Here is a 144,179-nt window from a genome sequence, read left to right as displayed (position 1 = left end):
AATCCCTGCCAAAAGAGAAGATGCAAAGACGGTAATTAAGTTCCTAATCAACCAGTACATTCCTATACACGGGTTTCCTAGGAAGATCAGGTCAGATAATGGAAGTCATTTTAAGAATGAAGATTTACAGGAGGTAGAAGAGATGTTGGGGTTAAAACATGCCTTTGGAACGGTGTATCATGCACAATCCCAAGGAAAAGTGTAGAGAATGAACCAAACAATAAAAGGTAAGATCGGGAAAGTACAGGCATGGACCAAACTAAATTGGGTGGATGCGCTGCCCCTGGCATTGATGTCAATAAGGAGTTTGGTAAGTTATGTGACAGGATTTACTCCGTATGAACTACAAACGGGGCACCAGTTTCTGGGACCTGGAGCAGGAATTCAGACCACGAAGAATGAGGTAAGTTCAATGAGATGCAAGCTTTATTATGATAAACTAATGGATCTGGTGTCAGATTTTTCACAACAGGTCACCAGTACCGACAGAAAACGGGAAACACCGATACCATCAGTCATGGAGTGGGTTCTGCTAAAGATGATCAAGAGAAAGTGGTCGATGCCCAGGTGGACAGGACCCTACAGAGTGGTGGAGAGAACGTCCCACGCGGTTCGACTACTGGGAAAAGGCGAGACGTGGTATCATTGGAGTCAGTGAACAGCAACGGACTCACCTACACGGACACTGGAACAGATTCGAACGGAGGTGACTGAGAACCTGTGAAGCAACTACGGACTAAGAACTTTTTGTACGGGTCCCTTTAAAGAGACTATTGGATTACGGTGACTGTATTTCAGTATTTGAAGTGATATTTCTATATTGAAGTCAACAGAATTTAGGGGGCTGTGATGGACACTATGTGGGGACTATGGGTGATGTTGTTCCTAGCCCTTGAAGCATCTGGAGAAGGAAACAACTGTACAAAGTGTTTGTGGTCAGCCTGGGAGGCCCATAACGAACCGAAACAGTACTTTGCGGATTGGACTGACGTTCCTGAACACTGTGTTGGGGCCCCCACTGGACTGAAGTGTGTTCATAATGGCCAAATTTGTGAGGTTAAGTTTAATAAGGGGTCGTGGATGCCAATCTTTGCCAAAACTCCTGAGGTCCCATAAGTTAACAGGTGGTTTGGTTGGTCTCATTTTCATGAGATCAAAAGGGGGACTGTTGGAATATAGGGGTTAATTAATCATAGAAAATATGTAGAATATATGCTTATGTACTATTCATTTTGTATACATGAATCCAGTACTATGTCACAATTTAATATTTATCTCATCGTGAAGGGAAAGAGTAATGTAAGTAAGGGGCAGCCACAGTATGTAGCAAAGTTGGCTGATTACAGTAGGTTTAGAATTGCCTGCTCCCCAAATACAAAAGAGAGAATATGTATGAAACAATTTAGTAGGAAGGTTAAGGCAAAAGGAGGTGTTGATTAGCACAGGAGACGATGGCCAGACAAGAACAAAGAGAATCCTGACAGAGACTGTCAGAAACAAAGAGAATGGAATAACTCAGTAAGAAGGCAGAAGGAGCTGTTGAGTAGAACAGAAGAACATGGCCAAATGAGAACAAAGAAATAATTAGAAATATCTGGGGTATGAATTGATTTCTTGATCAAAATAACAGGATATTCTTGCCTTGAGGATTAAGATGGGAGCTCTATACCCCAGATATCTGCAGAGCAGGAAATTACTTGTGATAAATCTTATGCAAGAAATCTAGCAAAGAAAGCCAACTTTTGATCTGTATGATAATGAGATCTAGCAAAGGAAGCCAACTTTTGTTCTGTATGATAAGGTTGAGCTATATAAACTGTAGAGACTGGACAGTAGAGGTCAGTCTTGGGGAATAGCTCATTGTGCAGGTGACCTATGAACTAATGACTGAACCAGAGCTCTGTTAAGCTTTATTCTTGTGCTGTGTAATAAACTGATTGTTGAACCGAATACCTTCTCCTATTACTTCATTCAACGAGCATGCTGGACTCAGACGACACATAGACTAAATTGAGGGTAGGGTAAAGCCAGAGTCCGACAGGACTCATCTACCTTGGTTAACTGTTTTTCTTCCCACCTGCTCTCCCCACCCCTACTGACAGTCAGAAGATAAATGTGTTTGAAGATACAAACCTCCAGATTCAAGGAACTTTTATTTGCTGCAGTTACTAGATAGATGAAGAATGATGGTAGTGGGGTGGCAGGGGGAGGTGGGGTGAGGGTGAGTGGGGTAAGGGTTGCTTTAACAGTTTGTAGTGTCAGTCAGCAAGCACAGAATCAGTGGGTAAATACAACATGGTAAAGGAACATAGGAACATAGGAAGTAGGAACAGGTGTAGGCCAAAATGGCCCATCGAGCCTAATCCGCCATTCAATATGATCATGCTGATCTAATTTATGAAAATTGGTGCAAATGAGGTCAAGAAACTTTGCATGACTTTAAGATAACAGAAGGTCAGGGCAACTTTGTAAAGGTGGAATTAAGGGGCCATTTTGATGGTGGGGATATATAACCTGCAGCTCATAAGTGGTCAAATATGATAGCAATGTATGAGGAGGATAGTTTAATATCAGAGAAGTGCCAGGGAAATGACTAAGCCAATGCTAAAGAATATCAATCATGAAAGGAGCTGAAGGCACTGGTATCAGTCTTCCTAATAATTAGTTGTAGGAAGCTTCTGCTTAATCCAAATTAGATGTCAGATCAACAGATTAACAATTTAGAGACTGGAGAAATGTTGAAGTAGAGGTGAGTGTCTTCAGAAAAGGATAAGAAATGGATTCATTTTTAGATGTTGTTGCCAAGGGATAGTGTTGAGATGTGAAATATGTCTCCTCAGGTGGCAGCAGAGGTTACAGTGTTTGACAGGAAGGAGAAACATTTACAGACATTTCTTAACTCGGTGGCTGAGGGGAGAAGTAGTTGAGAGTGCATCAGGTCCTATCTCCTCTGAAATGCATTGAAAATCTGTGCAAAGTTCCAGGAACCAGACATAGCACACATGCAGACAAGCAATACATATTCAGGACAAGTATTTCATGTATACAAATAAATAAAAAAATGGTCATTATTTCATGAATATGAGAGTCTCGGATGGTTTGTGTAAGCAGTTCCTTTGGACGTTCAGCAGTCCCCTGCCTATGGGTTGAAGCTGTTTTCTAGCTCTGATACTCCTGTATCCCTTCCCCAATGCAAGCAGCTGAAAGATGCTGTGTACGGGGTGGAAGGGGTCCTCAATGATTTTGCACGCCCTTTTCAGACAACTTGTCAGATAATCCTGGTAGAATACGTCAATAGGGGAAAGGGAGAGTCCTGTGATCCTCCCTGCCACTCTTATGACCCTGTGGATTGTCCTCCAATCCATTTCTCTGGGGCAACCATACCAGACTGTGATGCAGTTGGCCAGAACTCTCTCAATAGAGCTCCTATTGAATATTGACATAATGGAGGCTGATAGCCTTGCCCGCTTCAGTCTTCTCAGGAAGTGAAGTCGCTGTTGCATTTGCCTGACAAGTGAGGAGATGTTCAGTGTCCATGATAGATCACTAGTTAAGTGAACTCCAACTTGATGCTCTCCACTCTCTCTCCTACAGAGTTGTCGATGTGTAGTGGAGGGTTATCATTTCCCTCCTGAAGTCCACGATCATCTCCTTCATCTTGTCCACATTGAGACTCAGGTTGTTATTCTCACATCATTTCACGAGATTTTCCACCTCTTCTTTGAGGTGTGACTCATCATTGTTGGTGACGAGACCAACTGCTGTTGTGTCATCTGCAAAGTTGATGAAACTGTTGGAGCTGGTTCTGGCAATGCAGTTGTGGGTCAGTAACATGAACAGGAGTGAGCTGAGCACACAGCCCTGAGATGCGAGAGGAGGTGCAAAAAAAGAGATTTGCTTGAAAGATACTAACACTGAGATGCATCATTTATTGGTAAAGATTGAATGCCTACGATAGGTCCTTATTAGACAGAAACCCTAAGGCAATATGTGACAGAGATCACCGTCTACTAATCTCTTCAGACTTGTGACCGTTAATAGATGTAGAGCTCGTACATAGGAAACTGATACACAGATCCTTGTGACTTTGAATGTGGATTCACTAACATAAGGAATCATTGAGGTAAATGATATAGAAACATATGATGGAATTAGACAAATATGAAGAAAAAAGGAAGAGAACAATGTGTCAATGCAGTTAGACAAAATAGGTAGGAGGAGTCTTATGCTGATCTTGACACTATCAGATTGAATATCCTTATCCCATACTATAAATATTAAGTGTAATGATGAATATTGAAAGCAATAAAATCAAACATTCTGAATCTTCATGCAGGTTTCATGAGTGAGATCTATACCATCAATTCCAATGTTCTAATGCCAAAGTTACATGACATCTTTTAATCAGTGATCCATAAAAATAAGAATGAATTCAGAAGAGAGTGAGTATATTGAAATAAAAGTAGGAACACCATAAAATTTCTAATTTGATGCAAAACATTTCCTACATTATTGTAACAATGCCAAAGGCATTTTAGCAGGCCAACTGCAAGATAAATTGGGTTGCATAAAAAGGATGCACACCCTGCCAAACCCAAACCCAACACGTCCAAATCACAAACAAAAACTGACCTTGCTCTTTCTTGCATTTACACATCTCTGAACCATTAACATCTGTGCACTCTTTTCAGAATTTCTTTTCTTCCAATCCATGTGGCTTAGCTCTTTGGTTTTGTTACATTGTTTTACTTAGTAACTTGGGAAGAGAAGATAAACAATAATTCCGCCTCCACTCTGAAAAGCTTTTAGTGGGGGTTTTGTGAAAATGCCAGTGAAGAAATCTGTGCTGTTAAACTGACGTGTGAGTGTGAAGTGCACAGTACAAGACCTTTAATCCTTTCACTGAAGAAAATCAAAACACCACTTGTAAGTGCAACCTAAGAGATTGAAACCATCCCTATTTTCTTGTTGGCAAATCCTATCTGGGCCATGATATTGAACATAGAAGCAATAGAACTTTGATTGGTGCGGAGAGTTTGTGACACAGGAGTTAATCCTGTATCATTTCACCTTTGGAACTAGGATCTAAACTAAGCCAGGATAAAAGCTTCCATGGCCCACTGGTAGTTAAGGATCTTGCAAAAAAAGGCACTTTGAATTTGCAGTAATAACACAAAAGTGCTAGTGCAACTCAGCAAGCCCCGCAGCATCCACAAGAGGCAAAGAGGTCATGAAGTTTTCGGGCTTGAGCCTCCTATAGGCGTTATGAGACCCCCTGAGTTTCTCAAGCACGTTTATATATTAACTGCAAACAAAACATCTGCAGACTTTCCTGCTTCACTCCTTTGGATTTTCAACAGTTTCTCCTACACAACAGGTCCAACAGGTCTAAGTTCAGTCAAAAACACTACTACAAACTGCATGACATAGGAAATGGCACTGATGATAATGGGCACCGTTGATGCTCTTCTGAAGTAAAATGCATTGTATTATTGGTTTAGAGCTGTGTTAAGGTGACAAATTTAAAAACACAATGCTGGAGAAACTCAACTGGTCAAACAGTGTACTTTATGTAGCAAAGACAAAGATATATAACCAATGTTTAAGGCTTCAGCCATTCATCAAGGTATAAGCAAAATGTGGGTAGGTGCCTAAACAAAATGGTAAGGGGAAAAGGGCAGGGGGAGGAGCATGGTTTCAAATGCAGGAGATAATAGGTGCATAAGGGAGGGAGGGCACAACAGTGCTTGTTTCTCTTGGAAGGACTGTTTAGGGCTCTGAATCATGATGAGAGAGGATATGTGGGGATCAGTGGAGCACCTCCTGTCGTCGGAGAGATAGGTGCCAAGGGAGTTATCAGTGGAATGGGTGGAGTTAACAAGGGTGGTGAAAGAGGATGTTTGGGTACAAGTAGAGCATGTCCGGTGGTCACAGTGGTAGAGGCCAAGGGGGTGAATGGTGGGAAGGGAGGGATAGACGATGGGCTATTTGGAGCCCTATTCATTTCAATTGTGAATCTGCCGGGGTCATCAATTGCAACCAGTGCTCCCATTGGGGACTCCTCTACATTGGAGAGTCTGGAGGCAGATTGGAAGATCACTTTGCCGAGCACCTCGGTTCCGTTTGGCGCAAAAGCAGAGATCTCCCAGTAGCCACCCATTTCAATTCCCCACTCCATTCTCTTGACAACATGTCTTATGCACTGCTAGACTGAAACCATCTGAAAATTGGAGGAACAACAGTCTGGGCACCCTCACAACAGATGGCATTAATATGAACTTCTCTGGCTTTAGTTAAAATTTCCTCCTGACCCACCCTCTTGCTCCCCCCACCCAATCATTGTCTCTCCATTCTTTGTCTCATTTTGCACAGACAAGATAAATTCTACCTAGACCCTTATCACATCCAATTAACACCTTTTGTTGGTCTGGATTCTCCTCTCCCATTGTTTGAATTCTGAGACATTCTGTCACATCCTGCTTCTACCTTTTCTGATACTTTTTTCCTTGAAGAAAGGCTCAGGCCCGAAATGTTGGCAATATATTTTTTGTCAAAAAAAATCCTAGATGCTGAATAGACCAGCTGAGTTCCTCCAGCATTTCAGTGTTTTTCCTACAATCACAGTGTCTGCAGCCTATCATGTTTCACCTTGTTTTTTCTGCTCCATCCCAAAAACTGCCGGCTAATCTGTTCCTCAGTGTCCTGGGGGCTATTTAAGGGCCCATAGACCACTCTCAGTACAGTGATTGCCCCCTTTCCTATTTCTGACTTCCCCACATTGATTCAATAAATACTCCCGCTACAGCAGGGGTGTCAAACACAAATTCACGGAGGGCCAAAATTAAAAACTTGGACTAAGTCGAGGGCCGAACTAAATAATTATTGAAAATTTTCAACAACATCTCCATGTTTTCTCTTCTTTCAACATATGTAATGTTAAACTTTAGGATATAACTTTAGGAGGATAATGTTACAGGTCAGGAGTGGTAGCTCAAGTTCACCCTTTGCTTGACCTGAGGGAAACCTATTTGGTCCCTGTGGAGATGTAGTCAGCATTCACAGGCTGTGTCCATTTTGGCCTGCATCAGGATTCAGCATTTTCTGCTCACTCCTCAGGCTCTAGGCCTCTATTCACCCTCGACCCACCATCCCTCTACCTGACCAGTCCTTTACCCAACCTCTACTCACCCCTCACTCCACTCGCTCTGCCTCTACCCACCCCATCCTATACACACCCCTCTACTGCCTCTCCCCTCAACCTGTTCCTCCCTCTACCCGTCTCTCACCCTCTAATCACCCCTCCCCCACTCGCCCTGCCCCTCCCCTTTTACCTCTTCCCTATCCACCCCTCCTTCTACTCATCCCTCCCTCTAACGGCCCCTCGCACCACCATAACTTCCCCTGCCCATTACTCCTCACCTACACCCTCTGCCCACCCCTGCTTACCCACCCACTCAGGCCCAGCGCGCTGCCGATCAGCCTTTGCGGACAGCCACCATCTCTCTCTTCACGTGCAGGGCCGAACCAACCATCCCTGGGGTCCGCGCGCGTGCAAGCGCTGAAGGCCGTGGCGACCGGGAGAAGTGCGCTCGCGCTGTGGAAGAGCCGTCCGGTGCCAGTCGCGCTGGGCTCGCGCTTCCCGGGGGCCGTGCGCAGCCTGCCATGCCCGTCGTGCCGACAGGAAATCACAGGCGCTCGCCCATCCGCCGCACCGCTCAACAGGTGGGAGAAGTGACTGGTTGTGCGGGGAGCCTTCCAACCGGCTTGCCGGCTGATGACATCGACAGACTTCTCGTGTTACAATTTCTCGTGTTGCAATGTGCAATGAAGGGGGAGGATGGTGGGGGAGACATTACCAAAAAACAGCATCGGCTCTCGCTGCAGGGCGGGCCACCTCTAATATATTTTTGAAATGATCTTGCGGGCCAAATATAATTATATCGCGGGCCAAATGTGGCCCGCGGGCCAGAGTTTGACATGTGTGCGCTACAGCATCCTCCCTTTCTCCAGCCGTGATACTATTCCCCACCCCTTGTACTACTCAATTTATCCCTTTTAAAACATCTAAACCCAGGTACCTGCATCAGCCAATCCTGTCCTTGCCTCAGCCATCTCTCTGTAATGGCCACAATACCGTAATTCCAAATTCATCTACTTTATACTATTCCTTGCATTGAAATAGACATATTTCAAACCCTTTAATTGACTACATTTTTGCTTCATCTCCTGCCTTTCCATCCTCATAAACCCACAACACATAGCATCATCCTTTCCACCACCTTCTTCCCTATTCTCTGCACTCACATACTGGTTCACATACCCCTGCCAAACTAGTTTAAACAATCTCCAACAGTTCTAGCAAATCTGCCTGCCAGGATACTGGTCCCTTTCCAGTTCAGTAGATGTCATGCCTTCCGCAGAAGAGGTCCCAATGATCCACAAATCTGAACCCCTTCCACCTGCAACAACTCTTCAGCCATGCTTTCATCTGCCAGAACTTCCTATTATTACCCTTGCTCGCACCTGACATAGACAGCAATCCTGAGATTACCACCTGCTTCTCAGCTTCCTCCCTAAATCTCTATATTCCCTCTTCAGGACTTCATCCCTATTAGTATCTATTTCATTAGTACCAATGTGGACCACAACATCTGGCTGCTCTCCCTCTCACTTGAAATTTGTGGACTCGATTGTAGATGTCATAAGTATTGACTCCCCAATCATTATAGCTCTCCTCTTCTCCCCCTTTCACTTCTTAGCTGAAGGGCCAGACTCTCTTACAGAGACTTCACCACTATGAGTTGTCCCTTGTAGATCATCCCCCACTAAACCACATCCAAAACGGTATACTTATTGTTGAGGGGATTGGCCACAGGGGTGCTCTGCACTGACTGCCTATTCCCTTTCTCTCTCCAACAATCACTCAATTACCTGCCTCCTGCCTTTTGTGTGCGACTAGGCTTCTTCAGGTGCGTTCTCCGCCAAGAATGCACCTGCAGAAGCAGATTCAGACCTGTGGAATGGTTGTTCAGGTGGCAGCGCTGAAAGCACAGCCCTGGCCATCTGAAAGGGACAGCTTCACGGGAGGCGCCTTGGAGTGCACTCCGGTTCTTGTCCCTAAGGGCTGTCGGTTGGATGGCTGGCTGTCAGACCTGGCACAGCCGGTGTGGGCTGTCAGTGCAGGGACAGCCCACGCAGGACATCCCTGCACTGACAGCCCGCGCCGGCTGCCCCAGTGCTGAAAGCCCGTGCCGGCAGCCCCTGCCCTGACGTTACGCACCATGGGGCAGGGGCAGCTGGGAGGGAGGCTGTCAGCGACTTGCCAGCTGATTGTCATCCCCTTAGCAGCCGCTTTCAGGCAGCTGCATTCAGTGCCGGTGGGGGGGGGGGGGGTAACCTCAGAGCTCCGGCGATTATCCCTCCCAGAGGAGGGTTACAAAGTTCGCTTCAGATACACCTCCTGCACTTTCGAGTGGCCTCCTGACAGCCGCATCTGGGCATAATATGTGGCTTTACAATCTGGGATTTTGGCCTCCTGCAAGTGCCTACTGTCTCCTTATAGCTTCTCTCTATTACCCTCTCTGCCTCCTAAATGATTTTGGGTTTATCCTGCTTCTGCTCCAGTTCACTAGATTTCCCCCTTTTGGTCTGTAAGGAGCTTCAGCTGGATGCACCTCTTGCAGGTGAATTTATGAGGGACAATTGTGTTCTCCCAGATTTCCCACATCCTGCTCTCGGAGCATTCCATTGCCTTAGTTGCCATTCCACTACCTACTCTATTACTATGGCAAGATCTTACCTGTTGAACCTTCTCAGCCTCTGCTTGCTAGTCTCTCAAGCCAAAGCCTGAAGCCATCACTGGCCACTCTGTTTGAGCTCCCCGTCTTTGTATTGGCTACACCTAATTGGCCAATGCAGGGATTGAAAAAGCAATTACCTCTCCTGCTGCCTTTTAAAGGCTCCTCTTCTCTTGTACAGCCCACTCTCACAGTCCCCGACAGGGCTTGAAAAGAGCACTTCTCCCACTCCTTTTTAAAGACTAGTTTGAGATTTTTCTGCTTGCATAAGAGTCTTGGAGAATGTGGGTGGGGGAGGGGTGTCATTTTACAGAATTTAATAATCATGAGGGTCATTAATAAACTGATGTGGTATTTTTCACATCTTAAACTTTAAGATGAGAGAGGAACAATTTATAAAGAATCTGAAAGGCACCTTTTTCACAAAGTGAGTGGCAGGGATGTGGAATTAACTGTAAGAGGACATGGCAGAGGTGGGTACAACTGCAATGTTTCAAAGACTTTTAGACAGGGATGTGGATAGGCACAGTTTAAATGAGTATAGCATAGGTAGACCACTTGGTCGGTATGGATTCTGTGCTGAACAACTTCTTGGAGTAATCAGCTTCAACAATTTCTTAACCTGTACCAAACCTGTGTGGAGGGAAACTCTGCCACCCAATCTGATTGAATAATGCTTGATCCAAATGTAAACACAAACACAGTAGATCACATTAGACCTGATTTGGCAGTGTGAAGTTGTCAAAATCTGAATGTGCTTAGATTTTTTAGTGCAAGTGCAATGTCCCATTCTAACGTTCACTAGGTGGGGAGGTGTAGTAGTGATCTCTGTGTTTTCACCTGATATGCTTTCTCAATAAATGTTGCTTATGTATTCCCTCAATTTTCAATCTTGCTATAATTGGATTAGCATCTTTGCGGAAGTAGGTGGAAACATTTGGCTTTCCAGAAGTTTCACCCAGGGCATCTTAAAGATGTAGAACATCTCTATTTTCTTCAAAAGCAAACAACAAAATTACAGCAAAGATTGTGAAAACTGCTGGAGCTCCTGTGACAGTAGGAGGCGCTGCTGGTGTGGAACTGGGAGATCAGGCTCCTACTGCCCTGTCAGTTTGCAAATGGTCGGTGCCCAAGATGGTGGAGCTCATGGTCTGGCCACAAGCTATGAAGTGTTGTGGGCTCTGGAGGATCAGCATCCAAGCACAAGGCACTGGAAGTGGGAGAACACACTGCCTTACCCCAATGAGAAGGAGATGCCTGGAAGAGACGAATGGCAGTAGACCAACGAGGAGCTCAGTTGTTGCAGAACTTGCACAAGCTGTGGGATGCTGGAGACTGGGAAAAGGATTTATGAGGATGCTGATAGCAAGATAGGTTCTGAAAAAAGGCCTTGAGCACTGAAAGATTCCTGATCATCCTAAATGTTGGAATCGGTGAGCTTGAGGTTGTCAGTGAATCGGACAAGAGGCTGTTTGGCTGCAGAGTTTTGTGGGAGTGCAGGAGGTGAATCCATGGATACTCAGCATTTCTGAAGGGACCCTCTTTTGCTTCTCTTTCTCTTATTAATGCTAGTGATGCCTCTTTGTGTGCCTTTAATAGGAAGAAAAAAACTGATTATTTTATTATTTCATTTTGTGTATTATTACCCAACAATAAAGGAAGCTTGAATCTTGAACTCCCTGGCATTTGTGATCAAATAATCTGTTTCATATCAGATCTGACATTACAAATGTTACTCGATTAATTTCAATGGAGGAAAATGGCTGAAAAGGATCATTCAATGTTGGTATTTTACTGTTTATAAAAAAAAATCTTTGGCTATATTTAAATATTTTAAAAGCTTGTTTTATTATGAAAGATTTTACATTTTAAAAATATTTTTAACTAGCTTTAATTATTTGGTAACTTAATGTTTTAGAATACCAGAAACATCATTATTTGCCTCGTATTAACCACTGGTGAATCAGGAGGTGTTAGGCTGACTTTTCAACACAGGGCTTGTTCTAACTTAAGGATTTGGATGAGTAGGTGGTCCTGCCACAAAGTCTTGCTGCTAAAGTTGGAGCTGGCACATATTAGGAAAACGTGGTGCACTGTTGTTGCACCATAAACCCAAAAGTTAGGGTCATTTGTGCCTCCCAATAATACAGTGCAATTGATTTCATTCTTTACGATCTGGGAATGAAATATGGACTGAAGAGAAAATTCAGGAAAATCATCCAGGGATGATTAAACGGAACACAATTCATTTCTGTCAGGTTATTGGAAGGAAAATTATATGGAATGTAATCACCCACAACTGGATTTTCCTTCTGCACCATGTTTAACATCCAGTAATTCAAAATGGAAATCTACTGAAACACCATTGTGCAGTTCCTGGAAAACTCACAGAATTATGTACCATTCAATCAATGTATGCTGGATGAATGGAAATCATCAAACTCGAATATGTCTTCTTACAAAAAGAGGAGTGCTTCCATACATTGGTTGTCTATTGTTTTATGGATGGCCTGCTTTCTCAGTAACAATTGTATATGTACAATCAGAACTTCTGACTTTGCCATCATTGACACAAAGAAAATATAAGCATTTCGGTGAAATTGTTGAAAGAGTCCAGGTTTACCTGGGGCTCCTTCTGAATGCAGGCCTTTTAAGAACATATTAATTTTCAGCAAATTATCAGACAGATTCTACTAGTTTCCCTGGTTGATTTCTTGTTTAATTTTTTAAACTTTTTTTTGTATGTTGAGTCATCAACAAAAGCACCTACAAATATAGTATAAATACTTGAAAAAACAAATCCACGGCAAACATTTTTTACCTAACATGAGCAGATATAAATCTTTAATGTACACTGATCTCAAAATCATCTCATAAGTGAAGACATTCATAAAAAACACAACAGCATTGCATATAATATTCATGAGTAATCTGTTAACTGAAGTAAAATCCAGTCTGATCATTTTGTTTCCGATCCTGTTGTGGAGAATGTCACCAAAGAATTGTCTTGGCTTGCCTCTAATATTCCACTTGTTTTTTAGTGTGTAAGTAAGAGCCAGATTTTAATGACTAATTGTATCAGTTGTCTTAAGACACTGTTAATTGGGAACTCTTCATTATTCAAGATCTATCAAATGTATTAAACATTTTTCACTCCCAGCAACTCACAGTGGTCTATTCACAAATGGCAAGTTTTCACAAACAGCTCTTTGAGTTTTCACAACTCAACCCCTTTGAGTTGTGAGGTGAAAGTTCTGCCTTTCTCAGCCACAGGCCTACAAATCTAAATTATGGGTTTCTGTAGCTTTGCATCTAAAAATAGGGAATATTGAAAATGGTATGGAAACAGTGTCTGTCATTTCAGTCCTAATACAGTTCACTAAAGCTTCATTCACATCTACTTTACTGAGAGGACAAAGGCTAGTTGACTGAATTTTATTTGTTTCCCTACTAATAAAAAAGTATCACAAGGTTAATTGGTAGAAGGAGTTTATTTTATAGTTTATGTTGCAGATTATAAAGAACCCTTCCACATTATTGCATCGGCTCATAAATTCTTAAACTAGACAAAGCCTAATAATTTTTAAATTGAGTTTACTTTATCATATAGAAGTTTAATTGCATTTTTAGCTTTAATAAAAGTACATATACAGAATAAAGCCACTGGATCACCAATAATACAGTATGTCAAAATGTGACGTTGAAGAACTCAACCCATCAATTCCTGTAACTTGAAAGGCATTTGAGGTTTAGTCAATTAAAGGGTGCAAACTCGATGTAACAATGATGAAGGGGTCCCTTAGAGTTGTGGCAACAGAATGCATGAATATAAGCTTAAAATTAGGCTGAATTACTGGTGTGAGATGGTTGATTTGACAGGATTATATTGTTAGCATTGGTCATTAGATTAAGGTGGAAAAGAAAAAAGCAAACCAGTTATACTTCTACCTCGTAATCACAACTTAGTGCTCTTTCACTGAAAGATGTAGGTGTACAGATATTGGTTAAAGACAGGGTAGACTTAGTTTTTCTTCCTCATGGTCTAGTAGTATTTGGAGGTACTTTTTCACAGTCTTTTATTTGTGTGAACTGAACTGTTGATATGGAAACACAGGGATGGAGAACCTTGATGTTACTTAGACTTCCAAGGTCTGTCTGATGTGGTTTTCAGACAAACATGCAACTGGACAAATGTCATAAAGGACTGAATTAGATAGGTCACTTTTAGTTGGGTGAGTAGGTTGGCATGGACACGGTGGGCTGAAGAGCCTGATTCTTTGCTTAATAACATGAGTTTTATGCAAATAATTAATTCTGATTGCAATTTTGAAGTATAAGTGGGTCTATAGTGCATTATACGAAGTACCCAGTGGGGGACCTGAAGTGTATGGAGTTAATAAAGTCTGCAGATGCTGGGATCGAGGGCAAAACACAAATGTTCTGGAGAAATTCAGTAGGTCACGTCGCATTCGTATGAAGTAAAGTGTAGCCAACTTTTTGGGCCTGGGCCCTTTGTCAAGTAATAGCAAAAACAGGCAGGTGCCTGAATAAAAAAGTATGGGGAGGGGAGTGAGGACAGGAGAGGAGGAGGGGGAAAAGGGTAGGGGGGAGAAGTACAGGCTAACAGGAGCAGGTAATAGGTGGATATAGGTGAAGAGAAAAAAAAGCAGAGAAGTGATGGGGGAGAGGGCTAAAGGTAACTCTCTGATAGTGGAAATGAAAGGACTAGGGAGCTGGTGGAAAGGGGTAGGCAGAGAGTGACCGTGGGAGAGGTTTATTGAAAGTTGGAGAAGTTGATGTTAATGCTATCTGGTTGGAGATTGCGAAGATGGAATATAAAGTGTTGTCCTTCAATTTGCAGGTGGCCTCAGTTTGACAGTTCATGAGGCCATGGACAGACATGCTCGTGTGGCAGGGATGTGCAGAATTAAAATGGTTGGCTACTGGAACATCTGCTGCATGACCTGCTGATCTTCTCTAGCACATTTCTGTCCTGATCTGAAATGTATCGCTATTTAACAAACCTCTGCTCACCAACCACCTTGTATCAGAACCACTGAACCCAGATCTGTCCATGCAGCATGACTGATCGATTCACTTCCTGTCCAGTCTAGGCAAAGGTTGAAACTCTAGCATCCTTCTCACAGGCTGACCCACTGTGTGAGGAAAAACCTCTAAACTTATAGTTGATTGATCTGGGACAGTAAACATCTTTGCAAACTAATCTGAGACTGGTAAAAAAAAGCTTTGTTGGTTACACTTTTTGTTTTATTTTAGTTTAATACAATTAAAGTCTAATTAAAAAGTTCTATTAGTGAAAAAGGGCAAAACTCCAAAGTAAAATGAACACCATGGAAAACGAGCTGCTTGTCTTCTGACTTCACTCATGGAGGTGATTAATTAATTGCCTCTGGTATGGAAACTCTGGTGTAAGCCTGAACCGATTAGTCATGGTCAGTTTTTCCTTGCAACTTTTTTTGCATATTTTTTCTTCATTTAATTGAAGTGATTAATTATTGGGTATAATTTCATAGGTGCCAGCTGTGAAATTCAGTTTCAAGGTGAATAGAAAGAAAAGTATAGATTGACATCAGATGAAAGGAATTGTATGGAAGGCATATGGTAAATAAAGCAGCTATTTGCTTGTGTCAAGCGTAAATGCTGATACATATTTGGGTCACATGGAGTGTTCCTAAAGTGAAACTTCCATGTATGTCCTTTACCTTGTCTCTGTTGCTATTTCTCATGTGAGAAAAGATTGTGGGCAGGGGGTATCTTGAGATGTAGAGGCACAGCTAAAGAGATGAGTGTCTTATTTTTAGCATGGCCATTGTTAATGGTTACATTGGAGGATCAGCAGATCAGCGCAGGGCACCAGAACAGGAGAACACCACTCCCACATGCCGAGATGAAGAAGCCTGGGAGAGGACTGGGATTCATGAAGGAGCTGATGCCTACCAGGCTCCCAAAGGGCCTCGGCTGTTGACACTCGACGTCTCTAAGAAACTCTCTTGCTTCTCTTCCTCTTATCAGTGGAGGTGCCAGGCTAGTGGAAAAATTGACAAACTTTATGTGCTTATGCACATAACAATAAAGCAATTTTGATCATTGAATATTTAGCAGGTCAAGCAAAGTCTGGAGAGAGAAACAGTTAATCATTTAGATTCATGATCTTTTGTTAGAATGGAGCTAAACAAAATGTGAATGTGCAAAGAGAGGACCTGGAGGAGGGAAAAGGAGAAGTGGGAAGGATTTCTTCTTTCCCCTCCCCCACTTCCTCAATATTTTAAATCTCATTTATCTCTGTTCTTTCTTGGTTTGGATGAAATATCATTTATCTGACATATTCTTTGATTTCTTTGATCTGGTGAGTATTTCTAGCATGTCTTTAAGTACACAAAATTACCAAATTATTTTGTAAATTCCATTACAGCCTTTAAATATGATTAGCATTCACAAGTGGTCTAAAATAGAACAACACTAATTTGGTTATGAAGAGTAAATGAAAACGATCCACGTCTACCTGGATAATTGGGTTTATGTATCTTGGGTAAGAGGTAGAACCGGGCAGTAAGGTTTGGGAAGCAATTCTATTGGAAGCTGTGGGAGTAGGGTGACCAGATGTGATGAGGCTGGAGATCATGTTGAAGATAGTGGCTTGATGAGCTGTAATGGGGTCCTGTGGAAGGGGTAAGTAGGAGGAGGTGTTTGAGTGTAGCAGCACCACCCTTGTCTGTGGGTTTGAATGTGATGTTGTAGTTGAGAGAGTGGAGGGAAGAGCATTCGGAGGAGGTGAAACTCGGTCTGGAGACAGAGGCAACAGAAGAAGAGTTTGGCCTCATTGTGTGCGCGGTACTCAATAAGGTGTGGGCAGAGGGGTAAGAAAGTAAGGTCTCTATTGAGGACCGAGAACCATCTCAGAGAGGAAGTCAGAGTAGATGGTAAAGACCAAGCAGGGGTCAGAGTGGGAGGCAGTGTAGTGGTGTTGGGGGAGGTTCAGGGGGGTGGTTAGGGAGGTCAGAGGGTGGAGATGGAAGTTAGGTGAAGTCAGAGGGTGGAGGTAGAGGGTTGGGGAGGGCAGGGGGAAGGTGGAGGATTGGGGTGGTTAGAAAGGGAGGTGGTGGATAGGAGAAGTCAATAGAGAGTAGGTGAGAAATTAGAGGGTCTGAAATTTGGGGGGTTGGGGAGAAGTGGGGAACTTGGTGCGGGAGATGGGGATAGAGTAAGGAGAGGTGTAGAGTATAGGGGAAGGTAGAGAGTGGTAGTGGGGGGATAATTCTGTGAGATCCAGCAGTGAGGTTGGGACTACAATAAGTCTGCATCATCGGGAGTCATATGGGGAGAGTTGGTGTTGGAAGTTGTGGATGTATTCTGAATTGTTTCTCATCTATCCAACCAGTTTTTGTTCCATGGTCATTTTGTATCTACAAAGAAAAAGCCAGAGAATTACACTTGCACTTTCATATCATCCCAAAGTTCCATGACTATTGTATGTTGTCTTTTACCATAAATATGCAGGTAAATTTTATGGGCTGGATAGAATTGCCTGGGGCCTTTATTGTCAGCAGGTGAAGTGTACATTCAGGCACAATCACATCATATCTTTATGGGTAATGCTATGAAAATTGGCTTAATACTTAAACTCAACTGTTTCTTGGAAAGACAGTCCATTTTTAAAAATTTCTTTCAATAGCCTTAGACTAGTGGCTCTCAACCTTTTTCTTTCCACTCACATACCGCTTTAAGTATTCCCTGTGTCATAAGTGCTCTGTGATTAGTAAGGGATTGCTTTGGATGGTATGTGGATGGAAAGAAAAAGTTTGAAAACCACTGTTTTAATTGTCCCTAATTGTGCACGGTTTCATAACTCCAAAGGAAATGGGCCAATTATAATTTTTCTCAGCAAAATATTTCAGTAACAATTGGGTCTAGAGCAGCGATTCTCAAACTTCCCTTCCCACTCACCTACCACCTTTCTTTCTTTGGCTTGGCTTCGCGGACGAAGATTTATGGAGGGGGTAAAAGTCCACGTCAGCTGCAGGCTCGATCCCTTACTAATCACAGAGCACCAATGGCATAGGGATTACTTAAAATGGTAGGTGAGTGGAAAAAGGTTGAGTACCACTGCACTAGACTGAATGGATCTTGCCCTGAGATTATCACACTGATCAAACTGAATATTGTGTGGGCAAAAGGAGAGTGCAGATGAGTGATGAGGGGCTGTTCTTGATTTGCAATGACATTGTTGTTATTGAAGCCAAGTGCAATCTTAGCTCATTTATCCTAGAGCTTCAGTTAAAACAAATTGTTGCAACTGGAATGGAAATTGCCTTCCCCTGAATATTCAGGAACCCATTTATGAGCATATACGATTTAAGGTTCTTAGGGATTATTTTACTTATATAGGTGTTAAAATTCCTAAAAAAATATATATTTATATATGGTAATTTTTTTTCCCTTTGATTGATCACGTGAAACAGTCCCTTTTTATATGGTCCCTATATTTGGAAGGTTTGTGGCTGTCACGTGACAGCACTGCCCCCTACCTAGGTGGAGGACACACCAACTTCCAATCAAGGTTTGGTTGCACCCGACCCATTAGTGCACACCTTGCTGTTTATTCATGTAAATTACCTGGACTAGACTCTCCAGCCAGCCTGTACTTGGCCTTGGGCCATTGGCTGTTATAATTGGATTAACCCTCCTGGCACTGAGCCATTATGCCCTGCTAATGACCTGGGCTGGACCCTCCTGCATTATAAAGGTACCATGTGTTCTTTGTTCTCTCTCTTTTTGCCAGCATGGACCACCCTGCTTCACTCTAGGCCTAGAAAGATGGAAGGGCACTGGAGAAACTGTTAGTAAGATGTGGACTGTTTAAAGGGTTGGGAGCATTAAATTAGTGTCCCTTGTAGCATAGAGTTGTGCTGCACTGAGTCAAGGGGTGGTGGGGCATCATAGTGATTTTCCTTGATCATTGTATGTACCATTTCATTATATGACTGTGTATATTTTGTTCCCATGCTATTTTCACCTTGTTTGTTATTAATTGTCCCCTATTACTTTCCTATGGCTGCTGTAAAGTGTGCGTTTGTTCATGTGTTTGTGCGTGTGTGTTGCAACAGTTACCATTTCCCACACTTGCCTTCTGTAAATAAAATCCTTCCCTACCAACACTGTGTTCAGAGTCCTTGCTTTTGAGACCAACCAAACCTGTGTCCATACTCACAATAGACCCCATTATCATTAGTAGACCATATTAATACAATGAAGATGATGATTTTACCTAAATTTTGTAGTTATTTCAAGCCTTTACAATTTTTCCAAAAATCATATTTTGATATTATTGATTCCATGATATCTTCCTATATTTGGCTGAATAAAAATGCTAGTCTCAATAAAAATTACAGAAGTTGAAAAAGGATGGGGGCTTGGTATTACATATCTTAGAACTTACTATTGGGCAATTAATATTTCATACATCATATTCTGGATTTATTATTCTGATAAAATTGAATGTCTGTCATGGATAAATCTGGAATTGAAATCAGTCAAGAAATGTTTGATAGTTTCTCTATTGAGAGCTGCCCTTCCTTTTACACTTACCAAGGTTAGTAAACTGATAATCATTTCTATACCTATGCACACATTATGGGTATGGTTTCAGTTCCGGAGGGTTTTTGATTTAACTTTTTTTACTTTATCTGGTTTTATTTTATCTAACTTTTATTTCAATCATCTGTGAATGGCCAAACTTTTTCTTTTTGGAAGGTTAAGGATATCATATGTTTTTGGGATTAATTCATGGAAGATTATCTTATGTCCTTTGAACAACTTTCAATCAAGTATGGTCTGCCTAATTTGCATTTGTTTAGATATTTTCAAATTAGACATTTTTTGAATGCGATATTACTTAATTTTTATCCTGCTGTATCAGTCAGATATGGTTGATGCTATTTTTTGTTCAAACCCCCTCTCATAAGGGTTTAATAGCATTTATGTATGATATATAATTAAAATTGTGACCAATCTCAAATGATAAATTTAAAAGGGCATCGGAGCAGGAGTTCCAAAAGTCTTTTCCTGCTGAGATGTATGAAAAAAAATTCTCAAACTAGTTAATACCTCATTAATGTGGGCTTGAGACTCCCTTATTCAATTTAAGGTAGTACATAGGGTGCATCTCTCTAAGGACAAGCTTGCCTGTTTTTTTTTTCTAATTTTAATCCAATCTGTGAAAAGTGTAATTCACAAGTGGCTTCATTGACCCATATGTTTTGGTCCTGTCCGGTTCTGGAAAGATATTGGAAAGATGCCTTTGGTTCTCTTTCAGAAATTCTCACAATTGATTTACAACTAAATCCCTTAACTGCTGCTTTTCGAGTTTTAGGAGCAGGATGTAGGTTTCTGTCCAGCTTCTGCTCATCTGATGTGTGCTAGGAGAGCAATTCTTTTTAGATGGAAGGACCCCACTCCTCTATGGGCTGTTTGAATTTAGAGAAAAATTAGAAGTGCTACATTTGATTTCTCTGTTAAATTTGAAGAAACTTGGTGCCCATTCAAACAATATTTTTGTTTGATATAATTTCTAACATTTTTTTTTCTGATTTATTGTCCCTTCCTGAAACAATTAAATTTCTCTTTTGGGTGAGGACCAGGCTTCTTATGTTTTTTTAAAAATATTTCATTTTTGGCTTTCAAACACTGATCACTTTATAGATTCTTTACATATATATACCAGAATAATCTATACCACTTACAAATAAATATGTAGATCTTCTTCTCTTTCCTTTTTCTTAGTATAATTTACATGTTTAAATATATATATATATATATAATTAAAACAAACCAATATAAAAATTCCAAAACAAAACAAAAACATTTCTACCCACCTCCCCACCCCCCCCCCCCCCACCGTTACCCCTCCCCCTTAACTTAAACAAGATAAACAGATTCAGAGTCTTTATGTCTACTGCTGAGGCTCACAGTCTATTTTACTGGTGAAAATAATAGTACAAGGTTGAGGGCAGATCACGTATTTACAGCAGCAATATTACACTTGTGCCCCAATAAAGTTCAAATATGGTTGCCAGATCTTCAGGAATGTATCATGTTTGTTTCTTAAATTATAAGTAATCTTTTCCATAGGATTGCAACTGTCCATTTCTGATATCCATCCCTTCAGAGAAATCGGTGTATATGATTTCCACGTGATGGCAACACATTTCTTAGCTATCACCTATGAAATCAAAGTAAATAAGATTTGGAAACTCAGTTAAATGATTACTGATGTATATAAAATTCTCCAACAAATATAGTTCTGGATTGCCAGGTAGGTTGACTCCTGTGATCTTGGATAACACTTCTGACACTTCCTGCCAGAAAACATTTACTTTCACACAGGACCAAACAGAATGGAAGAATGGTCCTTTTTCTATTCCACATTGAAAACATGTCGGATATTTCAGGCTTTGATTTTTGGAATCTTTAATTGATGAAGAAAATTATATTGCACCAAACCATATCTTGCATTAATAACCGATGTTACCCCTTCTTTACACCATTCAGCCCAGGAATATTCTAATATGTTCACTGCTACATCTGCTTCCCATCTTTTTTCCATCTGTCTGGAGGGCAAAATAAATTTAAGTAATAAACTTAGGTGTCTTACCCACCCATAAAATGCATTCCATTGATTTGACCCTGGAGGTGTGGTATTGTTTCCCCAAATTTCTGTGAAAAATACCTCTAAATAGCAGATAGGAAAGAAATGTGCCCATTCAGGACATCATATATTTGCTTCATTTGTTTGAATGACATTAAAATCCCATCCTTATAACAATGTGCAATTTACCTAATCCCCTTCTGGGACCAAATATTTAAAATCCTATTCCCCATTATTATAGGCAACAATGTTACATAATGGAGCCCTTATAGAAATTCCACTTTATGTCGTTGGTGTCTTGTCATATTTTAATCAAATTAATCAATGTAGGATTAGAAGACTTTTTCTTAATTAGTTTCAAGTTTCATCCATAAATAAAATCTTTGGGTGATTCTTCCTCCAACCCGTGTAGCACCATATGTACCCAATTCGGTGATTCCGATTCAAAAAAGAATGCCAACAACTTCAGCTGTGAAGCCAGATAGTATTTCTTCACATCTGGAAGCCTTGAATCCCCTTATTTGTAGTCCCACATCAATTTGTCCAATGCTATCCTCAGCACTTTATTGTTCCATAAAAATTGCCTAACCGTACCATTTATTGTTTAAAAAAAACTTATTTGATAAATCTATTGGTATTGATTGGAACTAATATTGGATCTTTGGCATGATCTTCATTTTAATACAATTAACCCTTCCTGTTAAGGTCAGGGGCAGTTCCTTCCACTTCTGCAAATCTTTTTCTTTTTTTGCCAATAAGGGAGAGTAATTCAATTTATATAGATTTTTATCGAGCATAATTCCTAAATATTTAATCCCATTATTTTCCATTTAAGCATACTGTTTACTTTAAAGCGTTCATAATTTTGGTTTGTAATTGGTAAAATTTCACTTTTTCCCATGTTATTTTATATCCTGATACTCTCCCATATTTATTAAAATTTCCTGTAATTTCTCCATGGAGCCTTCTGGTTCAGACACATATACATCAGTACATCATCAGCAAATAAACTAATCTTGTGTTGAACTTGTCCGGCTTTGAAGCCTTTCATTTTAGAATCACCCCTGATCATTTCTGCCAGAGATGCTATCACCATAACAAATAGAACTGGAGAAAGGGGGCAGCCCTGCCTGCTCGATCGGCTTAATGGGAACATTCCTGATATCTGGTTATTAGTTATTATTTTTGCCTGTGGATTTTGGTACCGAGACTTAACCCAATTTATAAATCCTCATTCAATACATAACTTTTCCAATGTTTTAAACAAAAAAGGCCACACAAGTCTGTCGAATGCCTTTTCTGCATCTACAGATAATACTATATTGGAGTCCTTCCATGACTGAGCTAAGTGTATTATGTTTAAAAAGTCGTGCCAAGTTATTTGAAGCTTGCCTCCCTTTAACAAATCCTACATGGTCTATGTGAATTAATTTAGATAAAGATTGTCCCAATCTGTTTGCTAATGCTTTTGCTATTACTATGTAATCTACATTCAAAAGTGATATTGGTTGATAAGATGAAGTTTTCGTAGGATCTCTGTTCGTTTTGGGCAACACAGTAATTATTGCTGTTGAGAAGGAATCCGGTAATTTCTGGGTTTTCACTGCTTGTTCTAATACATCTATAAACAGGGGCATTAACAGCTCTTTAAATACTTAATAAAACTCGATTGGAAATCCATTCTCATCCAGGGCTTTGTTAGCTTGAAGCGTCCCCAGTGTTTTTTTCAATTTCTTCCCTGGTAAATTGTAAATCTAATTCCTGTCTGTCCTCATCATTCAACTTTGAGAGTTTCACTTCATCTAAGAACCTCATCCCCCGGCGAGTCAGATTTATATAATTTTTTTGTAATATTGTTGAAATGTTTCATTTATCTTTTTTTGATTGCATGTAATCATGTCATTTTCCTTTTGTATAGCATTTATAACTCTCGCTGATTCTTCAGCCTTCAGTTGCCATGATAATACTTTATGTGCTCTTTCTCCCAATTCATAGAATTTCTGTTTTGTATTTAATATTGTTTTTTCTATTCTATATGTTTGAAGGTGTTGTATTGGATTTTATTATTTTCCAGTGATATATATTTGTCCTTATTTCTCATCCTTTGATATTCCTTTTCTAATACCCTTATTTCCATCTCCAATTTATTCATTTATTAAATAATCTTTTAATCTTTTTTGTATATGAAATAATTTGTCCTTTCAAATATGCCTTTAATGTCTCCCATATTAGAAAGCTATTGTCCGTTGATCCCAAATTAGTTTAATGAAAAAGTTCAATCAGTTGTTGTATAAATTGTTTTAAATCTTTCCTTTTTAGTTACATCATCTTTAATCGCCACTTGTATTTATTTTCCTGCTTCTCTGATAATTGTATTACCAAGGTGAGTGGTGAGTGATCTGACTGCAGCCTAGGTAACTATTCAGCTTTTACTACTCGATATTTCAGACTCGATGATAGCACAAATAGATTTATTCTGGTAGGAGAGTCATTTTTTTTGAATAAAATGAATAATCTCTCGCCTTACATCCATCAAGTTTAAATCTTTCATATATGAGCGAGTTAATTTAATTGGCTTGGCTCTTGTTACCATTTTTGCTGATGTATCTAGAATCAGATTCAAACAAAAATTAAAGTCCACTCCAATCAATATATTTTTCCTTCCCTCTGCGGCTTTTAAAAATACGTTCTTCATAATGACCTCGTCATCATAATTTGGGGCATAAATATTAATTAATGTGCATGATTCTGAGTAAAGTTTTCCATTTATATCTTCCTGCTTGGTCCAGGAAGACATTTTCTACAGCGATCGGGATATTCTTATTAATAAAAATTGCCACGCCTGGTGCTTTTGAATTGAATGAGGAAGAGAAGACCTGCCCCCCACCCCCACAATCGCCTCAATTTGTCACGTTCCACTTTAGTAAGATGTTTTTCTTGGATAAATACTTTGTCAGTTATTATCTTTTTTAAATATGACCATCCTGTTCAAACTATTGACATTAAAATTTATAAACTTCAATGATTTATCCATAATAATATATAAAACATTTTGTGCAAGTATACAAGTACGTAAAATGTTTCATGACCTGTGACTTTGCAACCTCCGTCCCAGCAGTGACGTAGACAGGAAGTCCACAAGGCCCGCAAAGAAAAACATGTGAAAGCCTTCAGGGAGAAAGAAGAACAACCCCACCATCTTGAAAACTGTCTCCCGCCCATTGATGCCATTACCCCCTTAAGCCAGAGTTGTACCTTCAGAACCTTCTTTCCATTCTCTGAGCTCCCAGAGACGTAGATAGGATGAAACTTTGACATTTTGCCATAAAATTTAAGATGACCTCCACACAAAAAAAACTTTACTATGTCCTTAAATATCTGACTTACACCAGTATTTCACCGCTGGCTTAGCTTCTTTCAATTTAAAATATCTTCTATTGCCTTCAGAAATGTCCACTCTCAACATTGCTGTGTACATTTAAAGTTCTTTTCTCAGAATTGCATCTTGACCATGTCAAATCATCTTCTCTAAATCTCCACATTACTAAAGTCCTAGAAGAACATAATCTCTGCATTGTCCCATTTCAAGGGAGAACCAGAGTTTTGAGTAATTTTATAAGCAGCTCTTAGGATTGTCTCTCTCTATCCTTGAAGCTCAGCAATCTCACCAGAATGGGTTGAGGGCAGGCTTCACCCATTCTCCTTGGTCCCAGTGTTCAAAGAGCGGGTTCAATGTGCACTTGGTTGCTGAGTTCATCGGTGCGAAGGACTTGAGGGATCCAGGTCTCGAAGAATTTCATGGCATCTCTTCAGGCCAACTATTCCTTATTGTTCCTCTGAATGAAGTTCTCCATTTGATCCAATTTGTCCAAAAGAAGCTCCTTATCTGTTGCCCATTGTTCAGCTTGTTTCTTTAGTTCTTCGATTTGTTTATTGTGTTTGCCAAGACCTTTCTCGGCTCTTTCCATTCTTTCATTTAAATTATTAATAGCTTCACCCACATCTCTTACTGTAGTGGTAAGCTCTTTAATGGCATTCTCCACACTAGTAAAAGGTTGACCCAGATTCCAATCTCTTGCAGCAGAGTTTCAAAGTCTGGTGTTCATTGAGAGGAGGAGGTATCTCCACCTGCACTTTCTGCCAAGGTGACTGGTGAGGCCGGAGCTTTTTCTATCACAGATTTTGGCTTCTTCCCATGGGATCTTCCACTCATTCTTCAATATTAATCTTTAAAGATGTATCCACACTTTTGTAGATGAATCTTTTTTGTTTAAACCACTTTTCGGTCATCTTTTAGAGCAGGGATAGCCAACCTTTTAATTTTAGACATACAGCACAGTAACAGGTCATTTCAGCCTATGTGTCCATGGCGCCCAATTAACCTACACTCCTGGTATGTACACGTGGCCTGAAATGGCCTGTTACCGTGTTGTATGTCTAACTTAAAAATGTAAAATTAAAAGGTTGGCTATCCCTGTTTTAGAGGATTTTCTTGGAGAGCTCAAAGAAACACATCTACTCAGCCACCTAGCATGGCCACACCCCCTTCCAGGCTTCTTCTGCTTGGTGAATGCTGATCCAAGGCATTCCAGTTTTTGATTTTTTTTTAGATTAGTATCGGGGGTTTTACAATAAAGTGATTTTTTTTTGATTGAGTATGGGGAGATGAAGACACTATTATTATTTACTGATTGTTGTATATTGTCATCTTTTTAATCACGTGTCTTTATTATCTCAGAGTATTGTCTATTGTATGCTATATATTAAAATATATAAAAAAGTTTGAAAAAAATAAAATTGAAGGACAATCAGTAAAAATGAAAACTGGGTTTTTAAGATATATGTCAAGGAATTTAATCACATTATGGTATTTGCTTGAGAATTATGTAACTGAATATTGACTTAAAGTGAAATGAGATTATGAGCATCCTTCTGGAAATTTGATCAGCTGTATTTCTTTTGCATTGCCTATGGATTTATAAGGGGATTTTGACTGAGTTCTTTGTTGAATTAATATTGTTAGTCATATGCAAAACAACTGTATTGGGACAGCTGTAAGATTAAGTCCTTTACTTACGTTGCTGCTTCAGGCCATCCCTGCTTTCAGCATATGCCTAGTATTCAATTCAAGAAGATGAAGTGACCATTCAAATATAGCAGACAAAATTGAAGATTGGACTTGAAATCCAGACTTAGAGAGACATAAGCCCACCTGATATCATCAGTCCAGAAAACCCATCTGTGTGTACTTGAATTTTTAGGCAATAAGGGCTTGAGGTAAAGCCAGTGCTTTTATTCAAAACATAGCCAACTAAATGGGGCGTGATTTTGTCTGAATTTTACAAAATAATTTGCAACATCTGGTTAAATAGTTTTGAAAGTGCTAGGGAGTCCTAATCAGAGTGACCCACAGTCACCAGGAATGGGTGTTGCCATGGAAGCCATCCATTAACTAAAGGACTCACGAGATTGCCTCGTGACTTGAAGTCACAAGCTTGTGTAAATACTAGAAATAGTTTATGCCATTTTGTGTAAATAGTCTATGTCTTGAGAATCGAAGTAAAGAGCACAATGTTTTGGGAAACCTCTGTGTATGTCGTTTCCTTACTCTAGGTAATCAAGAGTGTGAGTTTGGTTCCTCAATTAACATTTCTGGCCACGGTTACAACAGAAGGTTAGAATGTGGCAGATCTTAATGATTTTTTAAAATAATACAACACAAAATTACTCTTATCAAGTTATTTAATCAAGGGATCAAGGGATTCACTATTATAAAATAGAATACAAAGAACCACCCATTATTCTATGGGAGACTTTGAATAAAGGGTTCATAATATGTTTCATGAGTGGATCTGGAAACCAGAAGATTTAAATAATTAATCTCATCCTCCCATTGAGGAATTAGATATATCCCAATTATTTGCTTAAAAATAACAATTTCTGTTTGAGAACTAAGTAAAGCAAATTCTGCCATTTTGCTCAGATGGAAAGATGCTGTCCCTCCTACTCATACTCAATAGTTATCGAATGTGATGGCCTGTATTTTGTTAGTGTGACAGAGTATATAGATATATATATGATATGTTTTTGGGAGATAAATTGGGAAAGGTTTGTTAGAGTAGGTAATGTACAAACACTTGAAAACAGATCTTATTTAAAATACTGGAGCTCTGCCCCATGGTCGACATGTCAGCTCCAGGGCTTTTGCAAGAGCTTTTGAAGAGCGCTCAAGAGACTTCACTAATGGATTGTTGTTTGCAAAAGGCAACAGATGGAAGAGCATGTCATAGCTGCTGCTGTCTGGAAGAGAGCTTGCTGTTCTGAGAGGGTCATGTGGCTTGACAGGCAGAGATCACTTGTACAGTATTACAGCCAGCAGACAGCAGCTGGTACTGGAACAGGATAAACTGGCAAGCTTATAGAAAGCCTAGTTTTAAGATGGCCTGGTCAAAGCCATTGTAGTTCATGCAAGAGGAGAGGACTGGCTGTCTAATGTTTCACTTGGAGTAAGAGAAACAAAAAGGAACTACGTGGTGACCTGAAAGAAAGATGTTATCATCTGGAGAACCTTGAAGGGGCAAGTTTTGTCAGCAAGACACTGAAGTGGCTGATTAAAAAGGAACAAAATATCTCTCTCTGAAAACTGACAAGAATCTTCCTGAGTAGTAACCATTTACCTTTCAAGTACCAAAGCCTGGTGAACTTTATAAATGTTAAATTCTGTGTATAGTATATAAATTGCCTGCAACCAGTGAACTTGGAGGAATGAGAAGTGAGTTTGGACTGTGAACCAAATAACTTTTCTGAACTTACACACAAATTGCATACACGTACGCTTAGAATTAGAAGGGGGTTGTTAGGTTAAGTAAGTCAATAGAGATAAGTTAAAGTTTGATTCTGTTTTCATGAATAAAGATAATTAAAAGCCACTTTTGTTTAAGTAACCATTTGTCGTGGTGAATATCTATTGGTGCTGGGTTTTGGGGTCCTCTGGGCTCATAACATTAGAAAGAAAAATAGATGTTCTACTACTGCAATGGATCTGAACTTTCTTTTCTCTTTGGGGTATTTTTCTCACTTGCTTTCAAAATGTGTAGATTATTCATCTCTGCTTTTTTTTTAATGACCCGATAGTTATTGTTATTATTAGTAGTAGTGCACTTCTTAACTTGGTCAGCAACCTTCATATGGTGGGGTTTGATTATTTTAAGAATATGTTATTTTTTCCTTTTACTTTTTTCCTTATAACTTGACTTCATATGTACCTTGTTTATTGTTACTTGATACTTGTAACTTGATATTAACTTACTTCAATACTATTACTTTTTGTACCTATGTATGTTGCATATATTAAAACCAATAAAAAGATTGAAAAAGAAAAAATTCTACCCTTGACCTTGTAACTTGTGGACATGTAACACAGGGAACAAGTCACTTACTGAAATTGGCCCCCTCTGCTGCTCTATTTGAGTAAGCACTGAGAAAACACATCATGGACTGGGTGAGTGATTTGCTCTTATTGAGAACAATTTGCATCTTTAAATTATATAATGTATGTTGGCAAAGAATGCAACACCAGTAAGTCACAAACAAATTTCAAATGCAACACTGTTTCAGTAAACAGTAAGGTGCCTAATTAAAGTGACATCCTCTGTATTTGTGCAGAAAAAGGTACAGTTTGTCTATTAAAGTAAAATAATCCATCCTCCATTTTGTCCTAAGCTTTTAACCAGTCTGTTAAAGAGTTATATTTGGGCTGTGAGTTTGAAGTTAGTGGCAATTGCCAGTGCCTTTTCTAGGGTTGCCTTAGGACAGATGATGATCCAAACCAATCTGGCAATGCCCAAACATAGGTCATAAACCACTTTCAAATTGTTTATACTGTTTGGACTAGGTTAGCACTGATAAATTTATGACCAGTCATAATGGTTTTCAATTTACAACAACAGGTGGATCATTTTTAAAAATATGCATGTGCTAATAGGTTCTTTTTATTTATGGTGTGCTTAAAGTCAAAATATATGAAGTCCTTGTAAAAATGGGCTTTGAATACAAACTTAACAGTCACACAAAAATATGGTCAAATATCAAAGGTGCCCCTTTCGATTCCTGAACCAAAGGTCAATGGTTTTTGACAGGTATGTGTGACTTGGACACAATTACAAATGACTGTGTGAAGCAAAGCCCTTCACCTGTCACAGTGCCACCATCTGGCACATACTACAGCAGCAGAACATTGGCTCCCCGGTCTCTGGATTCCTGTAACAGAAACTAGAGATTTTAAAAACACATAAATATCATCCTTGCAAGGGGAAATCAGGATTGACATGTCATAATACGAAGCTATTTTTCTTTTCTTAAATGTTCCCAGTAATTGCTTTAATTATTTGAAACAAATCCCTCCTTCTTAATTCCCACACGTGTCCTTGACAACAGGACTTGAGGGTGTTTGGCATTATTTTGCTTTTTACATTCATGACACCTCCCCCACAGCCCCTTCGCTTAGACCTTGGTGAGGCCCCACCAAGGTCAAATGGATCAAAATAGCTATTCTGTAACCAAGAGAAGCAGCTGTACCTGCTGCTTATTTTCAGAAACAAAATCCTAGATGTAATACCCACAGGCAGTAATTACCCTGACTAGGTTCCTTTGCTCTTCAAAATGTGCTAAGTCGCCCTAATGGAATAATCACGGAGTACCTGACTAGCAACATTGCCAGTGATGGTGAATGCTTTAAACAGGTTCAACACTTAGAACCTACAAAGAAAGAAAAACATTTACATAATGAAGTTAGTTATATTTTTTCGCAAATCAAAATCTATTCATCATGGCTTTTAGCTAAAAAAATGATACGGAGCCATCCAGGTTCTATACTGGAGGCATGCACCACCTGTTATTCTATAGCTTAACCCTGCTTTTCAGGCTCTGCAGAAACAGACAAAACAAGCAATTATATACAAATGATTAAAAAGCCTATTGATTATTTGACAGATTGGTTAATTTCTCAGATAACATCAAAGCAAAAGTGGTACCACATTCTGAAATAAAAATTGGAATACTTCTGAGTGTGAAGTTAGTACTAATCTAAAACAGTCATGATTATTGCCATTGTAAGTACTTCTAGTTTTTTAGTTGTGACAGCTTCCATTTCACTTTACTGGTAAATTGAGCAAAGGCTGCAAGTGAAATTTTTACACTTCGTAAATTTGTGAGTTTTTGAAGTGGTTACTTAGACTAGTTATGAGAAAAACAATTTGGGGGAATTGTGCAGAAAAATCACAGCAACGTTTAAAAAGCACACGCAAGTTAGGAGGGCAGAGGCAGTGTGCAGTTATCCTGTTGCTCCACCTGTGTGGATGCCTGTCCATTTAATTCCACAATCAGTTCTTTCCAAATTGACTCATTTCCTCAACTAATAAATGATTTGGGTTGATTGTCTCCTTTATACTTGGCAGTCTCATTGTATCCTCTCCAGTGTTATTACACATTTGCCAATGATTGCTCCAACTCTGCCCCTCCTTAATACATCTCTGTGCGTCATTTGTGAATGCTCGCATTCTAGCTTGGAGCTAAAAGGTTCTGGTTTCTGGTTCTGTTCCACGGGTACAAGCTCAAACTCTAGGTGTCGATTTAGTGCAGCACAGTAAAGCTGTAATAATTATTACTTTCATATGACATTTTTAAGACAAATCCCTCACAAGTGGATATATATACATTAACATGGAGCTGGGGAATTTTTCCATTGATTCATTGATAATATAAAGGCAAATCTTTATTTTACAATACTTTTCTTTTAAGGTAGAAAAAGCAAGGTAAAGGGACCATTTTTAAAATACTTTCTAACTGGCATTTACATTTTTTGATAAAACAGAATTTTTTATTCAGTCATAAGATCTATGGACTTTGTGCACTCATGCTAAGATGCTTGGCTAAATGCCACTCAGAAATTGTAACATACTAAAAAATGTTGACGCATTTTTGTCATAGACATTCATTCATAAATTTATGGGGAAAATGTTTGTGTTTTGCTTTTATAAAATCAGCTTAACATGCGAGTAGACCAATCTTTGCATATTTCTGGATGTTCTAACCTATTAGGCAAATTGTCTCCTCAGTTTCAGTGGTTTTTAAAAATCTCCTAAGGTTTTTTTTCAAGATCAATTCTTCCATATGAAGGCAACTCCAGTAAAAAGAGCAAAATTTATCTGTTGAGACTTTCAGCTTAAATGCCTGGAACACAACCAAGTTTTCCAAACTTTTTTTGCACTATGAAAAGGGCCAATAGTCAAACTTTGTTTTCACTGAGATCTGTAACCTCCTGTGATCACCAGCACAGCATTACATATATGTCTTAATACCTTCGTCCAGGTAGGTTTCAGGCTCTCTCAGTAACTAACCATTAGGATCATGAGATGTGCAATGGCATAGAGTTTGATCCTACCTTCCAGAGCTGTCTGTGTGGAGTTTGCACATTCTTCCTCTGGCTGGGTAGGCTTCCTCTTGAACCCCTCAAATGTGTAGGATAAAATGTGTGCAAGTGAGTGGTAGAATCTGGGGAAGGGGAGCTAAAGGGAAATCTGGGAAAAATAAAATGGGGAAGAGTACAGAGGTAGCTGATGACTGGAGTGGGTCCATTGTGGGCCGAGGGTCTGTTTATAAGATCATAAGACCATATAACATAGGAGCAGAATCAGGTCATTCAAACCATTGAGCCGTCTCACCATTCCATCATGGCTGATTTACTATTAATTTCAACCCCATTCTCCTGCCTTCTCCCTATAACCCTTGATTCCGTTCCTGATCATGATTGTACCAACCTCTGCCTTAAATATCCCCAGTGACTTTGCCTGTATGCCTTCTGTGGCAATGGATTCCACAAATTCCTCCTCATCTCTGTTCCAAAGGGATGTTTTTGTATTCTGAAGCTGTGCTTTCAGTTTCCAGACTCCCCTACCATAGGAAACATTCTTGCTCCATCCACTCTAACTGTATTTGACAGATTTCAATGAAATTCGCCAGATTCTTTTAAACAGTGAGTAAAATCCCAAAGCCTTGAATCGCTCCTCATATGTAAACACTTACCCTCTGGGGGTCATCCTTGAAAGCCTCCTCTGGACTGTCTCTAATGCCAACACATCCTTCCTTAGATCTGGGCCACAAAACTGCTTACAATATTCCAAGTGTGGCCTGACCAATGCCTCAAAAAGCCTCAGTATCACATCCTTGCTTTTATATTTGACCCCCCCCCCCTCCTTGAAATGAATGCTAACATTTCATTTACCTTCCTCACCACTGATTTAATATGCAAGTTGACCTTTAGGGAGCCTTGCATAACGACTTTCAAGTCCCTCTACGCCTTTGATTTTCAAATTTGTTGGATAATGGATCGTCATCCTTATTTCTTCTCCTGTGGGCATTTAAATACAAGACATTCAGTTCTGTATTCATCACCCTTTTCAATTTTGTTTCCAAACTACCACAAGTTAAATCCTTAACCGTGTTTGCAATTTTGTCGTATTGATTGCCTATCCTTCCCTCACAATCTCACTACACAACCCATCTACTTGTTTATCATCTGTCCTAGTCACTGGCCTCTTCCCAGCTCCCTGTCAAATTAGTTTAAGCCCTCCCCAACAGCTCTAGCAAACTTGCCCACCAACGTACTGGTCCCCCTCCAGTTCAGATGTACAGGCATACATTCTCCGGAAGAGATCCCAATGATACACAAATCTGAATCCTTGCCCCGCGCACCAACTCTTCAGTCATGCATTCACCTGCCACAACTTCCTATTCTTGGCTTCAATGGTGCATGGCATTGACATCGATCAAGGTATAACCACCCTTAAGGTCCTGCTTTTTAGTCTCCTTCTTAACTCCCTATATTAATTCTTCAGCATCTCATCCCTATTCCTTTCTATGTCATTGGTAGCAACATAGACCACAATATCAGGCTGCTCACTCTCTATCTTAAAAATGCTGTGGACTCGATTTGAGACATCCCAAACCCTGGCACTGGGAGGCAACACTGTCCGGGAGTTTTTAATCATAACTACAGAACCTCTTATCTGTTTCCCTAACTATCGAATCTCTCCTCCTCTCACCCCTCCCTTCTGAGCCAAAGTGAAAGACTCTGTGCCAGAGACTTGACCACTAAAATTTGTCCATGGTAGACCATCCCCTTCACTAGTATCCAAAAAAGCATGCTTATTATTGAGGAGGACAGCCACAGGGGTGCCCTGAGCTGACTGCCTATTTCCCTTCCCTTTCAAAACAGTCACCCCAGTTACCTGTCTCCTGCCTCTTGGGTGTGACTGTCTCCCTATAGCTCTCTATAACCTCCTCTTCCTGTTGAGTTAATCCAGCTCCATCTCTAGTTATCTAACATGGTCTCCAATATGCTGCAGCAGGAGGCACTTCTTGTAGATGTAGAGTCATCAGGGGCTCCTGTGCTGACCTAGATTTCACATGTCCTGCAGTTAGAGCATACCACTGCCTACTCTGGGTTATTATGAAATGATCTTACCTGACCTTACATGTAGCACATCCTTAGTCTCTGCACTCCAAAGCCTTTAAATCTCTATCCCTCTACCAGGCCAATCTCACACTGGGCAGCTCCACTTGAACTTACCTTCATTTTATTTGCAGTTCTATCTCTATCCACAGATCACAGACTCCAACTAATCACCAGGGCTTGTACTCTGCTTCAATTAACTATCCTGAAGCAAAGCACAGATCCTGGCGCTCACCTGTATCAACAGATACAAACTTTCTGTGCGGTATGACTCTATATCACTCCAGGCTCCTACCGCTAAAATTGGCCAAACCTTGCTGCTCTATGCTTCATTACAGACATCACCCAGGCTCCATACTTTCCCTTCAGTTAAACTTCCAGAAATTAGTTTCTGAACTTATGAGTCATTGATAGGGGAGACTGTCAGAATCTTTTTCCCATGGAAAAATGTCAAAATGGTTGAAGAAGGTTTAAGGTAAGATTTTAAAGATGAGTGGGATGTGACTGAACAGGACTGCCAGGGGTAGTGGCAAAATCAGATACAATAATGGCCTTGAAGAGGCTTCCAGATAGACACACAAATATGCAGGGAATGGAGGGATATAGATCATGTGCAAGCAGCAGAGTTTTAGTTAAATTTGGGCATTATGTTTGGTACAGATATATGGGCTAAAGGTCCTGTTAGTGAGCTGGATACTTTTGTATTCTTTGTTCTAACAGGAGCAGGCAGTATGGATATTTACTGAATTGTAGGCCACCCCTTCATGAAGGCATTCCAAGATTCTTCTCATCTCCTCATAGCAGATACTGGCTATGGAGTTGGATGGCCTTCTTGGCTCAATTGTACAAAAAACATATTTCCTTCACCACTTTGTCTAAATTCCATTGGTGCATACATTTATTTAGTGGCAACATTCCCCTCTAATCTGAAGAGTGTTGTTTATATTTTCCAATGTCCGTTTAAGAACTGAATCCAAACATTGCACTCGCAGGGCTACATGCTGAGAGCTGCAAGAGCTTCATCATATCATTGATGAAGACACTGACCGTCTCAATACAAAATTACAGAGGGAAACCTGACAAATCTGTTTCCGGAACTTCACTGCAGACTTTCACAGCAGCTTTAGGGTGACTCACAAAATTATTTAACCACAAATAATGGTGAGAGCTAATTCCTCGGCTTGATTCCATAATGGATAAGAGGAGTGTTTTGAGTGACATATTAGGATTTTGTATGAATGGTGCCTATTTATTATGAATCATCTGGAAAATTCTGATATACAAAAGTAAATAGAAATCAGAAAGTTCCCCTAAAGGCTGTGTTAATGAAGAAACTTATGAAAGAACTTGCATTGAAATATTTGTAATGACATGACATTACAGTGTCAATCCACCATTCCCTATTAAACTCTCAAAAATAGGGAAATGGAGGTCTGTTATATCTTCAACAAAACATTAAACAATTATTTTGGCCATGAAATTTCCCACAGCTTAATGACATTGAGAAAGTAAAGTAATCAATTTTATTTAACTTCTGGCATAGTCTTTCACATTAGATTTCTCCATGAATCCCATTTATCTTTCCCAATCTTTATTCTGCCTCTGTTTAGGATATACTGTAAATCAAATTTATTCATTCTGATTTATAATTTCCTTGTTTGAAAAGTGTGTCTTAGTGACGAGTCTTCAATTTGATAGGTTAAGGAGCCTCTTATCTTCTGTATGCAAACATGCCTCAGATGTTTTGTTAAAGATGCCCAGCTGGATCAGATGCCTGATTAAGAGAAGTCTCCATGCAAATTCCCATGGAGTCGCTGGTGTTCACAATCGAATATTGCATGCCATTGTAGTATGCAGGATACTTAACTCCATGTTACATTGAGAAAAATTTATTCAATATATTCTCCCTTCCATGAATTATTATTCTGCTGTAACATAAGCATATTATTTAATCTATATATGCCTAATTTAATATCTTCAGAAAATGCTTATTCACTCAAAAAGTCTGAAACAGAAATTGTTGAATTGATCTTCATCATTGGACTACTTTCAAGTGCTAGAGAGAAGCAACATTCATCAAAAGGATCAGAATAATACTTAGAACTCTAAACCAATGCAAAATTTAAATTTAGACATACAGCACAGGTTAACAGGCCCTTTCTGCCCACTAGTAGTGATGGCCAAATTTATCCAATTTTCCTACAACTCAGGTACAGTTTTTTTTAATGGTAGAAGGAAATTGGAGAAACTGGAGGAAACCCACGCAGACACAGGGAGAATGTACAAACTCTTTACAGACAGTGCCGGATTCGAACCCCATTCTTGGTCGCTGGTGCTATAACAGCGTTGTGTTAACAGCAAATATACCACTAACTTGAGAAAGGAGATATATTATTTAAGAATGATATATCAATTACATTTGCTTCTCTTTCTTGAACATTATCCAAAAATATGTTTTTAAATACTTCACTATATTTTATAGTTTAAAGTATGTATTTTTTCTCCTTCAATGTTATTATTGAGTTTTATAGAAAAAGAACACAAGGTTACGAAATATGAAGAATATAAGTACATTTCCAAAAATAAAACCATAGTGAATTAACCCTTTCCTTTACAATGTTGTCAGAATGACAAAAAAAATAAAAGAAATAACTCTTAACCACCCCCCCACCACTGAAAAAACCTGGGATGTTTTGACATAAAATTAAAAGTCGTACTGTTCTGCTAAATCTATAAAACATTACTAACAGAAGAAAAGCCATATATATAAATAAATACATTTAAAGGTCAAGACAAGCAGATTTAATAATCTTGAAAATAGTCCAGAAAAAGATTCCAAATTTTATGAATATTGCTGTTAGTGTACAGCGTGGAACACCTGATCTTTTCTAAATGAAGGCAAGAATGGCATGGCATATCCACTGAGTACTAGTGGGTGGAACAGGATCTTTCTATCTAAGTAGGATAGGTGTTTGTGCAATAAGAGTTGTAAATAGTATGACTTAAAGTATGTATTGAGAAGATTAGCTTGTTTAATGCATTTTTTACTCCAAAGTATAAACTATAAAATGTTGTGTCAAATTATAAAGATATGTTTGGATGCTTAAGAATAAGAATATTGTGGGCAGAATTATACATTGGAGTTTCTGTAATAAGCTCCCACACAAAATCATGAATGTCAGGATAATTGGAGCCAACTGAGGAGTTTATAATTAAAACAAGTCTAAAGCATAAATGTATAAAACAGAAGAGTTATTCATATTTCTCCCTACAGGCAAAATCAACTTCTATCTTAAGTCTGGGGTTTGCAAGTCAGGAATTTGAAAGGAAGCTTATTACATCATCCGAATAGAAACGTAACAGACTACTTTCACTGATGTGTTATCCAAAGGGGGATTAATGAACATTGTAGCAGAACCTAATAGTTTAAAAAAAATGTCTGTGATCTGTGTTTCCATGAAGTAAATTCTATTAAAATGGAAATTCTTAGATGCTTCATCGAAAATTAAACTGACCAAATGTAAACACATGTCTAGAAAAGTTAAAGCAGACCTTATTTTCCAAATGGATTGGTTTCTGGGTTATTTACAAAATTAGATCTCCCTCACATAAACTTTTATTGCAGTATGTTCAATAACTAGGATCACATTTCACTTTAAAAACCAAATGTATCATTTTTTAATAGTGATTTCTCAATGTTGGTCATATTTCAGTAGACATGAAAAATGTACTTGCACCTTTTGCCAGCTTAATACTGACTAATGTATAAAACCGCATCTTAAATTGAAACACAATGTATCATTGACAAAGTTCCAATTTCCCTAAATTCTGAGATCCTTTGGAATTTCTGAAAAGGCCAATTGCCAATTACAGGATAATTCACAAGGATCTACAATTCTGCTGTAATTGTGCTCCCTGGTAGTTTGCAATGATACAGGCTGACTGCAACATTGTGAATTTGATGCTGCTTTCACCATCAGATGTTTGATTTCTCACTTTATTTCACGTAGCAGACACAAAATAAAATGAGTAAATCCCCTTGCTTTGTTTTTCCAGCTTTATGATAACTAGAGGCACAGGACTAGCTTTTTGCCATTTTTGTGAATGCACATAAGATTCAGAGGACAAATTCACTAATTCCTGAGGGAAAATAAATCAGTGGGGACACATGGTACCAGATAGTGTCAATTTATAAACATATGTAAGCATGCACTATTTGAAATAAAAAATTACCTCTGATACTTTTTTCTTCTAGTGACAACTTCTGAGTGACAACACTTTTTGTACCCTTACAAAAGAGGAAAACAAAACAATAATGGATAAGAACATAGGTGAAAGCAGCCAAATTTCACACTTTGGTCCGCTCTTTCTCTCTCTGTCACTTCCTCATCCAATTCTCCATTAGCACAACTCACCTCCTTGGCACCTACCTCTGTGATTGCAGGAAGTGCTGCACTTGGGCCACACCTCCTCCCTCAAAAAGCCCATTCAAGTGAAGCAACACCACTTGTGAATCTGCAGGGGTTGTTAGGCTGCAACCAGCGCTCTCGTTGTAGTATCCTCTACATCAGAGAGACTATCTGCAGACTGGAAGATTGCTTCATTGAGTACCTCGGCACTCTCCTCCACAATCGCCAAGATCTTTCAGTGGTAATCCATTTCAATTCCCTACCCCATTCCCATGCGGACCTGTCTGACCATGGTCTCATGGACTGCCAGACTGTGACCTCCCGCAAATTGGAGGAACAAAACCTCATGTTCCATCTAGGCACACTCCAACCAATTGGCAATAACATCAACTTCCCTTTTCCATTAGACCCCCCTTGTCTATGCCTAATTCTCCTTTCCTCTAGCTCTCTCTTTCTCTTTCCTTTTCCCTTTGTTTTCTGTCCTCCAGCTCTGCATTCACAGAGCTACCCCCTCCCCCAATCAATTTTCACCATTCCTCCCCTGTCCTCCTCTCTATGTCCAATTATCACCATTTATCTGACTCCTTCTCCTGACCTTTCCTTCCTTCTGCCCAAGTTTTTAAATAAACCACCTGCCTGGTTTCTACTCATACCTTGAAGAAGGGCTCAGATCCGAAACATCAGTTATATATCTTTACCTCCTACAGTTGCTATGAGACCTGCTGTGTTTTTCTAGCATTTCTGTGTTGTTCCTAGCTGTATATCAAAGGCTATTGAAACTCAAGCTTTATCAAGCAGACATTGGACAGATATCAAGGCCAGACAATGAAAACATTGACATTGTAGTTTTGCACATTTTCTGAAGAACTACTCCATTAATATTGGAACAAAGGAATTTATGATGGAATAATGCACTTTTCTCCACTGTGCTTAAAAAAACACACTAGATATGAAAAAATGCCAATAATTTGTTGTTTCACTTTGACAGAATGTTGGAATTGTTGGATGGTGGCAGAAAAAGAGGTAAAAGAGCAGCTCTGACACTTCCTGCAATTGCATGTGGAAATGTTTCAAGAAGAGAATTGGTTTTGATAGAAGAATGGACCAGGAAGTTGCAAAAGGGGCAATTTCTGAAATGCTGAAAAGAGCGAGGAGGGGGTGATGTATCGAATGGTGGAATCTTGTTGACACTGGTGCAACTTGTGAAGGGTGAACAATTGAAAGCAGAGGTGCTGGAGCTGAATGTGACTGTCTTGGAGGAGATGGGGTGAAAGTATAGGTGTAATCAAGGGTTATGTCAACTAGTATTAGGAGAATATCATAGATCAGGAAGTAAGAAGACACCTGTGAAACATATGGATGGTAAGTATTGCCGTTGCAGCGCATACAATGGAGATGAAGGAGAATGGAGGAGTAGGTAAAGTATAATTACGGCAGTAATGGGAATCTATTGAGTTGCAATTGAGGTTTGTTGTTAGCCTTTGCACTAAGTTGGAGACAGAGAGACCGAGAAAGAAAAGGGGAGAGTTAAAAATGGTGAGAACAGGGTGGAAAATGGCAGCAAATGTAATGAAATATTCAAGTTCTGTGTGAGTAAGTAAAGGCACACCAATGCAGTAGTTATGGACCAGCAGAAGGACAGGACCCAAACAGGTCTGAAACAAATACTGTACCATGTCTTCACTGAAAGACATGTATAAAGTGGTCTCTTGTGAGTGTCCACAGCTGTGTATTTGATCTGCAGAATGTGAAGAAGTTGTTCAATTTTGGTCTAGCTAGGCCAGCAGTTCTCAACCTTTTTCTTTCCACTCACAAACCACTTTAAGTATTCCCTATTCCATCGGTGCTCAGTGATTAGTAAGGGATTGCTTAAGGTGATATGTGGGTGGAAAGACAAAAGTTTGAAATCTACTGTTATAATTGTACCTAATTGACTCGTTATGTGCACAATTTCATAACTCCAAAGGAAATGGACCAGTGACAATTTTTCTCAAGCAAAATATTTCAGTAATAATTGGGTCTCAAGCAGTGATTCTCAACCTTCCCTTCCCACTCACAAGCCACCTTAAGCAATCCCTTACTAATCACAGAGCACTGACGGGATAGGGATTACCAAGTGGTATGTGAGTGGAAAGAAAAAAGTTGAGAACCACTAAGCTAGGCAAAGAAAAGGAACTGGTTATCACTTTTCTCAGTGAACAATGGATGGTCCTCTAATCACCTTGGTGTGATTTGGAGCTGTAGTGGAAATGCATGTCCATTTTAACAATGCACTGGTTGGGGCTGTGGAATCTAAAAAATATCAAAATAGTAAGGACTTCAGTGGTGTCGTGGAAATAAATATGAGGGAACTGGGCATAGAGAAAAGATAATGAAAGAAATCAATATCTTGGTTCAACCAGGTAAATTTGTATCACAATGACATTTATATCATCTCCTTTACAATTTATTTCTAATGTCTTTCCATTTCTATTTTCATATCAAATGTGATTTTGCTAATCAAGTTTCTTACTATTCAAAATAAGTCATTCCATGGCCTTTCAACATATAGAATCAAACAAAACCTCGATGTTTCATTTTGCAAGGAAGAACCAGCATGTCAATGACCTCAAGATTTTATCCAAATTGCCTCAGAAGAGAGCATTGGCGTAGATTGTCCAATAGGCAGCTAAGATTCAGGGTATGCAGCTCAATACTGTATATATTTACCTTATCAACTTTAATGGGAAATATTTTATTACTCAATTATTGCACATCACATGCAAGACATAATGGCAAAGTTATTCAACATTAAATAATATGAATGTTGATGAATAAGTAATACGTCCTTCTCTTCATCCACTGCTCCTTTGATAATTTCCAGTACCTAGCTGCTTTTCCAGAAGTGACAGCTTGTATCAACAAGAATGATTGATTTTGACATTCCAGACATATTAGTCCTTTTTCTCAAAGAAGCAGTCTGGTTAGAATGCAAAAAAATCAAGAACCAGAGATCCCAATAAATCACCCAAATGATGTTCCATTCCTTAAAAAAAAATTAGAAATCTTGTTTTGAACATAAATCCACCAATGTCTAAGTACAATATGAATAAAACGGTGGTGCTGTAATGGGAGTGCTGCAGCAGGTGCACACCTGCAGAGAGCGGGGAGCAAAGTCTCAACACTCCCCTGCAGGATCCAATCAAATAGTCCAACTGCCATCAACTTTAGACAGGCTTAAAATAGCCTGTTAAAGGTTTATTTTAAAATTCCACAATTGTGGAATCTGGCCCAAGATGGCGGCACCTGTGACGGACTCAGAGGAAGCAGAGGACTGATTCAAGTAGCGGAGATCACACCTCATTTGAGAAGGAGAAGCAAAGGAGATGACCCACAGGATGGTGACCTTGGTGGCAGAACAGTGAAGGGCTCTGAGGCTGAAGAACACACAGGTGGCTGGCTGATGGTGACCGAAGTCAGGCTGCGGAATACTGGAGACTGGCTGAAGGGGTACCAAGTATTGGAACCGGAATTCAAGAGGATGCTGAGGACTTCCAAATTGTGTCAGAGGTGAGCATTTGGAGCTCGTGTTGCTGATGGTTTTGACTGGAGGCTGTGGGAGCACTGGAGACTACTCCATAGACATTCAGTGAATCTGGAGGGAACCATCTTTTACTTCTCTTTTACTGGGTGTAAGGGGCGCTGGGCAATTTTTGCTCTTAGTGAATCCTTGATTGCCTTATGGTAGATTAAAGGAAATTTAATGTTTTAATACTTGACAATATAATAATCTTGAAACTTTAAACTTGAAAATAAATGAGAAAAAAGATTAGGATTTGTGATTATTTTTAGGGTCTCTAAGTTATTCTGTAATACAAAAAAATATAATGCGGTGTTATCATTGACTTATCTGATTTACTTCTCATTCAATTCTCTTGTGCTGCCTAACATTCCTACCTGTAAAGCTTCCAATTTCTCTGACACTTGGCTTTCGTCCAATGCTAGCACCTTCACCTTATTATTGGCGCTGGGCTTTAACTCTCACTCTCTGGACTTCGCATAAGCCCCTTTCACACTTGCCTTTAAAGTGGCATGTGTGAAAGCAAAATCAGCTCAACGCTGGTGTCAGATGATGTCATCTCACACAGGGGATTGATGGCCTCGATCCCTAGTCCAATCCCCGGCGTCTGCAGGTGCCGGCATAGCAATCAGGCAAGTGTGAAATGGGCAACTGCATTGAGGGATTGAAATGACCCAAGTTTTTGTGTGAGTGCAGGAAGAAAAGATTAAAAGGTATAAATGTTGCCATGGGAAAATTGCAGTGGGGGAGAGAGAGAGAGAGAGGAAATAAATAGCAATAATAGACAATTTTTAAACAGTGTGGGAAAATTAGTAGCACTATAGCGCACAATTTATAAAGACTGTGGGGGATAAAAAAAAAAGCAATGGTGGACCTGACTTCCCAGAATGCCATGCGGCAGAGAAACCCCTCTATGAATGCTCCACATATGCAGCCAGGCCTTCAGCCCTTTCTCTGCTATGAGCAGAAAAGTGGATAGAAAACCACAACGGATAAATTCTGAAGGATATTGCTCAGAATGGGAATGCTGAAACCCAAGAGTCACTGACGTATCCCTTTTATACTCAAAATTAATGCTTTTCATTTGGATAATGGACAGTGGGAATTAATTACTGCAAAACAATAATTACTACAAAATATTTTGGAAAAATCTAAATACATTAAAAATGGACAGAAAAGAAGCATTTGCTATTTAATAAGGAAAAACCTGTGAAGGAAATATGTATTTTTTTTGTTGGTTACTTATTTTAATGCCTTACGAACATCATTGCAAGACAACTTCCATCGCTACATCTGTAACACGTGACAATAAATCTGAACTTGAACAGGAATGCGAGAATTAATTTTCCATCTCCAATTGCCCTTGAAAGACATTTTCTTGAATAGTGGTAGTCCTTCTGGTGAAGGTAAGTTGGGGAGAGGAAGTTTCAGGATTCTGAACTAGCAAACATGAAGTTGTGGCAATAACTCTCCAAGGGAGAGCAACCTGGTCCCAATGCCTCTAAAATGTATGTTCCTCTTGGCAGTGGAGGTGATGTCAGAGTGGTATAAGGACATATATTTTGGACATAGTACCTTCTGCAGACATGACACTATTATAGCAGGGTGATGATTAATTAGAATCAGATTTTATTGTCATAAACGTGTCACAAAATGTGTTATTTTGCAACAGAAATATTGTTCATTAGAGATGCAAAAATTGCTACAAATTACATTTCCTTAAATACACTATTTAAAAGTAATTGATGCAAATAAAGTCAAAAAAGTGAGGTAGTGTCTATGGTTCATTGTCCATTCAGAAATATAATGGCAGAAGGAAAGAAGGTGTTTTTGTAATGTTGGGTGTTTGTATGTCCTTCCTGATGGTAGCAGCATGAAGAGGACGTGACTTCGGTAGTGAGGGTCCTTGATGACAGAGGCTGTTATCTGGAGACATGACAAATCTCAAACTCCTTCTGAAATATAGCGACTGATGAATCTTCTTTGTGATCGCATTGATATGATGGCCCCAGGATAGATCTTCAGAGATCTCGACACCCAGGAATTCAAAGTTTGTTACCCTTTCCACTGCTGATCCTTAGATGAGGATTAGTTTGTGTTCTCTTGGTTTCCCCTTCCAGAGTTCCACATTCCTTGGTTTTGCTAATGTTGAGTGCAAGGTGATTGTTGTAACACCACTCAGCTAGCTGATCTACTTTACTTCTATACATTTCATCATTGCCATCTGTGATTCTGCTGAAAACCATGGTGTCATCGGCAAATTTTTAGATGGCATTAGAATTGTGCATAGCCACATAGTTATGGGTGCACTAAGAGTAGAGCAGTGGGATGAGCCTGCATTCTTGAGGTGTGTCTGTGTTGGCTGTCAGGGAGTAGGAGAGATGACTGATCAGCACTGACTGTGGTCTTCTGATGAGGAAGTCAAGGATCCAATTGCAGAGGGAGGTGCTGATGCTCTGGTTTTAAAGCTTGCTGACCAGTATTTAGGGGGATGATGGTGTTCAAAGCTGAGCTATAATTGGTGGAAAGCAGCCTGCTGTAAGTGTTGGTGATGTCCCGGTGATTCAGAGCTGAGTAGAAAGCCAGTGAGATTTCATCTGCTGTGGTACAATTGTAGCAGTAGGCATGTTCAATAGGTCCAGGTCTTTATTTAGGAATGAGTTAATTCTGGCTATGACCAAGCTCTCAAAGCATTTCATTACAGTTGAAGTGAGTGCTACTGGACGATAAACGTTGAAGCAACTCACTCTACTCTTCTTGGGGACTGGTGTGATTGATTTCATGTTGAAGCAGATGGGAACCTCCAAATGCAAAGCTCAAAATGTCTGTGAACACTCCAGCTAGTTGGTTGGGACATATTTTAAGTACCCCACCAGGTATGTCATCAGTGCCTGATGCCTTGTGAGGTTCCACCTTTTTAAAAGGAACTGACATTGGTCTCTGAGACAGATATCACAGAGTCACCAGCTTCTGCAGGGATTCTCCTTGGTACAGTTGAATTCTCCTTTTCAAAGTGAGAATAAAATGTGTTCAGTTTATCTGGAAAGGAAATATCACAGCCATTTCGATATTAGACAACCTTGGTGGAAGTAATAACCTGCCAGCCCCGCCATAGCTGGCGAGCATCTGATTCTGTTTCTAATTTCACTCAGAATTGGCTCTTTGCTGTCTTTTGGCTATGGTACTTATGATATGACCATGTGGGCACATATTCATCCACACTGGTCCTGTTGAAGTTAGTGACAACTGTGGCATATTCATTCAAGTTCAGTAATGAATAGGGTCAACCGATTCAAAGCTGTCCTGCAGACACTCCTCTGCTTCCCTGCATCATACTTTCACTGTCTTTACCACTATTGCTGTAGTCCTCAGTCTCTCCTTGTTTGCATGGAGTAGAATATAGCCAGGTGATCAGACTTGCTTAAGTGTTGTCGTGGGATGGCTCGGTAGGCATTCATCATGGTGGTCAAGTCACCTTTATTTATCGTTCATACCATGCTCACACAGTAAAGACAAGATAGCGTTTCTCCAGGACAATGGAGCATAGTTACATAAATATAAGTTAGAATAGAAGTTAAACACATTAAAATATTAAGATGTGTTTTTATGAGCCTAGAGGTTTCTAAAACCCAGCAGCAATAGAAACCAAGACAATGTTTACTTAAGCAAAAGTTGCTTTTTAATTTCTTTAAAAATAATAACAGGATCAATCTTTAACTTATTAACTTAACCTAACTTAATTCCTTTCTAATTCTGTGCACATGTACGTAATGTGTTCATGAAAGTTCTCTGTTTCACTTCTCCAAATTCACCGGTATCAGGCAATTCTCATACTCTGCACAGAATTCAACATTTATAATTTCCACCAGGCTCTGGTGCATAAAGTTAAATGGTTACCACTCAAGAAGGTTCTTGTTGGTTTCAGAGAGAAATTCATTGCTCATTGGAGACACACACAAACTGATTTCCTCCAAACAGTCACTTCAGTGTCTTGCCAAAGAAATTTGCCCCATCATGTGTTTTCCAAATGATTAACCTCTTATTCTAGGTCACCACAGAGTTCCTCTTGTTTCCCTTATTTCAGAAGAAACACTCTAGCCAGCCATTTCCTCTTGTAAGGACTACAAAGGTTTTGAACAGGCTGAACTCAGAACTCACAACCCATCTTCAAAATGGCTTTTCAACAAGCCTGCCAGCTTGCCATTTTTCAGCCTCAACTGCTGCTGCAGAACTGACTTCTCTCTCTCTCTCTCTCTCTCTCTCTCTCTCTCTCTCTCTCTCCAAAAGAGAAATCACCTGTTTGTATTTTCTCTCTCTGCTTGTAGCAACCAAAAAACCTCTCCCAAGGCTCCAAATCCAATTTTTGAAGGATCTTATCAGTATTTGAGACTGGACATGATCAACATTATGTTCCATTTGCACTTACTTTTGAAGTCCTTTCCAAAGCAGTTCCATTGTCCCTGCAAAGTCACTGGTGACACAATGTCTCACTTCAGCAAAGCTCTTGTATTTTAAATGAGATGTATTTTGTGAAGTGTTACTCTGTTTGTGAAGTGTATCTAAACTAAAACCCCACAATCTATATTTCTTTTAAAGACATTTTTTACCCATAACTATTCTAACATATCCCGTAAAAGTCCACAGTACCCTATCTCCCAATATTCTGGAGTTCAGGAGTCTGATAGTTTTGGGGGAAAAAAACTGTTGCCCAATCTGGACATAAGGGCTTGAGTGCTGGAGTACCTCCTACCAGAAGGAAGAAGGGAGAACAGTTTATTTGAGGTGTGTGTGAAGTCCTTCACAATGTTTATTGCCTTTCCCCTGCATCGAGTGTTGTAAATATCCTTATGGTAGGAAGAGATCCCCCAATGACCTTTTCCACTAATTTCTGCAGGGTCTTGTGGTCAAAGGAGGTACAGCTTCCAAACCAGGCGGTAATGCAGTTACACAGGATGTTCTTGACACATCCTCTGTAGCATGTAGTGAGGATGGTGGGTGGGAGATGAATTTTCCTCAGCCTTCGCAGGAAGTAGAGGCACTGCTTGGCTTTCTTGGCTATGGAACTGGTGTTCTTTCTTTTCTTTTCTTTCTTTTTCAATCTTTTTATTATTATTATAATTTATAAACACATACAGTTCAAAGAGATATAAAAAATACATAGTAAGTAATGAATTAATACAGAGATATTAAAGACCAGGTGAAATTCTCCAGCAAGTGCACTCCAAGGAACTTGATACTCTTGACCACCTCAATTGTTTTAGCATGGTCAAATACATTGGCTTCTCTGGTTGCACAGGTAATATGATGGTGATAGTTTGTCAGACATTTCCTCAGGCTGGCCTAGTTGAAGTCCCTTACAATGATCGGGAGCTAATCAGGGTGGGCTGCCTTTTGGCTGCTGATCACTTTGCTGAGCCCCTCCAGTGCCATCCTGTTGTTAATTTCGGGTGGAATGTACACAGTAACCAGGGTTATGGCAGAGAAAACTCGCCCGGTATTATAATGGAGGTGCTGCTGAATATAAATGGATTACTTTTTTCTGAAAGGTGTTGAGGTTACTCACTGTTGTTGGAGCAGCATTAACTCAGGTAATCAGCGATTATTCCATCATGTTCCTAATGTATGGATTGTGGAAAGGCTTTGGGCTTTCAGGAAGCATCAATCCAAAAACACGTATGGGGTTTGTAGGTTAATTAGTGTACTTGGGCGGCATAGACTTGGGGGCTGAAAGGGCCTGTTGCCATGCTATATCTCCAAAAAATAATTACCCAATGTTTGATCTATTCTGGCAGCCGCAGTTCTCACGAGACTGTTCCCATCGAGTTTCTGATCAGTCTTCATCCCCAGGTTGACAGTAATGTGGGGTCTTGCCAATGGCAATATTGACTGTTAAGGATAGGGATTCATAATTCTTTCAAGTTGCCGATTGTCATTCCTGGTGATGAACTTTACTGGTACCTAGCAGACCATGTTATCTAACCCAGCCATTCTCAACGTTTTTGGTGTCTGCTCAAGTTGATGGGGCTCCTTCCCTGTGAAGCAGATTTCAATATTTTCCATATTTCTCTCTGACTGATACATAAAAATCATTAAAAATATTTATGTTATGTTAAAGTGAAACAAAAACAAGGCTTTTATGTAAATGCGCTGTGGCCCCCAGGGGAATGTGGTCTTGCTTAGAACAGTTTCATTTTGTGAGAAGTTGTAAATTAAACTCGCTAATTAAATTCATTGAAGTTACCAAGTTACCAAGAAAAACCTTGTGTGGGTTAAACAACTTTATTTTTTTGAGCTGCTTGTATCAACAACACACTCAACTTCTGATGTGGTCTACTTTTTGTTCCCACTCACACTGTGCACATTGACTACTGGGAAATGTAGTTCTTTATTATACACACATAATAGCATATTTCTCTCTTTTTTTTAAAAAAAAGATAAACTACCAACACAATATTATGTCTACATAACAAGGGTATCTACATTCTGTGGCCAGTCTCCACTCAGCAGCTTTCAATCTGTCTGAGGTGGTTTAACAGTCCGTTTGGTCTGGTATGTGTTTCCACTGGTGTATTGCTTACATTTGTTGCCTTAGTATTTGTGTCTTTCTGTGAACTCTGAACAACATGTTTCTTTTTTACATGTGCTGGCCCATTTTGTGTACTGAAAGGTGACGGGTCACGACTATGGGTTGGAGCTTGTGGTCGTAGATCCACACGCTTCCTTCTCAGAGGTTTTCCTCCCTATGTTTGGATTAGGTAGGATTGTGGATCTATTTCCTCTTGCACATATCCTTGCATGGACCATATGCCTGAACTCCAGGCTTCAGGACTGGTCGGCTTTTCACAGTCTTATCCTGTTTCTGTTTTACTTTCTCGTCCACTTTAGCCTGTTTAATCTTGGGTGCTCCTTTAGGTGTCAACGTGCATTGGAAGGTTGGTCCGTATGCTTCGACCCATCACCATTTGGGCAGGAGAGTGGCCATTCTGTCGTGACGCATTTCAATGAATTATTAGACTTCTGTGGAAATTCTCTCGTCCATCATGCGTTTTCTTCATGAGGCTCTTCACCACCTCGACAGAACTTGTCTAGATCATTAGACTTTGGGTCATGTGGGCTTCAAGTTAAATGTTGAAACCCCCCAATTATTGGCAAAGGATTCAAATTCACTGCTTGAAAATTGTGGACCATTGTTTGATACTACTTCAGAAGGAACTCCATGGTTTTCAAACACATTTTTTAATGAAAGTGATAAACTGCCTTGCTGGATGTTGACTGCAGTGTTGCTACCTCTGGGTAATTGTAAAAATAGTCTGTAATGACTATATGAATCTTCCCATTACAGTCAAACAAATCTACTCCAATTTTAAAGTACAGCCTGTCTGGAGTGTGGTGTAAGTGGTTCTGCTTGTTGCTTTGATCTGTAGGTAAGGTATATAATCACATAAAGCAGTGGTCTGGCTTGCGTCTTGGTTCATGCTTGGCCAGTACATCACCTCTCGAGCACTACATTTGTATTTTTCCTCACCAAGATGTCCTTTGTGTATCTTCTCAAGCATTTCCTTGTGTAGCAACATAGGAATCACAAACCTGCTCCATTTGAAGACCATATCTTTCACAAATGACAGTTCATCTCTGCATCCCCAATAATCCCGAATACCCATTCTTAGCTGCTGGCCATCCTTTCTGTATTGTTTCTTTGAGCTCTTTTATTGTTTCATCTGCCTCTGTTGCTTTCCTGATCTGCCCTGTTCTATCCTGATACTTGGAAATGAGGTGATGATCATATCAACATAGGCCTGTATCCCACGTCAACCTCTTGGTTGCTCTTTTCTTTCTTGTCAACTGCTTAAGAAAGTGCATTAGCTGCAAACGTATTTTCTTGGCATGTAGATAATTTTCACATCGTATTTCTGCAGCTTTTTTGACATGTGCTGTACTCTCACAGGTCAGTCATTCAGTGGTTGGACATAACTGAGGCCAATGGTTTATGGTCTGACTCCACTTCAAGAGCTTGTCCTTAAATGTATTGATGGAATTTTTCGCATGCATAAATACTGTCTGTGCATAGTTGGCTTCTGCACTTGTTAAAGCCCTTGATGCGTAGGCCAAAGCTTGCCATGAGTCTTTATGTTGCTGCAGTAGTACTGCTCCAAGGCCATGTCGGGATGCATCAGCTGAGATCCTGGTGTGCTGAAGTGCCAGTTGATGAAGTAGACGAAGATGATGTGGTCAAACAATAGTCATGGCTTTTATTAGCAGAAACTCATGCTACAATAATGAAAGACAATAAATGCATATACAGTTATATCCAAAGGGTGTGTCCTTAACAGTAAAGATAATGCACAGCCAACGTTAGTACAGCAAGGCTCGTCAGAAGGGAGACAGACAGCTTGGCAGACATTCACCACAGTCTCCCCCCGGCAGAAGAAGTGTTAAAATCAAAAGGACAGCTGCTAGGAAAGACTGAAGCAAGCAATACATGGATACCATGTTTGGCCTTGAGATACTCTAACAGCCAAAATATGCCAGTATCTAGCAAGCAATCAAAATATAATGAGATGTTTTATGAATATGTCAGCCTATCAGGTTGTTTACGAATTCTGGTGCTTTTTCTCAAAACAGGTGGCTCCTTTGCAATCTTGGGAACTGGTACAGGTCCTGGGTCTGTAGTGTGGGAAGGACTGGCTTCTGGACCCGCTCCAGAATCGCCAGCGTGAGGCAGTGGAGCCTCAGCATGGCCATCTGAAAGCTGACTAGGGGTCACAGGCTGGAGGGGTAAGTCCAACCTCTCAGGCTCACTCTGAGTAGGGGTGTGAGGAAGGGGCGAACTAGATGAAGCCAGATCCCTTAGGGGTACAGTGTCAGTACTACCGTCTGGGAAATTAACATGAGCATAGTTGGGGTTAGTATGCAGTAGCTGAATTGGTTGGACTAGGGGGTCTGTTTTACACGCCGAAGCGTGGCTCTTCAGCAGCACGGTTCCAGGCTCAGATAAACAGGCTGGCCAGTCCATCACAGTTCCTGATTTCCTAGGAAAGGCAAACATACGTTCATGAGGTGTTTGATTTGTTGCAGTACACAATAAAGACCAAATTGAATGTAGTGCCTCAGGAAGCACCTCCTGTCACTGGGTAACAGGGTAACCATGTGTTTTTAAAGCAAGCTTAACATTCTTCCAAACTTTAGCATTAGCCCTTTCAACCTGCCCATTGCCCTGTGGGTTGTAGCTCATGGTACTGCTGGTGGCAATCCCCTTTCATAGCATGGCTCACCACAGTTCAGCGCTCATGAATGCTGAGCTTCTATCGGTATGAATGTAATTGGGAAAATCAAAAATGCTGAAAATTCTGTCAAGTGACTTAATGACAGATGCTGACGAGATGTCAGGGCAGGGTATCGCAAAGGGAAACCTGGAAAATTCATCAATTACAGTAAGGAAATATACATTTTTGTTGTTGGAAGGTAACGGCCCTTTAAAATCTAAGCTAATCCTCTCAAAAGGTCAGGTTGCCTTGATGAGAGTGGCCTCTGGAGCTTTGAAGTATTGCGGTTTGCATTCTGCTCAAACAGGACAGCTTTTGATAAACTCACGATCCTCTTTGCTGTAAGAATGGCTCTTAGTGGCAATCGGCCGACATTCGGGGGATAAATCACTGAAAAGGGAGGGATCTTTGATCTTTAATGTGGACAGACCGCAGTAACTAGCACAGGGGATGGCAAGTGTGGGTAGTGGCCCATCAAAATTTAACACTACACTGTTCATCTGAGATTGAAACCCCAGTACCACAGGGGTGCAGAGCTCCGGCATAATAAAGAGCCACACTTCAGCCAGGCAATGTCCCTGCAAATTTAAAGTAACTTTACACTTGTCCCGTACAGTTTTTGTAAATTCACTACAAGCCATCGATACCTTTCGGTTCGCTAGATATCTCCGCAATTTTAAGGCTCTGGCAACTTTCTTGTGGATGTAGCTGTCACCACTCCCTGAGTCTATTAGACAATCAAGAGTCTCACCATTCACCTCCCCCTTCATAGTCGAACGTTCCAGTCCGTAACATCCCCCAAGCTTTGGAGTCAATTGAGCTATCACAGGGGATCTCACCTTCCTGTCACTTGAAGTCGATTCAGCCTGCTCGTCTGAAGATTCCCCCTTTTCACAGTTGTCTTCCATTCCGGCAGCTTCAGAACGCATTTTCTTGATGCTTCTCTTCTTCTTCTTATCAGTGGGAGAACTTTTCACCTTACATGCTTTAGCAAAGTGGCCAAGTTTCCCACAATAGCTGCAGGTAGCAAATCGAGCCAGACACTTCTATCTGGGGTGCCTGCTCTTATCACAGAAGTAGCATTTTTCAGTTGTTCGCCTTTTTCTTTCCTTCGGGTTTCCAGCACTCCTGGATGTTTCCTTTTCGGTTTCTAGCATTTCACTGGACCGCATAGCACTTCTCAGTGTTTTGGCTAGAGTGACTGCCTGGTCATAGGTTAAGGGCTCCGTCTCCAGCAGCCTCTGTCGGATGTTCACATTTTTGTACAGGCTCTTCTGTTTGAACTTTTCTGAGTGCCCAGGAGCACTCTCCTTGCTCATGCAAACAGATCCACTCATTTTTCTGCTCAAGGAGGGATGTAAGTGGTGCTGATGCAGACAACAGAGAAAGGTTGAACATAGCCAGGTAAGTCACCATCCTCAAGAAATGTCTCACCTCCTTTTTGTTTTGGGGCCTCACAAAATTCTCAATGGCTGATGTCTTTCTTGGTTCAGGCTTCACTCCCTTTTCAGATATAACATTCCTGATGAAAATCAGTGTCTTTAGACCAAACTCACATTTCTCTATTTAATTTCAAATTGACATTGTGTGTCATGTCAACCTTTTGTCTTATTCGCATACCATGTTCATTCTTGGTGGACCTCCATACAATGATGTCATCCATCATGGTCTCAACTCCAGGTACACTTTCAAGTATCAAGTGGATGGTTTTATGGGTGACTGCTGGTACGGACAAGATCCCATATGTTAGCCAAAGAAAGTGCTATCTTTGTTGTGGAGTATTAAAAGTACATAGTCTCAAACTTACCTCATCGAGCTTCATCTGCCAAAATCCTGATGACACGTCGAGCTTGCTGGCACCTGAAAAGTGGGACATGATTTCCTCTCCTGTAGGCAATTTAAAATGTTCTCTCTCTTAATGGCTTTATTGAGATCTCTTGGGTCCAGACATATACGTAATGCTTCATTTTTCATTTGCACGATGAGCAGTGAACTGAATCAATCTGTTTGTTCTTCAATTTTCAGTACGACTTTCATTTGTTCCATGCATGCTAGTTCTTGTTTAGTTTGTCTCTAAATGGACAACAGGAACTACTGTCTCATCTACGTGGATCCAAGCCCCTCAAAGATATCTGCGTACTCTTCCTTGATTATCTGGTGCTTATCTTCGGTCTGTGAAGCCACTATGAAAACTCTTTCCACCAGGTTGATCTCTTCACATGCACTCAGACCTAATATTGGCTGCACTCTCCTTTCTACAATCAGTAGCTGTGACTTCAGATGCTGCTCTTTGAATTTGAAGATCATAATACACCCCCCTTTTATTGGAACCTTCTCTTCATAGTGTAGTCTGGCACTTTTAATTTCACTGGATTAATCTTGCTCTTTATGGTGAGGGTCTTGTAATCATCCATAGATAACAGATTCACCTTGGTTCCAGTGTCAATCTTAAATGGAATTGCTGGCTTATTCACAGTCTCTGGAATAATCCATTCCAATTTACCAGCAGCAACAATGTGTAGTGAATCCATGAAGAATTCCTCCATTTCTTCAGCCACTGTGTGCACCTTTATCATGGTAGTCCCTGCTTTGCAGAACTTTGCAAAATGATTCTTTATTCCCCATTTATTGCAGGACTTTATATAGGCAGGACACATCTCCGCACCTGTGGCATTTGCTGTTTGAGCTTACCTCTTTGCTTTGCTGTAGCTTTGGGAAACTCCTGGTTCTCTGCTTCTCTGTTTTGATCACATGCACTGTTGAGTCTATCCTATGCAGCTCCTTAACTTGTTCTCTTGTGGACTCTGCTGCCCTACACATATTCACAGCCTTTTCTAATGTCAAATCTTTTTCATGCAACAGTCTTTCTCTAAGCCCATTATCTGGGATTCCACAAGCTATTCTGTCTCTAATGAGTTAATCTTTTCAAATCTCCAAATTCACAGGACTTACTCAGTGTGTGAAGCTTGGCTAAGCATTGGTCAAAGCTCATACCTTGTTTCTGGTCACAGGAGAAAAAACTTGAATCTCACAAACATAACATTTTTACTTGGAACAAAATGCTCCTCAAATTTTGTCATCAGAGTGTCCAACGTGAAAGCTGTCTCATCAATTTGAAACTGTTATAGATGTCCAAGGCATCTTCAGCCATCACTTGTAAAAATATAGGCACTTTCTGTTATTCATCATCTCTCCCACTTCAGCAGCCCCTAAATAAATGTTGAATCAGTGTTTGAAGTGTTTCCAATTATCAGTTAGATTTCTGATAAACTGCATTGGTGTGGGAGGACTTAACTTAATCATGACAGGAACTATTGTCTTTTATTACTTACTCACACATTGCTGACATCATGTTATGTTCGTTCCTTGAAAAGAACGACCTTGTGTGGGTTTAACTTTTAAAGAACTTTATTTTTCGAGCTGCTTGAACCAACAATTCATTCGACTTCTGTCATAATCTGCTTTTTGTTCCCGCGCAAACCATGCTCATTGCCTATTGGGAAATACAGTTCTTTATTATACTCGCATAATAACACAGTAGTCAATTGTATAAAAAGGGGGTATGAGTTAACATACAGGAGGGAGATTGCAAACTTGTCTGAATGGTGCACCAACAACAACCTCACACTCAATGCCACCAACTTCAGGAAGGGAAAACCAGAGGTGTACGATCCCGTAATCATTGTGGGAACCAGAGGTGGGGAGGGTGAGCAAATACCCATGAGCGTAAAGCCCTGCAAAAGATAGTGGACAGGATATGACAGGCAAACCCTCCCCGTCGTTGACATCATTTACAGGGAAAGCTGCCATCAGAGAGCAGCAGCAATCATCAAGGTTCCATATCATTCAGACACGCTTTATTCTCACTGCTACAATCAGGAAAGAGGTATAAGTACCTCAAGACTTGCCCCACCAGGTTCAGGAACAGTCACTACCCTCCATCATCAGATTCCTCAGCAACAAATTCCATCAGGGACTCATTTAAGGTCTTTCACTTTGCATGTTATTGATTTTTTTTCTCTTTGTTTTGCCCTCAGTCTGTTCACATTCCTTTATTTGTTTACATGTGTATGCTAAGTACAGTATATTTGCACTGTAGTAATATCGTCTTGCCTAGAGGAAAAAGAATTTCTGGGTTGTATGTGATGTCAAATCTCAAATCTGAAATCTAGAATAAGCATTGTGTAACCAGCTCTCTTCTGCCCTAATGATGGAAAGAAAAGATGAAGGAGTTATACCTCTGTATCTTTCTCCAAGATCCTGAAAATATTAATTAATACAAACTAACAATAAGGTTACCTTTTAAATAAAGATTTAAAAAAAAACTTCAAGACACCTTACTCCTTGCTATTACTTTTTCCAGAGAGGCATTCACCAAGTTCTGCACTGTACAATTTCACAGCAACATACATCGAAGCTTCTCCGGCAGAACCAGCAACAGGACCAGCAGAAAAGGACAAATTCTACACTGATCTGCGCAACCTCATCCAACGCACCCCTACAGCCGACAAGGTTGTCATCCTTGGCGACTTCAATGCTCGCGTCGGCAAAGGCTCAGAAACCTGGCCAGGAATCCTTGGCAAGCATGGTGTCGGCAAGTGCAATGACAATGGGCGCCTCCTGTGGGAACTCTGCGCAGAACAGCGGCTTGTCATTACTAACACCCTTTTCCAGCAGAGAGACAGCCTGAAGACTACCTGGATGCATCCCCGATACAAACACTGGTACCTCCTGGACTACGTTCTGGTGCGAGGAAGAGACAAACGAGATGTGCTCCACACCAGGGTTATGCCCAGCGTGGAATGCCACACTGACCACCGGCTTGTTTGCTGTAAGCTCAACTTTCACTTCAAGCCAAAGTTCAAGAACAGTGGAACCCCCAGAAAGAGGTTCAATGTTGGAAACTTGCAGTCAGACGTAGTGAGAGGAAACTTCCAGGCAAACCTCCAAGCAAAGCTCAAGGATGCAAACTGCCTCAAGGACAGGTCTCCTGAAACCCTCTGGGATCAGCTGAAAATGGCCATACTGCAATCCACTGAACAGGTACTGGGCTTCTCTTCCAGGAAAAACAAGGACTGGTTTGAAGAAAACAACCAGGAAATCCAGGAGCTGCTGGCAAAGAAGCGATCTGCCCACTAGGCTCACCTTGCAAACCCTTCCTGGCCAGAGAAAAAACGAGCCTTCCGTCTCACATGCAGCCAGATTCAGCGCAAACTCCGGGAGATCCAAAATGAGTGGTAGACTAGCCTCGCCAAATGAACCCAGCTTAGCGCTGACATTGGCGACTTCAGGGTTTTTTATGAGACACTAAAGGCTGTGTACGGCCCCTCACCCCAAGTCCAAAGCCCTCTGCACAGCTCAGATGGCGAAGTCCTCCTCAGCGACAAGATCTCCATCCTCAATCGATGGTCAGAACACTTCCAATCCCTTTTCAGTGCCAACTGCTCAGTCCAAGAATCCGCCCTGCTCCAGCTCCCTCAACAACCCTTGAGGCTAGAGCTGGATTACCCGGGAAGAGACATATAGAGACATATAAGGCAATTGAACAACTGAAAAGTGGGAAAGCAGCAGGTATGGATGGAATTCCCCCAGAGGTCTGGAAGGCTGGCGGCAAAGCTCTGCATACCAAACTGCATGAGTTTTTCATGCTCTGCTGGGACCAAGGAAAGCTGCCTCAGGACCTTCGTGATGCTATCATCATCACCCTGTACAAAAACAAAGGCGAGAAATCAGACTGCTCAAACTACAAGGGAGTCACGCTGCTCTCCATTGCAGGCAAAATCTTCTCTAGGATTCTACTCAATAGACTAATACCTAGTGTCGCCGAAAATGACCTCCCAGAATCACAGTGTGGCTTTTGCGCAAACAGAGGAACTACTGACATGGTCTTTGACCTCAGACAGCTCCAAGAAAAATGCAGAGAACAAAACAAAGGACTCTACATCACCTTTGTTGACCTCACCAAAGCCTTTGACACTGTGAGCAGGAAAGGGCTTTGGCAAATACTAGAGCGCCTCAGATGCTCCCCCAAGTTCCTCAACATGGTTATCCAACTGCACGAAAACAAACAAGGTCGGGTCAGATACAGCAATGAGCTCTCCAAACCCTTCTCCATTGACAACAGCATGAAGCAAGGCTGCGTCCTCGCACCAACCCTCTTTACTATCTTCTTCAGCATGATGCTGAAACAAGCCAATAAAGACCTCAACAATGAAGACATTGTTTACATCCGGTACCGCACGGATGGCAGTCTCTTCAATCTGAGGCGCCTGCAAGCTCACACCAAGACAGAAGAGCAACTTGTCCGTGAACTACTCTTTGCAGTCGATGCCGCTTTAGTTGTCCATTCAGAGCCAGCTCTCCAGCGCATGACGTCCTGTTTTGCGGAAACTGCCAGAATATTTGGCCTGGAAGTCAGCCTGAAGAAAATTGAGGTCCTCCATCAGCCAGCTCCCCACCATGACTACCAGCCCCCCCACATCTCCATCTGGCACACTGAACTCAAAACAGTCAACCAGTTTACCTACCTCGGCTGCAGCATTTCATCTGATGCAAGCATCGACAAAGAGATAGACAACAGACTCGCCAAGCCAAATAGTGCCTTTGGAAGACTACACAAAAGAGTCTGGAAAAACAACCACCTGAAGAAACACACAAAGATCAGCGTGTACAGAGCTGTTGTCATACCCACGCTCCTGTTCGGCTTCGAATCATGGGTCCTCTACCGGCATCACCTACGGCTCCTAGAACGCTTTCATCAGCGCTGTCTCTGCTCCATCCTCAACATTCATTGGAATGACTTCATCACCAACATCGAAGTACTTGAGCTGACAGAGTCCGCAAGCATCGAATCCATGCTGCTGAAGACCCAACTGCGCTGGGTGGGTCACGTCTCCAGAATGGAGCACCATCGCCTTCCCAAGATCGTGTTATATAGCGAGCTCTCCACTGGCCACCGAGACAGAGGTGCACCAAAGAAGAGGTACAAGGACTGCTTAAAGAAATCTCTTGGTGCCTGCCACATTGACCACCGCCAGTGGGCTGATATCGCCTCCAACCATGCATCTTGGGGCCTCACAGTTCGGCGGGCAGCAACCTCGTTTGAAGAAGACCGCAGAGCCCACCTCACTGACAAAAGGCAAAGGAGGAAAAACCCAACACCCAACCCCAACCAACCAATTTTCCCTTGAAATCGCTGCAACCGTGCCTGCCTGTCCCGCATCGGACTTGTCAGTCACCAACGAGCCTGCAGCAGATGTGGACATACCCCTCCATAAATCTTCGTCCGCGAAGCCAAGCCAAAGAAGAAGAAGACATCGAAGCTTCTTACATGAATCAAGTGTTAAAAGTATGACAGTACTGACCAATGCCATACCTGTCACACCCCACAAAGCAAAAGAAAAAAAAAATCATGTCTAAAATAAATGCCTTGATTCCCTGTGCTGTACTTTATTAGTCTTCCAGCTGGCTGGGTCAATGAACTGCTCTTCTAAATTTGGTTTTAAAAGGTTGTGGCTCTCCTGGGACCTGTGTTCTTGTTCTATGGGATTAGTGGTGATCCAGCTGTGTCCTTAGATCCACCTCTGTTAGGCAAGCCACTACATTGGTTGACCTGATCTGGGGTGTTGCAGCCAGCTTGGCGTTAAATTAGGATTCTGTCTGATGAAGTAGTCCAGATCATGAATGAAAGCCCCACTTGTTCATGTAGTAATGTGAACACCTTTGCGTAAATGCCTGCTCATTTTAAAGAAGTGATTTTCAAAGCTTTGGAACAAATTCTGTATCCAGGGCAGTTGATGTTCGAAGTATATCTTTATTTATTTTTATTTGTTCATTTTCCAATCAACATTCCTCAATATTATCAAAGCTTCATGACCCTTCATTAGGCGACCCTCCCTAACCACTGAGGAGGTTGTGCACCTCAGATTTGGAACCAATGATTTTGCCCTCTTCACTGGTTTACTTGGCCATCTTCATTGCATCTTTGCCTATCCATGTGCAGTGGAAAAAAAGGGGACTTTGTCCAGTGATCAAATGACTTATCCTTTGAGAACCTCAAAATGTTGTCCACCATGAACTATGGCCCATTATTTGTGATCAGCACCTCAGAGATACTCTATCCATTCTTGGAAATTTGATTGACCTTTGATGGATGAGTGTTTAATCTCCAAAAATTGAAGTGCAATCCTCTGTGTCATTCTCCCTTTGTATTGAAACAGATCCATCCTGATTCTATGACCTGACTTGAGGAGAGTGAACGGTTTCCTTTGGTTAGTTGTGCTCCAGGGACCTGCGGGTTTCGCATCTCTGTACATGGTCCCCAATCTCCCCATACATTCCAGGTCAGCAAATGCTCTGAAGAAGCCACCAAACAGCCTCAGATCTGAGGAGCTGACATATGTTATGTTTTTCCTTCATAATTCAGGAAAAATGATTAGGTTAGAGGTTGCCACCCAGTTCACCTCCCACTCGTAAATGTACAATTCCAGTCCATGACCATTTCCATCCTGTTTGAAATAATCACTTAAGGCATTGCACCATTTCATCTTGACTGGTAGCCTCCTGACCCTCTGCAATGACAAACTTATCCAGGCCAAAATATGACTTCAGACTTATAGCAATGTGGTTGACTCTGAAATGGTCCAGCAAGACACTTAATTAGCTGTTATTAGGCTTGGGCTGGTAATAGAACATAAAGCATAGAACATTACAGCACAGTACAGGCCCTTCAATGCATAATGTTGTGCTGACTGACATAAATCTACCCAACATTCTAAACCGTCCCTATCTAACTCTCATGCTCAATAGCTCGAGCAGCTTTAATGGGGCCAAAGGATATTGACTTTTCGGTTGAGACCATTCATTGAGATTGAATGTGGAGAGGGAAATCCAGCAATAAAGAGTCGAGAGGGAAGGGTGAGATGGTACAATAGGTGATTGGTGGACTGAGGGGAGGTGGGTGAAAGATGATAGAAGGAGTTATATGGGGTAGGAGAAGAAGGGTAGAGATGGGAGACAGAGGCAGGTGAGTGATTGGTGGGAGAAAAATTACAAAAAAAATAGTCAAGTTGATTGTCATTTGATTGCACGAGTACAACCTGACAAAACAGTGTTCTCCAGTCCTCAGTGCAATACATGCAGACTTATAACCAACATAACAGACAGACAGATAAAGAATACATATGCAGGACAATTATTCATATATACAAATAAATAAATAAATAGACTTTTGTTTTGTGAATATGAGTCTTGGATGGTTAGTGTGAGCAGTTCCTTTGGTCGTTCAGCATTCTCACTGCTCTTGGGAATTTGCTTTGATATTCCTGTATCTCTTACCTGACAGGAGCAGCTGAAATATGCTGTGTGCAGGATGGAAGGGGTCCTCACTGATTTTGCTTGGCCTTTTCAGGCAACAATCCCAGTAGATCACGTTGAAGGTGGGGAAGGGAGACTCCAGTGATCCTCTCTGTCCCTCTTTATAGTCTGATGGATTGACCTCTGATCCAATTCTCTGCAGCAACATAACACACTGTGGTGGGCCAGGACACTCTTGGTAGAGATCTTGTAGAAGGTTGATATAATGGTGGCTGGTAGCCTTTCCCACTTCAGTCTTCTCAGCTGCTGCAGCTTCCTAACAAGTGAAGGGATGTTGAGTGTCCATGATAGGCCATTAGTTTAGGTAAACTTCAAGGAACTCGATGCACTCCATTCTCTCCACTACAGAGGTGTAGGTGTATAGTGGAGGGTAGTCATTCCTGGTCCCCCAGAAGTCCATAACCTTCTACTTCGTCTTGTCCACGTTGAGATTCAGGTTGTTACTCTTGCATCATTTCACGAGATTTTCCACATCTTCTCTGTAGTGCAACTCATCATTGTTGCTGATGAGGTCATCTACTGGTGTGTCATCTGTAAACTTGATGACACTGTTAAAGCTGGATCTAGTGATGCATTTGTGGGTCAGTAGCTTGAACAGGAGTGGGCAGAGCACACAGGCTGGAGGTGTGCCCGTTCTCACTGTCATCGTGCTCGATGTTCTGTTACCAACATTGAGGTCTTTCTGTTAGGAAGTCCAGAATCCTGTTACAGAGAGGGGTTGTTGTTTCCCAGTGAGGACAGCTTCTCCACCGACCTCTTGGAAATAATCATATTAAATGTTGATCTGAAGCTGATGAACATCTGCCAAGCGTATGAGGTGTTGTTCTCCAGGTGGATCAGGACAGAGTGAAGGGATAAGGCGATAGCATCATCTGTGGAACAGTTTCTTCCACAGGTGATTGAAATGTGTCCACTGTCTCTGGGATATGTGCTTTGATGCATTCAATCACCAGATGTTCAAAGCATTTCAAAATAGTGGAAAGGGGCAAATCACAAATTCTGTAGACACCGTGATTGAAGTAAAACACAAAATGCTGGAGAAGCTCAGCAGGTCAAACAGTCTCCTTTATGTAGCAAAGGTAAAGATACAGATCCGATGTTTCGGGCTTGAGCCCTTCATCAAAGTATGAGAAAATGCCTGCAGGCATCCGAACAAAAGAGTGGGGGAATGGGAAAGGGGATGGCAAGGCAGGAGATGATAGGTGGAAAAACGAGGGAAGGGACAGCAGCAATAAGGGAGAGGAGGGATGGCAGGAAAGACAGGAAAAGGAGGAGGGGGCAAAAACAAGTAGGTTTAATGGAAAGCAATAAAGTCAATGTTAAGGCCATCTGGCTGGAGGATGCCCAGACGGAAAATAAGGTGTTGTTCCTCTAATTTGTGGATGGTCAGGGTGGGATAGTACACAAGGCTATGGAAAGATATGCGAGTGTGGGAGTGTGATTTGGATTTGAAATGGTTGACCACTGTGAGGTCACTGTGGTTGTGAATGGAGTGGAGGTGCTGAGTGAAGCAATTTCCCAGACTGCGACCGGTATGTCCAATGTAGAGAATGCCACAAAGGATGTACTGGATGCAGTAAATAAACCCTCTGGATGTACAAGTGAAGTGTTGCCTCACATTAGAGGCCTATTTGGGGTCACAGACCATGGTGAGGGAGGAGGTGTGGGTGCAAGTGTTGCACCTCCTGCAGGCACAGGAGAAGTTGCCGGGGGTATGATAGGTGGGGAGGGATGAGTGCACAAGGGAATCATGGAAGGAACGGTTTCTGCATTGGATGCAGAGGCTGGTGGAGTGATAGGTGAGTATAATGGGGTTTCTGGAGGCAGAGGGAGCCAGGGCAGATGAGTGTGAAATGGAGGAGATATGGGAGAGGGCAGAGTTGATAGTGGCGGAGGTGAAGCCACATTTGTGGAAGAAGGCAGACATTTTGGAAGATCTGAACTGGAAGATCTCAGATGCGGTGGAAATAGAGAAATTGAGAGAAGGGATGAAATCCTCGCAGAGGGCAGGGTGAGAGGAAGTGTAATCCAGGTAGTTGTGGGAGTTGGAAAGTTTGTAGTTGTGGTGATACAACCACAACACTGGCCGCACTCCTTCCAGCCTACTGCAAGGGGCAACCACTGTACCTGCAAGTAGGCAAACTGGGAGCCTGGCCCCACCTGCCCGCTGTCAATCACCGTCCCATATAAAGACTTGAGCTGCCCCCTTCAGGAACAATCAGACAAGTGAGACCGATGACACCATGTTTCACAACGCACCCCAGGATTGTAAAAGGGGAGCAGCAAACTTGCACCAGTGCGCAGTTCTGAACAGCCTCAGGCACTGCACGACACCCTTTACCACCCACTCATCACGAATCTGTACCACTTTGTTAAGTCCCGGAATCTCCCTTTCACTGTCCAAGTGAAGTGCAAACATGCTTCTTCCTCCCACTACAGGCTCATGTAGTGAAGGCCACTTGTCCCTTCGAGCGAGTCAGTGTCGACTACTTCAAGGGACCACTGCCTTCCATAAATAAGAATGTCTATTTCCTCTCACTCATAGATGAATGCTCCTGTTTTCCGTTCGCCATCCCTTGCTCCAACACCTCCACCACCTCCGTTATCAAGGCACTGGTGCAGATCTTCACCATGTTTTGATACCCAGCCTTCATCCACAGTGACCAGGGATCCAGCTTTATGAGTGAGGAGCTGCACCATTACTTGATGGTGTGAGGCATCGCAGCTAGTCACATGACTAGCTACAACCCCAGGGGCAACGGGTAGTGGAATGTTAGAAAGTGGTAATATGGAAGGCAGTCTTCCTGGCCCTGAGGTCGAATGGCTGGTCCATTAATTATTGGCAAGAGGCTCTCCCCGAGGCACTCCACGCCATACAGTTGCTCTTGTGCACGGCTACCAATCAGACCCCTCACAAACGCCTTTTCTCCTTTCCTAGGAAATCAGTGACTAGCATCTCCCTCCCAGTGAGGCTGATGTCTCTGGGACCAGTACTCCTCCGCAAACACATGAGGACTCACAAATCCAACCCCCTGGTCGAGCAGGTACACCTCCTCCATTCGAACCCAAATTACGCCTACGTCAGGTACCCAATGGTCAAGAGGACATCATTTTGACCAGGGACCTGGCACCAGCGGGGGCCCAGCCCTCTCATCCCGGGCACCCCTGGCCCAATTAGGATCTCCCAGGAGCTGACACCCTCTCTTCACCTTTCCAGAGGGCCCCACTCCCCGCAGACCTCCCCCACACCTACGCCCCACTCTGCCAGACACCATCCTGCTCGCACCACCGGTCGCTCCGGCAACTCTGGACCCAGCCAACCCTCAGGCAGCTCTACCAACCATTGACTAGGAGCCTGTCCTGGGATGGTGCCAGATGCACAGATGACCATCAGTCCGCCTGAACTTGTAGATACTACTCGGTGCTGAGAACACCATGCCCAACCCCCACCCCGCCCCCAAGGACTCATTTTAAGAAAGGGTGAATGTGGTGATTCAACCACTACACTGGCCGCACTCTTACCAGCCTATTGCAGGGGGCAATCACTGTACCTGCAACCTGGGAGACTGGCCCCACCTTCTGGCTGTCAATCACCGGCTGGTTTCAAGACTCGAGCCAGCCCCTTCGGGGACAGTCAGACATATGGCACCAGCAAAGATACTGAGACTGGTATGTACAAGTTTAAGCTAATTAAAGCCTGTTGTACAGACTGTGGACTTTGCATCAGAAATATTTGCAGAGCAGCAGCACTCACAGTAGCATATGTTAGTGGAAAGCTTGTCTCCTGAGATGGAGGCAGAGAGATCCAGGAAGGGGGGAGTGTTGTCGGAATTGGACCAGGTGAGTTTGAGATCAGAGTGGAAGTTACATGCAAAGTGGATGAAGTAGACGAGTTCATCGCAGATGTATGAGGCAGCCCTGATGTAGTCTGATGTAGTCAGAGGAAGAGTTGAGGGGCCTTGCCTATGTAGGCTTGCAGCATGGATTTCTCCACAAAGCCCACAAACAGGCAGGTGTAGCTGGGACCCATGTGGGTACCCGTGGCTACTCCTTTGATTTGGAGGAAGTGGGATGAGTAAAAGTTATTTAGAGTAAAGACGAGTTCCATCAGGCAGAGGAGGATGGTGGTAGAGGGTGACTGATCGGGTCTTTGGTTGAGGAAGAAGCAAAGTGCTTTCAGACCTTCTGTGTGGTCGGGGATAGAGGTATAAAAGGTCTTGAAGATGAGGTGGTCTGGTTCAAGGAATCTGAAGTCATTGAGGAGATGGATGTAGCTGGGGAAGGATTGGACCAGGGGAGAAAAGATAGAGCCAAGGTAAGATCAAACTAGTTCAGTGGTGCAAGCGCAGGCAGAAACAATGGGTGTGCCTGGATGGTTGTGTTTGTAGAACTTTGGTAGAAAGTAGAAATAGGCAGAGCAGGGGTGGGAGAGAATGAAGTTGGCGGCTGTGGAGGGGAGGTGGCCCAAGGTGATGAGGTTGGAGATGGTGTTGGAGACAGTGGATTGATGTGTGGTGGTGGGGTCTCGTGGGAGCAAACGATAGGAGGAAGTGTCGGAGAGCTGTTGACTGGTCTTGGCAAGGTGGAGGTCAGTGCGCCGGATCATAACTGCACCACCTTTGTGTGTGGGTTTGATGGTGAGGTTGGGATTGTTGCGGAGAGAGTGCAGAGCGTTCTGAGGAAGTGAGATTGGAATATGATAGCGGGTGGTAAAGTTGAGATGGTTGATGTCTTGGTGGTAGTTGGAAATAAAAAGGTCCAGAGTGGGCAGCTGCCCAGGATGAGTTGTCCAGCAAATGGAAGAAGGCTTGAAGCGGAGGAGTCTTGGTGTGGGTGGCAGGGTGGGGAGTCACAACCATGGAAGTGAGCCTGGAGGTGGAGGCGATGGAAGAATAGTTTGATGTCGTGGCATGCGTGGAACTCATTGAGGTGTAGGCGGATGGGGGATGAAGGTGACGTATCTACTGAGGATTGAGTACTCTGTCTCAGAGAGGAGAAGATCAGAGGGTATATTAAAAACCAAGAAGGAGTTAAAATGGGGCTCAGTGTAGTGGAGGGTGTTGGGGAGGTGGAGGAGGAGAGTTGGGGAGGTCCAAGGGTGGAGATGGAAGGTGGGGAGGTAGGAGGGAGGAAGAGGGTTTGCTGGCAGAGAAAAGGGGGGTGGGGGAAGGAAGAGAAAAGGTGCCGGAGGTCAGTGATGGATGGTCAGTACCACAGTGCAGAAGTCATTTTTGCCTGTTATTGTTGTCCTCTTGTGTACTGGGATGATGGTGGCTGTCTTGAACCCTGCGGGAATGATGGATTGCTGCAGTGAGGTGTTGATGGTATCCATGAAGACCTCCATCAATTGGTTTGCGCATTCCTCAGTACACAACCAGGTACGTTGTCTGGACAAGAGAAAAAGGCAATGAGAGAAAAGTGGACAGATGAATTTTGGTGGGGAGAAGGGAAGGTAAATGTGTGCTCAAGGGTGATAAGCTGGTATCCGATAAGTAAGGAAGGTAATAATGGGAACCATGAAGGGGAGGTGACGGACAGATGGAACCAGATAAGGGAATGGGTAGTAGATTGATGAAACCAGGATACTATGCATCTCAGTCCACCATGATCAACTTCATCCACACTTCTTCTGAGAATGGGTGCAACATCTTTCTGGTTTACCACAATGAAATTCAAGGCATATCTCTCTTGATTTGAATAGCTTTGCACTATCTAGAGTCTCTTTGGCTTGATTTCGCAGACGAAGATTTATGGAGGGGTAATGTCCACGTCAGCTGCAGGCTCATTTCTGGCTGACAAGTCCGATGCGGGACAGGCAGACACGGTTGCAGTGGTTGCAAGGGAAAATTGGTTGGTTGGGGTTGGGTGTTGGGTTTTTCCTCCTTTGTCTTTTGTCAGTAAGGTGGGCTCTGCGGTCTTCTTCAAAGGAGGTTGCTGCCTGCCGAACTGTGAGGTGGCAAGATGCACGGTTTGAGGCGATATCAGCCCACTGGCGGTGGTCAATGTGGCAGGCACCAAGAGCTTTCTTTAGGCAGTACTTGTACCTCTTCTTGGGTGCACCTCTGTCTCGGTGGCCAGTGGAGAGCTCGTCATATAACACGATCTTGGGAAGGTGATGGTCCTCCATTCTGGAGACGTGACCTACCCAGCGCAGTTTGATCTTCAGCAGCGTGGATTCGATGCTGTCGGCCTCTGGCATCTCGAGTACTTCGATGTTGGAGATAAAGTCATTCCATTGAATGTTGAGGATGGAGCGGAGACAACGCTGGTGGAAGCGCTCTAGGAGCCGTTGGTGATGCCGGTAGAGGACCCATGATTCGGAGCCGAACAGGAGTGTGGGTATGACAGCGGCTCTGTATACGCTAATCTTTGTGAGGTTTTTCAGTTGGTTGTTTTTCCAGACTCTTTTGTGTAGTCTTCCAAAGGCGCTATTTACCTTGGTGAGTTTGTGGTCTATCTCATTGTCGATCCTTGCATCTGATGAAATGGTGCAGCCGAGATAGGTAAACTGGTTGACCGTTTTGAGTTTTGTGTGCCCGATGGAGATGTGGGGGTGCTGGTAGTCATTGTGGGGAGCTGGCTGATGGAGGACCTCAGTTTTCTTCAGGCTGACTTCCAGGCCAAACATTTTGGCAGTTTCCGCAAAACAGGATGTCAAGCGCTGAAGAGCTGGCTCTGAATGGGCAACTAAAGCGGCATCGTCTGCAAAGAGTAGTTCACGGACAAGTTGCTCTTGTGTCTTGGTGTGAGCTTGCAGGTGCCTCAGATTGAAGAGACTGCCATCCGTGCGGTACCGGATGTAAACAGCGTCTTCATTGTTGAGGTCTTTCATGGCTTGTTTTAGCATCATGCTGAAGAAGACTGAAATGAGGGTTGGTGCGAGAACGCAGCCTTGCTTCATGCCATTGTTAATGGAGAAGGGTTCAGAGAGCTCATTGCTGTATCAGACCCGACCTTGTTGGTTTTCGTGCAGTTGGATAACCATGTTGAGGAACTTTGGGGGGCATCTACATCACCTTTGTTGACCTCACCAAAGCCTTCGACACTGTGAGTAGGAAAGGGCTTTGGCAAATACTATCTAGAGTAGTGCATATCTATATGCACGACTCTTGAACTAATGCACTTTCTCACTTTCCCTCAGAATATGTGATATTCTGGATTCCTGAACTATGATTTCTGATGAGCAAGGCCTTCAGATCTGCAAACTTTAATTATCTGCAGAGAACTTTAGCACGTTAAAAATGTATCAACTAATTCTCCCTGCATATAGACAAACAATCATTATTGTGCTTGTATTTCCTCCAGTGCATTCTCCAGGGTCTCATTTAAGGGTTTTATGTTATAGAACAATACTCTCCCGGGTGATATTAAAGGTACAGTATCATTTTTATTGTTTCTACTGTGGTTTATTATGTCAATTGAATACTCAAGTTTATATTCTGCTGTCTGATTTCAAGCTATTTGCCTGAAAATTCAGAGGATGGGGCATCTTCGTGTTCCATCATGCACTGCCTCTTATCACACCTCTACATTTCAGATTTATTGTCAGAGTCAATGACGTCACATACGACTCTGAGATTCCTTTTTCCTGTGGGAAAGGCAGAATTACCACTAATTGGTAGTGGGAAAAAAAAGAACTTCACACAGCACGAACATGTAAACAATAAAAAGAATTGTAAACAGATAACAAATGTAAACAAACTGCAAATCTAAGTGCACAAGTAAGAGGCATTAACTGAGTGTCTGATTGAATTTGTCATAAAGGAGTCTGATGGTGGAGGGGTAGCAGCTGTTCCTGAATCTGGTGGTGCGAATCTTGAGGCACCTATACCTTTTTCCTGATGGCAACAGTGAGAACAGAATGTGTGTTAGGTGGTGCCCTTCGACGGCAGCATTCCCTGTAGATGTACACAATAGTGGGGAGAGTTTTGCCCGTGATGTCATGGGCTGTGTCCACTACGTTTGGGGGGCTTTACTCTCAGGTGTATTGGTGTTCCCATACCAGACCATGATGTAGCCGGTGAGCACACTTTCCACTACACCTCTGTAGAAATTTGCCAGGGTTACATGACACTGCAAATGGGAGGAGTGAAAATCACCAGCCAAAAGCAAACTGCTGGAGGGTCTCAGTGGGTCAGGCAGTATCTATGGAGGGAAATGGACAGGTGATGTTTCAGTCAGGACTGAAGTAGGGTTTTGATCTGTAACTTCGACTGTCCACTTTGAATGTCCATGGTTTGCTGCTTGACCTGATGGGTCCCAACAGTTCTTACCTGGGCTAGTCTCATTTACTTATGTTGGACTCAGATCCATTCTAATTGTATCCACTCCTGACATGCCCTCTGTCAGTTTGTTGCATATTCCCACCACCCTCCATGTGAGAATGTTGCGCCTCAAGTCCCCTTTAAACCTTTCCTCTCTAAACATGTGCAACATGATTTTTAGACACCCCTACCCCGGATGAATGAATCAGAATTTATTGTCATGGACATATCGTGAAATTTATTGGTTTTTTTCAGCAGTATATGTGCAAGTATTGCTATAAATTACATATAAATAAATTAGCGCAAAAGAAGAGAAAGTGAATTCGAGTCAGTGGTTCATTGTCTATTCAGAAACCAGGTGGCAGAGGGGAAGAAGCTGTTTTTGTTCCATTGTATGTTTGTTGTCTGGCCCCTGTACCTCCTCCTTGATGGGAGCAGTGAGAACAGGGCATTGCCTGGGTGGTGAGAGCTGCTATCTTGAGACACCGTTTCTTGTAGATGTCCTCGATGGAGTGATGGCCATGATGGCACTGGCTGAGTTCACAACTCTCTGTAGGCCTTTCCTGTCCTTTGGTGACATACCAAAAATTCTCAAACTTCTCATGAGGTATAGGTGTTGGCAAGCATTCTTTGTAATTGTATCGGCAGGATGTATCTTCAGAGATATTGACACCCATGAATTTGTTCTTTCCCTTTCCACTGCAGACTTTTGATGAGAACTGGTTTGGGTTCTCCTAATGTTCTCTTCCTGAAGTCCACAATCAATTCCTTAGTTTTGCTAACATTGTAGAGCATTGAGTTAAACATACAACCTTAAGGCCACTGTTGCACCTAAGCTCTGTGTGTGTGTGTGTGTGTGTGTGTGTTTGTGTGTGTGTGTGTGTGTGTGTGTGTGTGTGTGTGTGTGTGTGTGTGTGTGTGTGTGTGTGTGTGTGTGTGTGCACTTGTGTGTGTGTGCACTTGTGTGTGTGTGCACATAAGTTTCACAACCAGCGGACAAAGGAAATTAATGTGTGCACAAAAGGTAAGTAGTAATTAATAATTATACTTACTGAAAATAATCTCATAGCCAACTCTTTCTGTTAACTAAATGAATCACTTGGCAAATGCAATCATACTTGTACTATATTAAAACATGCCAATACAGTTTTATTAGCCTTGAGAAATAGGCTGTTCCAAAAATGATCTTGAAACAATTTCAAGTTTACATTTGCACAAGCATTCAGTGCGCACATACTTTTGTCACAGGAAAAAAAAGCACAGCATAAGATTTTTTTGCACACACTGACTACTAAAAATTAGAGGGAACATTGCTTAAAGTGCACCTCTGTTGATTGTCATTGAGGAGGAGACATTGCTTTCAATTCATACTGTGGTCTTCCAATGAGGAAGCAGGATCCAGTTGCAGAAGGAGGTGCAGAGGCACAGGTTTTGAAGTTTGTTTACCAGCACTTAGGGTAGGATGGTGTTGAAAGCCTAACTGGAGTTGATGCAAAGTAGCCTGATGAACATATTGCTGTTGTCTAGGTGATCCAGGGCTGAGTGGAGAGCCAGTGAAATTGCATCTGTTATGGAGCGATTGTGGTGGTAGGCAAATTGCACTGGGTTCAGATCTTTACTTAAGTACGAGCTAATTCTGGCCATGACTAACCTCTCAAAGCATTTTATCACAGTAGATGTGAGTGCTACTGGCGATCATCATTGAGGCAGCTCACTCTGATCTTCTTTGGTATAATTTTGAAGGAAGTGGGAACCTCTGACTGCAGCAATGAGGGATAGAAAATGACTATGAAATGAAAAAGACTATGATCATTTACCTTTCTGTGTCCCTCATGTCTTTATGCAATTTTATATAGTCACCCCTCAGCCTCTTGCACACCAAGGGAAAAGGGTATCTCTTATAACCCAAGCCCTTCATTTCTGTAAACATTGTTATGAACCTTTCTGTCCTCCTTTCAACTTTGCAATATTCTTCCTTCTGCAAGTCATCCAGAACTACATAAATACTCTAAGTGTGATCTCTCCAAAATCTTTTGCACTTGAAGTGTGATGACCCAACTGTTGCACTCAGCGTCCTGACCAATGAAGGGATGCACACCAAACATCTTCTTCATCACCCGATCTATCTGTGTTGTCACTTCCAGAAAACAAAGTCTCTCTGTTCTACGATATCTTCCATTACTGTGTAAGTCCTGCCCTGGTTTAATTTCCCAAAATGAAATGCTCTGCACTTTTTCTGAGTTAAATTCATCTGCTATTCCTTATGTCACTTTCCTATTTGATCTTGATCCTGATTTAATCCTCGGTAAATTTCTTCACTCTTCACCATCTCACCCATTTCAATGTAATATATATTTATAACCATATTAATTGAATTCTCATCCAGTCATTAATATATCAGTAAATATCAAACAGCAGCGGATTCAGCACTGATCTCTGAGATATACCACTACACAAAAAGGCCTCCATTCTGAAAATATATCCTCCACTACCAACCCCTGACTCTTTCGATCATGCCAACTTTGTAGTTACCATGTGATCTAACCTTCTATGTGGGATCATGTCAAAAGCCTTGTAAAGTCCATGTTGATAATGTCCAGTGCCCTGACCTCTTCATTCCTCTTGATCACCTTTTAAATATCTTGCTTCATGGACAAATGTCTCTCCACCAAATACTTCAGTGAGAATAAGTACAAGTAGATTTATCCCATGTGTCGGTTTGCTCACCAGCTTCCATTCTGGCAGAAATATCTTGCAGGATTCTATCAGCTTGGTTGTGTGTTGATGTTACGAAGTCACTCTTACTGTTAATGTACATTAAGGTCCCCAATCTAGAATCCCTTCCATGTCCTTAGTAAGATATAGCAGTGAAATGTCAGAGGTTAGCTGCTGAAAGCATGATAAAGGGAAGTAGAGTGATTATATTCAGTCACTCAAGTGGCTACAAAAGAGATAACACATATTTGATGTGTGTAGGTCCAACGAGATTACAGAGAAAGAAATCAAAAAGGAATATGGTAAAATTAAGTTATTGTTTAATTGGAATCCAGCCTATTTCAGAAAACAGGTTAACAGGACTTAGAGCAGGGTAGGAGAGCCCCTCCCCCACTACCATTTTGTTTGGGCTCCTGCTGATGTTTTTTTTCAAACCTTGATGAAGGGCTGAAGCCTGAAACATTGGTTCTGTGTCTTTATATTTGCTATATAAAGTATACTGTTTGACCAGCTGAGTTTCTCTAGTATTGTGTTTTTAATTCAACCAAGGTATCTTCAGACTTTTGTGTTTTATAATAGGGCTTAGAACAATGTTTATTTGATGAGAGGGTCTATTTGGCCAATTTTTATCCTTCTGCATAAATAATTACAACATTAGAAGACTTTTGCATCTTAATTGGAAAGCTATTTGACCTGAAATTCTTTTCCATAGCAAAACATCTTTATGCATTATCCAAAGGAATTGAATCATAAACCATGACTTCAGAAGCTGTGTACAACCCTCAGTGATCATGATATTGCATGTTCTGTGTGGACAAAAGATTATCCAGAATGGGCCTTACATTCTGTAGTTCAGGACAAGGATTGCTGCTGTCATTGTAACATGTGAGTTTATGATGGGGATTAACAGGGTAGGTGTTATGAAGTTGAGTCAGGTAGTGGAAGGGCTGTGGGGTGGGTAGGTAGTGAACTGTGGGCAGTGTGGTCTACATTTAGAGTGTTTGGTTTCAGGTTCGGCAGCTAATCTTTTAAGACTGAGATGAGGAGGTATTTCATCTAAGAAGGTTTTAATTCTTAGGAATTTCCTAACCCAGAGAGCAATAGATGCAAAATCATAAAGTATATAAACAACTACTCCACAAAATCAACTTGGTGCTCACTAACCGTTCTCATTTAACGCATTGGGGTAGATTTTTAAAAGATGATGTAATTCACAATTCAAATAATCTGGGTTTGACTTGGTGAACTTGCTGCAGAATTTCATGGATATAATGCAGCTTGGACTACCTTGCAAACAGCCAGGCACATACCTTGTCAAATCCTCTTGCCTAAAACTTCTGTATTTTGTCAGGAAGTTTGAGTCTGACCTCCTTGTGGTTCTCTACTTTAACACTCCTCCCATCCCCACTCTGTTTTGCCCTTCTTTGACCTCCAACTCTGCTCCTAATCAAATAGTACAAACTTTAGGGACAGTATCTAATCTTCATTTTAAGCATCATTCAGCATTGTGACATGAAAATTAACTCTATTTGGCATTCCTCATTTGCAAATTGCCTGTTCATCTGGCTAAACAAACTCGTTTATAACTGAAAATGTGGTATTTTAGTTAGTTGAGACTTTCAAACATTTATATTGAGGACTGTGTTATATCGACAAATCAAAGCTTTATTAAATAAAATGTTGAGCTTGCTGATTATTTATAAATAAAATACAAGTTAATAAAAGTGTTCTAACATGAAATATCCACTTAATATGTCTCTAAAGTAATGTCATTATATTTACGAAAGGGAATATTTCCTTTTCTCTGTCTCAGAATGTGATGTGCCATCTAATCTCACACACCAACCATTAACATTTCATGCTGACACAAGACCCGGACAACATGTCAAAATTTACAGATAAAATCAACACTTTCAAAGCTCCATTCTTTAACAACATTCTTAACAATAGTGACACTGATTTTGGTCTAGTTATCCCCAAGGCAGAATTTTAATGACTCTAAGCATCTTTTATTTATAAATACAGAGAGCAGAGCCATGTAACCTGTTTTAAGGTTGGCAGAGAGGATTGAAGAAATCCCTGCTCAGTACCTTATTGTCTGGCCTGTCCTCTAGGAAGAAGGAAGAAGTAAATAACAGGAGGGGAGGGAGGAATCAATTCGAACAATGGATGCAGGAACAGAGTACTGTTTGTAGATAAAGGCAGAAGGAAGAAGGGAGGAGGAGCAAATGGCAATGGATACAATGAAGAATCACTGGTCCAATTCCTGCCATGAGCGGATTGAACTCGATGGAAAGATTATTCAGAGTGGGCCCACATTCTGTAATTCATAACAATAATGGAGAAGCTCATTGTTTCATGTAAGATTCTGATGGAAGTCAACTGTGAAATCGAGGAGCTGTGGAGGTGTGTAGATGTGGCAGTGAAGAGTGGAAAGGGCTTGGTTTCAGGATCAGGAGTTGAATTTTTTGTCGCAGGATTTTGAGGTGAAGAGAAAATATTTGTATGAGGATTTTGAAACCTAGGTATTTTCTACCCCGCAGAACGATGATGTCAAATCATTAAGTGTATTCAAGGCTAAGATAAAGAAGATTTTAGACATGTAGAATCAAAGGGTATTAGGGTCAGGGAGGAAAATGTTGAGACCAAAGATGAGGTCAACCACCACCTTACAGAATGCTGGATCTGGCTAAAGGGGTCACTTCTACTCCGTGTCAATGAAAGATGAAAGTAAAGGTACAATAGTGAGGGGAGATAGAGGCCAACATAGGAATCAAGGAAGAAAACAGGAATGGGATGTCAATCAAGAGAAGGAAGAACACAGAAATCTGGAATTATGGACGTTGTATACTTGCAGTGAAGTAATATACTGTGCATTGCAAGCATAAAATGGAAGCAAATGCATTCACTGGAAATTTGCCAGTGATTCAAACATTGACAATTTTACCTTCCAAATCAATGGTAATAAAAAAATCAAACAGAACATAAATTACTGCCATTTTTATGCTATCACTCAAGATTAATTTCATGACTTATTCATTTGTTATAGAGGAGGTTACAATGAATAGAATATGTTATTGTTAATAAATCATTTCTGATTTTTTTCACTAAGAGCTTCCTCCCAAGAAGAAATTCTGTGCCAATTCCTGGAATTCTCCCATTTGTATAAGTAGGTATTTCTATATAAAGCAAGACAGAGCAGAATCTTAACTCCTGAACAATTGAGTTGGCATTGTGTTAAAATACATTTCTTCTTTGGCTTGGCTTCGCGGACGAAGATTTATGGAGGGGGTAAAAAAGTCCACGTCAGCTGCAGGCTTGTTTGTGGCTGACCAGTCCGATGCGGGACAGGCAGACACGATTGCAGCGGTTGCAAGGGAAAATTGGTTGGTTGGGGTTGGGTGTTGGGTTTTTCCTCCTTTGCCTTTTTTCAGTGAGGTGGGCTCTGCGGTCTTCTTCAAAGGAGGCTGCTGCCCGCCAAACTGTGAGGCGCCAAGATGCACGGTTTGAGGCGTTATCAGCCCACTGGCGGTGGTCAATGTGGCAGGCACCAAGAGATTTCTTTAGGCAGTCCTTGTACCTTTTCTTTGGTGCACCTCTGTCACGGTGGCCAGTGGAGAGCTCGCCATATAATACGATCTTGGGAAGGCGATGGTCCTCCATTCTGGAGACGTGACCCATCCAGCGCAGCTGGATCTTCAGCAGCGTGGACTCGATGCTGTCGACCTCTGCCATCTCGAGTACCTCGACGTTAGGGGTGTGAGCGCTCCAATGGATGTTGAGGATGGAGCGGAGACAACGCTGGTGGAAGCGTTCTAGGAGCCGTAGGTGGTGCCGGTAGAGGACCCATGATTCGGAGCCGAACAGGAGTGTGGGTATGACAACGGCTCTGTATACGCTTATCTTTGTGAGGTTTTTCAGTTGGTTGTTTTTCCAGACTCTTTTGTGTAGTCTTCCAAAGGCGCTATTTGCCTTGGCGAGTCTGTTGTCTATCTCATTGTCGATCCTTGCATCTGATGAAATGGTGCAGCCGAGATAGGTAAACTGGTTGACCGTTTTGAGTTTTGTGTGCCCGATGGAGCTAAATGCATCTCCATCCTATTTGACTCTATGTGAAATGAGGGCAAAAGGCAAATATGCTCAAGTAATGCATCTTTCTCATTAAAAAATTCTGATTAGATTTCTGTTCCTCATTTAACTCAATAGATTTTGCATTTCAAATAAAATCACAACCAATGATGTAATGGAAACATATTCTGTTTCAATTTGTCACAATCTCCTGACGAATTTGCATGGGTCCATCTTCAAACTTGACAAATTTGAAAAAAAAGGTGCCACATGTCATCCATTTGTGAGTGATGAAATTGTTTTTCCAACTCCAGAAATTAAAACTCATTTTCTTCTTTGACAGTCTCTTGAAGTTGAGATTTGCTAGCTCATGAACCCAAGGTGACTCCACTCTAAATAAGGGCATGTATCGCTTGAAGATACAGAATAGTGGGTAGTTTGGGACATGTGAGGTGCTTCTGCTGTTTGAGCGTGACCTTTCTATGTGCTTCCATCACTCTGAATTGAAAACCATGGATGTTGTTTGACCCACTAGGTTCCTCCAGCAATTCTTTGTTTGCTGAAGATTGCCACATTTGCAGCTTTTGTGTTTACCTCAAGATTTATAATTTAGCCTGAAAGCTAAAAACCTAATATCTAGATTATTATACTACTGCAAGGTGCAAATGCCATTTAAACTTTTTAAATCTCTTAGAAGCCTGTGAGGTGTTATTGGTTCTTGAAACTCCTGACTGATCTGGGGAGCATAGTTAGCCCATCAGTGATCTTGTAGGAAGTTAACAAGGGCCTGATGCAAATCCAAGCGGCTTCCAATCCATCTGGGGCATCACATTATCATGGTTGCTATTAAGCGAGAGGTGAGAGGTGAGAAGGGATGAATGCTGTGTTCTGCCTGCTGCCCTCAGCCCCTGATCAGACTCAACTGGACTGCAATATTTTATGCTGCTGTGAATTAGGAGGAGAAGGTGAGAATATTTTCTCTGATCTGATCTACACCCCTGCAAGGAGGCTGTTTCCCCATGAGTGATCCCCACAGATTGGCACCTCAAGACCCTTGCAATTAGATCCCATTTACCAGTGTTGCAGTGCTAATTTTTAGATGCTGGAGCTCACCAAAAATGGCAACAGGGAGGTCTCATGAGACCTGACCTTGGTGGTCGCCAATTTGTATTTGGCGCTGCATAATTGAGAGCAAATGGTACGATGAGGAAGGAGGATGACTGGTTGAGGAAGAATCAAGTACCTTGTTTATCCAGAATTCCACTCAGAGCAGGGAGTGGGTGGGCGCCCTGAGCGGCCCCAGGAAGGACTGGAACAGCACTCCGGTGAGCTCTGGCAGTCATTGCACCCCTGACAGTCATTGCTCCATATAATTAGACCTTCCTGCTCTCAGCTTAACTGCATCATAGTACCTCGGTCCCCTTCTCCCACCCACCAACAATGAATGGAAAAGCCAACAATCATCTGGGAAGTCTACAAAAAGCATATGTCTGGCAGTTTGAAAACCACATGGTGTTTGGGAAACTAGAACAGTAAAGCGATCATCCTAGGGCTCAGCATCTGGCTCACCAGAAACTAATTTCCCGTGCTCCACTGAAACTCACTGGTGACCCAGTTTTTGGATTCCTTTCAAAATTGATTCGGGGTCATATTCCCAGAATATCTTTTTTGGCCCATATTTCCCACACTCACTTTAAACTTAACAAGTCTCTGTTGTCTGCACTCTTAAAGGAATATGGTCATTTTTCTCTTTAAACCCTGTTTCTCGTGGTCCTTTTGCACTCAATAGGGTTGTAGTTCCTTTAAAGTTATTGATTGTTTAAACTTAGCAGGGCTTTGTTTAGTGTTTTGCTTCACTATAATGAGCTCATTGGAAAACTTATTACCACTGTTGCATAAGATTTAAAAAATGCTAAATGGAAATGTCCAGAAATTTTACCACTCAGGCACCAGGACACTGGATTATCGGAGTTTCACTCGATTTCCAAGTTTCCCTTTGGTAATTTAAGCTTTCCGTTGTGGAATATAACTTGAGAGGTTAGATGGGGCTCAAACACTCATCAGAAATAATGGAAAAAACCCTAAATTAACTTCTGCCATTCATAAAGTCCCCTTTGTATCCCACTCAGAAGGGACCAGAGTTGATTTACAATCAGTGAAATAGTTTTAGAAGTGTAGCCAAGGTTGTAGGAGGTGTGGCACAAAGCACAAAAAGGAAAAAAAGGAATGTGATAAGTGACCTGGTTTTTTGTGTGTGTGTGTGATTTGATTGAAGTATACGCATTGTGCAGGATATCAAAGTTAATTGAAGTGCTCTTCTTTGAAACAGTGCTAGGTGTCTTTTCTCTTCCTCCAAGAGAATAGACAAGACCCCAGTTTAGCACCACCATTGAATGACAGCTGTGACAGTGCACAATTGCACTTGCTGTGCATTTAGACTTTTGTACTGAGGTTTGTGAGGAGGGGCTTACATTTGAAGCCAACTGAGTTAGATAATTTACTATTGTGATTTCCTGCCAGAGACCTAATCATCTCCAGGTCACTTTTGTCTATTCAGAGTACAACATGCAGTTAATTTTTTTTAAATCATTGAGGGGCTTAGATAAGGTAAATGGTCATGATATTTTCTACAGGATAAGGAAATCTAAAACTAGCGGGTATAGATCTATGATGAGAAGGGAAAGATTAAAAGGAGTTTGAGCGACATCTTTATCACAGAGGGTAGTGGGTATATAGAAAGAGGGAGTGGTAAAAGCAGGTACAGTTGTAACGTTTAGAAGAGATTTAGACTCGGTATATGGTTAGGAAAGATATAGCAGGATACAATGTAAATACAGCCAAATGGAACTATAGTACAACTGATTATCTGAAATGGTTGGGACCAGGCCTATTTTGGATACACAGTATTTTCGGATAACTAGTCATTTTTTTAAAAACAGCCCAGTAACAACAGCAAATCACTTGTAACCATGTATAAACAGCAACAAACAAGAAGGAAAGGCTTTTAAAGCATGAAATAATATTTAATTCTCACCAAAAAACAACCTGAACAAAATAAGATAAATCCAATACCAAAAACTCAAAATGCTACTCAGAGGCTTTTCCAAACTTCCAAATTTTGTTCAACCTATTTCTGATTGCTTCAGATATCCTCATTTACCCAAATTTTTCCGGAAGCCAAATTATGTCATTTCGGCTTTGAAATTTTTCGGATAAATGAGGGTTTCTGATTTTTCTGAAATCCTCAATTATCTGAAAAAAAATTTCAGAGCTGAACAGACATCACATCTGAGTCCAAAATATTTTGGATAACTGAGGATTTCGGATAATCCGATTTCAAATTAATTGGTCTGTACTGTAGCTTGGATAGACAACTTGGTCAGCATGGGTGAGTTGGGCTGAAGGGCCTACTTCTAAGCTGTAAAACTTGTATGACTCTGATGTGTATTTCTTAATCTTAGTTCCGGCCGTAACATGGGTGAAAGAAGGTTCATCCATCACTGAAGAAGAGGAACTTTAATTTCCAGATTACCTGGAATGGTTCAAGACTTTTGCTGTCCCTCTGACACTCTAAATTCTGTTCCTGTCAGGAGTTGAAATATATTCAGTAAGATTAGCTAAGGCTCACTTCAGTCAGATTGGAGCTAGAATTAAACCTCTTCCTGCGTCAAGAGAAAATTAAAATTCATCATGCTTTCCAAAATAATTAGAGAAGAAATCTTCAAAGAGAGCTGAGGTCTGGTGTGATGATGACACAAGGCAAATAATGAGACTTACCGCACTCCTACAGTTTAGAAGCAGAGCCAAGGTACACAATCAATGTCAGTATTTTGCACTTTCTTGCAAATAAACAGGGAAGAACAAGTTATGTAACGGGGAAACCACAACACAGCTGAAAATAGGAAAATTCCACTTGGTGTCTCGGCTTGTCAATGCCTCTGTGTGATTTTGTCTGCTTGTAGTACAACATGCTGTTGTAATTAATAAGAGGATCTGGAATTGTGGTTCCCAATACTGGAATAAGATCACATAAGATTATGGTTTAATTAAACACATTGGGTTTTTATGGAGAACTGAAAAGTGTTTAGATCACTGGATGAAAAATACGTCTAGCCCCTCTTAGCTTCTGAATTATAATCTACTAAAAGAAAGTATAATTCAAGTCAAGAATAAACCTTAGGGCTATATCCCAGCTCCTTAATATACTTTAACATATTTAGACAACAAATTATAAATGTCAGGCATTTTGGAGGATAATATGTTATATGTGGGATTTGATGGGGTGGTAGGTGCGGGCAAAAGGAATCTTGTCCTTGTTGCATCTCAGGGTGGAGAGAGTCGGGCAGATGTATGCAAAATAGAGGAGATGTTTTTAATGGTTTATTTAAAGGCAGTAGAAGGGAATGAAAAATTTTTAAGGAAGGAGGACATCTTGGATGTTCTGGAATGGAAGACCTCATCCTGGTTGCAGATGCCACAGGGACAGAAAGGAATAGAATCATTCAGGGTGTTGCCTGGGATTTTCTGAGCAATTACTTTGCCTGAATGGAAGATGCTGTCATTACTGTAGTTATCCACCAGCAACACCCTCTGAGGAAGGTGCTCTATGCAGTAACTTGTTATTGTCTACTTTGCACAACTCCATCATTAATGATAGCTTGACATGATCCTTCCAGGAAATTACTGAATTTATATGTTAATTGACCATTAAACCTACCATAGAATAATATCTAGTAATTAATATCTTATGCATTTAACAGCAAGATTATTGAAACATTCTTTCCTTGCTTTTCACCTAATTCTACAGTCCTTTAATTTCATTGGTCCTCAAAAGTCAGGAGAGAGGGGGATGATCTGGCAATGGAGATGAGTGCCAAAAATAAAGGCTCAGAAGCATGGATGCAGTGCATGAAGAAGATTAATAATCCAACATGAAGAGTTAAGTTGTGTGAATTCATTTTGGGATGGCAAAGCACACCAGCTGTCTAAATAAATCCATGCAGTTGCGACATGAAGGAGCTGAAAGATAAGCAAAATTTATATTTCACTGGAAGGGACATGTGAAGAGGCATTGGAGATGTAATGATAAATGATGGGTCTGTTGAGATTGACATTGACGGTACCTGCATGTTCAGTCTTCCATCTATTCTACAATTTCCTCGAATACATAAAGCTCAGGTAGTGGTCCCTCACAACAAACTATTCCTTGGTCCTTTCTCATTTCTCAAGGATAGCTGACATCCTAAAGGAAAGAAGGCAATGATGATGTCTCATTCTTACAGTTGCAAACATAAGCTGGGAGACTATTTATTTTGGAGTTTTGGATGTTGGAAAGATCTGCATTTGATGACACATCAGGGCCAAAGCATGGACAGGCAAGGCTCCAAAATACTTATGTTGCTGAGGAGTCAAATGAAGCATTTGATAGGGATTCACATTGTAGAAAAAGCATGAGGAGTCCGAGCCATCTCATCTGAAAACTGACACTTGTAGAACCCATCCCAATGGAACCTTGTTATGCAACATCACTGATTCCATTGCAACACTAAGAGGCTCGAAAGTTCTGAGTGCTGCAACACTGTCTTGAAGACTCTGACCTCTGCCATTATATCTCATGAATATGATTGTCCAAAGGGGCTTCTAAGCCCTCACTGTAGATCAGCAATCTGCAGTCGAACAGTTCAATGGGATTGCTGAGCATTGCCACTCAAGCTTAAATGATGCATTCTCAATCAGATACTCCCAGGATCTACAACAGAGAGCTGCTGAAGTAGCTCTTCCTTCATAAGCCAGCAACAAATGCTACAGGACTGATTAGCCAACTAAATGACAACTAAGATAAGCAATACTTCTGTGGCATCATCCAATGATTACCCACATAGCATTAGCCTCGAATGGGAAGTGAGAATATTCCTTTGTTGAGCAGTTTTTAGTTCGATATTTTGGAATGGTGTTCGTGATAAAGTAAAAGAGAGGATGTGGGATTGCTGTGAAAAGATTAATTGAATTTAGTATACTATGACTTATTTAAACAGAGAACCAGACAAAAACAGAGTGTTTACATTGTAACCTTTCATCATTTTAGAATTCATTTACTTCCTAATGTACTTCCTACAGACATTAATCATGACTCATTTGAAGCAGTCTTGTCTTTGAGCCAGATGGTTGTGGTTTGTCCTCAGAAAGCGCCCAAACGATACGAAGACTTTGTGCCATAGTTTTAATAAGAACTTTGGGACAGTATTTAATCTTATATCATAAAGTGCATGTATGAGTGCTGTAGGAAGTAAATTTTATGTAGTTGAGTTATAGTATTACCATTAGTTACGATGTTTGTAGGTTTCCGAGGGATATTGGTAAGTGAAGGTAAAGTTTATTTCTGATTAAAGGAGGGATGTCATGATAATGAATATGTATGAGATGTACCGGAAGTCACGTGGTATGAGAGAGAGATAAGAGCACAAGCAGGAGAACAAAGGAGAACAAAGGAAACTGGAAAATAAAGACACTGAGAAGTTTACCTGATAAAACTTGTGTTTGATGTTTTATTAACTTCACATTTCGGGCCACAAATGTGACATGTCCCACTCCAGAAATAGGAGTACAAAAATCAAGATGCGAACATCATAATATCGGGGGTGCAGCTTTACAGATGGATATCAAAGATTGCATTGCATCATTTCGTGGAAATGCATGCGAGATATCTGCATTGACTACCATAATACACTGCCTGTGCAGATGTGGAATCCCATTCAATTCATAGAAATGGTTGAATTGACATGAAGTACAGATAAGGCTCTTCCGCTACACTCAACTCTGGGCCTTGGAGAATCTGCAATATAATGGAAATCCAAGCTTTCGTTTCTGGTAAGTAGGAAATGACAATGGGCTAAAGCTGTCCCTTTGTATGTAGAAATCCTTGGATATTAACAAGGCAAATCACAATTCTATTAAGTTGTTGCTTATTTGTCTGTGAATAGTCTTTGTTTTGAGTTTGATCTTGTGGCTGCAGCTGTTCACAGCTGTCACAACCTCGTCATTGATGTGAAATTGACTTAACCATTGGTCATTGCTAAGGAATTCTTCCACAGGCTCTTCCACTCTTCCTGCTCTGCATTATGCAGTCAAATTAAATTTCAAGAGGAAGACTAACATAACTACCCATTTAGAAAGGCTAATATTTTCAGCATCAGATTTTAAATAAACGGAAAATTATTCCAACACCAACCAATCATTCTTTTGTCAGTTTTTGGCCAAATAGAGTAAAGTACAAGTGCGTTGTTCCAGAAGACCTGGAAAGTCAATCATAGATTTCAAGCAATTAAATTACATTGCTTAATGTACAAGAACATGGCTCTCCAATTTCTGGATAACACTAAGGCAGCAATAAGAGATGTTTTTTAATTGTCTGCTCATTAATACAATCTAAGTGCCTGCCTATATGTTTGTTGAGGAGTCGGTGTTAGTATTGATATTAGGTATCTTTTACCCTAATCAAACATAGTTTATATTTCTGAAGCTATAAAGAAAAGGAAATCAAATGTGATAAATTCACAGTCTGTAGAATTGTTTCTGCTTTGGTAATATTACCAAATACTCTTTATCACGGTTAACATAGGGGTTAGGACCATGCTATTAAAGTGCCAATGACCCAGGTTCAAATCCTGGGCTCTGTGGAAGGAGTTTGTTTGCTCTCCCCTTTCTGTGAGGGTTTACTTCAAGTGCTCCGGTTTCCTTTCTGACCAGTCCATTTCAAATATCAATATGTTTTTGATATTTTCCTATTTCCTTAACTGTCTTGCTATCTGACACTCAGAGAGCAATTTAAAGCTTAAATGGATTAAGAAACAAAACTATTTTATGTATTTGAATTTCTTAAATCATTGACCGATAAGTATCCAGTGACATTAAATAACACGAATCTAGAAAGCAAAGTAAAAGAACTAAGTAGTAAAACACGAATATCTGTGGATTCGTGGTTGAAGTAAAAACACAATGCTGGAGAAACTCAGCTGGTCAAACAGTCTCCTTTATAGAGCAAAGATTTTTTAAAAAAATACATCCATACCTTGATGAAGGGCTCAAGCCTGAAATGTCGGGTTTGTATTTTTATTTTTGTGAAATAAAATACACTGTTTAACTTTTTGAGTTTCTCCAGCATGGTGTTTTTGCTAAAAAAGAGTCAGAACAAAATGTGGAAGAAAGAGTATGGTATCAGGAGTCGACAATCAGCCACTTGAGACTGTTCTGCTTTTTAATGGTTAATCTATTCTTGACCTCAACATTATTTTCCCACTCTTTCACAAATCTCCTTGATTCCCTTATACTTTCAAAGTATATACTATCTCCCATGAATATATTCAATCGTACTGCCTCATTCTCTGGAGCAGAAAATTATGAAGAGCAACAATTTTGAGAGAAAAGAGGGGGCTCTCATTTCTGTCTAAAATAGGTAACCTCATATTTTGAAAGTGTGCCTTTAGTTGCAGGTTCCCTCATTGATGGAAACCACCTTGTCAAAACCCTTCAGAATTGTGTATGTTTCGATGAGATGACATATCAATATGGAGGAAAAAAAAGACAAAAATGTTGGAGGAACACAGCAGGTCTCACAGAGGAGGTAAAGACATATAACCAAGGTTTTGGGCCTGAGGTCTTCTTCAATGTATGAACAAAAAGCAGACAGATGTCTGAATAAAAAGGCTGGGGAGAAGGGAAGAAGAAGGAGAACATCTCGGATAATCTTGCATTAAAGACCTCATCCTGGGAGCAGATGCGATGGATTCAGAATTGCAAGAAAAAAATGGAATCATTACAAAGGTCAGGGTGTGAAGAGGTGTAGTCGAAGTAGCTGTGGGAGTTTTCAACTCAAGTCAGGTTAAGCCAAGTCAAGTTTATTGTCATCTGAGTCCGTACAACCCGATGAAACAGCGTTCCCTAGTCCTCGGTACAAAACATGCAGACACAACACACATACAGACAAATAATACATACACAAAACAAGTATTTTATAATATTAATAAATAAATATTGTTTTGTACAAATAAGAGTCTCGGATGGTTTGTGTGAGCAGTTCCTTTGGTCGTTCAGCATTCTCACTGCCCATGGGAAGAAGTTGTTCCTCAGCCTGGTGGTGTTGGCTGTGTTATTCCTGTATCTCTTCCCCAACGAGAGCAGCTGGAAGGTGCTGTGTGCAGGGTGGAAGGGGTCCTCAATGAGTTTGTGCACCCTCTTCACATAATGATCCCAATAGATCACATCGATGGGGGGTGGGGGGGAGGGAGAATCCAGTCATCCTCTCTGCCACTCTTATAGTGGGTTTGTAGAAAGAATCTGTGAAGAGTTTCTCACTACACAGTATCTGCAGACTTTCCGGTTTCACTCTCAATATGGAGTCATAGGTTCATTGAGTTTTACGACATGAAATCAAACTCTTTAACCCAACATCCATGGTGACCAAATTTTCAGCCAAGCTCGTCTGAATTTCCTGTGTTTGACCATAACCCTCTAAATGTTTTCCCATCCATGTTCCTGCCTCTAATGTTGGCAGTTTGTTCCTTTGGTATCAAAAGAATACTGAGGTAAAAGCCTGCACATTTCTACATCATTTACATCATCTGATTTTATGATTGAAGAGCCAGATCAAGGTATCTCAAAGTCCCTCCAGCTTGGACTTTTACAACTTGATTAAAAGGATTGTTTTCATGTAATCTGGCATCCTCACAGGACTAGGTCTTCAAATATTTTTCCCATCCGGGCAAGTGTATCCCAACCAAATATATGCCCAAGATAGAGAGCTAACTGCAGCAACAATTGCAAAGTTTCCCGCTTTGAATTTCTGGCTCAGTGTATTGGACTCGGATAAGATCAGGGACCCTACCACTTGTCATCAGGCTGATACTATCCCAATATTCAGCCAGAATTGCTACTGTTCAATTCCACTCCTTGGAATTAATGTGTCTTAGATGAATTAAAGACTTGTAGCAGGTAGTTCAAATAACAAGCATTTGCAGTTCTGCTGTTAGGGAGATAGGTTGACATTTTCCCATCATCTCACACCTGAGCTTGATTCATAAGCTCGTGTTTACCTTCACTAACTCCACTTCTATGGTATGATCTGAAGTTAGTCTGAGTCTGCCAGGTTTCCTGTTTCCTTTTTGTGGTATCCATCTAAAATGTTTATTTTGATAACCTCTCATCTTCTCTCCCCTGTGCATGGCTTAACCATGTCAGCCTCTTTTCAGTGATTATTTGTGGAATGAAATACCACAAATATGGCCAGAAAGTTCCCTTCAGGCTAAGTATGTTTTTAGCTGCAGTACCAATGAGTGATCATATTTTTCACAACAAGGCAACTGAATTTGTTGATGTAGAGGCCAGCTCTGTCTGAATTCTTGATAGCTCTAATCCAAGCAATACTTGGAGCCAAAATAAGATAACTTTAGATGGAAAAGAACAAGCTTTCAAGCAGTTTCATGGGGCTGCGTTGAGTAGAGGTGGGAAATGGGCTTATGTTTTCACTCCTGATCATGGAATTTGGCTCTATGCCTCAACAACTTATAAGTAATGACCACTGAGGCATTCAAAGATGTGCAATGTACTTATTAGGTAATGAAAGTCAATAAGTCAAACAGTTGGGATAAAATGGGAAGCCGTTAAGCCTGAATCTACTTTGGAATGTTGCCTGGGTTCAAAGATTTTAAATCATCGGGTTTTAAAAAATTAATCTTATTGTAAAGTGGGAAATATCCAACTTTCTGCTTTGTCTAACTTCCTCCCATTTATTTATCTATCCCTAGTGCTCTCCTTCACTGGAAAAGAAATTGGGTGAAGAAAACCTCAGACTCTTTAGTAATTCTCACTAACAATAATCCTGCTTTGATTCACTGCACTCACTGTTCAAGGATAAAAGTCCTGTCCCTAGCCACTATTTATTTGAGCATCTGAGCTAAGAGTATGTAATTAAACCCATGGAAGTTGGCTAGGGTGAACCTGAGTCATATTTGTTATTCAAACATGGTTCCTCTTAATTTCCAGTTGTGTACTGTTGGAACTGCCCACCACTTCAAATGTACACTAGTTATTTTGTTTAACTCTGGAATGTTGTCACTATTCAAAAAATGTTCAACGCTTTCTGACATTTAACCAAGTTTGTACACAGGAAGGAGGTGGTGCTTTGAAATCACTGTCATGCCAGCAGCATGTTCCATTGTTTATTTTTAAAATAAATTGAAATATTCCCTATTTACAGAAAGGAAGAATTATACGATATAATTTATCACCTATTATTGAAATGTATAGTGCATTGACCTATTTTCTACTACGAAGCAAATCCTGGCAAGTTTCTGGAAAACTGAGAATTCCAGGATCATGAACAGGTGTAAGGTGAGAAGCTTAACTTTGTTTGGGTCAAAGTTAGGGTTAGACTTGATTGAGACAGGCAATGCATTGCTCCTGTGTGGCATATAGTTTATTTGTCACTTACAACCCCTAACCTCAATGCTATTTATTTAGATATTGGTATTTAGGGAGGAGTTTATTCGATAAGTGATGAGTGTCGTGAGTCTGGGCAACACCAAATGTGCACATCATTGTCAACCTGGTCCTTTAAGAGACCTGTCGGCAGTGCAGGAAGAGAGACCCCTGTCCCCTCCCAATATGTCAGGTTTCCTCCTGAAGCCTCTTACCATTGGCCATTCTCCTCATCTGAGTGCACCTGCCCTCTACCCCATACTGCAGAGATGCCACTTGGTACCCCACTGACTAGAGTCAGTGTGGGCATCTTGAGAGGACATATGCATCTCAGAATTAAGCAGAAGGCCAGTCTTTCAGCAGTTGGGCAGCAGCACAGAGGAACAGGGGCTGGGTTTCCAATTTATATAGAAATTCACAAAGACAATGCAATGTCAGTGATGAAGAGACATTAATGTATTTTGGCAAATTCTATTTGAAGACATGCATGTTGTTCAACTCCCACTGAGTGAAGCCATTTAACTTTTTACAGACAGTAGATGCTGCTCACCCTTGACATGGTGATGTGGCCAGTGTAAAGCAATGTATGTTGCAACCTGTGGTCATGTGCCTAACAGCATGATGTGCCTTTCTTGATTGATGTTTCTCTGTTCCTAAGATATGTTTTGTATGATCATTCAAAGAAAAGGATAGGTGTCTCAGCTATATGGGAGCAATCCAGGGAGCCATGTCATTGGGTAAAATGGAATTACCCAGGTTATTTTACAGTCAGGCTTCAGAGAGCAGTGGATATGTGTGGGCATGCAACTGGTGATTGTGGACAATAGTAATTTGAATACTGAGATCCTGAAATGGAAAGAAAGAGTCAGAGATGAACAATGTGGTGTTGAGAGCAAGATGGAAATCGAAAGCAACATGAATCAAGCTGATTGGATGTGTTTCCATTAACAAACCTATGACTTCCCTAATTAAGAACATAAGAAATAGGAGTAGGAGTTGGCCATCCGGCCTGTCAAGCCTGCTCCACCATTCAATAAGATCATGGCTGAGCTGATGATAGGCTCATCTCCACCTACCTGCCTTTTCCTTATACCCTTAATTTCCCTAATATGTAAAAATCTATCCAAACATGTCTTAAATATATTTTATATATATATATATATATATATATATATACACACACACACACACACACACACACACACACACACACACACACACACACACACACACACACACACACACACACACACACACACACATATATTATTGAGGTCACTTCGATTACTTTAATGGGCAGTGAATTCCACAGATTCACCACCCTCTGGGAAAAGCAATTCCTCCTCAACTCCATCCTAAATCTACTACCTTTTGCATGGCAGCATACTGCAATCCTCACCAAGGAAATAAAACTCTGATCTTCCATTTTTCCTTCCATGGTGGAAAACCTCACATTCACCAACATTATACGCCATCTCCCAGACCCTTGCCTACTTCTTAACCTATCTATATCTCTCTGCAGACTCTCTGTATCCTCTACACAATTTGCTTTTCCACTCAATTTAGTGTCATCAGCAAATTTAGATACACTGTCCCCGCTTCCAGATTGTTTATGTATATCGAGAACTGTTGCTGGCCCTGCATCAATCCCTGCAGCACACTGCTCACAACTAATTGTCTACCAGAAAAACACCCCTATATCCCAACACTCTGCTTTCTATTGGTTAACCAAACCTTTATCCATGCTAATACATCACCCCCAACTCCATCCATCCTTATCTTCTTTATAAGAACAGCTTCTTGGAATCCCGGTAAACAACATCCATCTACTCTCCTGCATCTACCATACTGTTATATCCTCAAAGAACTCTAGTAACTTTGTCAAATAAGGCCTGTCTTTTCCCCGATACCAGCATCTGCAGTTCTTGTGTTTTTCCTCTTTTGCTATGTTTATTCAATCAAATATTTGACACCCATTTGTCTTACATCTGCCACCTATTTTGAGAAACAGTTACAAAATATTTATTGATACCTTTAGTATTTCCTCTATGTGCAGAGATGGGTTACCTCTCTGGTCCCTTGTTGCCTTTGGAAAGTATGTCAAGGTTGTGAGATCCATACTTGAAAAAGTATAATTATCTACTTTTAGTCTTTTAGTTGTCAAGCTCCTAGCCTTCTCTGTCTTTAACTACATTTGCATAATAATCTAATACATCCATCATTACCTCAACTGATCTATCGAATTCACTTTATTTCTTGTATTTAGGCATGAATTATTAGGCATAAGAAAACTCTTTTTCTCCTCTTCAAATTTTTGTCTTCACTTCTTTTCCAAACTTTTCATAAATGTCCTTCTTTGCATTTCCAAATCTGTTGTTCTTCTGACTCCTTACTCATGTTCCTATCTTCATTTAAACCTATCTTCAAAGCATTAACATGTCTGCCTTAGAAGATATTGATCCTTGCCCTGTGCTGGGAAAACCTAGTCCAAACCTACCCTTTTGTCTGATGCCTTAAGAATCTAAAGACTTCCATTCTGTGCCATCTCCCCAGATTCATTTCACAAGTTTTTATTCTGAGTGGTGCATGACCACTATCAATGAGATTACACTTAATCACTTTTCTAATTCCTCCCAAGAATATGATTCCTGTGAGCATTGTGCTTAGACTCTCTGTTAAGATCCCATTGACTCCTTTGGGAACACTCTCCGACCAATGAAACATCCATAAGACCATAAGATATATAAGCAGAAGCGGGCCATTTGGCCTATTGAGTCTGCTCTGTCATTCCATCATGGAGCTGACCCATTTTCCCACTCAGCCCCACTCCCCTGCTTACTCCCCATAACCTTTTACTCTTCAAATACCTTTGAATCTCTGTCTTAAATATTCCCAATGACCTAACCTCCATAGCTGCCCATTGAAGCAAATTCCAGAGGTTCACCACTCTCTGGCTAAAGAAATTCCTCCGCAACTCAGTTATAAATGGGTGACCTTCAATGCTGAAGTTGTACTCGCTTTTGCTTGACTCCTTTACTATAGGAAACTACTTACAATAGGAACACTCCTGTAAAGCATGAAGTTTCTTTGTTTTTTCCAAGTCTTGAGAAAAGCTGGTGTAAAGTTAGCATCACTGGAGCTGCATGCCGATAACTGGAAGAATTTGCAACACAGCAATTGGGAATGATACTCTGTAACCCACGGTATCGACGCCAGTGCAACTGTGCAGGGAAAACCCAATAATAATGTTCTGTGAACTTTGTAATTGTTCTCCCTCTTTATGCAAATGTCACAGACCCTCAATTATGTTTCTTTTTTCTTTGGCTTGGCTTCGCGGACGAAGATTTATGGAGGGGGTAAAAAGTCCACGTCAGCTGCAGGCTCGTTTGTGGCTGACCAGTCCGATGCGGGACAGGCAGACACGATTGCAGCGGTTGCAAGGGAAAATTGGTTGGTTGGGGTTGGGTGTTGGGTTTTTCCTCCTTTGCCTTTTGTCAGTGAGGTGGGCTCTGCGGTCTTCTTCAAAGGAGGCTGCTGCCCGCCAAACTGTGAGGCGCCAAGATGCACGGTTTGAGGCGTTCTCAGCCCACTGGCGGTGGTCAATGTGGCAGGCACCAAGAGATTTCTTTAGGCAGTCCTTGTACCTTTTCTTTGGTGCACCTCTGTCACGGTGGCCAGTGGAGAGCTCGCCATATAATACGATCTTGGGAAGGCGATGGTCCTCCATTCTGGAGACGTGACCCATCCAGCGCAGCTGGATCTTCAGCAGCGTGGACTCGATGCTGTCGACCTCTGCCATCTCGAGTACCTCGACGTTAGGGGTGTGAGCGCTCCAATGGATGTTGAGGATGGAGCGGAGACAACGCTGGTGGAAGCGTTCTAGGAGCCGTAGGTGGTGCCGGTAGAGGACCCATGATTCGGAGCCGAACAGGAGTGTGGGTATGACAACGGCTCTGTATACGCTTATCTTTGTGAGGTTTTTCAGTTGGTTGTTTTTCCAGACTCTTTTGTGTAGTCTTCCAAAGGCGCTATTTGCCTTGGCGAGTCTGTTGTCTATCTCATTGTCGATCCTTGCATCTGATGAATTATGTTTAATGCCAAATAAACGGCAGGGATTTTTTTTTTCCCTCTACTGAAGTTGGCTCACCTACTGACAGTTTCTATCATAGCTGTTTTTTCTTCAATATTTCTATTAGCCAAACTAGCTTTTGGAAAATTGCTTTGCAAATTAAGCTAAATTTGAGCATGGCAATTTCGAGGAGCCTTGCATTTGAAGGTTGTCTTGTCCCTGTAATGAAATGTGACAGTTTTTGCCTGCTGAAATTTTGAGGGGTTGATCTTCAAGACCTTTCCTTATGGATAAGTCAGACAGGTGGCATGTTGTTTTACAGGAATAACTCAATAAAATATGTGCCAGAATGAAGTATATCTTTCTAAAATTAAAAAAAAATTATTATGAAACCAACACAAATGTGAGTCTAATTTTATTTAGATTTACCTGTAACAGGATGTTTGATGGAGGATGAGTGATCCCTGAAGCATAGTAGACACAGAATAAATACACATAGCTTTTTTTATTAGTATATTATTACTGGATTTCATAGAGAGACTGGACAATACTTGCTTTATTCCACGATGCTGTGCACGAATGGAGCAGGGTAAGAATTCTGCAAGCTGGAATGGGGAGTTAATATTCCAATGTCAATATGGTGGGGGCAGGACCAAATTCGTATGAACTAGATGGAAAATTCTGAGCAATGTGGACTTGAGGGGAGAGGTGGAGGGAGGAAGGACAATTCTTCAATCTGCTCTCCCTGTTTCAACAGAAGCTTTGAAACCATGGAAATTAACAGGACAGGAAGGAGCCCATTTGGCTCACAATATCTATGTTGGCTAATAAAAAGAGAATTGGTTTGGTTAAATTCACTTTTCAGTTTTTGGCCTTTGAATTTGTAGGCTATAACACAACTAAATACTTATTAAATGCGACAGGAATGTCTGCCTCCATTGCCCTTTTTGACACTGAGTTCCAGGTTCCTCTCCCATATTGATATCTTTCCTCTGAAATGTCTTCAAGCATTTAATTAATTTCTTACTCATTGACATTGTGTAGTGATATGATTATATGTACTGGCTGGCCCGCCCTCCAGGTGGGTGTCCATCTACCTTGGCTCCTCCCTTAGTCCTGCCCATGTGACCCCAGGCCATAAAGGTCGAGTCGCCTCCCTTTCCTGCTCATTCCTAGCCTTGGGCCCAGGCCAGCAGTCTCGAGTAAAATAAAGCCTATCGTTCCCCTCAGTCTTTATCTGTGTCATTATTCGGGCTATTGATAGCACTCAACAATTTATTGTACTAGATTTTGGAGGACTCCAGTAATGGAGAAAATTGCTGCGCCCAGAATGGCTAGAAGTTAACCCCAAGTCCCAGGTGCTTTGGTGCTCTTCGAGCAGTGTATGAACTGTGACAACAGCAATACAGTAGCACAACAGCCGCAGAATAATCAGATAATACAAGGGGCAGGAGAAGCAGCATGTCCCTGCCAGCTAGATGTTGAGCTGCATGGGTGGCCTCCTCTGTCTGCTGGACCGCTGTGGAACTGATGTGTCTGTTCGCTGCTCCTCCAGAGAGGGGACTGACAGGGGAACATCCACTGCAGGGACTCTCTGAGAAGGGGTGCCAGCGGTGGACTCCTGGAGTGCTGAGGAGTCCTCCGCTGCTGCATGGCGGGTAGAGGAAAGGGAGAACAGCACCGTCTGGAAGGCGATGCTCCTAGCTCTTAGATCCAAAAATTTGCCAGTGTCCCGCTGGCAGGAAGTTTTGCCTGAAGCCCTCCACGCCATCTGGTCTTTACTATGCACCACTACTAACACCACCCCACATGAATGCCTCTTTGTTTTTCCTAGGAGATCGGCGAACGGTTCCTCCATCCCTCCATGGCTGACAACCCCAAGGCCGGTTTTGCTTCGGAAGCACATAAGACGGACCCACTGGTTGAAGCAGTTCACCTCATACATGCAAACCCTCAATATGCATTTGTGAGGTATGCAGACGGCCACGGGGACATTGTGCCAATACAAGACCTGGCAAGGGCTGGAGACCCTGAGACTGCTTTGCCGGCTACTGACCACACCGCGGACCCGATCGTGCTGCATCAGAGCACAACCCTGGAACCTGATCTGCCTGCCTTGCAGCTGGATATCCAGGCATCTACCCTCCATGCAGCAGTGGAGAACCCCCAGCACTCTGGGAGTCCATCACTGGCACCCCTTCTCAGACAGTCCCTGCAGTGGATGCTCCCCCATCGGTCTCCTTTCCGGAGGAGCGCCATATGGACACATCGGTTCCATGGCAGTCCGGCAGACAGAGGAGGCCACCCGTACGGCTTAACCCACCCCTTATTATATGATTATACTATGGCTGTGATGCTACTGTATTGTTGTTGTTAAAATTTGCTGCTGTTATCTCTCCGGTTTGTTGATAGTTTTCCGGTAGGTTCCATTTTTTTTAAAGTGGGGGGTGAATGTAGTGATATGATTATATGTTCTGGCTGGCCCGCCCTCCAGGTATCCTTCTACCTTGGCTCCTCCCTTAGTCCTGCCCATGTGACCCTGGGCCATAAAGGTCGAGTCCCCTCCCCTTCCTGTTCATTCCTAGCCTTGGTCCCAGGCCAGCAGTCTCTAGTATAATAAAGCCTATCATTCCCCTCAGTCTTTATCTGTGTCGTTATTGGGACTACTGATAGCGCCCAACACATTGGTTACCATGCACTATAGCATCAAGGAAGGTAATGAATAAAGGCTGTGATGCAAGGGTTAAGGTCAAGAAACACAAATACTGGAAAAGTAGGAAGTATAAATTGGACAAGGAGCTTCAAAATATCATTTGCTAAAATCAGATTTTAAACATTGGAGTAAACAATGAACGATAGGTAAAATTTATGTTGGAAATCAAAATTGAGGAATAAATCCGAATAAATGTAATATGGTAGGCAACTGTTCACAAAATTAACACTACAGCTTTACAAAGTAAACTTTGGTATAAATATCACTCAAGAATCAGCAACATCCATATAAGAGATTTGTAACTGAATTGTGAAACATATATAACACACACACACACACACACACACACACACACACACACACACACACACACACACACACACACACACACACACACACACACACACACACACACACACACACACACACACACACACAATTCGGTGACCTAAACTGCACACAATATTCCAAATTTGGCCTTACCAATGCCCTATGCAAATTCAACATGACATCCCAACTCCTGTACTCAACACTCTGATTTATGAAGGCCAACATACCAAAAGCTTTCTTCACCACCTGATCTACATGTGACTTCACTTTCAGGGAATTATGTACCAGAATTTGTAAATCCCTTTGTTCTATTGCACACCTCAATTGACTACCATTTAACGTGTATGAGCTTTGATGATTATTCCTACCAAAATATAGCATCTCAAAATTATCAGTATTAAATTCCATCTGTCATCTTTCATCCCACTCCTCGAACTGTCCTATATTCCACTGCAAACTTTGAAAACCTTCTTCACTGTACACACCACTAATCTTAGTATCATCTGCATACTTAGTAATCCAATTTACCACCCTATCATCCATTTATACACACACACACACTCTGTGGTGCGCTGTTACCCAGAATCAGACACACACAAGGTAAAGACTGTACAATAGGCTTTAATCCACAAAGACTTCCACAGAGCCAGAGTGGCTGCAGGAGGCCGGCACAGGCTTATATCCCGAAGGGTGATTGACACCCGACCGGGTGGGGTTTGATCCCTTCAGGCCGACTGATTGACAGCTGGCCAGGTGTTGTCCTGTTCCCTTACTCTCCTACTATGAGTACTCTGTGATGAGGTCAACGGCCACTCAAAAAACAATACAAGCATTGGCAGAGATCTTCGCGAGATATGGATTGTCTGTTATGCTATACTCTGACAATGGTCCACAGTTCATTTCAGAGACATTTGCTGAATACATGAGGACCACAGGTATCTACCATCATAAAGTAACTCCTAAATGGCAGCAAGCCAATGGGGAAGTTGAGAGACAAAATCAGTCCATCGAAAAACGATTACGGATTGCTCATGCAGAAGGACAGAACTGGAGAGAAGCATTGCTATCCTATGTAGCTGTCTATCGGGCAACGCCTCATGCAACCACAGGAAAAAAGTCCAGCAGAAGTACTCTTTGGGAGGAAAATCCGCACAAAAATGCCTGAACTGAAGGAAATCAGGGATGACCAGGAGATGAGGGACCACGATGCTGAAAAGAAGGGGGCAGCAAAGCTGGATGCAGACTCAAGACGTGGGGCCAGGTACTCAGACATCATGCCCGGAGATAATGTTCTTGTGAGGCAAGAGAGTGTGGTAAGCTAGACACACCTTATTACCATCAACCCTACACTGTTGTATCCAGAATTGGCAGTATGGTGACAGTCAGGTCTCCAGCTGGAGTCGTCTACAAAAGAAACGTGTCTGGTGTAAAAAAGTACCAATCCAGAGTGACACCGAGTGAAGTGGTTGGAAGTCCAAGTGGTTGGATGCTCAACCTGAGGGACCAGATGACGTTCCAGAGGTAGTTACCAGCATTCCTGATGAAGTGGCCAGAGTACCAGAAACACCAGAGGCCGCAGCGAGCAGTGTTTCTGGTGCTGAGGGTGAACAACCAAGTTGCGACAGTAGCATTGCAGGAAGGCCGAGACGGGACAGGAAACCACCTAAGCGATATGAAGATTTTGTGCCATATTTCTAATCGTGCCCGCATTATCATGAAAGTGCAAGTTTGTGATAGTTGGAATGAGTTTCAATGAAGCACAGTAATGTTACTCACCAAGGAAGAGAAATGATAATGGGAACATTTGGACAGTGATTTGATCAATACATCATAAAGTACATGTATGAGTGCTGTATGAATTGCATTTTTGTTTAGTCGACTATTTGGTATTAAATGCAAAAAAATCAAAAGAATTGGAATTTAAACATGTGAGGTGTATAAATTTAAATGTTTACATTTTGCATATGAGGTGAGCATTGTATTAATATAATTACAGAAGAACAGTTGAGCTATTATATTACATTTAGTTATAACATGTTTATGTTACATTTTGTGAAGAGGGAATTTGAAGTTGTTTTTGTTTGGAATTTGAAGTTGTTTTGTTGGTTCAGAAGGCAGAAAAATGTTATTGATAGTGTTAAAGTGTTTACATTTAAACATAAAGATATAAAGTTTATTTCTGGTGAAAGGAGGGATGTCATGATAATGAATATGCATGATATGTATTAACCTGACCGGAAGTCAGATGGTATGCACTGGAGGTGGAAGGTGCAGGATGATGAAATAAGGGAAGCAGGAAAATAAAGACACGGAGATGTTCAACTGGTAAAGCATGTGGTGATGGTGTTATTAATTTCACATTTCGGGCCACAAATGTGACACCTGCCTGCCAGGATATTGGTCCCCCTCCACTTCATGTGCAGCCCACCCTTTATGTAGACATCAGACCTTTCCCAGAAAAATTTGCAATGATCCATAAATCTGAACCCATGCCCCCTATACCAACTCTTTAGCTACGTGTTCATTTGCTACAACTTCCTATTCCTACCCTCTCTAGCATGTGGCAGCAATCCCAAGACTACCACCATTGAGGTCCTGCTAATTAACCTCTTCCCAATTCCCTATATTCCTTCAGGACCTCATCCCCACTTCTATCTATGTCATTGGTTCCCAAGTGGACCACAACGTCTGGCTGGTCACCATCCCCCTCCAGAATATTGTGTACTCGATCAGCGATGTACCTGACCCTGGCATCTGTGAGGCAACATACCATCCAGGAGTCTCGATCTCATCCAGCATACCTCCTATTGCTCTCCTCTTCTTCCCCCTTCCCTTCTGAGCCAGGAGGCCAGCCTCTGCACTGGAGACATTACCATCTTGACTTGTCCCTTGTAGGTCTCCACTAATAGTATCCAAAAAAATATACCTTTTGTTAATGGGGATGGCCACAGCAGTATTCTGCACTGCCTGCTTCAAGAGGGTTGTCACTGTCACCCTCTTTGGTATCAGGATGATAGTGTGGCTGCCTTGAAACCTGCAATGACATGTTGAAAATATCCGTAAAGTCCTCCTTCAGTGGGTCAGCACAGTCCTTCAGTACTGACCGGATATGTTGTCTGGTCCTGCTGCCTTATGTGAGTTCACTTTGGATAGGATTCTCCTCACTTTGTCTGTGGCTCTGCAGGTGGCCCATTCATCTATGGGCATGGAAATTTATTTGGTATCAGCCTGTTCTTCTCATCAAATCATACATAGATATTCAGTTTGACTGGCACAGAGGCAATGTTGCCTTATAATTCACAAAAATATCGTCATCTATTGTAGTCTTGATCCCAATGTCACATGCACCTTGTGTCGATGGTGTAGCACAGCTGCCTGTGGATATGTGCAAACCATTATTTTGCCTTCTGGATTGCATGGGAGAATTCAGCCCAGGTTAATCTTAGTTCCATCATGCCTCCCCTCCTGAAGGCAACATCACAAGATCTGAGAAGTGCCTTCATCATGGTTTCTGGTTAGCCCTTATTGTGAAGCATTTGATCTTGGTGACATCCCCAGTGTACTTGCTAATGTAGCCAGTCACTGAGCTCTTGTACTCCTCTATATTTACATGACTGTTGAAGGTGGCTGCCTCCCTGAATCATCTCCAGTCAGTTGACTCAAAGTAGGTCTGTAGCATTGTTGTGGCTCCATCAGCCACCTCCTAATCACTCTTCAAACTGGCTTAGTTTATTGTGCCAATGGGTGAGCAGGATGGATATGTGATCTGAGTATCCAAGGTGGTGGCAAAGGACAGCCTTGTATGCAACAGGGTCATTGGTGTACATCTGTTCCAGGGCGTTCTCTCCTCTGGCAGTGAAGTTGACATGCTGTTGAAACTGTGATACGACAGTTTTCTGGTTGGTGTGGTAGAAGTCGCCAGCTACAATCATGGCAAAAGTACACAAGTACAGCATTAAAGTCAAATTACCTTCCAATTTATATTCCTTTTCTCTTGATAAATCAGCAGTATTATTGTCTTATGTGGAATTAAAATCCATTGCAATTGAAGAAGGAAGAAATAGAAATACAGGGATTAATTTTGCCTTTAGCTTTTCATATGGAACCACATTTTCTGATTTGCAGATAGGTGCTTGAAGGGTGGACCAATTTTTTTAAACCATTTTACATCAGTGCTCACTGTTAAAATTTCCCTCAAGAACCTTTCAGCTCTGTTCTGCCCATGTATTTCCTGTATTGATGAAAAATATTTAAAACATAAATAATATACATAAAAGCTTTGTTTTGTGTGCTATCTGGGTGAGTCAACACATACTTAAGTATATAAATACAAAAGGTAGCTCAAAATAAAGCAAGTGTACAGAGTATAGTGTTAATCCAGTGGTTCTCAACCTTTTTTCCCCACTTATATACCACTTTAAGTAATCCCTATGCCATTGGTGTTCTGTGATTAGTAGGGATGACTTAAAGTGGTAAGTGACTGGGAAGGGAAGGTTGCGAATCACTGCTCTAGACCCAATTGTTACTTGAGAAAAATTGTCATTGGCCTATTTCCTTTGGAGTTATGAAACTGTGCACATTAGGGATGATTAAAACAGTGGTTTTCAAACTTTTTTTTCACCCACATACCACCTTAAGCAATCCCTTACTAATCACAGAGCACCTATGGCAGAGGGAATACTTAAAGTGGTGTGTGAGTGGAAAGAAAAAGGTTGAGAACCACTGTGTTAAAGGGAAACTATTCAGTTCTATCAGAGCAAGGGAAACATACTGCAAATGATAACTCATTATATAAAGTAATTTTCTCTACTCAAGCTCTAGGAACAATAAATTATTAATACATTGCTGTTGTTTTATAATTAAAACAATGCTATTTTCATTAATTGTACACTTAATAAAGCCTTTCATTATGTTAAAAAAGGACAATGATACTTTAGATGTATTATTCTGATATTATTTAGATGTATTATTCTGATATTACTTTACTGCAGAATCATTGAAAAATATATATGAAAACAACTACCAATTGAAATTTTAAAAATGTATTTATGGTTATAAATGAATATCTCTTCTGTTGTTGATGACCTGAAAAGAAAATTGGTTTGAGGTGAAAGTACTCTTTAATTACTGTGCTACATCACCTCGAGCAATTGTGCTCCCTGTTCATTCTCAGTGTTTTGTGCAATTAGTGTGGTCCACAGTTCTTTCTAAGTTTATTTGTCACAAAATACGAGTACAATGAGAAGGGTTTTTCTGCGATAAGACTGACAGGTTATCACTAACATTCATACAGCTGTGTAAAGAGCACCAGTTACAGAGTGTAGGATTGTAATGAAAAGGAAGTTACATGACATGGATGACTTCTACAATTACATTCAAGTACAGTCTGCTGTTCTCAGACTGTTGAATAGATCTTGCGTTAGTAAACTTCTGTTGCATTTGCACTGTTTTGACTGTATCTTTTGATTTATTTTGAACTACCTGTTAAATATGGGTTGACTTGACTGGAGAGCAAGCAAAATAAAGTTTTTCACTGTACAGTATCTTGGTACATGTGACAGTAAACAATTCAATTCAATAATTCCATAATTTGTGAAGTGAAGCAAGTGATTTGCAACAAAATCAATATAAATTAAACAAATGTTAGAATATACCTATCTCAAAATGAAAGTTATATAACTAGGATTTTTTTTTCAGGGGTCCTAAGCCACTTGACAGTTGATGAAGAACTTTTGAAGTATCATCACCGTTAAAATTTATGTAAAGGGGTCATCAATGTACATGTTGCAGTTTCATACAACAGCTCCCACAAGGGCCTCACTGCGATCTGTGACCACTTGCAACCTGAAATATGACCCCAGGCTATTTTGCCACATAGGTCAGGGTCAAGGTTGCTCTCAATTTTTGGCTGTCAAGATCACAACAAACTGCAGCTTCCTAATGATTCCTGCTGTAACTCACTGTTTTCCGCTCATTGCTGTATAAGAGAGGACACCATATATCCAACCCAAAGAGAGGTAATTTCATCTTTTCCTTTAGTCCACAGGAGCTAATAGAGTGGACATAGAAATTTGCTAAATTTCTCTAAAAGTGAATGCACAAGTGGGTCTACCAACGCCTTCATGTTAAGAGCCTGCAGAGGTGCAGGTGATGTTCATTGCCACTATACCCAAATAGTTCTGAACCTCTGAGATCACTTTCACAAACCCCTCCCCTAATTACAGCATTCAATCTTCAAGCAGGCACTTGCTCTTGTCATTAGAAGGCAACCCTGTCCATCATGGCATGCCCCTTTCAAAACTAACCGGTGTGCTCAAAGCTGCTAGACTAATATAAGCAGCCATATGAATTTGCAATGGATCAATAAAGTAGAATTTGTCTTTCACTGACAAAGTACATCATTGCACAAAGCAGCATGACATTGCTCACTTGAACCATGCATTCGGGTGGCAAACAATACTCTCTCACTCTCTTTAAAAGATAATAAAATTTAACATTGCATCTGAAAGATAGTGAGCTAGAAATTCGTTGGCTTTAAAAGGGCTTTAAGCTTTTTTTGAACACTTTTAACCAGCTCTACATCCATTCCAGTCTTTCACTGTGCAGTCTAAAAATTGGATTGTGTGTACTGTGGAACCAGGGAGACAGGCTACCTGCAGATGCAGGCAGTAAGAGGCGGCAGTACGGTTTCAGTTCAGAGCAATCTTCCTCTCAGTGTTGAAAAAGATGAAAGGGAAACTACGATTTCCGGATCTGTTAAATAATGTTCCTCTGCAGCATCATTAACATCTGGTGGCTTTGTGATTGATTTTTGACTGTTGTCATTTAGACTGAAAATCTCACTGATGAAAAAATTTTTAGTGCTGAATTCACACAGAATATGGGTGCCAACCTAATATGAAAATAACACTTGAAAATCAGAGAACAATGTTACTAATAGCAGCCAGAATCACTTCAAATTGCTCTGCCCTGCATTAACATTATTTTAAACAGCAAGATGCCAATTTATTTGGCATTGTAGGAACAAATTTCTGGCCTGCATAACATATTTTCAGAACTGCATTAGGTAATTAACTTAGATTTATTGTACTTTGGGTGGGACTTCTGACTCAGAGGAATGAACAAATGAAACACAGATGAAATGTCTACAATAGTGTTTCACCATTCAGGTATGTTTCTTGTGCTTTAGTGTGAAGCTCACAAAGAATGTTAGCATTACAATGGCCTTTCGCATTTCTAATCCCCGTTCATGCAGGGAAAATTTCCAAAAAATATTAAATAACACACAATCCAAATGATAAACAGTTGCTTCATTCGAGGCAGATGGAAATTTATTGCCCAATGCAAAATCCATTTCCTAATGCATTTCGATTCAATCATTCTTTAAGGCATTTAAGTGGACCTATACAACATAAACATTGTGGATATAATGAGCATATCAACCTCAAGTTAAACTGACAAGCAAATCATTCACTTCTAAAGCTGCCTGTGTTCTGTTAATGGAACACTCCAACCCTGTGGTTTCCTAAATATTATAGGTATATGTTCCAGATTAAACTTTTTATTTTCCTCAAGATGGTGTTACCTTTCAGTTTTCAATAGCTTGGTTTTTTGCCTGAAGAATTGGATCTATCACTAAAATCAAAGGTGATTACACAGCTCACTAATCATTTAGGAATTCTGTGGCTAAATTAAGCATGTAACACATGCCACAGCCTCTGAGACTCTGTTTATTCAGTGAAAGTGCTCTGTAATTTATTTAAAATAATCCATTTTAACAAATAAAGAGACCATTAACTCCATATTCCTGCAGGCATGTATTTAAATGCTGCCTCATTATGGTCTGCTTTCTTGGTTTGACTTAAAAGCTCAACAAGAACGAAGGAGCATTGTGAGGAAAGAAAAGCAACTGAGAAGATCCTATTGCTGGAGCTGCCATTTATTCGATTAATCTGGCAGATTTACTACGTACTACTTCAATGATGTGTCTACCAATAATCAATTACAGCTTGCAATCAATCACTTACTTAATATTCCTTCTTCCCAAGCCAATTGTTCCCTTCCTTGGCTCTTAGTAGACTCAGGTAGATTAGCTCACTTTTCTTTCCAGTAATCAAAAAAAGCTTGCTGGGTTATGTGTGAAATTCAGTAGTGTTAAGAATGAATACCTTTGAAAGGATGGAACAATTAAAACCTCCAGATAAACAATAAAAGAATTGCAAATACCAGGGAAAAAAATGAAAATATGACTGCCAAGTTCATGATTAATTGGATCTGAACAACAAGAATGTATGATGTGTTTGTTGAATCACTGAAGTATTGGCATTGCTGGTGATTTTTTGCATTAGTCATTTAGGGTACACAAGAAAGGTTAAGATAACGTGCAAAGTGGAAAAAGAGGCAAGTTAACTTCAAGTTGACTTTAACCAGATCGGTGTGCAGTGACTTGCCTGAGGTTTCGAACAACTTCTTTGTGGAAAGGCAGACTCTCTCTGCACGTTGTAGCCAAGCATCTGTTGGTAATTAGTATCCAGTCTCTGTTGAGAACTTGTGATATTTAATATTTCCTTACCACTTGAACAAATAAGCGATAATAACTGCAAGGTACTTGACCACAGGAGTAGAAAGATGTGTAGCATGAAAGAGTCAGTGTGCGCCTCGGCTGAAGGAGCGCTGTTGAACTTTCCACAAGAAGTCTGATTGATCCCCCAAATTTGGCAGAGCGCTAGCCTCATGATCTTGAAAAGAACAAAACCTATCAATCTTCTGCATGAAAATGCCTCTCATTCAGTCCAAATCGCAACATTGCTCTTTTTCGCGATTAACCCTGCGACAAGGCTTCCCAGAGCTGTGTAGATTCTTATTTCCCAAATTCAGACTGCAGAATAATTGCCATCCTTGAACTTTTTACAAAATGTCAAAGGCAAATACCTCTGGTGACAGCAACAGGCAGGCTGAAAGTACAAGGAGAAATTAGCAATTCCTATTCCCTGGCCTATACTTTTTTCAAATTGTCTATGCATGAATTCAAGTCAGGCATTTTACAGGCTGTATTGTTAAAGAGCATTAATTTGTTTAAAGAAATGGTACATTATATAAAACTGAGCAAAACACATCATCGTTTCATATAAGATAAATAATATTTCAATTCTTTCGCCACTCAGAAATGTATCTGAGTATTTTTGGCCAAGCATAAGTAACAGGGCAAGTGATAATCTATGGAATAACTTTAGCCCAACTTTAGCCCATCAAAGTGCCTTTCTCGAGTCTCATCTTAACATGTATGCTTCTCTCATCACCTATATGTCAAAAGTTCAAAATTAGACGTCATAGAGATAAAATATGCTCATCTTTCTAATCGGAGATCTGGGGGCCTTTGACCTTAACGTGAAGATCAGCATATTTCCAATAAGAATATCTGACATCACCAGGATAACTTGGCTGAGAGGGTGTATCTTGGTTAAATATGAGAACCCAGGGAAACTCAAGGAATTTTCCAGACACTTTCCATTATGTGGAAGAAACAGAGAGAGGAAAGATGCCATTAAGTTGGAAAGGGTGCAAAAAGGATTTACAAGGATGAAACCGGGATTGGAAAGCTTGAATTATAGGGAGAGGCTCAGTTGGCTCGGATATTTTTTCCCCAAACTAGAATGTCAAAGGCTGAAGGATGACCTTATAGAGGTAAACAAAATCGAGAGAGGCATGGATAAGGTGGTTAGTCAGACTTTTCCCAGTGTAAGAGAGTCTGAAACTAAAAGGCACTGGTTTAAAGTGAGGGGAGAAGATCTAAAAGGAACATGAGAAGAGTGCCAGAGGAAGTGGTAAAGGTAGCTACATTCTTTCAGTTAAAAGATATTTGGATGGGCAAGTGAAAATGAGAATTAGTTGCATATAGGTCAAGTACAGGCTTATGGGAATAACTTTGATGGCCATCTTGATTGGCATAGAGCCATAGACAATCAATTGGAATAGACAAAGAATCTCAGGGTTGTATGTAATGTCATGTATGTAGTCTGACAATATATCTGAAGTCTGAGTCTGATGCGAAGTTGAGCTAAAGGACCTATTTCTGTGCTATATGACCTTATGACCTTTAAGTGTTAAAAGGGCCAGTGATCCAAGTTATAAACAGATTGCACTGTTGACAAAGAAGCTTGAAGGGTTCAGCTTCTTCTTCTGCAAAGGAGGTGTGACTGTTTGCTTTTCAGCTTCTCCGGGTGTCCTGACTGATGTGCCTCATTCTGCCAGAAAAGAACCAATGTTCCTTTCTCAAAGCAGGGTACTGCTAAACCTTTTGGATGTGAAGAAACTTCTGACTTGAAAATCCTCTGTGCCTGCTTATGCCTTCCTCATGTATTGATTAAGGTTTTACTTCAGTTGGACTGTGAAACTTAGCCCTAGAGCAGACCACGGACACTTACATAGCTCCAGCTTCACTACTACTGGATATTTGAACTCAATCAATAAATAGTGAAGTCAGAGACACTGAGTGATAGTTTATTAGGAATTGTCTTTCCACTCATGTCCTCTGACCTATTGAATCGTTGGTAGCATTTTCTGTTATTGTTTCAGGAAAAATGATCATTTAGTTCATTGCTTAGTTCTATTGCTAATTGACCTGAGTTGGGCAAAAAGAATATTCCAGTTAATAACTTCTAAATTGTGGTAATAATTGTGGATTAAAATAACAGTCAACTGCATCCAGGTACAGCGAATGTAGAGTCACATGAGCAGCAAGCATACAAGATCCTGCATGTTCATTTGATCAGTTAATACCAAGTCAAAAAGCAGAACTTTTGTTACATAGTAACTGAACATGATATCCAAGGCACTGTGCATGGTCAAATAAGTCCTGCACCCTCTCATACTACCTAAACTTGTGACTCAGTTGAAATGATGATTGATTTAGGGAATTGCTAAAAGGTTGTAGAAGAGAGTCAGAGAGGGAAGCTTCAGTGAGGCCATTTGTAGAGTTGTGGAGAGGAGGTAACATTTGGGGAGGGGAAGGTGGGTGGTTTGTACAGCGAGGATTGCAGGAGAGAAGGCCACCACAGGAGTGGAAATGGGGAGATGGTGGTGGGAAGGGAGAGACCAAAGTGGGAGGGGGTGGACAGTGCTTTGCAGGATAGAAAATAGGCAAAGGGTTGCCTGAGGAAAAAAGTAGACACCCAGCTGCAAGATTATGGATGGCATGCACTCTCTGGCAAAGGTCCAGGTAAGGTCAGATCCTTAAAAAATGAGACTTTCTTCAGTATATAATGCCCCTGTTATTTATGGGTCTCATCTATGAGCTACAGAGGTAACATTAGAATGAGCATATGTGCACAATTTGTTGCTACAGTGCATAGTCAGTCACTTCCAATGCACAGACCACCAATTATAATTTCAGAACATTCCTTGGCAACAGAAATATACACTACTGCCTTTATTAATTATTTTATTTAAAGATATCCTCCAGATAATATTACTTCTAGGCTGCTGCTTTTGATAATGCAACTTTGCATTGCTATGATATGAAAAGGTGAATTTCTTGAGTGCAGTGAGCTGACTATGCTTGCTGCCCACGTACAGGCTTACTCTGCATGTATATGAGTCAGTGTCCTTGCTAATATTGCCAGATTTCAGATTTATTGTCAGAGTACATACATGACATCGCGTACAACCTTGAGATTTGTTTTCCTGCAGGCCAGACAGAATTACCGCTAATCGGTAGCGCAAAAGGATCTGAACACAGCATATACTGTACATGTGACCATCGCCTTCCCAAGATCGTGCTATATGGCGAGCTCTCCACTGGCCACCGTGACAGAGGTGCACCAAAGAAGAGGTACAAGGACTGCCTAAAGAATGCTCTTGGTGCCTGCCACATTGACCACCGCCAGTGGGCTGATCTCGCCTCAAACCGTGCATCTTGGCGCCTCACAGTTCGGCGGGCAGCAACCTCCTTTGAAGAAGACCGCAGAGCCCACCTCATTGACAAAAGGCAAAGGAGGAAAAACCCAACACCCAACCCCAACCCACCAATTTTCCCCTGCAGCCGCTGCAACCGTGTCTGCCTGTCCCGCATCGGACTTGTCAGCCACAAACGAGCCTGCAGCTGACGTGGACTTTTACCCCCTCCATAAATCTTCGTCCGCGAAGCCAAGCCAAAGGACAAAGGAATCAAATAAAGAACTGTAAACAGATAATGAATGTAAACAAACATACAGAGAGAATTTAAAAAGAAAACCAATAAAGTACACACGTTAGAGTGCTCTGATTGTGTTTGTTGTTGAGGCGTCTGATGGTGGAGGGGTAGCAGCTGTTCCTGAACCTGGTGGTGCGAGTCTTGTGGCACCGATACCTCTTTCCTGATGGCAGCATTGAGAACAGAGTGTGCGCTGGATGGTGTTGGTCTTTGATGATTGCTGCTGCAGTCTGACGGCAGTGATCCCTGTAGATGCTCTTAATAGTGGGGAGGGTTTTACCTGTAGTATCTTGAGCTGTGTCCACTACCTTTTGGAGAGCTTTACACTCAGTGGTATTGGTGCCCCCGTACCAGACCGTAATGCAGCCAGTCAGCACACTTTCCACCACACCTCTGTAGAAATTTGCCAGGGTCTCTGGTGTTATTCCAAACCTCTGCAAACCTCTCATGAAGCAGAGGCACTGACATGCCATTTCTTGTGAGGAAATTTAGTCTGATTAAGGTGTGTGCCTGAGAAAACCTGGCCATGATAGGCAAGCAGTCTCCAGCTGGTTATATTACACAGCCCTGGCTAAGCTGCAGTCAACCTTTTCAAAAACTTTCAAGAACTATTAAAAGTACATCGCTGCAATGATCAAGTGCATCAAAATCTCTATATTTTAGAAGATTAAGGAAGTTCAGTATGTCCCCTCTGTTTTTCAACAACTTCTACAGGTATACCATTGAAAACAAACTCATTGGATGCATCACAGTGCTCTGCTCAAGATTGAAAGATACTACAAGAAAGCAGTGATTGCAGCTCAGAACATAATAAAACCTCCCCTCCCCTCCATGGAATCCCATTGCCTAGGGAAGACAGCCAACATAGTGAAAGACCCATCACACCCTGAACACACTCTCTTCCTCCCATCGGGGTGAAAGCTTTAGAGTGTGAAAGCACTTACCAACAGGCTAAGGATAGTTTCATCCCAGCAGGCATCAGTCTCCTGAATGAACCCTATAACATTGCTCTCATGTACACCTCTTTGTTCTAAATTATCTTCCTTTTCATTGTAATCCTATATTCCGTAGATTATAATCTATACCTGGTATATGTGATGACAGAGATAATCTGTTGGCCTGTTTGCAGAAGATCCTTTATTACTGTACTAGGCATTTTGTGACAAGTAAACATAAACTTAAAACAAACATTTATCAGTGAAGTAAATATGTTTTTAAATGTGTGTGTGTATATGTATATATCAAATTCATTATGGAACTTTATTTATTGGTTCAAAATACAGATAATAAGTAACATATATAACAATAAACAAAGCATGAATGATATTTTATATATATATAAAAAAAGAAAGAAAAAAAGAAAAAAAAGGAACCCCCCCCCCCACTTTCAGCCAACTCTCCTAAGGAGAGCCATAAAGAGAAGAAAAAAAAATTAAAGAAAAATTAAGCATACATATCAAGATCTAATCAATGTAAATCAAAATGTAAATATTCTGAATATAACAACCACTTACTAATAAAAAAACTATAGTTATCACGTGAAACATATGTAATTTTTTCCATTATTGAACAATATTTCATCTCATTATGCCATCTATTAATATCAATCATATTCATAATCTTTCCATGTACTAGCAATACATTTTTTCGCTACAGATAATGCTAAATATACAAAAGCAAGTTGAAATTTATCTAATCCCAGACCTTTCAGAGGTTGCAAACTACACAATAAAAATATTGTCGGATCTAAAGGTATTTTAATCTTATACAGGTATTCCAGAAACAATTGTACTTTCTTCCAAAAAGATTCTATATATATACATGACCAAACTGCATGAAAAAATGTTCCAACAGCGTTACCACATCTAAAACACAAATCTGATTCATGAAAACCATATTTTTTTAGCTTTTCAGGTGTTAAATATAATTGATGTAAAAAATTATAATTAATCATTGGATAACGTGCATTTATCAGTCTAGTTACACTATCATAACAAATATCTGACCAATCATCCTCGGAAAAAATAAAAACAATCTCCGCTTCCCATTTACCTTTAGAGTTATCCCAACCCTTTTTATCCATAACATCCTGTAATATTTGATACATAACTGAAATATAACCTTTCTCTGGTACTTTCATAAGAAAAGTCTCAAATTTAGTCATTTCAGGTAAAGTCATATCTCTACCAAACACATGCTTTACTAAAGATCGAATTTGATAATAAAGAAACAAAGAATTCTTATCAATAACATAACTATCCCTCATCTGATCAAAAGATAAAAATGTACCTTCTTTAAAACAATCTCCCAAATTTTGCACACCTTTAAATCTCCAATGTAATAAACTTCGATTATGTATTGAGAAAGAAATAAGTTGATTATTATATAACAGAATCAAGGCTGACAATTCACCACTAGAACCTATCATTTTCTTTTTCTTTGTCCATAACTTCATTAAATGTTTTAGTACAGGCACATTATGTTGCTGTAACAAATTTACATTCCATCTAAACAAAAATTGATGTATTTCAAATTAAAAAAATATTTGCCATCTCAATTTTGGCCCAACTAGGGGGTCGTTCCAGATTCATCAATGAACTAATAAATTTAAGTTGGGTTGCTTCATAGTAATTTTGAAAATGTGGTAAACGTAATCTCCCTAGTTCATATTTCCAAGTTAATTTATTCAAAGCTACTCTTGAAAATTTTCCTCTCTATAAAAACTCCCTAACCATTTTATTCAAATCTCGAAAAAAAAAATTATCAAGTAAATACGGAATAGATTGAAATAAATATTGTATACGTGGAAAAATATTCATCTTAATTGTATTTATTCTACCCAATAAATTAATAGGTAAATCTTTCCATTTAATCAAATCAGTTTTAATTTTTTTTATTAATGGAACATAATTTAATTTATCTAACGATTGATGATTAACATCCATAATTATACCCAAATACTTCATTCGATCCATCCATTTCAAGTTAAGAATGTTCTTATAAGATGAATAATCTCCTTCACTCACCGGTAATATTTTGCTTTTTTCCCAATTAACTTTATATCTGGAAAGACATCCATATTGCATCAAACACTCCTTCAAATGCAAAAGTGATTGAGCTGGGTTTGTTAGCAACATCAATACATCATCAGCAAATAAATTAATTTTATATTCCTCATCTAAAACTTTGATACCCTGTATCTGTGTATTATGTCTTATCAACTGTGCTGAAGGTGCAATCACTAATGCAAACAAAGCTGGTGATAAAGAGTAGATCAGGTCAGTTGAAATGGTTCCGAAATCAAACAGTTCGTCAGTACTCTGGCTATTGGTTTACAATATAAAGCCTTAACCCAACCAGTAAAAAAAGGACCAAACTTAAATTTCTCCAAAACTTTGAACAAAAAATTCCACTCAACTCTATCAAATGCTTTTTCGGCATCTAAAGATATGACCATCAGATGATCTGAAGATTGTCAAAATCTATTAATCAAACTAATCACACGTAAAATATTATCTGAGGCATATCTATTTTTTATGAAACCTGTTTGATCCATATGAATCAACTTAGGCAAAAACTTAGCTAATCTATTCGCCAAAATTTTAGCTATAATTTTATAATGTACATTCAACAATGAAATCGGTCTATATGAAGATACTTTCAAAGGAACTCTATCTTTGTTTGGAATTACCATAATTAAAGCACTAGAACAAGACTCAGGCAATTCATAATGTGCTCCAGCCTGGCGTAGTACATCTCCAAACACTGTAGAGAGGTCATCATAAAATACTTTATAAAATTCGACCGAGAATCCATCATCACCAGGCGATTTACCGTTCGGCATTTCCATCATAGCCATTTTAATTTCCGAGTCAGTAAATGGTGCTTCCAACTCCTGTATATCTACATCCTCTAATGTCGGTAAGTTCAATTGCGATAGAAAAAGATCAATCGATCCGTTTTCTCGTTTTCCATCAGATGTATATAATTTTTTATAAAATGAACAAAATTAATAATTAATCTCACAAGGTTTATACGTAATAAATGAATTCTGTCTAATAGCATTAATACTCCTCGAAGCCTGTTCTTTCTTTAATTGCCGCACCAATACCTTATGTGCCTTCTCTCCCCATTCATAATATTGCTGTTTAGTCCTATTAATCATACACTCAAATTGATAAGATTGAAAAGTATTATATTCCAATTTCAACCTGGACAATTCTATTTTCTGATCTTCTGTGACGTCTCTCTGAAATTCCTTTTCTAACTCACTAATCCGTTTCTCTAACTCAAGATTCTGATTTAATCGTTTCTTTTTTATTTTAGAAGTATAACTAATTATTTGTCCTCTCAAATAAGTTTTCATAGCGTCCCATACTACAAATTTACTTTGAACAGAATTAGAATTTTCTTTCAAAAAAATTAATTTGTTCTTTCAAAAAATCAATAAATTCTGCATTTTTTAACAGCATTATATTAAACCTCCAACGATAAGCCACTTGAACTTTTTTAGAAGTTATATATGTAAAGTATAACAAAGAATGATCTGAAATTACCCTACTTTTATATTCCACTTGTTGTATTTTCCCCTGGAGATGTGCTGATACTAAAAAAAAGTCAATCCTTGAAAACAATTCATGTCGAGCTGAATAAAAGGAGAAATCCTTCTCTGTCGGGTTAAGACGTCTCCAAATATCCACTAAATTGAGATCTTTCATCAACGCTTGAACCTGAACTGCCATTTTAGATTTTTTAACTTTCTTCGGAGACTTATCCAATAAAGGTTCCAAAACACAATTAAAATCACCACCAACTAAAACATTCTCATTAGCCTGACCCAGATATAGAAATGCATCCAAAATAAATGTTTCATCATCTTCATTTGGGGCATAAATATTAAGTAAAGTCCAAAATTCACTAAAAATCTTACAATTCAATTTAAGAATACATCCTGCCTTTTCCTCCATTGATTGTAATTCAAAAGATAAAGTCTTATGTATCAAAATTGCTACACCTTTAGCCCTGGAATTAAATGAAGAAGAATATACATGTCCTACCCAATCCCTCTTCAATTTCATACCTTCTTTGATATTCAGATGTGTTTCTTGTAAAAAAGCGACATCAATTTTCATTTTCTTAATATACGCCAAAATACGCTGAAGCTTAATCAGACTGTTTAAACCTTGAACATTAAAAGTAGTAAACTTCAACTTTGACATATCCACTAATATTACTAAAAACTAATAATATTGATGTATAAAGATTCAAATCAACATAAATATGCCCTCCAATAGGAGAAAAAGAAACCACAAATTAGAAACTAAATAAAATAAAATGAAAATTTTGTAGTTTATAAAATGTTGTATATTTGGATTTCCAGAAAGCGTTTGATAAGGTGCCACACAAGAGACTTCTCAGTAAGTTACAAGAAAGTAGAGTTCGTGGAAGTATATTGGCCTGGATTGAAAATTGGTTGTCTGACAGGAGGCAGAGAGTCGGGATAAATGGGAATTTTTCAGGTTGGCAGAGAGTGGTAAGTGGGGTCCCGCAGGGGTCAGTGTTAGGCCCACAACTGTTTATCATTTACATTGATGACTTGGAGGAGGGGACAAAATGTGGTGTAGCCAAGTTTGCGGATGACACCAAATTGAGTGGAATAGCAAATTGTAATGAGGATGTGGAGAGTCTGCAGAGGGATATAGTTAAGCTGGATGAGTGGGCAAAGGTCTGGCAGATGGAGTACAATGTTAGTAAGTGTGAGGTTATCCACTTTGGTAGGAAAAATAAAAGAGCTGAATATTATTTAAAGGGTGAAAAACTACAGCATGCTGTTGTGCAGAGGGACTTGGGAGTGCTTGTGCATGAATCGCAAAAAGTTAGGTTGCAGGTGCAGCAGGTTATTAAGAAGGCAAATGGAATGTTGGCCTTCATCACTAGAGGTAATGTTGCAACTGTATAAGGTACTGGTGAGACCGCACCTGGAGTACTGTGTCCAGTTCTGGTCTCCATATTTGAGGAAGGATATACTGGCTTTGGAGACGGTCCAGAGGAGGTTTACTAGGTTGATCCCTGGGATGAAGGAGTTGACTTATGATGAAAGATTAAATTGTCTAGGATTGTATTTGCTCGAGTTCAGAAGAATGAGAGGAGATCTTATAGAAACATATAGGATTATGAAGGGTATGGATAGGATAGATGTAGGAAGGTTTTTTGAGCTGGCTGGGGAAACTAAAACCAGAGGACACAGTCTCAAGATTCGGGGGAGTAGATTTAGGACAGAGATGAGGAAAAATAGTTTTTCCCAGAGAGTAGTGAATGTTTGGAATTCTCTAACCAGGGAAGTGGTTGAGGCTGCCTCATTAAAGATATTTAAAAGTCGGTTAGATAAATTTTTACATGATAGAGGAATTAGGGGATATGGGGAGAAGGCAGGTAGGTGGAGTTAGGTCATAAATTAGATCAGCCATGATCGTTGTGTATGGCGGAGCAGGCTCGATGGGACATTTTTGGCCTACTCCTGTTCTTACTTCCTATGTTCCTATGTTCCTATAAGAAAAAAAAAATTAAAAATAAGGTAAAAAAAAAACCCAAAAGAAAACTGCCAAGAGGTAGTAATCCCCAAACAAATCTTGGGTGTCGATCACCCACCAGTGGCTGATGACTAATAGAACATAGAGAAAATCTCTCCCTCCCCAGCCAAACAAAGAATGACAACAAAATATCATAATGACATAAAAATAAAGTAAGAATAAGAAAGCTCTTCTATTCATCCAAGAGATTCCAAACTCGGTGACCCCATTTCAAGAGGAATTGGACTTTTTCCATTCCCATTTCTCCCATTTCTCCAATTTCTTCCGTTTCCAGAACAACCAGATTTTTCTTTAGGAGACAATGGTGGACTACGTCTTTGTCCTCTTACATCTGGCAAAGAATCAGCAAAAATCATTGCTTCACGCTCATTCTCAAAAAACCGAGATTGAAAGTCTCCACAAAACACCTTCAACACTGCCGGATAGCAAAAAGTAGACTTATAGCCTTTATGCCACAAAACTTGTTTAACTGGATTAAATCGACGCCGATGCTGAATAACCTCTTGACTCAAATCAGGATAGAAAAATCTCTACTATTCTGAATCATTAACGGAGCTTCTCGTTGTCTCACATTTTGCACTGCTAAACGAAGTATCATTTCTCTGTCCAAATAATTCAAACATCGGATTATCACGGGTCTTGGTGATTGACCAGGCCAAGGTCTTCTTCTTAAGGCTCTATGAGCTCTTTCCAACACCAGACCTCCAGAGAAAAATTACCGCCCCAGTATTTGTGGAATCCATTCGGTAAAAAAACGAAGAGGATCCTGTTCTTCCATACCTTCTGGCAAACCAACAATCTTCACATTATTCCTTCTACTTTGATTCTCCAAATAATCTACTTTCTTCTCTAGCTCCTTCTCACGTTCTCGCAATACTTTAAAGGATTTTTCCACCTCCAACACTTTCTCTGTATTAGATGGCACTTGTTGTTGACATTCCAAAAAGGCAGCCTGAATTTTAAAAAAAATCTTCACAAGATGCTTCCACATGTATTTTAACTGTATTCAGGTCTAAACTGAGTCTTTGAGTAATTTCATTCAACATAGGCTGAATGATAGCGTTTAACTGTTTACATTGTAAGTCAGAAAAGCTCAGCCCTGCTTTTTCTTGTGTAGTGGCAGAACCAGGTAACTGCAGCTCCTGCTGCCTCTCAACAACAGGCAGTTTAACAGTTTTACTACGGGTCTGGACTCCCAGCGATGGCACCCCGACTTCCTCAGGGGGTTGACGCTGGTCTACCCCCCACAACCCATTGTTGTTTCAAAAACTCATGGAAGAGATCAAGATATTCATATTGGAGTACTTCCTGAGGCATTTCAAGCAAGGAAGTCGTCTTCTTGCTTACTCCCTCCATTAAAGTTGGCAGGCTGCCAGAATTGGGATCCACTTCGGGGGCATACACACCTTCCTCATGAGAACGGGTAGTTCCAGCGATGTCCTTCTCCTGCTGAGTAGTAGTCATTTTTTCAGCTCCCACAGGCAATCTTTGTGGCTTAGGCATGGAAGAAAGTAAACCTGAAACAGTAGCAGGCTGTTTAGGCCCTAAATCTTCAGCACTCTGAAAATGTAGTTTCTTCTGCACTTGAGATTTAATCTTTTTACCATTAATGGCCATAACCGTTCCTTGATACTTTAAACTAAGTTTAAAAAAATTTAAACTTGAAAACAAAGAGTTAAAAATGGGTTCTTAAAAGTCTGGCCAGAGAGGTCGAGATTACACATCTCGACTCTACGCCATCTTGCCACGCCCCCCATCAAATTAATTATAATGGAAAAAAAAATGAACAAGCCTGTGGACATTTAGAACAGTTAAAATATTTGATTTAATTCAATTAATAAGAATGGTAACTTACTCCAAATTGACTTGTGCCTCCTGCCACATTCCTCATCATTGGTGTGCAGAATCAATTCGAAGAGCACAGGTTCTCTTGGCAAATTCCCAATTAAACTCCTAGAGAATTACAGCATGTTTGCTGAATTCAACACTGGAGATTGGTGAGGAATGGGCAGCAGGTTCAGCAGATCCAAGAAATTAGTGGCAATTATAAGGGGAAATTGTCAGTGCAGAGCTGCCAGTATATTTCACCGCAAAAGTCCAACCATAAATTTAGCTGAGCGAAGACCAGCTCTTGTTTTTATTGTTGATCTTCGAGGTCATTTATACAAACCATAAACCAACACTCGTCCTGCCAATAAATATTTCATACACAATCTCTAAATAGGCTGAGTGACGTAATTCTAGGTCAAGGTGAAGAATATTCCCAAATACAATGATGGGCTCTGCTAATCCTCTGATATATTCTTCAATTAAAGGATAACAACAGTCAGCTTTATACAAGGTTGGATTGCAGAAATATTCAAGCAAATTAGGTATTGTCATTTAAGAGCTTGTTTCATTATTCTACCCCTCGACAGTATCACTCGGATGCTAGGCCCCCTTTTCCTCCATCCTCCGCCTTTGATGTAAGTCCGTGTCAGTCATTGGTTTCATAGCACTTTCTGTGTCCATTCACTCATCTCTGAGTGCTTCCAACTACAGGTAGGAGCATATACAGTATACCTGGCTTCAGCAGACAGTTTGTGCTGAAGTTACAGTGGTCTACAGAGTGAACCCTCATAGAAATTCATCTTCAATGCTTTATGCTCCAAGTTCTGGTATGTTATCTCGGAAAAGAATGCAAGAAGTAGGATCGGAGTTGGACAGCAGGCCTGTTGAGCCTGCTCTGCCATTCAGTAAGATCATGTTTCAGATACATGTACCCAGAACATTCCAAGACTTTTGTCTAATGGAGTCACTTCAGTGAATTTCAGTCATGGTGAGATTCCAAATATTCTATACAGATTCAATGGAAGGAACTGCAGTTTCAACTATGGATTAAAATTGCATTGTGCAAATATTTCATTCTTTTGGTTAATGTATTATAAGTCACAGAGACTGTTTAGGCTTTTCTGCATCTTTGTCTTCTCTTTGTTGCAGCTCCACAGGAATATTTCAAAATGAATCCAAGCCTCTGGTCTCAACATCAAGCACTAATAAATCTTGCAATTTCAGCAAAGAAGATCCCAGTAACTTCAAATCACCATGTTTTGCCGACATTTATTTCTTTTTGACCTTGTAATCAATTATAAGTGGGTTCGATGGGATATACATTAGATTAAAACATAAATAATCATGGCCAAAGTACTTACCATGAATAGGATAAAGTGCACCATGACATGAGATTTCATCTCAATTGACAAAAGTAACACAGATGGTCATTTGATTTTACATAACTCCTAAAACCTGCCTTTTAAAGTTTCTCTGAAAATCATAATGGAAGTTTTCACAACCAAAGACCTTCTTAAACTTAGTGCATTATAAATGGTATAATGGAAATGAGGAAACAAACAGAATTTAAAATAAAAATTATTTAAGTTGCTGAATGTAGACACACTTGTAATTAATTTGCTGAATGTAGATATTAAAATTATTTCAGCCATTATAAATGTTTGATTATGTGGCTCAAGTACAAGAGAAGAAACAGTGTAACCTGCTTGTATAATAATTGTTTCAATTTTTGTTCCCGTGTTCCCATTGCTAGTCCTTGACTGGCGATTGAAAAGGGACTGTAAGATAGAGTAGGAATGAGATGTAAGTGAGGATTGGGATGGAACTCATCTGATTTCTTTGGAAAAGTTATGAAAACTTTCAGATAGGCATTCATAGATTTTAAAATAAGTAATTTCTTATACATAGCATTTTGCAGGAAGGAAACAGGCCTCTCAGCTCATCCTTTCTATTTTGACCAAATTATTTACTTAAGCTTGTTCCATTTGCCAGTGTTTGACCCCATATCTCTCTATATTGATGCTAGGGATGGCAGGATTTGCATATAAAGAAAGGTTGGATCGACTAGGCTGCAATTTAGAAGATTGAAGGAGGATTTTATAGAAACGTATAAAATTCTTAAGGGATTGGACAGACTAGATGCAGGAAGGTTGTTCCTGATCTTGGGGAAAACCAGAACCAGGGGACACAGTTTAAGGATAAGGGGGGATGTCTTTTAGGACTGAGATGAGAACAATTTTTTTTCTCTTAGAGAGTGGTGAAAACCACTGTTTTAATTGTACCTAACTGACTTGTTATGTGCGCGGTTTCAGAACTCCAAAGGAAATAGGCCAATGACAATTTTTCTCAAGCAAAATATTTCGGTAACAATTGGGTCTTGAGCAGTGATTCTCAATGCTCCCTTCCCACTTACATACCACCTTGCACAATCCTTTACTAATTACAGAGCACTTATGGCATAGGGAATACTTAAAATAGTATGTGAGTTTAGGGGGGCAGTTTGAAAACCACTGTTCTAAACATTTCCTATCCATGTACCTGCCTGAATGCCTTTTAAACATTGCAATTGTTCTGGCCTCTACCACTTCCTCTGGCAGCTCATTTCACATATTCACAACCCCTCTGGTCCCTTTTAAATTTTTTCTGCTCTCACCTTAAATCCATGTGATCTGGTTTTAGTCTCCCCTACCCTGGGTAAGAGACTATGACTATGTATGTTGTATGTAAATGACCGTTCAGAACACTGGTTTGTGCCAGGTTCCCATCTACCTGCTGATGACCAAGCAGCTCTTGGAATGGCAGGAAGTCACTGTGAATTTGTCTGATTTGATGAATCAAGAGTTGTCAGTATTTTGTTTTGTTAAATATAGATCTGCAATGATCTTTTTGGTTTGGTCTCAAATTGTCAATTTTAAGTTTTACAATGTGTGTGCTCATTAGTTTTTAAAATTAGATTTTGAATTCACCCCAGTGCTTTGCTGATCTTTAATTCTAATTCAGTGGCACTGATCAGCAACTGATACAACTGTTTCAGCCATTTCTATAATCTTACTATGGTCTATCACGGTTGCAATCAATTTTACTTCACATTAACCTCTCAATGCCCTATATAGGTTTTCTCTGAAACAAATAATTTCAATTCTGGATGTTAACTTTATCCACTTTTTAAAAATAATTTTTTTATTTAATACTTCACCGTGAAACATGTCAATAACAATATATACAGATATTAATCATACGCAGTGACATTTTCATTTCCCCCTTCCTCCCACCCTCCCAACCCCCAATAACGTAAAGCAAGAAATAAAAAGAAAAAGAAGAAAAATAAATAAACAATAAAAGAATGCAAAAGAAAAGAAGATAAAGAAATCATGTCATCCAAAATTCCATGTTAAAGTATTTTTGTACTTGTCTCTTATCATTTTAAGAGATGGAGGTCTGAAATCTAACATACTCAAATTTGTTCAAATAAAATATGTTTGTCTTTTAGATTGTAGGTAATTTTTTCTAATGGAAAACACTTGTTCATTTTTAAGGTTGCCTCTGTTTTCCAAGTTATCATTATGCACTTATGTTGCTACTGCAAGTGCCCTGTCTAACTTTAGGCCTTATTCTTGTCTTTTATGTTGTTTAACAGGAAGATTTCTGGATCTTCTGTTATCTTATTTTTGTTTGTAATTCTATTTAATATTATGCTTAAATCCTCCTAAAAATGTTTTCACTTTTGTACATTTCCAAATTGAGTGTAATGTTGTTCCAATTTCTTGCTTGCAACGGAAGCATTTGTCCAATATTGTTGGATTCATTCTTTTCACTTTTGAGGTGTAACCTATAATCTATTTACCCAATTGTATTGTATCATACGAAACTGAGTATTTATAACTTCGTCCACCTTATATGAAAGGAACATTCATGTGGATACATAGAGCATGTCATTCCTGCTGTATTTCTGACATGGTGTCACCCTTTGCTGTTTCAGCCACACATTATAGCAGCCGTTATTCTGGGTGTTATCTGAGGTCTAACATGCAAATAGCTGTTCCAGGAAGAACAATTCTCTTGGGAATGAATAATCTGCGCTCTCTTCACATTTTGTCCATTTTTCATGGTGCTTTCATCTTCCCCAGAAAAACCCTTTGATTTTGATTTATTTGAATTGGAACTGAATTCTGAAAACATTATCTACTTTTTATCAAGGAATTGGTCTAACATAATGAAGTGCTATGAGAGGCTCGTCATGGCCCACAGCAATTCTAGCCTACCAGCCTTCCTTGACCCACTTTAGTTTGTTACCATAAGCTCAATACAGTGTCCTCGTTCTTTGCACGGACCACAATCAGAGACAGCTGAATTGAAAATTATTGCTGTGGTCCACCTTTGTATCTCTTCCAAAGATACCAGAGAATGACCCAGTTTTGGAAATGCTCAATCAGCATTTTACATCAAGAGAACTCTGAATATTTTTTTTTGTGCTAGACCGATGTAGCAATCCTATGAATGCTGGTTCATTTTGCCAGAGATTGTGAGCAAAATATAATACTGTTCTGCATTAGTCATGAGACCTTAGAGAGTTATCACCTTAATGTCACGAAGCTCAATTTTTTACTACAAGCTTGAGTTCCTTTTCCTTATTGGAGGTAAGTGTGGTTTTGTTAATATGCAGGAGAGTACTTCATAAATTAGTGTATTTTACAAATACAGGCTCATTCCCTGATATATTGCCAAGACTTCCTTCCAGTTATTGGTTTCCTGTTGCTGCACAGCCCTTCGATGACACCTGACAATCCACTCTCTGTAGCTTTAATGTTTCTGGCAAGTCTTTTATGAGTTATCTAGGAAACGTAGTCGGAGTAAATACTAATAGAGGCAACTGAATTCACCACCCCAGCTTGCCATAGACAAATAAGACAATAGCATTCAATCAACAACTAATCTGTGGGAAGTTGTTGATCGGTTGTAACAGAAATGGAGTGGGAGTGGGATGGGTTTAAGATGCACTGAGCTGAACTGGTAAAGAGAGGATGTTAGCTGGCCTCTAGCTTGGTATTGCTCATGTCAAGCCATCACTGCTGGCTGATTAATATCCTGTCCTGCTCATCTGGTACAAACCTGGTTGCCATTATGTGTGCCCATGATCCTGTTACAGCGGCATCTCTCATTTCTTGGAGAAGTCTATTCGCAGATGACATCATTCTTCTCCTGCAGAATTGCAGTCTCCTCACAGGTGCTCATCAAGCAGGCAGCAAATATAAATCACACTAAAAAAAAATCATAATTGTACATTCATCGCTATTTTGGAACAGATTTGGCGGTTGTGGCATGGAAGTTGAGGAGGTAAATTCAGTGGCCTGGATTAGTATTTGTCCATCTATGTTTTCTGGATAACTCAATGGGACAGATTACACTAGAGGCAGCCCACACCTCACTTTCTCGTCCTGCGACATGCTCATGGTTGCAATTGGTAGTGTATTTCCAAATGTCCCACGAGCATCTCTCTGCTTTATTTGTCCCAGAAGGCAGAGTGTCAATAACTGCAGGCTGCAGGTGACAATAACTGTTTTATAGACTTCACTATTTGACAGACATTTACTAACACAAACAAATTCAAAACATTCGTGTTAATCAAATAAAATTTAAAGAATGACCATTTAACTTCACTACCACACTGTCTCCAATGTGTTCTGTGCTTTTGCCCTGCAGGGTTCTGTTCCAACAGTCTGGAGTGAATGACAAGTACACTGCAGCCAACTGGAACTCTTCATTGGAACTTCCAGCATCATCTGGGCCTATTGCATTATAAAAGTCCAGAATAAATTGTGTCTTTCTGCTGCATTGCCCACAACATTAGGTTTAAGCTTGAATTTCTAGAACATTAAAACTTCCCACAGGAAACACTTTACCTGATACATGGAGGCTAGTTATCTACTTCCAGATAAGCTTGACCTCAATGTCAAAGAACATATCAATAGTTATCTTATGGATTAGAGTCAACTTCACTTGAAATGCAATGGCTCCCTGCAGGTGGATTTGGTTGAGAAACACAAACAGACTTCGGGCTTCATTGAAAGAGGAATTAGCTTTATTCACACTCCTTATTATTTTATATAACTATAACATCAAGCCTCAGTATTCTGCAGTCCAGGAAATAAAGACCCAACCTCTCCAATCCCTATATTATCACTCAAGTCCTGGTAACACCCTGGTGGATCTTTTTCTGTACCCTTTCCAACTTTAACTCTTTCCTACGAACGCTGAACGACCAAAGGAACTGCTCACACCAATCCTTTGAGACTCTCATATTTATGAAACAATATTTATTTATATGTGTTTGTGAATATGTATTCTTTGTCTATATGTGTGTTTTGTCTGGCTATGTTTTGCACCAAGGATCAGAGAGTACTGTTTTGTTGGGTTGTACTTGTGCAATCAGATGACAATAAACTTGTCATGATTTGATTTGAGATGGATGACCAGAACTGCACACAGTTCTCCAAGTTTGGTCTCATCATTAACTTGCACAACTGTATTAATATGTTCCAACTTTTGTTCTCAATACCTTATCGAATGGAGGTGAGAATGCAAACATCTTCTTGACCACTGTATCCATCTGGGCCACCACTTTCATGAACTATGCGGCAGTACCCTGAGGACTCTACAATACTCCGCAGGACCCTACCATTCACTGTATAAGTCCTACCCTGGCTTGACTTACCAAAGTGCAAAACCTTCCAACTTATCAGAGTTCAATTCCATTTGCCGTTCCTTGGGCCACCTTCCCAATTGATCTAAATCCAGTTGAAAACGTAGTTGTCCTTCCTCACTACGCATTATACCACCAACTTTGGTATCACTTGTAAATTTACTTATCACATTAACTACATTGTTATCTAAATTTGTTAGTTTAGATAACAAACAACAATGGACCCAACATTGATCCCTGCAGCACACCACTGTCAAAGGCTTCTCATCAGAAAAGCAATCCCTTCTCCTCCTTCCTCAAAACTAATTCAAAATTCAATTGGCCAGTTCACCTTAGATCTCACAAGGCCTAATGTCCCAGCCTATATAACCATGCAGGATTTTGTCAAAGGACTTACTAAATTCCACATACAAAACATCCACTGGCCTGCCCTCATTCATTTTCTTGGTCATCTCTTCAAAAAAATTCAATCAAATTGGTAAGATTTGATTTCCAGAACAGAAAGCTATCCTGACTACCTCTAATCAGTCTCTGCCTGTCCAAATGCTGGAAGATCCTCTCCTTCAAAATTGTCTCCAGCACGACTGATCACTGGCCTGTTGTTCTTGCTTCCCTTTTTAAATGATGGCACAACATTAGACACCCTCCGGTATTGTGAAACTTTACCATTGTGGAATTGTCAACGGAGGGATCTATGATACAATGAGGAAGCAAGGAGGCTCAACAACTAAACTAACAGCTAATTCCTCACAGACACATTCAGACTGTCAAACAAAAAAAAAGAGAGCAAGAACAAAAACATATTCAAAGCAGGGAGTGAAAAAATTAGGAAATTTTAAATCAAAGAGAAAAAATGTTTGATTATCCTTTAATATATTTTTTTCTGATGATTATGAAATGCAATTTTAAAAATGAATTTCCACAAAGTCAGAGAGGTAACAGGATTGCAATTATCACAGGATTCACATTACACTCCTGGCGTGTACATCTGGTGGCACAGTGACATACACCTCTTTGGTCATTGGGGTTTGAACCTGACTTCTGCTGCTGTCTGTATGGATCTGTGACCAAATGAGTTTCCACCAGAAGCTTATGTTTCTGTTGGCATGTCAAAAATATGTGCCTGTGGTAGCCCGCTGCGGCGGTGATCAAGCCGGTGCTCTGGGCGGCGAACGCACCTAAAAGCCAGTAGCCCGCTTAGCAGCACTGGCCCTAGCAAGTGAACCGGCGGATGAACAGCAAGTACAGTGTAAGGGCCAGCGACCTTAAAATGGCGTTGGACCCGCTGCACAGCCAACAGAAGGGATTGTCATGCAAGGAGGTACCTGCGTGTGGGAAACCTGCTTTTGTTATGCGGGCCATTACTTCATCAACTGGGGAAAATGGGAATGCAAGAGGTATAAAAGTTGGGCTTGAGCCCCAATAAAACTCAGAGCTTAACCTGACTACACTTGAGAGTGTGTCTTTCTTTTGAGTAGTGCATGGCTACAATTGGTGACCCTAACAGTTTAGTTGGCATCTGAACCCAATGATTAGCAAGCCGGCAGCAGTCCACACAGTCACTCTCAAGCTGCCGACCGTCTGGATGAATCAGCCATGTGTATGGTTTGACCAGGCTGAGGCACAGTTTCAGATCTGGCAGATCAAAGCAGAGTCCACCCAGTACTGCCACGTGGTGAACACCCTGGACCAGGACACAGCAGGCCGAGTGGCCAACTTCATCCAGGAGCCCCCATTGGAAGGTGCATACACAGCCTTCAAGGACTTGCTAATCGAGACCTTCAGGCTCTCACGACATGAGAGGTGGGCACATCTGCTCCATCTGGATGGGCTAGGGGACAGGCCCCCGTTGGATCTCATGAACAAGATGCTTGCCCTCCTGGGCAAACACGAGCCCTGCATTACGTTCAAGCAGGCATTCCTGGAGCAACTGCCCGAGGACTGCTCCTGGCAGATGCCAACTCCAGTGACCTCTGGTAAATCGCAGCATGAGCGGACGTTCTGTGGAAACAGAAGAGAGAGTGATCAGCATCCGTGAGGCTCGTCACTAAACCCTGCAGCCAGACCCATGCAGAGAACAGCAGCCCCCCAGAGGAGGTGACCCCAATGATCAGTGGTGCTTCTACCACCAGAGATGAAGCTCTGGATCCTGCCGGTGCAGGCCGCCATATGCACGTTCCAGGAAAATGCCAGGGCTAGCTGTCGCTAATGGCCATGACAGCTGGCCAAAAGGTTAGCCTCCTGTTTGGGTCCGCCAGTCTGGATGATGTTTTCTCATGGACACAGGAGCAGAGGTCAGCGTCTTGCCCCTGTCAGAACACAGCACCAGGAACAAGCAGTTGGGCCCCACACTGAGGGGTGCCAATGACAGCATGATCTGGACCTATGGCACCCGTAAGGCCCAACTGCAGTTGGGAGGCAACCTTTTCCCATGGGTGTTCACACTGGCCACAGTGGAACAGCTGCTCCTCGGTGCAGACTTCCTGCACCCCCATAGCTTACTTTTAGAACTAAAGGGTCGGAGACCAGTCCATGCTAAGACTTTACAAACATTCCCCCACAAAGGCGCCAAACTTTCAGCACTCCACCTGGCCGTGCGGCAATCCACTAACAGGTACGCCAAGGTCCTGGCAGAGTTCCCAATGGTGCTTACCCCACCCCTCCCCATTTACCACAGCGATGCCCCAGCAAGGAGTACAGCACCATATCCTGACCCAGGGCCTGCTGTTCCACGCACAAGCAAGATGCCCTCCTCTGGAGAAGCTCCAGCTGGCAAAGAAGGAATTCAGAAAGCTGGAGGAGCTTGGCATCGTACAGCGGTCAGACAGCTCATGGGCTTTTCTCCTCCACATGGTGGTCCAAAGCAACTGGGAGTTGGAGACTATGCGGTGACTACTGCTGGCTCAATGAGGCCACAATGCCGGATCGATACCCCATGCAGCACATCCAGGACTTTGCAGCTAACCTGCATAGGGCAAAGATCTTTTCCAAATTAGACCTCGTGCCAGAATACCATCAGATCCTGGTACACACTGATGATATTCCCAAGACTGTTATCATTACCCCATTCAGCCTCTTTGAATTCCTTTGTATGCCACTCGGGTTGAAGAATGCTGCACAGATCTTCCAGCGGCTGATGGATGCAGTGGACCAAGACCTGGATGCGATCTTTGTCTAATTAGACGACATCCTCATGGTGAGCAGGAACCGACAGGAACACCTCACACACCTCCACAACCTCTACACCCAGATGAGTGAGTAAAAACTAATGATAAACCCAGCCAAATGCCATTTCGGGTTGGAGATCATTGAGTTCCTGGGCCATAGGATAACCAAAGGTGCCACACCACTACCCAGCCATAGAGAAGTTACCTAGGCCCAGGTTGACCAGGGGACTATAGATGATCAACTTCTACCACAGGCTCATCCCCTCAGCTGCCCGGATCATGCGGCCCTTGTTTGCCCGGATGGCAGGCAAGGCGAAGGACATCACATGGGATGAGGAGTCAGCAGAGGCCTTTGTGAAGACCAAGGAAGCCCTGGCAGGTGCTGCTCTTTCAGAACATCCCAGTTTACACTGATGGTGGATGCCTAAGGAACAGCGATCAGCGGAGCTCTGGAGCAGCAGATTGAAGGAAGTTGGCAGCCACTGGCTTTCTTCAGCAAACATCTACAGCCTCCAGAACTGAAGTACAGCACTTTTAAGAGAGAGGTACTGGTGCTGTACTTAGCCATCCGCCACTTCAGAGGGCAGGTCTTTTATGACCTTCAAAGACCACAAGCCCCTGACTTTTGCCTTGGCCAAGATCTTGGAACCCTGGTCGGCCCGCCAGCAATGACACCTGTTTTACATCTTGGAGTACACCACAGATGTAAGGCACGTCTCCAGCAAGGACAATGCTGTGGCCGACATACTGTCCCGACAGAGTATCCACACGCTATCAATGGGGATGGACTTCATTGCACCGGCGGAGGTGCAGCAAGATGACGAAGAGATGCCCCAATACAGGACTGCCATATCAGGACTGTAGCTCTAGGACATCCCAGTTGGCACAGGTAACACCACCAGGTCAGGCCTATTCCTGGTGACTTGGAGATGACAGGTTTTCTTTTTTTTAAACTTTATTTATAAGATATAAAATACAGATAGAAAATTAAACTAAAACCCTACAAAATACATAATATCCCATACTATTACTCACTCCCCTCCCCCCTTCCACCCTCCCCCTTCATCCCACCATATCCTGACCCATGACCTGAAACAGGTCATCCCATCCCATCCCATCCCATCCATCAACCCTAACCCACCCCGAACTACCCCTACGAAAAGAGCCAAAAACATATATTAGTTCATTATCCATTGCTGTGGAGTGTGCCAAACCCTTAACATCTTCAAAAAAAGGCTTTTAAGATATATCCAAACACATACATTTCAAATATGGAGTCCACATTTTAATAAAAAAAGGAATAATTATTATGTAAATTATATATTATCTATTCTAAGTAAATACAAGATCTCAACTCATTATGCCATCAATGTATATTCAGTTCAATATCATTCTTCTTTGTGATTGCAATACATTTCCTGGCTACAGCCAAAGCCAGGCAAATAAATGCAATTTGAAATTTGTCCAATCTTAAACCCATTGTTAAGGTTGTAGTATAACCCATTAAAAAAAAGTAATGGATCAAGTGTTAATTTGAATTTGAATAAACCTTCCAAAAACTCCATAAGTCTTTCCCAAAAAAGGTTTAACTTTTTCACAGGTCCAAACTGAATGTAGAAAAGTACTGAACAAAAGCACAAATTTGAAGAACTAAAGCCATATCTTTTTAACTTCTTAGGAGTTAAATACAAGACGACAGGTTTTTGACTCCATCCACAGACTGGCTCCCCCATCTATCAGAATCATCGTCCGGCTGGTGACCAGCAAATACATATGACATCGGTTGCGGAAATAGGTCAGTGAAGGCATGCACGCAGTGTCAAACAACCAAGGTACAGGGACACACCTCTGCACTTCAAGCCCGCGGAATTAAGGTTCGACCACGTCCACATGAACATAGTATAACACTTGCCAGTGTCCTAACATTTCCGTTACCTGTTCACAATGGTCGACCGCTTCACCAGGAGGCCAGAAGCAGTCCTGCTGGCAGGCAGGCACATCCACAACCTTGTGTGGCAGGGGAAATTACAGGAAAGAGTCAGAAACCTGGCCCCGACTCCACCTTCCAGGCACAAGACGTGATGACCAACATGCCCAAAGACCTACAGGACTGTGAGTATGCTTTCATTTGTAGGGTTCTGCATTGTCCATCACTGCAGATGCCATACGAGGGTCCATTCTGGGTCATCCGTAACAATGGAGCCATGTGTGAGCTGGAGGTCGGAGGCAAGATGGAGGTCTTCACCATGGACATACTAAAGCCAGCACACTTGGACCCAGTGAGCCCAGTTGAGACACCAGCACCATGCTAAAGTGGCAGGCCACCGAAGCCTGCTGAGACTCTGCCTTCGGGCACCATGGAAAATACTGCTGGTTCTGGGGCGGGGGGGGGGGGGGGGGGGTGGGGAGGTGGTGTAGTGCACGTCGAAAGAATCAAAGGCTTGTTGATCCAAACCAAAGATTTTATTATTTTATTAACTAGAAGACTGGACCATATCACATGTAGGTCGACCAGTCCAGATTGATCTGGTCTGGCTAGAAGTAACCCTTTAAGACAGGCCAGTAGGATTGGTTACGCCCTCAGCCAATCACAATCAACCTACACTACAATCTATACATATACACATTGGTGATAGAATCTGTACTATCACATTCACCCCTTCTTTGAGAACTGACCGCAGGGTGGATGGAGGGCTGTAAAAAAAAAAGAAAAAAGAAAGAAAGGGTTTGGTGGAGGTTAGGAGCTGTACCAGTCAGGGGACTTGACCATCCGGCGTGACCGCCGTGGTGCTGGGATTGGAGTCGCTGGAGTCATGTCGCTGGCAGGCTTGTTGGATGCGGTCACTGCTTCGCTCAATTCCCCAACGGCATTGTCAATAGTCTGGTCTGAGCTGGTGGGGTGGTGCTGGTCCCTCTGTTCAAGCACATGACCTGAGGGAGAAGGATTTGGGGGAGGTTGGGTTGGAAGCACTGCTGGGCCTGATCCAGCTTGGGCTAGGTCCCTTACCGAGACTGTGTCCTCCCGCCCATCCGGGTACTCAATGTAGGCATAATAGAGCAGAGTCACTCAGTCAACCAAGGGGTCGCTCTTTGAGTACCGGACGTGGCGTCACATGAGGACCAGCCCAGGAACCATGAGCCACGCCGGAATGGTTGTTCCCGATTCGGATTTCCTCAGGAAAGAGAACATCCTTTCATCGGGGGTGGCATTTGTCACGATGTATAGGAGGGAGCGGATGGAGTGTAGGGCACTAGTGAGCATGTCCTGCCAGCGAGAGGTGGGGAGACCTTTGGACAGGAGGGCAAGCGTAACCACTTTCCAGACGGTGGCATTCTCTCTTTCGACCTGCCCATTACCACATGGGTTATAGCTGGTGGTCCTGCTTGAAGCAATACCACGCTCCAGAAGGTACTGCCGCAGCTCTGCGCTCATAAACGAGGACCCTCTGTCACTGTGGGTGTAACTGGGGTACCCAAAGATGGCGAATATGCTGTGCAGAGCCTCTGTGACTGAGGAGGCGGTCATGTCCGAGCAGGGCACAGTGAACGGGAAGCGGGAGTACTCGTCGATGACCGTAGGGATGTAGGTATTATGGTTGGTCGACAGTAAGGGCCCCTTGAAGTCCACGCTGAGACGCTCAAAGGGGCGGGTGGCTTTGATGACGTTGATGTTCTCTGGACGAAAGAAGTGCGGCTTGGACTCAGTGCACACTGAGCACAGCGAATCTCCTCGACCGTGTAGGGCAGGTTGCGAGCTTTGACAAAGTGCACGAACCTAGTGACCCCTGGATGACAGAGCTCCTTGTGGAGTCTCTGCAGCCTGTCCAGTTGTATGTTGGCGCAAATCCCACTGGAGAGCGCATCTGGTGGGTCGTTGAGTTTACCAGGACAATACAGTATGTCATAATTAAAGGAGGAGAGTTCGATTCTCCACCTGGCGATTTTGACTTTCTTGATCTTACCTCGCTGGGTATTGCTAAATATGAAGGAGACCATGCGTTGGTGGTTCAGCAGTGTAAAATGTCTGCCAGTGAGGTAGTGTCTCCAATGATGTACTGCCTCGACTATGGCCTGGACCTCCTTCTCGACAGAGAAGGCTCTCAGGACCCTGGAGGATTCTAGAGAAGAAGGCTACCGGCCGGCCGGCCGGCCTGATTCAAAGTGGCTGCCAATGCAAAGTTGGATGCATCGCTAATAAAAGCCTTGGTTTGGATCAACAAGCCTTTGATTCTTTTGACGTGCTCTACAATTTTATTAACTAGAAGATTGGAGCGTATCACATGTAGGTCGACCAGTCCAGAATGATCTGGTCTGGCTAGAAGCAACCCTTTAAGACCAGCCAGTAGGCATGGCTATGGTCTCAGCCAATCACAGTCATCCTACACTACAATCTATAAATATACACATTGGTGATAGAATCTGTACTATCAGAGGTGGTTCATGTGGCGATCAAGCTGGCACTCCAGGTGGTGAGCACACCTAAAAGCCAGCTAACCGCACAGCAGCACTGGCCTGAACAAGCGAACAGGTGGAGGGCAGCGTAAGGGCCAGCAACCCTAAAATGGCGCTGGTCCCACTGCACAGCTAACAGACAGGGAGAACGCGCAGGGAAGAAGGTATTATCATGCAAGAAGGTATCTGTGCATGGGAAACTCACTTTTGTTATGCGGATCATTACATCAGCAATTGGGGCAAACAGCAGGAATGTGAAAGGTATAAAAGTCGGGCTTGAGCCCCAATAAAATACAGAGCTTAACCTGACTACACTCATGAGTGTGCCTTTCTTTTGAGTCGCATGCAGCTACATGCCACAGTTAATTAGCCGCAGTAAGTTGCCAGCAATGGGTAGGTGAGGGGTAATATCTAGGGCAAGTTGAGGGAAATCTGAGAATAAAATGGGATCAGCATAGGAGAAGTGGAAGTGGATGCTTGGTGGTCAGCATGAACATGATGGACCGAAGGGTTTATTTCTGGGCTGTGTAATTCTAGAGCTAATTTTATCATTTATCAATGGAATGGGAAGAGTGGAGAACAAACTGAGGTTCATGTTGAAGCCGTAATCTTTGTGGAGTTCATTAGAAAAGCTGCAGCAGCATGGAGTGTGGATAATGCAGGTATCAATGAAAGCAGATTTCTAATTACATTTGCACATACATTGCTTTTATTAGGTATCAGAATGGAGGACCATCGCCTTCCCAAGATCGTGTTATATGGCGAGCTCTCCACTGGCCACCGTGACAGAGGTGCACCAAAGAAGAGGTACAAGGACTGCTTAAAGAAATCTTTTGGTGCCTGCCACATTGACCACCGCCAGTGGGCTGATAACGCCTCAAACCGTGCATCTTGGCGCCTCACAGTTCGGCGGGCAGCAACCTCCTTTGAAGAAGACCGCAGAGCCCACCTCACTGACAAAAGGCAAAAGAGGAAAAACCCAACACCCAACCCCAACCAACCAATTTTCCCCTGCAGCCGCTGCAATCGTGTCTGCCTGTCCCGCATCGGACTTGTCAGCCACAAACGAGCCTGCAGCTGACGTGGACTTTTTACCCCCTCCATAAATCTTCGTCCGCGAAGCCAAGCCAAAGAAGAAAACTGCACTGTTGAGTCTGTAAACTCTTCAAGACAAATGTAACTTTGCCACTTCTTATTTCATACTACTTTCAGTACTTAAAATAGCTTATAGCCTACAGCCACATTTTGTTTAGAAAATCCTGGATTATATTGACTTGTTTTTGAGTGGCATATAGAAAACTGTAACTCTATTAGAACCATCTGGGAAAGGAATCATATTACTTCTATTGAGAAAGAATCCTGCAACAACACATTAATGCACTTGCTTAAGATCTTGATCTCCAATCAATGAAAGGTTCACATAGAATCCATTACATCCCCGTGGTCATGAATAGAATCTCTCTCTTGCACAAAACACTAGGTGTGGTGTTGAAATGAGTGCCTTCATGTAAGTCCTTAGAATCTGTCTTAAGGTTGCCCCTGTACAGTTAATTCATTTCTTAAACTGCCTTTGCTTGTTATGCCTTCTTTCCCTTTGACCTTTTTGATTGTTTTATATAACCAAGTCTATCGTTAACTTAGCCAACCTTAATTTTTTTCCGCAGTATGAATGACAAATTCGTGAAAGAGCAACACCCCTTTTAAGCTATAACACACCATGTGTATTATCTATTTCATTCCTGTTAAATTTAGTTTTGCATAAAACACATTTAAATGGCCCAAAGATTTTATTTATATAGGTTTAGACTAGGCTTGATTTAGCTTGCTACCTTTGATTGCCTACCTGTGACATTCCTGTTGTTGGACTTTCCTTTTTGACTCCCTGGCAATAACTGGCCTTGAGACCTTGGTATCCTATGCAAACATGGGTGGTATGTTAGTGTGGGATGCCATAAGGGCAGCATGGTTAGTATAGCGGAGAGTGCAACACTATCACAGCCCAGTAAACGGGTTGAATCTGGTGCTGTCTGCAGGGAGTTTGTATGTTTTTAAAATGTTGTACACCACCATTAGCATGCAGTCAGCCTCCACCATTCCAAGGAAAGCAATCCTATCTTATCTAATCTCTTATCACAGCAGAAATGTTGCCTCCTGAGCAACGCGCGAATTTCCTTTGCGTTTCTCCTATGAAATCATGGCCCTCTCCTGATGGACCATCTAATGTTCTGCTGAAATATTTAGAAGGGTTAGAAACTACAAAATTAATAACTGGGCTAAAAAGTGCCTTAACCTAATGGAAGATCACTGAAAACGCAAAGATAACGTAAACCGAGTTTAACGTAAATGCAAACAACAACTTCCCTACACTTATCATTTTAATCTTGGTCGTAAACCCCATTCAGATTAATGAGGCAATTACTTAAAGCTGAAAAACCCGATGGGAAGTGCATCCAGCCTATCAGCCCCATGTTCCTTAAATAGACCCAGGTGAACTGGTGTCTGATCTGCAGGTTATCTCTGACTCCCATACAGAAAATTACCTCTGTGCATCCTCGAAGGAACAATGGGCAGCCTGTAATGTAAATAACAAAGGAACATGGAATTGTAACGGTGAGCATCTTAATTAGATGACAACATAAAAATAGGAGCTGGAATAGGCCATCCGTCCTGCTCTGCCAATCAGGAAGACCATGGCTGATCTGGGTGTGGACTCAACTCCCGAAACCCTTGCTTCTCTTACTATTCAACAATCTAACTATCTGTGTCTTAAATACATTTAATGAAGCTGCCTCCACTACTTACCCAGGCAGGGAATTCCACTTAGGGGTAGTATTGACAGGAATGACAGAATTGTCTCAGGTTGTTCAACAGTTCATGTAGGAGATTTACTGGTCACAGTGTCTCTGAATCCAAGTCTTTTTCTGTGTAAAGCAGAAACAGTAGGAGTCATACCAGACAGAGCAAGGATATCCCACTCATTCAATTCCCATCCAGCTCTGGTAGGAATTCTTTGGTCGTTGGGTCATACTGGGCTCATTTTATCTGTAGAATTGCACGTGTGGGGGTGTGGGGAAAGTGAGAGGGGAGGGATCCAATGTGACAGAGATTTGTTTGATCATATTCTATGTTAAATGTCTACCACTGGTCATGCTGGGTTGTTTTCCTCCATAGTATGGAAATTAACCAGAACAATTATCTCCAGTGCAGTGTTCATTGATGAAATCTGCCTGTCCCAGTAGCTGGCCTACCATTTGACTACGTAGTGGGGCCAGGTCACCAGCTAGTCATGTGTCCATCAAGGGAGGCTGTGGGTTAAGTCCTGGTCATTTGTTTTGCCTGATTTCCAACACAACCCTCATTTCTGACCTCTGCCAACAGATGAAGTTGGACCACTCTTGTGAGCATGGCTGGTTAAACAGATCATACGTTGGAGTGAGAGTGAGGGCAGCAGTTGGAAGTGGGAAAGGGCAGGAGCTGTTGGCAGGTTGAAGAGCTGTGCAGGAGGCCAAACCCATGCCAGAGAAACTCTCCCATCTTAGCTTAGAGGAGTGAGTGTGTCATCATTTCACAAACGAAGGCTATCACTCAGCCACGCCACCCAGTGCCTCCACATCTCAAACCATGAACCATGGGGTCTGTTCCCGTGATCATCAAGGTCACTGTGATCCTTAACCTTACTGTCTTGTCACTCAAGTGTGCATTCGAGGTTATCATCAACTACGTTCTGCCTATATGGTAAGTTCCTGCCAGTCCATGTTCTGTAGGCCATGCCCACATTTCCTGGTGTGTTCTCTGTCAACAGTCTAGTTTTTTTTACTTGATAGAAAGGGATTGAATTTGCTTAACATTCAGGTTTTTTTATGACCACAGGCAGTGGCTATGCCTGGTTTCCTGGCAGCGTTCATGACTCATTCATTCTGGTCTGTCCTCTGTGCTGCCTTTATTCCAAGCAGGCTGTCAGGTGCCAGACTGGCTACTTGGTGCTAAGTGTTATTCCCTCCGGCATGGCTCATGACTCCTTTAGATTTCTGGAGGAAGGGGAGAAGATAGTTTATCAGAAGAATGAAACACTGAGACAACAGTCACCCACAAGTGCAGCACTTTCAAGGATACCTCACACAAGCCTCACAACACTACACACATCCACCATCCTTGCTTTAATGTGATGGCAACTTTGATACATTATATTCATTTTCCACAAGATTTAAAATCATCTTGGTGACATCCTAAAGTACAATTAAATTTATGAAGACCTTTTTGAAGAACTTAGAGGAGTCAGATGGAGTGAATAATTTTCTTCTTTCTATGGCTTAACAATTGTAGGACTTTATCAGTTGTGGAAAGTACAATCTCGGCAGCAAAGCTATTTATTTCTGATATATCAATTTACCTATACATTAATATCTCTAAATCTATTATTGAGCTACAAGAAGAGATTGGACAAACATGCGCAGTTATCTCTGGAGGGTTGGAGGGGAGAATTGATAGAAGTTTATAAAATGATGAGTGGCATTGATAGGATAGAATTCTTTTCCTGGGTTAAAATGTCACACATATCTCAGCATAGCGGTAAGCGTAATGCTATTACAGCATGTGGGTGTTCTGGTTTCCTCCCACCTTTCAAAACGTCCAGGGATTGTGGGTTAATAGTGATATTTGGGAAGCATGAGCTCATGGCAAGAAGGGTTTGTAACCATGCTGTATGTCTAAATTTAAAAAAATAATAATTTAGCCAACTAGAGGATATGCATTGAAGGTGAGATGTTAGGGGAAGTTGAAGGGAGATGTTCAGGGCAAGGCTTACACATAGAGTGATAGGTGCCTGGAACAGGCTGCCAGGAATGCTGGTGGAGCAAATGCAATAGTGGCATTTAAGAGGCTTCCACCAACATTGTCTCCGCTCCATCCTCAACATTCATTGGAGCGACTTTATCTCCAACATCAAAGTATTCGAGATGATAGAGGCCGACAGCATCGAATCCACGCTGCTGAAGATCCAACTGCGCTGGGTAGGTCACGTCTCCAGAATGGAGGACCATCGCCTTCCCAAGATCGTGTTATATGGCGAGCATTCCACTGGCCACCGAGACAGAGGTGCACCAAAGAAGAGGTACAAGGACTGCCTAAAGAAATCTCTTGGTGCCTGCCACATTGACCACCGCCAGTGGGCTGATATCGCCTCCAACCGTGCATCTTGGCGCCTCACAGTTCGGCGGGCAGCAACCTCCTTTGAAGAAGACCGCAGAGCCCACCTCACTGACAAAAGACAAAGGAGGAAAAACCCAACACCCAACCCCAACCAACCAATTTTCCCTTGCAACCGCTGCAACCGTGTCTGCCTGTCCCACATTGGACTTGTCAGCCACAAACGAGCCTGCAGCTGACGTGTTCATTATCCCTCCATAAATCTTCGTCCGCGAAGGCAAGCCAAAGAGAGAGCCATATGAATATGCATAGCATAGAGGGATATATATCATATGCAAGCAGCAGAGTTTTAGTTTAACTTGGGCATCATGTTCGATGTGGACACTGTGGGCCGAAGGGCCTGTTCCTGTGCTGTACACTTCTATGTTCGTGTTCTCAAAAAAAGTTTAAATAGTTGGATTCCAGGAAGTCGTTCACTTTAAATCATACTCTTCAATGCAATTCATCAATGAATAAACCAGACAGTATAATGTCATCCTAGAACTGAGTGACTTTGAATGTTTGTTCTAAGACTCCTGTCAGTTCATCCATAGCTTTTCAGAAGCTCCTCACTATTATTAACTGATATTAAAAAAAACCCTAATGATAGGCATGTGAGGAAGAATACACACCGAATTATTGAAGATTCTTGATGAAATACATTTCCTTTATTTCTTTATTTCAGCTTATTTTTCTCTGTAGCATGACAGAAAGTTCTGAGAGTTTAATTGAATAAAGTGATGGAAAACAGCGAGTTGTTACATCAGCTTTAAGAAAGGTCATTTAAAATTTAAAAATCAAAACTGATTTAAAATGTGCACAGCAGCTACAATTCAGAAGAATTGCAAATTTTTTAAAGTTGATTTTTCCAGTTGGATAACTTAAAAGTGACTTACAGATTACAACTAAGATGTGAATTCTGTACAAATTGAATGGATATAATGTTAATAATTTTGCAGTAAGTTATCAGCACTAAAATTATTAACCTGGTGTGAAATGTATAAACCAGAAATTACTTGATGAAATTTTTGTCAAGAATTTGTGGTTAGTGAAAAACATCCTCACAAAGACCTCACAACCTCGGTGGTGAGACCTCCTTCTCTTCTAATGCCTACTGCTTCTGTGCAGCCAACATCTGTGATGTCATTAGGTATCAATCATCCAATTAGGTTTGAGTATTCTCATAGCCAGGTCAGATGAAGCACAAAACATGGAATGAAATCAATTTCATTTAAAATGATAAATATACCATGGACCCTGCTTATAAACAGAAGGTAAAGGTTCCAATTACAAAGATAAAAATTAAACGCAACAATAGATTTTAAATAACTCATATTTTGAAATATTTTGTCAAGAATTAGTTTTTATAGACCCAATAATTTACTCAGTGGTAATTATGGATTTGTAAACCATGAAATCTCAGTACCATCTTATGCAATAAAACAGAGGATTTTCAGGCTATTGGTCTGCAGGATTTCACAGCAGAAAAAAATCAACTTAAATAAATGATAGTGATTTCATTTGGAAAATGTGGACAAAGACCCCTGTCCCCTCTCAGCAGATTGACATCCTCCATGTTCAACAACCATTGGAAGAGGCATTGAAACTAGTAAGGGCCCAGAATGTACACTGAATGAAATATCCATCACTAGGAGTTGATTGGTGGCATTCATTCAGCTGAAGGGCATGGGCTGATGACTGGGAAATAACATTCACGCTATGCAACTGGTAACCAATGACCATCAGCCAAAAAAAAGATGGTCAACGTATCCACCCATGATATTCAAATGCATTAACCTAATCAGTTTGAAGTTGTTGCTGGTTGGTTAAGTGCAGGGGTGATGAATACAGGGGTTTAGGGAGGAGGGTGAACCACACTTAGACAAGGTGAAGGTAAGATTTTTTTTGCCACTTCCAAAGCAAGTCAAACCTTTTCCTTAAAGGTTTTAAGTCATAGCAGGTGAGCTCGAACCTGTGCTATGTTCCTCCCATGCAATGTAGGAAGTCAGGGATGCTGTCACAGCTGAATAGGTTCTTCACTATTATAAAAAATCTACAATGGTATATATTGAAATAAGTTATAAAGCGATAATAAATACAAAAATTCTATAGATAATAAAAATTCATAGTTACCCTTAAGCAAGTAAAAAGAGGTGTTACAAAAGTGCAGACAGTATTTTTGGTGATGTTGGAGCAATTTGTGATCAGTATAACAAGGGGAGGATCAAGAGCCTGACAGCCATTGGAAATAAACTATTCTTCAACCTAGAAGTGCTGGTTTTCAGGCTTATGTACCTTCTACACCAAGCTAGCAGTGAGGTCATGAGGGTCCTTTATGATGTTAATGCCTTCCGAGGCAGCTCCTCACATCGGTGGGAATTCAGAGCCTGTGCTGGACCTGGCTAAGTTTGCAACCTTCTGCAGCCTTCAGCTTTCCTGGGCACTTGTAATATCAAATCAGGCTATGATGCAACCAGTCAGTATACTTTGCACAGTGCATCCATAGAAGTTTGATGGTAATCATCTGCAAACCCATAGCATTCAAAACAAGGTCAAGGAACGTAGCACAAATGAGGACTAAGGAGTTTGATTTAGTGGCCATTGCAAAAAACATGATTGCAGGGTGGAGATGATTGGGAATTAAATATCCATGGGTATCAGGTAATTCATAAGGAATGGCAGGAAGGTAAGAGAGATGGGGTGGCTCTCTTAATTAAGGATGTGATCAAGATGACTAAATAATGACTTAAGAGGTAAGGAGCAGAATGTTGAATCCATCTAGGTAGAGATGGTGCAAGTAGTCTATAGGCCACCAAATAATAACATTACAATGCCACAGGCAATACATGTATGATGGGGAAGCTTGCTCATGGACAGTTGAGGCAATCTTGAGGAGGACTTCATAGAGTGCAGAATGTAACTGAACCTACAAGGGAACATGCTATCCTGCATCAGGTCCTATGGAATGAGATAGATCCTCTCAGAAAGTGTGATCACAGTAATGAATGAATTTCTCTTTCAGATGGTGGGTGTAATAGTATGGCCTAATATCAAGGGATTATGCCTTAACAAGGGAGATGATGATGGGATGAGGGAGGAGTTGGGTAGCATAGACTGTGAACATACTGTAGGTCATAAGATGGGACAGTTGAGGAACAGTGGAAGACTTTAAAAGAGATTTTTCCCAGTGCTCAACTAAAGTATATTCCAGTTAAAAAATGTGAGAGCAAGCCTTCAATTATTAAGGAAATCATGGAAAGCATTAAATTTAAACTATGTGCAAAAGCACAAAAGTAATGAGAAATTGGAAGAACCATTCTCCAATCAATAAAGAAAGGAAAGATAGATTATGAAAGCAAATGAGCACAAAATATAAAAACAGATAGACAGTAAACATTTATGTAGTTACAGTATTTAAAGTGGAAAGATGGCTACGTTGAACAAAGGACACTTGGAGAATGAGAAGGGGGAATTAATATTGGGTAATCTGGAAATGGCCAAGGCCCTTGTATGACTATTTTGTACCATTCTTCATAGCGGAAATCAAAATGCTCTGGAGTGGCATTAAGGATGTGATGGGATGCGAGGACCTTGCACATTGGTATAACTAAAGGTAGACGATAATAATGATCACGTGCAAACTAGTGGATCTTAAAGTAGATAACATTTAGTGTAGTGGTTAGCACAATGCTATCTATTACAATGCTAGTGACCTGGATTCAAATCTGGCACTGTTTGTTAGGAGTTTGTATATTCTTGCTGAGTTCTCTCCGTGTCTGCATGGGTTTCCTCTGGGTGCTCCAGTTTCCTCGCACATGCCAAAGATGTATGGATTAGTAGGTTGATTAGTCATCTGGGTATAATTAGGTAGCATGAGTTCATTGGTCAGAAGGGCCCTGTTAGTATGCTGCATCTGTAAATTTAACAAGTCCCCTGGTCCTGATAGACTGCATCCCAGGGAACTGAAAGCAATGGTGGAAGTTATAATAGATGGGGTTTAGGTAAATTCCCCAAATTCTCTGGGCTCTGTGTAAACCTCAGCAGACTAGATAGCAAATCACACCACAGGCAGAAGGCCAGAAATCAGGAAAATAGTTGAACCTATCGTTAATGAAGAAATAATGAGACATCTGGAATGAAACTGTTCCATCAAGCTGATTCAGCAAAAAATCACAAAGGACAGGTCATGTTTGATAACTTACTGAAGTTCATTGTGGATATGACCAGTGCAGTAGATGGAGGGGGAATCAAGTGGATGTTGTGTACTTGAGTTTCCAGACCTTCAATGAAGTGCCTCATAAAAGACACGTCCATGCATAGATTTGGGGGCAATGTCTTAGCATGGATACGAGATTAGTTAACTAATAGAGGTAGAGAATTGGGATAAACAAGTGTTTCTTTGGCAGGCAATGAGTGGTGAGCAGAGTACCACAGGAGTCGCTGCTGGTCTCGCAACTGTTCGTAATCTACGTTAAAGATTTGGAAGAGAGGACCATGTGTAGACACTGAATTGAATTGAAAAGAAAGTTACGTAAAGTCTGTAGGAAGATAAAGATAGATTAAACAAGTGGACAAAGGCCTGGCAGTTGGAGTTCAATGTTGGCCATCTACTTGGATAACTATCAGTAAATATCCTATGAATCTTAGCTGTTGCCATTCTATTCTTGGAACTGTATTTCCAATTGGATGCCTGTGCAAAATATTGGTTGTGCAGATCAACTGCCTGCTGAATCAATTGTCAGATTCTCATCTCTATTGTCTTTGATGGAAATAAAGAATGGGGAGTTTCTACAGCAAATAGCCAATCAACATCAGTGTCACACCCTGATGGCAAGTTAAAATAATACCCATTGATTCAAGTCAGAGTAGATTAAAGTAACAATAATTTTAAAACAGAGTGTTCTCCTGTTGGAATCCTTAGAACTTATTCTTTAATATCTATGATGACTTATTATAGCCAACAAAATGTATAACCAATATTCTTTGGCTTGGCTTCGTGGACAAAGATTTATGGAGGGGTAATGTCCACGTCATCTACAGGCTCGTTTGTGGCTGACAAGTTCGATGCGGGACAGGCAGACACGGTTGCAGCGGTTGCAGGGGAAAATTGGTTGGTTGGGGTTGGGTGTTGGGTTTTTCCTCCTTTGTCTTTTGTCAGTGAGCTGGACTCTGCGGTCTTCTTCAAAGGAGGTTGCTGCCCGCTGAACTGTGAGGCGCCAAGATGCTCGGTTTGAGGCGAGATCAGCCCACTGGCGGTGGTCAATGGGGCAGGCACCAAGAGATTTCTTTAGGCAGTCCTTGTACCTCTTCTTTGGTGCACCTCTGACATGATGGCCAGTGGAGAGCTCGCCATATAACACGATCTTGGGGAGGCGATGGTCCTCCATTCTGGAGATTTGACCTACCCAGCGCAGTTGGATCTTCAACAGCGTGGATTTGATGCTGTCGGCCTCTGCCATCTCGAGTACTTCGATGTTAGGGATGAAGTCGCTCCAATGAATGTTGAGGATGGAGCGGACACAACGCTGGTGGAAGCGTTCTAGGAGCCGTAGGTGATGCCGGTAGAGGACCCATGATTCGGAGCCGAACAGGAGTGTGGGTATGACAACGGTTCTGTATACGCTTATCTTTGTGCGGTTTTTCAGTTTGTTGTTTTTCCAGACTCTTTTGTGTAGTCTTCCAAAGGCGCTATTTGCCTTGGTGAGTCTGTTGACTATCTCGTTGTCGATCCTTGCATCCGATGAAATGGTGCACCATAACCAATATAACTTAAAGGTATTGATAGTATTCTATTCAGGAGGCTTTGAAACGACAATAAAGAATGGTAATTGCTAGTTTCTGTTGAGCCATCTACTTCCATTTCCTGATTACTTAAAGTTAAAATCAGAATGACCATGGTGCAATTTGAACTTACATTTATCATTAGCCCATGATTGTGGATATCTAGTCTGGTTACCTAACCACTTACCTTTCTTCACAATGGCATGATATAATGGGACAGTGTGAATTATTAAATACATTTATATCACACTTAATTTCCTGTCTCAACGTTGTTCTTCAGAGGAGACCCCAAGCTTGTTAAATTTAACCATTAAGTCTTAAGTATTTCAGATACCATGAACAGTAAACTTTAACTGAGTAATATAACATAAGCACAGATATAGCCCAAACCATTGACTGTTTCAAGGAGCACCATTTTCTTACAATCAAAATTTAATGATAGCTCAAAATGTAAAAGTTTCTGAAATGGTTTTCAAGATGTTGGAAGGATCTTCCCAGAGAGTCCTCAATTTTAATGGCTCAAGAGGCAGCTTGAGTGCCCTCAAGTGGATGAGAAGAGAAGTGGATTTGTCTCATTCAGCAGTCTAACCTGCTCCCAATAATTCATAATTGAACAAAAAGGAAATACCGGTGGGATTTAATAAAATAATACATTTTTATTTTCAAATTACTATGTACATCTTATATTTTGGATCCTGAATAGTGTGAGTCTTCAGGAAATATTTCCCTTTCTTAACCTTTTCATTTGTGTTGTGGATTTAATTGGAAACTATTTTGTTTCTTTCATCAGCTCATATTCTCAATGAGTTACTCATTTAATAAACTGTGTAAATGCAAATTCATTGTATTTATTTCTCATTCATTATACCTTGCAGGTGATTAAAAAAAGCTAACGGACCTCTCTCACAATGCAAGAGCAACTAACTGGTTATGACAGACATCTTTGTCTGTATGAACATTGGCCAGGTGGAGATAGTAAACAGCTTTAAGTTTCTTGGGGTAATGAGCAAGCAAGTGCACCAACACCATTACTTCCTTAGAAGCCTTAGGAAATTTGACATGTCACCTGCATCCCTGAATAACTTCTACCGCTCCACTATTGAAAATATTCAGTTATGGTCCATCACTGCGGGATAATGAGAACTGCTCCACTCAAGACCACAAGACACTTCAGAGGATTGCGAATGTGGCTCAGGCCATCACACATACCCTTGACCCCTCCATCTCTCCAACTACAACTCCTGCTGTCTTGGAAAAAACAGCTGACATATTAAAAACTCATCCCACCTATACAACACTATTATCATCCTTTTCCCTCAGAAAGAAGATTTTTGAATATAAATCATCCACCACCAGATTTAAGGACAGTTTCAATTCTACTGTTATCAGACTCCTGAATGAACCCTAAAAGTTTCCTTTGCTCTGTACCAACATATCTTTCTATAGCCGCTTTGAGGTGGCCAGAATACCCGACTGTAAAGCCGCCTATTCTACCCCAATGCAACTGTCGGATGGCCATCTGAAAGTGGAGAACCCAGCCAGGAGGAGCACTTACCTCTGGCTCAGAGAATCCCCCATTGCACCTGAAAGCTGCAGTGGGACTACGGCCACAGGAGCCAGCGTTCGCTCGGACACGCCTTTCCTTCAGCTGGCACGTTCAGGTGACGGAAAGGCGTCTTCTCTGCAGCCACCTGAACGTCCCAGCTGCACTCCCCCAGCCGCGTTTGCCAGCGTATTATCTGCATCCGAGCACCTGAAAGCGGCTTATAACTTTATACTCTTTCTTAGTAGTTGTGATATGTATGAGATGTCTACTGGTGGGGCTCACAAAACAATCTCTATCACTGGATCTTGACATTACAATGACATTTAATTTGACATTGAACTGTTAAAAAAAACAATTAGGTGCAGGGTACCTCAAGAAGTAACACCCTTGGATGTGGCAATGACATCAGCAGTAATGCTGTTTAAATTTCCCCGGATACAAAGTAGGCAAGAGATATAACAGATCAACTATTGGCCACTGAAATCCAAAAGCTCCATGAAAAGTGGATCTGAAAGAGGGACGGGGAATTTTGATAGAAAAAAAGTTACCAAACTATGTTAAGCAATGTCAAAGGTTTCATTCATTATCTTTCTAATAGGATGTTAGAGAAACTCAAATGTAAACAAGCAAGTCCCATGATTGTTCAAGACCACTATATCAATTCACAGGTCCTGGCATCCATTGTCTCTGCAAAATGTAGATTAGAATCCTTCCTCTCATCGTCTAATTTATCCATCCATGAAAGTGATTGTGGTATTCCCATTTATGCAATGCAGATGTTGACAGAAACCTTATTTTTTCCTTTACCAGAAATGACCACTGAGGTACAGTTCAATCAATTCTGAGCTATTTCACCATTAAGGGATCATCAAGTCTTTGAAGGTGTCCTTGTGTTATTTATTGTTGGAATTTGAGGAATGGTGGAGAGTTCAAATTAATTGTGCCTATTCATTGTGCTTGAGTATCTTTATCACTGCTTTAGGAACTAAATATCTGTTTTGTTATGTGAAACTGGAGTGATTTTTCAGTTACTTGGCGTGGTTCCATTCTCTGATGGAAATTGGCGAATTAGTTTGCTTTCAGAATGCAAGACCATGCCATGGTAATTTTAATAGAAAATTTTAAATCAAATTAAGAAAAGACACTTTTCCTCTCAGGCTATAACTCACTACATGCCAAGCTTGATTACTTCTTATTTGGTTTATAAATAAAAATTCAATTTTTTATACATGTGGCTATTGAAATTTAAAAAAAAGAGAATTGGAAAATTTTAGCCCTACACAACCTACTTTGGAAATTAACCATGTTCCAATTTTCTGTCTGATGGATTGAAGAAATGTATAGGTTGGGTTTTGTTATTTCACCAACTCCCAAGCAGACAATTGCTGACAAAAGAAGCATGCAGAAATCAATTGCTTCATAAGCAGAAGGAAGCATTATAAGTTCATTAAATGTGATATGGTCTCTTTGTAAAGTTTTTAGGGAGTGGGTGACATGAAGAATGTCGCTGGGGGCTTGCACTGTTGCCAAATGAATCTGTGCTAAATTGACATTAAAAGATCAAGATACAGGGGTGTGTAAGGACAAGAGTATTTTATGTGGAAGAGAATGTTGAAAACTCACAGACATTTTAATAATTTTTCTGTAACTGCAACAGAGATCTCAAAGTGACAGTGAACTTCAAGTCAGAGAAGAACTTTATTCACCATTGCCTGAAATTTGCTAAATGATGCCTACCTAATTTTCAGCAAAGTTTTGGGCAGAACTCTTCTGTAATGCGAATAGCAAATAAAAATCTTTGCAAAATTATGGAGCAATCCTTTATATCTGCACATTTGTAACCTCGGTTCCATTCAGGAAGTAAATATTACAGGGCATAAAATTCATATTTTTAAAAAAATGCAAGGTAAATAGCTAACTGAATGATTTTTCTTTTTCATTTCTATGAGATTAAAGAAATCGGATTTATAGTTTTAAAGGTTTATTAATAATATTCCCTTCAGAGAAAGCTACTATCAGCTTCTTAACTGCACTTGTTAAAAATACATTTAAGTGTGAAAGAACTAAAAGAGAAGCAAAACCTCAATATGAAAAAGGCTCTTTTGATGAAGAGAAATGCTCCCAGCTGTGAGCTGGATCAGGACTGTGCTGCACATAAATAAACTTTCATAGGATGCCAAGAGTGGAGCAGCCAGGATAAGGTTTTATATGAGAGCCAGATGTTCCAGAGAAAGACGTGAGGGGAAAGAGGCAGACAAATAAAGTAGGAAGAAAAGTAGGAAGGGACTTAGCACATCACTATTCGATGATAGCATGAATGTTCTTTGCCTTGTTTTATAGTTGTCGTCCATTGAATTAAAAGCAGAAACGTTTGCCCACAACTCACACTTTGTTTTAGTGTTACTGATGTTGATAATGTTACTGACAGCAAAACTGAAAGAGCTTTAATAAAATTAAACATTGCAGATATGTTTCATTCTTCTGTACCTGAAAGGTATTAGCCTGAAAGTTGGATTAGTGGGAAGAAAT

The sequence above is a fragment of the Narcine bancroftii genome, chromosome 3, assembly GCF_036971445.1.
Source record: "Narcine bancroftii isolate sNarBan1 chromosome 3, sNarBan1.hap1, whole genome shotgun sequence".
Classification (NCBI taxonomy): domain Eukaryota; kingdom Metazoa; phylum Chordata; class Chondrichthyes; order Torpediniformes; family Narcinidae; genus Narcine; species Narcine bancroftii.
Note: the sequence above shows the minus strand (reverse complement) of the source record.